General features: G+C 44.4%; 3 protein-coding genes across 7 annotated transcripts in view; all 3 read left to right on the plus strand.

Moving 5' to 3' along the window:
* Positions 1–12,830: 12,830 nt before the first annotated feature.
* Positions 12,831–82,996, plus strand: LOC140724261 (NACHT, LRR and PYD domains-containing protein 3-like). 5 transcript variants are annotated; one of them, XM_073038733.1, is made up of 14 exons: positions 12,831–13,000; positions 17,280–17,510; positions 24,178–24,270; positions 25,468–25,563; positions 44,835–45,001; positions 48,093–48,264; positions 48,369–48,434; positions 55,024–56,752; positions 65,899–66,006; positions 75,382–75,483; positions 81,390–81,560; positions 81,716–81,886; positions 82,043–82,210; positions 82,375–82,996. In XM_073038733.1, exons 2-14 carry the CDS (start codon positions 17,297–17,299, stop codon positions 82,466–82,468), a joined length of 3,351 nt encoding a protein of 1,116 aa, XP_072894834.1. In that variant the 5' UTR covers positions 12,831–13,000; positions 17,280–17,296; the 3' UTR covers positions 82,469–82,996. The 5 variants fall into 5 exon arrangements, with proteins under 5 accessions (XP_072894834.1, XP_072894835.1, XP_072894831.1 ...); XM_073038734.1 differs by having other exon boundaries at positions 25,471–25,563; XM_073038730.1 differs by lacking the exon at positions 81,390–81,560.
* Positions 82,997–92,613: 9,617 nt separating this feature from the next.
* LOC140724263 (uncharacterized) lies at positions 92,614–97,273 on the plus strand. The gene is given in 3 exon segments (XM_073038736.1): positions 92,614–92,663; positions 95,306–96,579; positions 96,581–97,273. Coding segments are annotated over 2 exon segments (1,329 nt in total). The 5' UTR covers positions 92,614–92,663; positions 95,306–95,695; the 3' UTR covers positions 97,026–97,273.
* Positions 97,274–128,050: 30,777 nt separating this feature from the next.
* The window catches only part of LOC140724258 (NACHT, LRR and PYD domains-containing protein 3-like), a 297,596-nt gene continuing 281,467 nt past the window's right edge, over positions 128,051–144,179 (plus strand). The window contains exons 1-6 of the mRNA XM_073038729.1: positions 128,051–128,151; positions 131,454–131,550; positions 134,247–134,534; positions 135,110–135,276; positions 142,408–142,579; positions 142,687–142,752. Of these exons, the coding sequence (XP_072894830.1) occupies positions 131,541–131,550; positions 134,247–134,534; positions 135,110–135,276; positions 142,408–142,579; positions 142,687–142,752 (703 nt within the window). The 5' untranslated portion in view covers positions 128,051–128,151; positions 131,454–131,540. The remainder of the gene's footprint in view (positions 128,152–131,453; positions 131,551–134,246; positions 134,535–135,109; positions 135,277–142,407; positions 142,580–142,686; positions 142,753–144,179) is intronic.

Here is a 144,179-nt window from a genome sequence, read left to right on the forward strand (position 1 = left end):
CAGACAATATCCTTGTAAATCTCCTCAATACCCTCTCTATAGCATCTATATAGTTTCCTGTAGTGAGATGACCAGAACTGAACACTGTATCCCAAGTGGAGTCTAATCAAGGTCTTGTATAGCTGTAACATTACCTCACGCTCTTGAACTCAATTCTATGGTTGATGAATGCCAACACACCATATGCTTTCTTAACAACGCTGTCAACGTGGGCAGCAGCTTTGAGTGTTCTATCGACACAGAACCCAAGATCTCACTGATCCTCCACATTGCCAAGAGTCTTCCCATTAATATTATACTGTCTTCAAATTTGACCTACTGAAATGAAACATTTCAGACTTATCAGTATTGAACTCCATCTGCCGCTTCTCTGCCCAGTTTTGCACCCTATCAATGTTACACTGTAACATCTGACAACCCTGCAGACAATCCACAACACTCCCAACTTTTGTGTCTTCAGCAATTTTACTAACCTTTCCTTCAACTTCCTCATCCGGGTCAGTTGTAAAAATCACAAAGAGAAGGAGTCCCAGAACAGATCCCAATGGGACACTATTAGTCACCATCATCCCTGCGGAATACGAACTATCTACAACCGCCTTTTGCCTTCTGTGGGCATACCAGTTCTGGATTCACAATGCAAGGTCTCCTTGGATCCCATCCCTCATTATTATCTGAATGAGCTTTCCATGGGGAACCTTTGCTAACCTCTTACTGAAATCCATATACAGTACTTCCACTGCTCTACCCTCATCAATGTGTTTTGTTACATCCTCAAAGAATTCAATCAGGTTCATAAGGCATGACCTGCCCTCGGCAAAGCCATGCTGACTACCCCTAATCAGACCATGTCTCTCCAAATGCTCATAAAACCTGCCTCTCAGGATCTTCTCCAAAACTTGCCCACAACTGAAGTAAGACTCACTGGTCTATAATTTCCTGGGTAATCTCCCTTTCTTGAACAAGGGAACAATGTTTGCAGCCTTCCAATCCTGTGGTACTTTTCCCGTCCCTATTGATGATGCAAAGATCATCGCCAGAGGCTCAGCAATCTCCACCCTCGCTTCCCACAGTAGCCTGGGGTTTATCTCATCCAGTCCCGGCGTCTTATCCAACAATGACTTTCAAAAGCTCCAGCACATCCTCTTTCTTAAAGTCTATGCACTCAAGTGTTTCAGTCCTCTGTAAGTCATCCCCACAATTTCCAAGGTCTATTTCACTTGTGAATACTGAAGCAAAGTATTCATTAGGTACATTGGAGTATTTGAAATGATCGGCTGATTGAGAAACATCTGAGAATGTAGCGGTGAATTCTAACCAAACCAAGTTGCCATTACTGGCGACCCCACAGATTTGTTATATTTGCATGGCGTCCCCTCAGCTCCCATGATGATTGTTACAAATGTCGGTGAAATGTATTCGATCCGTTATTAGCAATCAGCAAACGTACAAACTTGAAGCGATGAATCTGAAGTGTCGCCAAGTGTAAGTTCAGCGTATTTGAAAGGATAATAACAAAAGATATGACATCGGTCAGTCCTCAGCTGTGTAGCGCATGGAACAAAGCACAAATATGTAACTGATTCTCTTCACATTTACCACACCCCCAATGATGTGACTAGTTACCATAAAAAGCATCGTAAATACACAACGCAGAATACAATGCAGATAGAGAACAGATACATGGCTCCTACACACAGGCTCAGCTCTGATACAGGATCTTCCACCTGAAATATTCACATACTGTCTGTCTTGTTGAATAACTCCAGCATTTTATATTATTTATGTCAAAGATTCTATTTCCAGCTAGCTGTTGCAGATGTATGGAGGGTCTACATTCTGCTTAACAAGGAGCCATGTAACTATCTGATAACAGCCAGGTGATATGGTCAAAGGAATCTTGACCGAGTTTCGGTAGTAATAATGGTTTTAAAGTCCTGCCGGAGAAACTATAGTGATTCAGGTCAAGATGTCCTGATGCTGTGGTTAAGATTGCATTGTTTGGGATGTCAGAGTGTTTCTACATAGACTCAAACCATATATTGCCATTGGTGTCAATGCCAGGCAATGTTAAACTGAAAGGAGATGGTGAGAATCAGGTGTGACTGAGAAATTTATAGACTTCAGTGATGATAGGGATAGATGTCCGATTGATCAGCAGAAATGTTTCAACCCACACTGCTGTAACACTTTTCCATTACTCACCACAGCGCCACCAGTGGTAGGAGGACCAAAGCAGTGGGCGCTGTCTGCTCAATCTGCCTTGCCATTTCGTTGACACAGCACTCCCGATCCAAGACACAGCATTGGTTTCTAAAAGGGAATTGCCAGCAATAAGTGTCAGAAATCCTGTTTAGCATGCCATCCATACAGATCATCAGAACACAACAGAACATATAACCATATAACAATTACAGAACGGAAACAGGCCATCTCGGCCCTTCAAGTCCGTGCTGAACGCTTACTCTCACTTAGTCCCACTGACCCGCACTCAGCCCATAACCCTCCATACCATTGCTGTCCATGTACCAATCCAATTTTACTTTAAATGACAATACCAAACCTGCCTCTACCACTTCTACTGGAAACTTGTTCCACATAGCTACCACTCTCTGAGTAAAGAAGTTCCCCCTTGTGTTACCCCTAAACTTCTGCCGCTTAACACTCAACTTATGTCCTCTTGTTTGAATCTCCCCTACTCTCAATGGAACAAAAACCCATCCATGTCATATCTATCAAATACCTCTATCAAGTCCACCCTCAACCTTCTATGCTCAAAGAATAAAGACCTAACTTGTTCAACCTTTCTCTGTACCCTAGGTGCTGAAACACAGGTAACATTCTAGTAAATCTCCTCTGTACTCTCTCTAATTTGTTGACAACTTTCCTATAATTCAGTGACCAAAACTGTACACAATACTCCAAATTTGGCCTCACCAATGCCTAGAACAATCTTAACATTACATCCCAACTCCTATACTCAATGCTCTGATTTATAAAGGCCAGCATACCAAAAGCTTTCTTCACCACCCTATCCACATGAGATTCCACCTTCAGGGAACTATGCACAATTATTCCTCGATCACTCCGTTCTACTGCATTCCCCAATATATGTCCTATTTGGATTATTCCTACCAAAATGTAGCACCTCACACTTATCAGCATTAAACTCCATCTGCCATCGTTCAGCCCACTCTTCTAACTGGCCTAAATCTCTCTGCACTCTCAACAGATTTGCAAGAATGCAATCCCTGCATTCAATAGTCATCTCTTCAGTCCAGCACAGGCATCATATATTCCATACATAAATGCTTAAAGCATTCTTACATCTACACCAGATCATGAGGCCACTAAGGGGCAATGACCAGAGAGCGATAAAAATGTTGGAACTTGCAGCTCTGGTGGGCTGTTACCATGGTGATGGACAAAGTGGCTCAGCAGAACAAATTGAAAATAGGAAATAAGGAACTCAACCTCACATGCTCTGAGCTTCATTATGACAAGGATGAATATTTTGCAATGGGGAAGCTAATATTGCATTGCTTGTTTTAACACTATCTTGAGGTGCATTCAGTGAATCTGCTGGTAGTTTCATCTCTACAGAACTTTCAGCCATGCAGAAGCTGGTCAAAAATCAAAACACATTGTTGTATGTGGCCAGTCTACGCCAAGTTTCAACTCGGGGATATTTACAACTCGGGGACATTACACATACATTGTGCTGATAACTGTGAAGTTTCCTTATTTGTTCAATTAAATGGCTAATTAATTAAATTCCATCACATTTTTGTGACTGCAAATAGCGTATAACTATGGTCAACCCCAGTACTTCGGGACAGAATAATGGAAGGGAATGTCCTCAAATACAATTGACATCAGTTACTGGACTCCACTATTTTTGAAAACATTTTGTCACCATCCGTCAACGCTGTCCAGACCTCAGATTTCATTGAGGTTCCTGTCACCACCCCTCCACTAAGTTCAGGCCCAGAAACATCCAGTGGTCATCATACATAAAGATTTTCATTCCAGAATCACTCTTGCTAACTTTGTAAACAACAACTGTAATGAGCACTTTCCACGAATACGACAGTTTGGTGACAGGATAAATTATTGAGCATACTTGATTGTTCCTTGCTGCCAAAAAACATCTCCAGAAGAACAGCGTGCTCATCTAGGCAATAAACCAATAGGGACCAAGTAGATCTTCAGTTCTTTTTCTTTTCCTTTAATTAATTGGAAGACAGATACAGAGAGTATAGCAATCGGGAAATGTTAGTCTTGTTCTGGAATGTATTCGGATTACAGAACAGGTGCCCAATCTTGGACACAGAGCAGGGACTCAAACTGCAAACCACCAACAGTTCTCAGCTGGCCACAAAGTCGTCAGAATTCATACCTTACTCAGAGCAGGTGAGACCTCACCGGTGTCTTATAAAGCCTTAGCATCCCGTCCCAAATTGTTGGGACAGTTTACGAACAACTGGGCTCCAAGCACTGGTTCCAAAAAATATCTACTGGAATATCCTGCAGGCTCAATAATGGTTTGGTATTTCTTCTCTTTGAACACACAGACAACAGGAACAGGAGCAGGTAACTCAGCCTCTTCAGCACATCATCACCATGTCTCACACTGGGTTGTGTAGTCAGTCATTTCTCTACAACCAATATCCAGAACCCGGACCAGAGACTTCTGCTTCATTGCAGAAGGAGGAGCATGAAACCACATCTGTAGTATCACAAATGTGGCCAGTTTCATATTCCTGGAATCTCCATTTTAAGATTAAAGCCCAAGCATCTTCTTGTCAGTAATATGCTGCAGAGTCTCAGCTAATCACAGTTCTAAAACTAATTCTCCCCTCAATTCCACAATAGAACTTGAACATGATCATGCTTTGACTGCACGGGAAGTCAATGGGGTGGGTCACAAGCGGGTGGGGATACATTTGAACTTATCTCCAGAAGGTAAATTGAGCATATTGGTTCATTATCTTATTGCTGTGTGGGATTTGGAGCAACACAATTGGCCACGGCATTTCATGTGGTATAACAGGAACATAATGCTTTTAATATAAGATTTCAAATAAAGCACTGGAATCTCAGTACACAAAAATTCTAAACACTTTGATGCATAAATATTAACCCTTTGCAAAAGGATTGGGAGGTTCTGAACAGATTTGCATAAATGCAATCCCTGCATTCATTGGTCATCTCTTAATTCCAATACAGGCATCATATATTCCATGTATAAATACTCAAAGCATCCTCACAACTGCACCGGATCCTGAGGCTACTGTGTCTCCGCTAAGGGGCAATGACCAGAGAGCGATAAAAATGTTGCTGTTTGCAGCTCTGGTGGAATACTGATCTCTCAGACATTTTGTAATGGGGAAGCTAAAATTCCAGTGGCTGTTTTAACCTTATCTCGAGCTGCATTCAGTAAATTTGCTGGTAGTTTCATCCCTACAGAACTTTCAGCCTTGCAAAAGCTGGTCCAAAATCGAAACACATTGTTTTATGCAGTCGGTCTACTCCAAATTTCAACTCGAGGATTTTTACAACTCAGGGACATCACACAATACAATGTGGAGTTAACCATGAAGTTTCCTTCTTTGTTCAATTAACGGTCTAAAATTTCCATCATATTTTTGGGCCTGCAAATAGCGTATAACAACAATCAAACCCAGGCATTGATATAGATGAAATTCAGATCTTGCTACAGGATAGAATGATGGAAGGGATTTTCCCCAAATACAATTGAATGGATTGAGATTGTGACCTCAGTTACTGGACTCCACTACTATTGAAAACATCTTGTCACCATCCATCCACTCTGTCCAGACCTCAGGATTTCATTGAGGTTCCTGTCATCATTCGTCCACTGAGAACAGGCCCAGAAACTACCAATGGTCTTCATACATAAAGCTTTTCATTCTAAAACCAGTCTTCTGAACTTTGTAAACAACAACTATAATGAGCAAATTTCCACAAATACGAGACAAATTGGGAACAGAATAATTTATTGAGCAAACTTCCCTGACACTGGCAGAGACATATTAAGTGCCCATAGCTATGGGTGATGTGCCAGAGGATGAGAGGATGGATAGTTTTCCTTATCTGTGTTAGAAAGGCCCCAATAAGAAAGAATACTATCGGCACGTGATCCTGACATCAGCCTTGGGTATGTTCTTGGAAGACATTTCGGAATTGACAGGATTTCGAAAGACTGGGCTTGATAAGGGATAGTCACCCTGGCAGGTTATGTCTAATTGAATTACTGAGATTTTTGTGGAAGTTATCAACAAGCTTCTTAAAGTGAATGTGGGTATAATTGCCTACTTTGACGTTAAAAAGGTGTTTGATTAGGTTCTGTAAGGGAGGCAGGTCCAAAAAGGAAAGGCAGTTAGAATTCAGGATGAAGCAAGTGGAGAAGCCAGAGAGTGCTTGCAGATGGTTACCTCTTGTGAATGGTGGCATGGGACTGCAGTAAATTTGCAACTGTGAAACAAATACTGTAATGGCTGATTTACCTTGCTTAGTGTTTTACTCCACTGGTAGTTCTAGCTAACAACAATGGAGTCCTGTATGACTCATTGCGATAAAAGTTGTAAAACAATACTTCACAATGAAAGGAAATGTTACAAGAAACTTTAGTAATATTAATCATTTAGCTGGTGGTATATAGGATAGGCCGAGTTTGAACAAGATAGTTGATATATTATTATTAAGGCGGTGGGATACAGACTGAGGAAAGATTGTATAAGACGGTTGATATATATCATTGTGGTAATGGAATACAGGTTAGACAGGTTGACCATGTTTTATATATATATCATTGACATGACGGGATTCAATCTGGACAGATTTTGAACAAAATTCGGCAAAGATTAAGCTGATGGAACCAGGTGGGAGAAGGGATCAATGACAATCACAGCTGGTCCTACAGCACATGCAGATACTAAATTAATAATACCTATTATTATGTGAAAATGTTCTAAAATAACAGAGATAGACAAACAATAGGAACTTTGGCATGTGACCTTTGTCCCTCACCAAATTTCATCAACCTACTGTAGAGTGTATCCCAACAAGATACATTACTCGTTTGTACTGCTCCTACTTTACTCATGAGTGCAGGGAACTGCAGAGAGCTTTGGACAGCTGAGGGTATCACAGAAACCTATCTGTCCACCATGGACTGTGCCTGCACTCTCTTTGCATCAGTAAAGCAGGCGGCATAACCTCACAATCTCGGACATTCCCACTTTCCCCCGAAGATTACGAAAACAGGAAAACACAGACCAACAGACTCAAGGATGACTTCCATTCTACTGTGGAATGGTCCTCAATGTGATAAGATGGACTTTGACCTCATAATGTAACTTGCTACGACCTTGCACTATATGTCTACTTTCTCTTTAGTTCCTCCGTAAACATAATGCTTTGTTACACTCTGGTATTGTTTTATCTTTATATCGCCTCAAAGTTTTTGGCATAATAGTTTTTTTGCAACAATACCTAGAGGTACCAGCTAGAAAAGGGGCAGTGTTGGTTCACCTGTTAGGGAATGAGATAGGTCAGGTGATGGAGCTATGTGTTGGGGAGCACTTCGGGGCCAGTGATCACCATACCATTAGATTCAAAATAGTTATGGAGAAGGACAGGACTGGACCCAGGGCTGAGATTTTTGATTGGAGAAAGGATAACTTTGAGGAGATGCGAAATGATTTAGGAGTGGATTGGGGCAATTTGTTTTATGGGAAGAATGTAATAGAGAAATGGAGGTCATTTAAAGGTGAAATTTCGAGGGTACAGAATCTATGTTCCTGTTAGGTTGAAAGGAAAGGTTAAAAGTTTGAGAGAGCCATGGCTTTTAAGGGATATTGGAAACTTGGTTCAGAAAAAGAGAGAGATCTACCACAAATACAGGCAGCATGGAGTAAATGAGGTGCTTGAGGAATATAAAGAATGTAAGAAGAATCTTAAGAAAGAAATTAGAAAAGCTAAAAGAAGATACGTGGTTGCTTTGGTAAGTCAGGTGAAAATAAATCCAAAGAATTTCTACAGTTATACTTATAGAAAAAGGATAGTGAGAGATAAGATTGGTCCCATAGAGAATCAGAGTGGACAGCTATGTGTGGAGCCAAAAAGGATGGGGGAGATTTTGAACAATTTATTTTCTTCAATATTCACTAAGGAGAAGGATATTGAATTGTGTAAGGTATGGGAAACAAGTAGGGTAGTTATGGAAACTATGATGATTAAAGAAGAGGAAGTACTGGTGCTTTTATAGAATATAAAAGTGGATACATCTCCGGGTCCTGATGGGATATTCCCTAGGACCTTGAGGGAAGTTAGTGTAGAAATAGCAGGGGTTCTGCCAGAAATTTTTCAAATGTCAATAGACACGGGTGTGGTGCTGGAGGATCGGCGTATTGCTCATGTTGTTCCATTGTTTAAAAAGGGTTCTAAGAGTAAACCTAGCAATTATCGGCCTGTAAGTTTGACGCCAGTGGTGGGTAAGTTAATGGAAAATATTCTTAAAGATGGTATATATAATTATCTGGATAGATAGGGTCTGATTAGGAACAGTCAACATGGATTTGTACGTGGAACGTCATGTTTGACAAATCTTATTGAATTTTTTGTAGAGGTTACTAGGAAAGTTGATGAGTGTAAAGCAGTGGATGTTGTCTACATGGACTTCAGTAAGGCCTTTGACAAGGTTCCTCGCCGAAGGTTAGTTAGGAAGGTTCAATCGTTAGGTATTGATATTGAAGTAGTATAATGGATTCAACAGTAGCTGGATGGGAGATGCCAGAGAGTAGTGTAGATAACTGTTTGTCAGGTTGGAGGCCGGTGACAAGTGGTGTGCCTCAGGGATCTGTATTGGGTCCAATGTTGTTTGTCATATACATTAATGATATGGATGATGGGGTGGTAAATTGGATTAGGAAGTATGCAGATGATACTAAGATAGATGGCGTTCTGGATAATGAAGTAGGTTTTCAAACCTTGCAGAGAGATTTAGGCTAGTTAGAAAAGTGGGCTGAACGATGGCAGATGGAGTTTATTGCTGGTAAGTGTGAGGTGCTACATTTTGGTAGGACTAATCAAAATAGGACATATATGGTAAATGGTAGGGCATTGAAGAATGCAGTAGAATAGAGTGATCTAGGCATAATGGTGCATAGTTCCCTGAATATGGAATCTCATGTGGATAGGTTGGTGAAGAAAACTTTTGGTATCCTGGCATTTATAAATCAGAGCATTGAGTTTAGGACTTGGAATGTAAAGTTAAAATTGTACAAGGCATTGGTAAGGCCGAATTTGGAGTATTGTGTACAGTTCTGATCACTGAATTATAGGAAAGATGTCAACAAAATAGAGAGAGTACAGAGGAGATTTACTAGAATGTTAACTGGGTTTCAGCACCTAAGTGACAGGGAAAGGTTGAACAAGTGACGTCTTTATTCATTGGAGCGTAGAAGGTTGAGCGGGGACTTGATAGAGGTATTTAAAATTATGAGGGTGATAGATAGATTTGATGTGGATAGGCTAATTCCTTTGAGAGTAGGGGAGATTCAAGCAAGAGGACATGAGTTGAGAGTTAGGGGGCAAAAGTTTAAGGGTAACATGAGGGGGAATTTCTTTACTCAGTGAGTGGTAGCTGTGTGGAATGAGCTTCCAGTAGAAGTGGTAGAGGCAGGTTCGGTATTGTCATTTAAAGTAAAATTGGATAGGTATATGGACAGGAAAGGAATGGAGGGTTATGGGCTGAGTGCAGGTCGGTGGGATTAGGTAAGAGTAAGCATTCAGCATGGACTAGAAGGGCCGAGATGGCCTGTTTCTGTGCAGTAATTGTTATATGGTCAATGTCGCAATCATTTTGCAAAGAGTTAATATTTCTGCATCAAAATGTTTAGAATTTTTGTGTACTGAGATTCCAGTGCGTATTTGCAATGTCATATTAAAAGCATTCTGTTCCTGTTACACCACATGAAATGCCATGGCCAATTGCGTTGCTCCAGATCCCAATCAATAATAATATAGTTTAAGAAGTTTGTTCAATTTAACTTCTGGAGACATGTTAAAATATATCCCCACCGGCTGATGACCCATCGCACTGGCTTCCCCCAGTCAAAGCATTATCCTATTCCAGTTCTATTGTGGGATGAAGGGGAGTGTTAGTTTTAGAATTGGGATTAGGAGCGTATTACCGACAAGAAGGAGTCCTTGACGAACTGATGCTTGGTCTATAATCTTAGGATGGAGACTCCAGGAATATGGAACTGGCATTAATCGGACTTCAGCCCAGGTTTGTGATTCTGCAGATGGGTCTGGATGTTCCTCCTTCTGCAATGAAGCAGAAGTCTCTGGTCTGGTGGTTCGTTATTGCTTGCTGGGAAATGACTGTCTACACCAGCCAGTGTGAGATGTGCTGATAGGGACTAGTGTCCTGCTTCTGTTCCTGTTGTCTGTGTGTTTAAAGAGAATGAATATCCAGATCGTTCTTGGGCCTGAAGGATATCGCAGTGGATGTTTAAGGGAATGGTGCTTGGAGCCCAGTTGTTCCCAAACTGTTCCAACAATTAAAGATTCCAGGAGTGGAATGTTTATCATACGTGGAACTTTTGATGACCCTGAGTCTGTAATCGCTGGAGTTTAGAAGGATGATGGGGAATTTCATTGAAACCTTTCCAATGCTGAAAGGCTTAGACAGAGTAGATGTGGACTGCATCTTTTCCATGTTAGGGGAGTGTAGTATAAGAGAGGCAGAGCCTCAGAATAGAGGGTTGTTCATTTATAAAAGAGACCTTTGTTTAGTCAGAGGGTGGTGAATTTGTGGAACGTATTGCCACAGGCAGCTGCAGAGGTCAGGTCACCGTGTGTTTTAAGGCAGTGACTGTTAGTTTCATGATTGGACACAGGGAGAAGGTCAGTGAATGGGGCTGAGAAGGAGAAACAATAATCAGCTATGGTTAAATGCCAGAGCGGATTTGATGGGCCAAATGGCATAATTCTGCGCCTATGTCTTATGGTTTTACGGAATCTGTTCATTATTGTCAGGTCACTCGATTGAGTGCTACCGGTACCATATAACCCAGTACTACCTGTCGCCTGGTCGGATGGTCAGTGACTAAACCAGCTCCCTCACCTGGCCAGGCTGGTGGGGGTGGTGGCTAGACACCCTGCAGGACGAAAAACAAGACCTGTCAAAGGGCGGATGATCGTTCTCGTAGGGTCAATGGCCATCTAGCAAACACGTGCCGTGAAGCATGGAAAGGGCATCCCTTGCATCGAGCTTAGTCTGGCCATTCACTGCAACAGAACTTCCCCCAGCCGTCTTGGACCCAACCAGGCTGCTGGATCCGGGAGGGGTTGTCGAGAGGGTGGATCTGGACCTGCGCAACCCTTTACGCACCAAAAATCCATTGACCCACAAGTTTTTCCTTTTTGAGGTTTGGGGTTCTCCACTAACTTACTGAAAGGAACCATCATCATAATATGGGATGGATAGCCAGAGAGAGGGAGAGAGAGAGGGAGGGAGAGAGAAGAAACAGAGATTATTGTCATATACCAAAGTTTAGTGGAAATCTTACCTTACAGATCAATATTTTACAACTGTATATTAATGTGATATGAGGTAAAACCAATAATAGTGTAACAATCCTTTATGGTCACAGAGAACGAGCCGTATATGTAGGCAGATGGTGGAGGTCTGATCGAGTTACATTGTGAGGTCAGGAGTCCATCTTATCACACTGGGGAAACTATCGACTTGCCAATACCAGCAGAAAAGGAACCACCCTTGAGCCTGGTGCTTTCTGTGTGAAGGGTTTTGCACCTTCTCCCCAGCGAGGAATGTATGTGCAGTGAGAATGTCCCAGATTGTGGGGCTCTTTGTGTACACGGCCTGATTTACTGAGGCAGCGGGAAGTACAGACAGTCCATGGATGTGATGTTTGTTTCTATGATGTGTTCGGTTCTGTCCACAATTCTCTGCAGTTCCATGTAGTCGCGGGCAGAGCAGTAGCCATACAAAGGTGTGAAGTATCTGGATGAGATACTTCCATAGTGTGTTGATAAAATTTGGAGAGGGGCAATTGTGATATGCCAAATTTCCTGTTTGTTAAATCTTTGTCATTTTAGGATCTTCTATACTGTAGTATGTACTATTAATTCAGTATCAGTGTATTGCTGGAACCTGGGTATATGGAGTTCTCAGTATCTGGGATTTGGCCCAGATTGGTACAGATGGTCCTGTGCTCAATGGAGTCAGAGGGACGGTGGCGGGGGTATGTGTGGGGTGGGTGGGTGTGGTGTGGATGTATGGTTAAGTAAACCTATCGAATGCTGAAAAGCCTGGATATAGTGGACATGGAGGGAATGTTTCCATTTGACGGAGAGTCTGGTATCTGACAGCACAGTCTCAGAATAAAGACGCTTCCCATTCAAACTGTCATTTGTGCATTTTTTGCAGAAAATAATATATTCAAGATTGCTAAGTTGCTTCATGACACAGGAGGAAGGCAGAATATGGTTTGGAATGAAAATCAGCCATGGTTGAGTGGTGGTGCAGACTCAGTGGACCATATTTCATAGTTCTGTATCCATGTCTTATATCTTACTATGACTGAACGATGACTCCTTGATATCCCATATCAGGATTGGTGACATGTGAGGGATAATTATAGATTTGTTCACTAAGATCGTTATGTTTGTCTTCAAAACTTAAATTTCAGTGAGTTTTGTTTTCAGGAACATTGAACAGAAATGTTTTGTTCTCCTTTGTATTGTTAACCTGCTTCATTATCTCTCTGGTTAGAGTTATCCCTATGGTGAGAGATTTATTGGAAGAAAAACCCACAACTGAAAATAAACCACTACTAAAGACGAGGGCACAGCTACAAATGAACCAGACCAAGGATTGACAGCACCAACAATAGAGAACCCTTCTGAATCAGAGTTTCCATTAATTCAGTTAGGAGAAAGTTTGGTGAGTCTCATTTACTCAAATACTGGTCCTTTACACATTACATTTCTGCACAAATGAAGGTAGGAAATAGTTAGATTGAGACTAAATGTGCCCGGAAGTATCAATTATGCCTCTGTCAGATGCAGTTGTAATCACTCCCGGACTGATAATATGTTTTCAGCAGTCCAGCTCTCACATTCCCTCAGTGTTTGCTCATTTGAAGTTCTTGCATCTTCCATATTAGCTTTTGGGCATTTTTGATTACGGAGAGGGAAACAGAGGGGGAGTGTTTATTCTTCGATTCACACAAAACCGAGATCAGCTCATTTCTGATCGCTGCCCAAACAGAACCGCCAGCAACAGCTGGGGGTCAGCACTATTCTGCAATTTGCAGGAAGTCCCCGCGAAGGTACCTGTGGTCGGCGGTCAGAGGGATACCGTAGAGCATTTGACTCTCCAGTCCTTTCACTGTGATACCCTCAAACTCCACATCAACTTCACACACCAAATCTGGTCGACATTAACAACCAATAATTATAATTCCTCTCAACGATCAGCTCTCTGAGTGGTTCACTCACTTTTAGAGGAAAGGTTACCTATCCTGTCAGGTGTTGACCATAAGATATAGGAGCAGAATTAGGCCATTTGGCCCATCGCATCTGTTCTGCCATTTGATCATAACTATTCCATATTTTTCAGTCCCTATGTCCTTCCTTCTCCCCATAACCAATCAAGAATCTAGCAACTTTTGGTCTTAAATATCTGTAAATACCTCTCTTATACAGTTTCCTGTTGCAAAGAATTCCACAGATTCACCACTCTCTGGCTAACAATAATCACCATCACTTCCTTTCTAAGAGGATGCCCCTCTTTTCTGAGGCTGTGCCGCTCGTCCAAGGCTCTACCAATATAAGAAACATTCTCTGCTCCTCCATCGATCAACACCTATCACTATTCGATAGGTTTCAAAGAATTCACCTTTCATTCTGGTGAGTACAGGCCCAAAGCCATCAAGTGCTCTTCACGTGACAAGATATTCAGCTCTCTAATAATTTTTCATTTCCTTTGAGCTCCCTCCGATGTCAGCGCATCCTTTCTGAGATAAGGGGCCCACAACTGCTCGCAATAATCTGAGCCCAAGTGAAGCCTTACCAGTGCTTTAATAAGTCCCAAATAACATTATTGTTTTTATATTCTCGGCTTCTTGAACGGAATGTGAGAATCGCATTTGCCTTCCTCACCACTGACTCAACCCACAAGTTAACATTTAGAGAATTCTGCACAAGGATTTCTAAGTCACGACATGAAAAAAAAATCACTCCCACTAGAATCCAGTAGCCAGTCAGAATAAGCTGCCTATACTCCCACTCGCTTCCTCCTGCCAATCAGCCACTACCTTATCCATGTTAGACTTTTTCCTGTGATAGTATGGGCTCGGAGCTTGCTAAGCAGCCTCATGCATGGCACCTTGTCAAAGGCCTTCTGAAACTCCGGACCCAAACCTCACCTGGATCGATAATTATTTTACATAATTCCAGGACATGGGAAGCAGCCATTCAGCTTTTCTTGCAGACAGAGGGGATTTAATGGAGTCACCGCATCTTCGGGACGCTGCTCCCCGTGTATGAGCAGTTTGGACAAGGCAGGGAGATACAGATGGGACACAGTCTCTTGTTGTGGGTGGAAGCTCGCACTACCCTGATTTCTCTGCATATTAAATCTCCCCATGGCAATGAACATTGTGTATTGACATGTATTTTCAATCTTCCGTTAAACCTTGTTGACCACATCCTCATTCCTGTTTGGTGTCTGTATATAACTCATATCAGGGGGCTTTTACCTTTGCTGTTTCTTTGCTCTCTCCACAACCTTTCCACACATTCCAACCCTATGTCATGTCTTTTTATGATTCAGTTTCATTTTTTAACAACAGAACCATGCCATCCCCTCTGCCTTCCTGCTTATCTTTTCAATACAATGTGTATCCTTGGACATTGAGCTCCCAGTTATAATTTTCTTTTACCCATGATTCAGTGAAGCCTGCAAGATCATACCAGCCAGTCAGTCACTGTGCTACAAGTTCATCGACCTAATTTTGTACACTGCGCGTATGAAAGTAAAACACCTTTTGTTCTGCCTTCATCTTTTTTTCGATTTTGTCTGCCTTTTATGTTGCCGCTCATTGTTTTGACAGCAATTTTTCTCTTTCTTCAGGCTACCCTTGCTGGGAGTCTCACTACACAGTGCCCCTGTTTTTAAACCACCTAACTCATATTCTGCACTATCATTCTGGGACTCATCCCTCTACCAAATTAGGTTAAACTCACCGAACAACTATAACCGACATGTGTGCAAGGATATTGGGCCCCATGGAGTTCAGGTGAAACCCATTCCATTTGTACAGATCATACCTTCACCGTAATTCAGAACCACTGTCCCCTGCACCAGTTCCTTAATCATCCTTACCATCACTGGCATTGGCACAAGCACTGGTCCAGAGATTGCTACCCCGGAGACCCTGTTTCTCGGCGCTCTACATAGATCCCAGACATGTTTCTTCATGGCCTACTCACTTGTCTACCGAAGAATTGGTGACAATATGTACCAGGACTTCTGGCTCTTCACCCTCACCCTTGGGAATTTCATGGACACGATCCGAGTCATTGCTGTTCCTGGCAGCAGAGAGAGAACATGCCATCCAGGTTTCTCCATCGCACCCAAAGAATCTCGTCTCTGAAGAACGGCCACTCGAAGAACGGGCGTCAGACTTGCACCTGTGCTATTTTATTTGCCCTTTCTAATGAATCCTTTATGCAGAATCGTCACTCTTGAACTCAGCGAAACTGGCGACAAGTTCTTCCTTTAAAATCTTGATAACCGCCCTGATTGAAAGCTAATTTTTTGAAGTACTTCCTGACATCGATTGTCCAAATCCATGAAAGCAGCTGCGAGGCTCTGCTTATTTTGTCTTCAACGTGGGCCTGACTGAAAGGTAACTCCTCTGGTACTCTGGCTGTTGCTGATTAGTCGCTACTCAAATCAGGCAAACTGCCACGGAGTTTTGCCTGAAATCTTGATCGCTACCCTGATTAAAAAGTAGCTTTTTTTTTACACAGTCCCTGGTGTTGATTGTGTAACTTAGAGAAAAATGGCCCGAAGCTCCGCTTTTTAAAATCTTGAATGCGGATCTCACTGATAGATAGCTGTTTATATGCAAATATTAAGAGAAGTAAATATCTCCTATTTATTGTGTCTGGCAATGTCAGGAGTCATATACTTCCAATTAAATATTCAGCTCTTTTCTGATGAAAACATCCTTGTTCACTTAATCATTCATCCAACATTTGTGAATTGAACAAAATCAGATGGCTATGTCGCAGATCATTCTTGCCTTGTTCCTAAGAGTTTGTATGTTGAAATATTTAGAGATGCGCTCTTTAGATTTACACCACATGTACCAGAAACAAAATTTAAAACAAAAAAAACATGTGTCTTAGACGGTACTGTAAGGATTTTTAATGAAATTGTGTTTGGATGAGACTAAAACTGGTAGCATATTTCTAATACTGCGCATTAGCCAGGTAATACCATCCCTACTGCAAAGTATTGTGGAGGTTCCGTCATGTTATAGGGATGCTTTTCAGAGCAGGGGTCTGGAAATCTGTTCAGGATTGATGGAAAGATGAATGCTGCTAAATACAAAGAAATCCTGGCCAAAACCTTTTGGTCTTTGCCAGAAAGCTTAAACTGTGGAGGGAATTCGTCTTTCAGTTTTACAACAACCCACAGGATACCACCAGAACAACCATGCTTCAGATGGAGAGAAGTGATGTCTCTGAGTGACCCAGGCGGAATCCTGACCCAGTCCCCATCTGATGTAGCTGCCAAGACATCAGGACTGCTCTGCCGTTGGGGTAGGGGGCAATGAGAGCGTGTGATTAATTCCAAATGGATCAAAATCGCTGCCGGTCCCCATGAACAGCTGCGAGAGGTGTTTCAAATAATTACGGAACAAAGAGGGATGAATACTTCTAAACTGCTGACATTACAGCTTTTGTTTGTTTTTTGGTTTTTCACGTTTTGTCATTTCCCATTGTGTTCAACTCTTTAAACAAAAAAGGAACATGTGAATCTCAAATAATAATTCTCAAATAAAAACAGTCGATAAATTATTCGGCATTTCTGTCGTTTATTTGAGAACCTGTACTACTTAATTGGGACACAAGAGTGTTGCTGACATTTTCTAACTTCAGTCAGTCCCGTGCATCATTATTCTTTAACCTGGATTTGCTTTTTACAGGTATCAAAGCAACTGATATGGGTGGAATACGTTCATGCTGTAAACCTCAGCCGGGACACCTGATGGGCAGGGAAGCGGATCGTGCCACAAAATTGAGTGACAGTGAACAAAGGCATTTACTTGAAGGTGCTCCATGCCAAGAGGATCCAGTCACGGGAGTCAAATTTAATGAAGAGACTTCTTCTAACAGAGATGTTTTGGAACCGACTGAAACATTTGGGAATGGAGTAGGTTAGTAGATTACACGTGGTAGATGCTGTTCAATACTGGAATCATTTTCCTGAACTTCCTTTGAATACTTTGAATGAAGGCATAAAGTAAAAGATGACACATTACTTTAATATTTTAATCAAGAAATCTTTTCTAAATTCAATCTTTAAAATTTTCAAAATAACAAAAAAGGAAAAGAGCCCAAAGCAAAAGTTTGGGCACTCTGCATGGTCAGTACTTAGAAACACCCACTTCAGCAAGTATCACAGATTGTAAACGCTTTCCATACCCAGATAAGAGACTTTCAATTCTTGTTTGGGGGATTTTTGCCCATTCTTCCTTGTAAAAGGCTTCTAGTTCTATGAGATTCTTGGGTCATCTTGCATGCACTGCTCTGTTGAGGTCTATCCACAGATTTTCGATGATATTTAGGTTGCGGGAATGTGAGGGCCATGGCGAAACCTTCAGCTAACACCTCTTGAGGTAGTCCATTGTGGATTTTGAGGTGCGTTTAGGATCATTATCCTGTTGTAGAAGCCATCCTGTTTTCATCTTCAGTTTTTTTTTACAGACGGTGTGATGTTTCCTTCCAGAATTTGCTGGTATTTAATTGAATTCAATGTTCTCTTTACCAGTGAAATGTTCCCTGTGCCACTGATTGCAACACCAGCCCAAAGCATGATTGATCCACTCCAGTGCTCAACAGTTGGAGAGGTGTTCTTTTCATGGAATTCTGCACCCTTTTTTCTCCAAACGTACCTTCGCACTTTGCGGCCAAAAAGTTCTATTTTAACTACATCAGTCCACAGGACTTGTTTCCAAAATGCATCAGGCTTGTTTACATGTTCCTTTGCTGACACTGAATTTTGTGGTGAGGATGCAGGAGAGGTTTTCTTCTGATGACTCTTCCATGAAGGTCTTATTTGTGCAGGTGTCGCTGCACAGTAGAACAGTGCACCACCACTCCAGAGTTTGCTAGATCTTCCTGAATGTTTTTTTACAGTCAAATGGGGGTTTTGATTTGCCTTTCTAGCAATCCTACGAGTAGTTCTCTTGGAAAGTTTTCTTGGTCTTCTAGACTTCAACTTGGCCTCCACTGATCCTGTTAACTGCCATTTCTTAATTACATTACGAACTGAGGAAACGGCTACCTGCAAACGCTTTGCTATCTTCTTATAGCCTTCCCCTACTTTGTGGGCATCAATTATTTTAATTTTCAGAGTGCTAGGCAGCTGCTTAGAGGAGCCCATGGCTACTGATTGTTGGAACAAGTTATGAGGAGTCAGGGTATTTATAAACCTTTGAAATTTGCATACTTGGCGTTTCCTAACGATGACTGTGAACAAGCCATGGCCCTAACAAGCTAATTAAGGTCGAGACCTTGGTAAAATTGCATACAGTGACATGCAAAAATTTGGGCACCTTTCTGTTCCTGTGAATAGCTAAGTGAGTAAAACAATGACCTGATTTCCAAAAGGCATAAAGTTAAAGATGATACACTCTTTAATATTTTAAGCAAGATTACTCTTTTGTATCCATCATTTACAGTTTCAAAATAATAAAAAAGGAAAAGGGCCTGAAGTGAAAGTTTGGGCACCCTGCATGCTCAGTACTTAGTAGCAACCCATTTGGCAAGTATCACAACTTCTAAATGCTTTCTGTAGCCAGCTAAGAGTCTTTCAATTCTTGTTTGGGGATTTTTGCCCATTCTTCCTTGCAAAAGGTTTCTAGTTCTGTGAGATTCTTGGGCCGTCTTGCATGCACTGCTCTTTTGAGGTCTATCCACAGATTTTCAATGATGTTTAGGTCAGGGGGACTGTGAGGTCCATGGCAAAATGTTCAGCTTGCGCTTCCTGAGGTAGTCCATTGTGGATTTTGAAGTGCATTTAGGATCATTATCCTGTTGTAGAAGCCATCCTCTTTTAATTTTCAGCTTTTTTACAGACGATGTGATGTTTGCTTCCAGAATTTGCTAGTATTTAATTGAATTCATTCTTCCCTCTACCAGTGAAATGTTCCTTGTGCCAATTGGCTGCAACACAAGCCCAAAGCATGATCAATCCACTCCCATGCTAAACAGTTGGAAAGGTGTTCTTTTCATGAAATTCTGAACCTTTTTTCTCCAAACATACCTTTGCTCATTGCAGCCAAACAGTTCTTTTTTAACTTCATCAGTCCAGAGGACTTGTTTCCAAAATGCATAAGGCTTGTTTAGATGTTCCCTTGCAAATATCTGAAGCTGAATTTTGAGGCGAGGGCACAGGAAAGGTTTTCTTCTGATGTTTCTTCCATGAAAGTCATAGGTGTCCCTGCCGAGCACTCAAGCGTAGGTATCCCTGCGCAGTAGAGCAATGCACCACCACTTCAGAGTCGGCTAAATATTCCTGAAGGTCTTTTGCAGTCAAACGCGGCTTTTGGTTTCCCTTTCTGGTAATCCTACGAGCAGTTCTCTCGGAAGAATTTCTTGGTCTTCCAGACCTCAACTTGACCTCCACCATTCCTGTTAACTGCCATTTCTTAATTACATTACGAACTAAGGAAATGGCTACCTGAAAATGCTTTGCTGTCTTCTTATAGCCTTCTCCTGCTTCGTGGGCATCATGTATTTTACTTTTCAGAGTGCTAGGCAGGGGCTTAGAGGAGCCCATGGCTCTGATTGTTGGGACGAGGTTTGTGGAGTCAGGGTATTTATAGAGCTCTGAAATTTGCAACATCTCGTTTTTCCTAACGATGACTGTGAACAAGCCATGGCCCTAACAAGCTAATTAAGGTCGAGACCTTGGTAAAAGTTTCCTGGGAGCAAAACAACTCTTGTAGTGCCCAAACAATTGCATGGTGCTCCTTTCCTTTTTTCATTCTAAAATTGTACCAAAAATCACTAATCTTCCTTAAAATATTGAAAAGAATGTTTTATCTTTAACTTTGTGACGTTTGGAGATCAGTTCATCTTTTACTCACTTAACTATTCACAGCAACATAAATTTTTACCAAGGAACCCAAACTTTTGTATGCCACTGTATTTTTATTTTGATGAATATCAGCTGATTCTCATTCCCTTTACTCAGAGCCTGAAGGTTGAAGCAGAGGCTTCCAACCTGGGGCCATGGTTTTTGCTGGGTGTGCATGGCATAAGGAAAGTTGTGAACCCCTGGTTTGAAAAAATGGGGAAGATGTTTAGAGAGGACCAAAGGGAGAGATTTTCACAAGCTGGTTGTTTGAATCCGGAGCACTAAAGGGGTTGAAATGTATGGATAGTTACTTAAAATTTAAGAAGTAGCAATAAATTAAAATGTGTAATCGTTAAGAAAATGGGTTATTATGGATGATCAATGTGTACATAAGTCCAAAAGATATATGAACATAAGACCTTACACAAAGAATGCCACAGATTCACAACTCTCTGGCTAAAGAAATTCCTCATCATCTACGTTTTAAAAATCCTGTATTCCGTGGATGTATTCCCAGGTCCTAGACTTGCCCACCATAGGAAATAGTCTCTCCATATCCAATCTATGAAGGCCTTTCATGCTTTGACAGGTTTCAATGAGGACACCTCTCATTCTTCTGAATTCCAATGAATAAAGGCTCAGATCCATCAAATATTCTCCAGGTGGCAGGCAGTTTCAAATTAAACATTGAGCACCATGTCAAATATTACATAAGAACATCTGCTTAATTCTGAAATTGATGTGAAGATAGCATATGTCAGCAGATTTCTCAAACGGCAGACACGTTTGATTAGTGTGTTGGACATCTTGATAAATTGTAGCAGGTCAGGTAGATGAGCGGGAGTCAGTGGACATGACGTACAATGTATTCCTCACTCCTTCCCTCTGTTCATCCATGCCTTTATACAGCCAAGGAAGTCCACAATGCCAAAAATACGCGTATGCCAAATTAACCGACCAGCTCAAATGGCTTTGTAATGTGGCATGAATCCATGCCGTCATGGGAAGAAGTATAGATTCCTTAGGCAACAACACTTCCCAAAGAACAAGCTTGCAATGATGCATGGGCAAATCCTGCTCGATTGCACTGTGCAAACCTTATCCAAAAAGAGTGATGTCTGTAATAACTGTGCAAGGTGTTTCAGCTAAATACTGCAAAGGGGGATGCACACTTTTGAACTGCTGATATTTCATATTTCGATTTTTTACTTTTTCATGCTTTATCATATTTTCCTGCTTTTTGGCTCACTTGTGAAAAAGGAAACACGTGCTTCACAAATAAACATGATCAGTCAATTTAATCAAAATCTATGATTCTAGTGAACATTTTTGTGAACGAAGATTTGGGGTTGAATACGTTTTCATGGCTGCCGAAACCAGACTACTGATTAATAGGGAAACCATAGGATTAGGACATCTCCTTAAGAATAAAAACAACAAATGGAATAAGTATTGTAGCTTTCATTCATTGTTATACTTTCCTTCTGCACTATTTGAATCATATTGATATGTTTCCTGTATGTAGGAACCGAACTCATGCCACCAAACTAGGCCACACCAGCAGTTTTGTACAATGCACAAAGGTGCAACACCTAACACTTGTCTGCATTAAAAGCCATGTGCCTATTTACAGTCTATCGTTACTGTTAATTCCCTTCTCCACCTTGTCTGGATCAGTTGTATCCTCACCAGAGTGTGGCAAGTGGAATTATTAACACTCTTCCCACCGTGGTGTTAATAACATTATGCAATGTACTTGACCTGAGGCTGTCAGTCCAGGATGTGGCAGAAAACGACCTACGGAGGATGAGGTCCTGAGAGACTGGACGATTTGTGACAAAGGAAGTTGGGATGCAAGTGGATGAGCTGACATCCGACCTGTGTAGGATGCAGCCTTGGGGTATCAAAGTATCAATTTAGATTTGGAAAGTTAAATAAAAGGTGTGTGAAAGGCATTGTGTGTACATGAAAGTTGGGGCTGGCATCTTTCGGCTTGTCACACGGTGCAGATGCTGATACAGCAGGCTGTTTCTCAGCCAGGGCTCCAACTGAAATCTCCTGCAGTGGAGGCTGCAGTCAGGTGAATGGTCAATTTTGGAACAGTAATAGGATTAAAGAGAGAACATGAGTTTAGAGCAGGAGTTTTCAAGCTGGGGTACATTGCTAATAGTAGGGATCCATGGCAAACTGATGCATTGTAATGGGGCATATGTTTAGAGGGGAGCGGACAAAGAAACTTAGAGAGGTTTGTTGAAATCTGGATCACCAACAGGGGATGAATCGGCTGGATAGTTACTTAAATTTTAAGATGTAACTGGACATATAAAAAAGTTAACAATGGGCATTGCAGAAAAGTAAAATCGTTAAGAAGATGCGTTGTTATAACTGGTCACATTAGACCATAAGGTAAAGGACGTATATGAGCTTAGACAAAGAATGTCACAGATTCACCTCTCTGGCTAAACAAAGAACATACTCATATCCGTTAAATAAATAAATAAACAAACAAATGGACAAGCAAACAAACAAACAAATAAATAGATAGATAGATAAATAAAAGAAATGTATAAACACACCTATATTCCCAAAAATAGAGGGAAGAATCCAAAGCTGCAGAGAAAGAGGAAGATAACATCTCCACATTAACTATAGTCACTTGTTGAGAGATTTTAGGATATTTACTGGGTCTGTCATACGATAAAAGAGAGAAAGGAATAGAGATTGTAAACTGCGTTCAGGTAAGTTTCCTTAATCATTTGAAATGGGCTACCCAGCAGAACACCAATTTAATCATTGCGTAATCACGGGGTAATTTATAATGACTAAATAACTGGATGTTGGGGTGCCATGGGATGAGAAGACCTGTGTAGGATTGGGCCAATGGAGATCAAATTATCAATTTAGATTTGGGGTCTCGCGCAAGCTGGGTGAATGGTATAGAGTGCAAAGAAGAGTTGGAGCTGGCATCAGAGATATGCAGTGGGGTTCCCAATCTGGAGTCCATGGTTAATGGTAGGAATCCATGCAATAACAAATGTAGTGAATCCCTGGTTTGGAGTAACGGGGAAGATGTTTAGATGGAACTGGAAGAAGGAAGTTTCACAGAAGATCTGTTGGATCCGGGGATGAAATATCTGGATAGTTGCTTAACATTTAAGAAGTAACTAGGTATCTAAAAAATTACCCACGGCATTGCGGAAGTGTACAATCATTAAGAAATTGTGTTGTTGTGCTTGGTCATAGTATACATAAACCATAAGGTAAAGGACCATAAGACATTAGACAGAGAATACCACAGATTAACCACTCCGGCTTAAAAAAAATTCTTCCCCATATACGTAAAAATAAAACACCAGTCTGTTCTGCACTGTGTCCTCAGGTCTGATAGTCTTCCAGCATAAGAAACCACCTCATACATCCACTCAATCAAGGCCTTTCACGCTTTGATTGGTTTCAATGTTGTCACCACTGATTCTTCAGAGCTCCTCGGAATACAAGCCCAGCTCCATCGAAACTCTCCAGAAACCAAGCCATTCAATCTTGAAATCGTTTTCCAAACTGTTTTTTGAATCTGCTGTAATTTCAGCCCATCCCTTCTAAGATGGGATGAAGGGCTTGGATATTTGCTGTATGACTCTGCGTACCAGTCAAGGGGAAGTTTGCAGATAAGGATGAGATATTCACAAATCAAGTTCTTCTTTTTGATGATTAACAGCTGATTCCGATTCTCTTTACTGCAGAGAGCCAGGATGTTGAAAACCCCATCACCACCATGGCTGACAGTGCGAATGAGGATGGAGATCCAGAGAGCACTAAAGAGACGAAGGACACAGGTAAGATATCAAATTATTTTTATGAACAATTTTTCTTCAGATCAGTTGCACATTTAGTGCCCGGACCTGCAATTCCCAAAAATACAGGGAAGAATCCAGAGCTCAGATTTTCATGGGAAAATTTATACAGTAATGACTAAATAACCGGATGTTGGTGTACCACGGGATCAGATGACTTGTGCAAGATGGGGCCAATGGAGATCAGATTATCAATTTAGATTTGAGGTCAAACGCAAGCCGGGTGATTGGTATAGTCTGTACAGAAATGTTGGACATGGCATCTTTCTTCTTGGAGATGCTGATACAGCATTCTGTTCTTTACCCAGGCTACAACTGAAATTTCCCGCAGTGCAGGCTGCAGTCTGGGTGATCATCGCAGGATAGCTGCATATAACCAATTTGTGAACAGCAATATGAGCGAGAAGAGAACAGAGATTTTCAGCGGGGTTTCCTATCCGGGGTACATGGTTAATGGTGGGAGTCTGTGGAATAAGAAATGTAATGAATCCCTGGTTTGGAGTAACGGGGAAGATGTTTAGATGAGATCGGAAGAAGAAAGATTCACAGAGAGGTTTGTTGGAATCCGGAGCACCGTGGGGATGAAATGTCTGGATAGTTACTTAACATTTAAGAAGTAACTGGGTATCTAAAAAAAAAGTACCCACGGCACAGCAGAAGTGTACCATTGTTAAGAAAATTGGTTGTTAAGCTTGGTCATTAAGACAGTAAGATAAAGACCTTAGACAAGGAATGCCACAGATTAGACACTCCAGCTAAAAAGAAAATCCTCATGTACATAAAAAGTAAAACAGCCGTCTATTCTGTACTCTGTCCTCAAGTCTGATAGTCTTCCAGCATAAGAAACATCCTCATCACATCCACTCAATTAAGGCCTTTCACGGTTTGATTGGTTTCAATGTTGTCACTACTCATTCTTCAGAGTTCCTCTGAATACAAGCCCAGCTCTATCAAAACTCTCCAGAAAACAAGCCATTCACTCTTGGAATTGTTTTCCAAACCGTCCTTTGAACGTGCTCTAGTTTCAGCACATCCCTTCTAGGATGGGATGAAGAGCTTGAATATTTGCTGTATGACTCTACCTACCTGTCAGGGGATAGTTTGCAGATGAGGATAAGCTTGTCACAAATCAATTTCTTCTTTTTGATGATTATCAGCTGATTCTCATTTTCTTAACAGTAGAAAGCCCTGATGTTTTAAACCCCATCCCCACCGTGGACGACGGTGCGAATCAGAATGGAGATCAAGAGAGCTCTAAGGAGAGGAAGGACACAGGTAACTTACAACATTATTTTAAAGATAATTGCTGTCTTCACATCATTTGAATCTCTAGCGACCGGGCCCGCAGTTCCCAAAAATAGAGGGCAGAATCCAGAGCTGAGAAAGAAAGGGATAACATCTCCACATTAACTATAGTCACTATTTGAGAGATTTTAGGATATACATGGGGTCTCCCATACTGTAAAAGGGAGAGTGAAATAGAGATTGTAAACTGTATTCAGATATGATTCCTTTCTTTTTAAATCTTTTTATTAATTTTTAAACAAACATAAATGAAACATGAATACAAAGTGTTTGAGAGTACATAATTAATAGTTTAAGTAGACATTCAAATATATAATAATCAATATATATAGCGTCCCAAGCTCATAGTATTTATGAACAAAAGAAACAAAAAGAAAAAAAAACCCAAAGAAAGAGAAAAAAAAACACTAACCAACATGGGCCATTGCATAATGTTAAATATATACAGTAGTGCCAATAACTCCGAACCTCCATCCAAATAATTAAGGATAATCAAAGTGAGGTTTAGGAAAAGACAATTTAACTCATATGAAAATGTTGAATCAATGGTCTCCAAGTTTCTTCAAATTTAACTGAAGAATCAAAAACAACACTTCTAATTTTTTCTAAGCTCAAACAAGAAATAGTTTGAGAAAACCACTGAAATATAGTTGGAGGATTAATTTCTTTACAATTCAATAAAATAGATTTTCTTGCCATTAATGTAACAAATGCAATCATTCATCGAGATGAAGAGGATAAACGACTATTATCCACCATTGGTAAACCAAAAATTGCAGTAAAAGGATGCGGTTGGAAATTGATATTCATAACTCTTGAAATAATACTGAAAATATCTTTCCAGTAATTTTGTAAACAAGGACAAGACCAAAACATATGGGTCAATGAAGCAACATCAGAATGACATCTGTCACAGGTTGGATTAACATGAGAGTAAAATCGAGCAAGTTTATCCTTAGACATATGAGCTCTATGTACAACCTTAAATTGTATTAGGGCATGTTTAGCACAGATAGAGGACGAATTGACTAATAGTTTTTTTACCGTGCCCATGGTCTGCTCTTATCAAATTATGGTATTGCTTTGCACTGTTGTAACTGTATGTTATAATTATGTGGTTTTTTTGGTCAGTTAGTCTTGGTCTGTCTTGTGTTTATGTGATATCATACTGGAGGAACATTGAATTTCCCCTTGGGGATGAATAAAGTATCTATCTATCTATCTATCTATCTATCTATCTAAAATTTTCTCCCACTGCTCAGTGGATATAAGACAATGAAGTTCCTCTTCCCATTCCTTCTTAATTTTTTCTGATACTTCTGGCTGTATTTTCATGATCATATTACAAATAATAGCTACTAAACCCTTTTGACAAGGATTCAGAGCTAAAATTCTTTCCTTAATGTCCAATGGACATAGTTTTGGAAAAGACTGTAACTCATTATACAAAAAATTTCTAACTTGCAAATATCTAAAAAAATGGGTTTTAGGTAAATTATATTTATTAGATAGCTGTTCAAAGGACATAACGTTATCATCTAAAAACAAATCACGAAAACATGTTATACCTTTTGTTTTCCATAAAAGAAACGCTTGATCCATAAGAGAGGGCCGAAAAGAATAGTTAGATATTATAGGGCATGATAAAATAAACTTATTCAAACCAAAAAATTTATGAAATTGAAATCAAATTCGCAATGTATATTTGACTATAGGATTAGTTATTTGTTTATTCACCTTAGATAAAGAAAAAGCAAGCGAAGATCCTAAGATTGAAAACAATGAAAAGTCTTGTCCAGATTTACATTCCAAATTTACCCATTGTGGGCAAGCAGCTGTAGTCAATTCTTGTGTCCAAAATATTAAATATCATATATTAACTGCCCAATAGTAAAATCTTAAGTTTGGCAAAGCCAACCCACCCTCCTTTTTAGGCTTCTGTAAATATTTTTTGCCTAGTCTAGGATTTTTTTTCTGCCACAGATAAGATATTTTGGAGTCAATAATATCAAAAAAAGATTTAGGAATAAAAATTGGTAATGCTTGAAATAAATATAAGAATTTGGGTAATACCATCATCTTAATAGCATTAATTCTACCAACCAATGACAAGGATAGTGGAGACCACCTGATAGCAAGTTGCTTAATTTGGTCAATTAAGGGTAAAAAGTTAACTTTAAATAAATCTTTATGTTTTTTAGTAATTTTAATACCTAGATAAGTAAAATAATCTGTAACAACTTTAAATGGTAAATGTTTATAAATTGGAACTTGCATATTTAATGGATTTAATTCACTCTTATTAAAATTCAACTTATAACCAGAAAAGTTACTAAACTGAGCAAGCAAGGACAAAATAGCAGGAATAGATCTTTCAGGGTCGGATATGTATAGTAACAAATCATCAGCATATAATGATAACTTATACATCCCCTCCCCACGAGTAATACCCAAAATATTAGGTGATTCACGAATGGCTATAGCCAAAGGTTCCAAAGCGATGTCAAATAGTAAAGGACTTAAAGGACAACCTTGCCTTGTGCCACGGAATAACTGAAAAAAGGAGGTCTTTGATTATTGGTAAAAACCGAAGCCAAGGGTTTATAGTATATTAATTTAATCCATGATATAAATTTTGAACAAAAATTAAAATGCTGCATCATATTAAATAAATATGGCCATTCAACTATCAAATGCTTTTTCAGCATCTAAAGAAATGACACATTCTGGTGTTTTGGGTGAAGGAGTGTAAATAATATTAATTAATTTTCTAATGTTAAAAGATGAATAGCGATTTTTAATAGATCCAGTCTGATCTTCAGAAATGATTCGAGGTAATATATTCTCTAATCTAGTAGCCAAAATTTTACTACAAATCTTAAAATCCGTATTCAGCAAGGATATAGGCCGGTAGGATGCACATTCAATAGGGTCTTTATCTTTTTTAAGGATTAAAGAAATAGAAGCTTCATAAAAAGATTGTGGTAATTTGCCTATAATTAACGCATCTTTAAAAATCTTACAAAGTCAAGGAGAAAGTATAGAGGAAAAAGATTTTAAAAATTCTGCAGAATAACCATCTGGACCAGAAGCTTTACCGGAATTCATTGAAAAAATAACCTTTTTTATTTCAGTTTCCATGATAGGTGTATCTAAGAATACACTATTCTCTACTGTTAATTTTGCAATATTCAATTTCCTTAAAAATTCATCTATTATAGAAGAATCCTCAGCAAATTCTGATTGATATAAGGAATTATAAAAATCTTGAAAGGCTTTATTTATCTCTTTATGGTCAATCGTCAGAGTGCCATCTTGTTTATGAATCCTAGTAATCTGTCGTTTAACCAAAGCAGTTTTCAATTGATTAGCCAATAATTTACCAGACTTATCTCTATATACATAAAACTGGGTTCTAGATTTAATTAACTGATTTTCAATCGAAGAGGATAATAACAAACTATGCTCCATTTGAAGTTCCACTCTTTCTTTATAAAGTTCTTTGCTGGGAGTCACTGAATAAATCTTATCAATTGCTTTGATTTTATCAACCAATGTTAATATTTTAGAATTAGTTTGTTTCCTAACTCCAGCAGAGTATGAAATAATCTGTCCACAAATAAATGCTTTAAAAGTGTCCCATAAAATTCCACTAGAGATCTCTGCTGTAGAATTTGTTGAGAAAAACAAATCAATTTGTTGTTTAATAAAATTAACAAAGTCTAAGTCCTGCAATAAAATAGAGTTGAATCTCCAAGATTTAGCATTAATAGATGAATCCATTATCTTAATAGATAACTTCAAAGGTGCATGATCAGAAATGGTAATAGAGTCATATTTACAATCGATAACATCTGTAAGTAAACGGTGATCAATGAAAAAGTAATCAATTCTTGAATAATTATGATAAACATGAGAAAAGTATGAAAACTCTTTGTCATTGGGGTGTAAAAAATGCCAAATTTCGCAAATTGCTGAATCAGTCATAAAGGAGTTGATAAGAGAGGCCGATTTATTCGGAAGAACTTGCGTGGGCTTGGATCTATCTATCGAAGGGTTTAAACAACAGTTAAAATCCCCACCCATTATCAGTCTGTACTGATTCAAATTGGGAAAGGATGTAAATAGACACTTAAAAAATTCAGGACAATCAGTATTTGGAGCATAAACATTAACTAAAACTACTTTTTGATTAAAAAGTAGACCAGTAATAAGCAAAAATCTACCTTGTGGATCTGAAATTGTTTCATGATGTATAAAGGAGGTTGAAGAATCTATAAAAATGGAAACGCCTCTTACTTTGGCTTGAGAATTCGAGTGATATTGTTGGTCTTTCCAAAACCTAAAAAAGCATTGACTATCCACCTTCCTTACATGAGTCTCTTGTACAAAGATAACATTAGCATTCATTCTATGGAATACTTTTGAATATTTTTTTCCGTTTGATCGGATGATTTAAACCATTAGTATTCCAAGAAACAAAATTAATAACCCTATCCATATTTACATATTTATTACCATTAACACATAAGGTTAAAAAAAAGATGTACTCATGAATCCGGAAGAGGGAAGTAAGTTCAAGGAGGAACCGGAAGTCACAACACTGCAACCATTTTTGTAGTTTCATATGAGCCCTTGAAGTAAAACTAAGCATAAAGCAAGCAAAAAGAAAAGAAAAAAGAAAAATCCCCCTCCCTCCACCCTCAAAACCCCAGGAAAAAAGCCAAAAAGAGGCAAGCATGCAATCTAACACTAAAATTACCCCCATGTCTCAAGACGGCAACTCAAACAAAAAAAAATTTGAATAAAAGATACAAACCACCCATATTATAAGAAAGGGTTGGTATGATAAAAATTAAAATATAAAATTAGTATTATATATATAAAACAAAAGGATTTTTTTAAAAAAAATGATAAAACCCATAAATGAATAATACTGAATTATTGTTTTAAAAGAAAGTTTAAAACTTATTCAAACACATCAAAATGGATGTGACATTCCAAGCACTAAAGCCTTTCGGGAAGAAGAAATGACATTTTATTTTTTAAAAAATCTTAATACTTAAACATTAAAAATATAAAAAAGTGTGTACGAACTTAAAAGAAAACCCTAATAAATTACTTTCAAAACTAACAGATTAATAATATAAAAAAAACAAACTCAGAATAAACCAAAAACGAACTTTTACCATGTATAAAAAATACATGTAAGTCATACATTAAAAAAACCATCATTTTATAAAAGATGATTTTATATAATTATTACATTAGTCAACCCGATAAAATGTTATTCTTCCAGAAATCTTTGAGCATCCGCTGGAGATTTGAACAGCCGATAAGTTCCGTCTTCGAGAGTAACTCTCATATGTGCTGGAAATAACAGCGCTTGCTTGTAGCCTTTCTGATGAATTTCCGACATTACCAATTTAAAAGCCACTCTTGCCCTTAAAACTTCAGGACTGTAATCTTCCAGAATACGGAATTTAAAATCTTGGAAGCTGATCATACCCTTTTTCCATGCAGCCCGAATCAAACGCTCTTTGGTATGAGGGTAACGGATCCGGAGAATTACTTGTCGTGGTTTCAAACTTGAATCTGAATGAAAACGAGAAATGCGATGTGCACGGTCAATTATTAGAGGGGAATCCAGTACTTCTGAGCCAAAGACATCCATTAAAAATTTGGAGAAAAAAACAGTGAGATCGCCATTCTCAAATTTTTTCCGGAATCCCGATTAACCGAAGATTTTGTCTTCGAGAGCGGTTTTCAAGATCAGTAATTTTAAATTTATAACGATCCATCTGTTGAGAAGTCTTAGTTTGCTGTTGTTGCAAAGTTTCAATTATACGATCTCTCTGGCGAGCGGCTTCTTCAAGAACTAAAATACTTGCTTGTTGTTTTTGTGACTCCAGTGTAAGTGCTTGAAGTTTTGCGTCAAATGTCTATAAAATTTCATCGAACGTAGAAAGCTTTAGGGTTAATTTACTCTCCAGTTTTCCAAGTCTGTCATCCATAAGATTCGCAATTGCTTCGAAAGTTACCAGTTCTTTCGTCTGTTTCTATTCCTTTGCTTTAGACATTTCAGCAAGTTGAAAATGATTCAAACAGTTGAAAAAAATTTCATATGTTTAAACCCCCTTAGAATAGGTATAAAAAGATCAATTAGGGGGTGTTTGTAGGTTAAAAAAAAGTAAAAGGTTTGGAGCAAAGCCTAAAACCACTTCACTCCATAAGCGCCATCTTGAGACCTCCCAGATATGATTCCTTAATCATTTCTTCTGATCCACCCTGCAGAGCACAGATTTAATCATTACGTATTCTCGGGGCTATTTATAGCGACTAAATAACTGGATGTTTTGATGCCATAGGTGAGATGACCTGTGTAGGATGAGGCAAATTGAGGTCAGATTATCAATTTAGATTTGGAGTCTGGGGCCAATGGTCTGGTGAAAATGGGGATTGGAGTGATGTTTGGAGGTGGGGGTGGTGCAAATATATATATTGCCCGGGGTCATTGAAAGACAGGACGGGCTGGAATGGCTGAGTGATCGGCTCCTGTTCCTGTTGTCCGTGTGATTAAAGACAAGAAATAACCAGACCCTTCTTGGGGCTGCAGAATGTCACAATGGGAGCTTGGAGCCCAAGTGTTCCCAAACAACCTGTGTCAACAATTTGGCTGAGGGACAAAATTCAACATTTCCAAGTCTGCTGTTGACACAAAACGTATATGTATATATTGATAATGACACAAAATTGCATATTTATAAGCAACACACACAAAATCCTGGAGGAACTCAGCAGGCCAGGCACTTCCTACGAAATAAGTACAGTCAACCTTTCGTGACGAGCCTCTTCGGCAGGAGCTTGTCCCGTAACGTTGACTGTACTTTTTTGACAGATGCTGCACCTCATGTCACGTCACGTGTTCCCATTTACTGCAGAACTGCAGCTTCTGCGGGTTTGTTTCCAGGGCCCCACCCACTGTTGTGTCGTCTAGGCAACTGCACTGCGCATGATTGGGCCCGGGATGGGCGGTGTCTTTATATTCCTTTCTGTGTCGTAACGGTTGGGCGGTGGGAGCCAGCAGTCGGATTACTGCCTGCAGAGCAAATACATCATGTTCTCATCGGTGTGTATTGAGACCGATCCCGAGCAGGGAAATCTGATATTGGACCGTGAGTCCCATTCACTTTCCCGAACTGCGGCCTCACTCCGCTTCCTGGACAGAATCTGGACAGGGTCGGTCCGGGTTGTGGGACTGTCACACGGAACCGCCTGAGATGAGCCGCCGCTCAGCCCCTGATGCTAGCAGTGGGTAAGGTGATGATGCCGGGTCTAAACTCACTGAGCCCGAAAGTGGAACCAATCTTCACCTGATGGATAATTATTTTACATAATTCTAGGACATAGGAAGCTGCCATTCCACCTGTTGTGTTCGTGCAGACAGAGAAGATTTACTGGAGTAATCCCGCCTTCGGGATGCTGCTCCACATGTAAGAGCAGTTTAGACAAGTCAGGGAGATACAGATTGGACATGGCCTATCGTTATGGGTAGAATCTCGCACTAACGCAATTTTCTCAGTCTACCTGCATATTAAAACTCCCCACGGTAATTAACATTGTGCTTTGACATGCATTTTCTTTCTCTTGTTGAACGTTGTAGACCACATCCTCGTTTTTGTTTTGGGTCTGTATATAACTCACATCAGGGTGTTTTTACCCTTGCGGTTTCTTTGCTCTCCCCACAGTGTTTCAACACATCTACTTATAATTCAGTTTCATTTTTACCAGAAGAACCACGCCATCCCCTCTGCCTTCCTGCTTATCTATTTGGTACAGTATACATCCTTGGACATTAAGCTATCATTTTCTTTCACCCATGATTCAGTGAAGCCTGCAACATCTTACCTGCCAGTCCGTAACAGCGCTACAAGTTTATCGACCTAATTTTGCTATGCTGTGCGCATTAAAGTAAAATTCCTTTTGTTCTGCATTCATCGAATTCGATTTTGATGATAGATAGATAGATAGATAGATACTTTATTCATCCCCATGGGGAAATTCAACATTTTTTCCAATGTCCCATACACTTGTTGTAGCAAAAACTAATTACATACAATACTTAACTCAGTAATAATATGATATGCATCTAAATCACTATCTCAAAAAGCATTAATAATAGCTTTTAAAAAGTTCTTAAGTCCTGGCGGTTGAATTGTAAAGCCTAATGGCATTGACCACCTTTTATGTAGCCGCTCATCTATTATCTTTCTGTGAGTCTGACTCTACCTACCTGGAGCTCCTGTCCATCACCTCCTCGTTCTCCTGTATGTCGAAGGTCATCAAGCTGCAGCTCCGGTTCTTTAAAAAGTTCTCTCTGAAGCTGCAGTTTGGTGCACATGATGCATATGTGTTTATCTGGGAGACTGGAAGTCTTCCAGACCTCCCACATGCAGTGCATAACAATTCCTCCAGAGCCATTCTCACTACACAATGCACGGATAGGTGAGGAATGAACAAATAAGAAGAGAGTGTAATTTACAGTACAATTTACCTCACCGGAACCTGATCTCACCACAGCCACTCTGAAGACCGGCTGCTCGAAGAATGGATGTCACGTTTGTACCTGTGCTATTTTATTGCCCATTTCTAATTAATACTTTTTGCTGATTCGTCGCTCCTCAACTCGGTGAAACTGCTGATCAGTTCTTCCTTTAAAATCTCGATCACTGTCCTGATTGAGAGCTAAATCTTTTTAAGCACACTCGATGTCGATTGTCCAACTCAGAGAAAACTGCCGCGAAACATTGCTATTAAGTCTTCAACGCGGGCCTCACTGAAAGGAAGCTCTTATGATGCTCTGCCTGTTGCAGATTGGTCGCTCCCGGAATCAGATCAACTTCCGCAAAGTTATGCCTTAAATGTTGATCAGTATCTTGATTTTAAAAAGTAACTCTTTATGCATCCCCTGATGTTGATTTAGAGAAAAGTGGCTCAAGGCTCTGCTCTTTCAAATCTGGAAGGTGGATCAGGCTGAAAGGAAGTTGTTGTATACACAACAGCTAAGAGAAGTACACATCACCAGATGCAGTGCCATACACCTGGTCACAGTAGCTCCCTCTGGTAGGTTTTCTTCCTCAATAGTATCTAAAGCTTAATGATGATGATGATGATGATGATTATTATTATTATTGTGTTCTCTGCACTCACTGTGCATTCCACTCTGTCTCTCCTAACCATATCATAAATAACGTTATGTAAAGTGCTTGACCTGAGGAAGTCAGTCCATGATGGGGTAGAACAAGATCTGTGGAAGGTGAGGTCCTGAGGGATTGGACAGCAAGCGACAAGTTGTTTGGTGGGATCCCGAGGAATGTGACGAATTATGACGCCGAAAGTTGGAATGCCAGGGACGAGATGACATGTGACCTGTGTACGGCGAGGCAATGGGAGATCAGAGTATCAATTTAGATTTGGGAAGTCTAACGAAAGCTGGGTGAATGGAATAGTCTGTACAGGAGAGTACACGTGGGGGAGATGCTGATACAGTAGCCTGTTTCTCAACCAGGGCTACAACTGAAATCTCCTGTAGTGTAAGCTGCAGTCAGGTGATCATCGCAGGATGAGTGGACTTGGCCAATTTGGACACAGTGATAGAATCAAGCAACATAGATTTAGAGCAGAGGTTCCCAACCTACGGTCCATGGTTAATGGTAGGGGTGGATGTCATAAGAAATATTGTGAATCCCTGATAATGGGGAAGATGTTTAGAGGGGACCGGAGGGATGAAATTTTTTACAGAGTGGGTTATTGGAATCTGGAACACCAGAGGGGATGACATGTCTGGATAGTTAGATATCATTTAAAAAGTAGCTGGATATCTAATAAAGTAACCACGGTATTGCACGAAATGTATAAGCGTAAAGAAAATGGCTGTTACCGATTTTATGCCTGGACCCGCAAGCACAAAAATAGAGGGAGGAAACTGCAGCTGAGTAAGAGAGAGAAAAGAGTTTAAAAGGAGATGGTTATTTCTTCAGTGGTTTGATTGAGGCACAACTGCACAAGCACGTGGACATCAGTTTAAACGGAGACGTCTTTATAGAGCGGGCATCAGAGGAGTGGCAAATGAGTAGACAGAGACAGAGTAGGAGTGCTTTGGCTCAACAGGTCTCAGGCGATAGCGGGTGGAGGTGAGGTAGGTTGCCTGTGTGATTAGAGACAGGAAGTGTGTGTGTGAGGTCTGGTGTTCTGTACTGGGTGTCAGATGTGGGAAGTCCTGGAGACTCCCAGCCTCCCGGAAAGCCACAGCGATGCCAGGTGCGTTGGGTTGCAGCTCCTTAGGGACCGCGTTAGGGAACTGGATTTGCAGCTCAATGACATTCATCTGCTCAGGGAGAGTGAGGAGGTAATAGATAGGAGCTATAGGCAAGTAGTCACAACAGGGCCACAGGAGACAGATAAGTGGGTAACTATCCAGAGAGGGAAGAGCAAGAGTCAGATACAGAGAGTACCCCTTTAGCTGTTCCTCTTAACAATGAGTACAACTGTTTGAGTACTGTTGGGGAGGAAGGTCTACCTGGGGGAAGCAACAGTGGCTGCACCTCTAGCACAGAGTCTAACCCCGTGGTTCAGAAGAGCAAGGAAAGGAAGAGGATAGCAGCAGTGATAGGGGACTCTATAGCTAGGGGAGTCAGACAAGCGATTCTGTGGATGCAGGAAAGAAACACGGTTGGTAGTTTGCCCCTCGGGTGCCAGGGTCTGAGATGTTTCTGATCGCGTCCACGATAACCTGAAGTGGGAAGGAGAACAGCCAGAGGTTGTGGTACCAACGACATAGCTAGGAAAAGAGAGGAGGTCCTGAAAACAAACTACAGGAAGGAAGTTGAGAAGCAAGACCTCAAAGTTAGTAATCTCTGGATTACTGCCTGAGTTACGTGACAGGGAGTATAGGAATAGAATGAGGTGGAGGATAAATGCATGGCTGAGGGATTGGCGAAGGGGGCAGGAATTCAGATTTCTGGATCTTTGGGACCTCTTTTGGGCAGGTATGCCCTGTACAAAAAAAGGACGAGTCAAACTTGAATCCGAGGGGGACCAATATCTTGGCGTGGATGTTTGCGAAGGCAATTTTGGAGAACTTAAACTAGATTTCCTGGGGGTGGTAACCGAACTGAAGAGATGGAGGAAGAGGTGGTTGGCTCACAAATAGAGTAAACTTGTAGACAGTAAGAGAGAGAAGACAGGCAGGCGACAGCGAAGGAACGCACTCAGACCGATGGTTTGAGATGAGTCTATTGTAATGCATGGAGTATTATTAACAAAGTGGATGAGCTTAGAGCATTTATCACTACTTGGATCTATTATGTTGAGGCCATTCTGAAACATCTAATGCCTGGCATTCTAAGCATCCAAGTTTCTGTGGAGGACAGTGAGGGAGGGAGGGAAAAGAGGTGGGGACATGGCACTGTTGATCAGAGATAGTGTTACGGCTGCAGAAAAGGAGGATCTCATAGAAGAATTGTCTACGGAGCCTCTGTGGGTGGAGGTTAGGAACAGAAAAGGGTCAATAACTCTACTAGGTGTTTTTTTATAGACTGCCCAATAGTAACAGGGACATCGAGGATCCAAATAGGGATACAGATTCTGGATAGGTGTAATAACAAAAGGATTGTTGTGGTGGGAGATATTAATTCCCCTAATATTGATTGGCATCTCCCTGGAGCAAGGGGTTTAGATGGGGTGGAGTTTGTTAGGCATGTTCAGGAAGGTTTCCTGACACACTGTGTAGATATGCCTACAAAGTGAGAGGCTGTATTTGATCTGGTATTGGGAAATGAACCTGGTCAGATGTCAGGTCTCTCAGTGAGAGAGCAGTTTGGAGATAGTGATCATAATTCTATCTGCTTTGCCATATCATTGGAGTGGAGTAGGAACAAAGAATTTAGGAAAGCGTTGAATTGGATAAGGGAAAATATGAGAGTATCATGCAGGAACTTGTATGCACAAATTGTGAGGGATGGGTTAGTAAATTTGCTGGTGACACAAAGGTTGTTGGTGTTGTGGATAGTGTGCAGAGCTGTCAGAGGTTACAGCAGGACATTGATAGGATGCAAAACTGGGCTGAGAAGTGGCAGATGGAGTTCAACCCAGATAAGCGTGAAGTGGCTCACTTTGCAAGGTCAAATATGATGGCAGAATATATTATTCATGATAAGACTTTTGGCAGTGTGAAGGATCAGAGGGATCTTGATGTCCTAGTCTGTAGTACGTTCAAAGCTGCTGCGCAGGTTGACTCTGTGGTTCAAAAGACATACGGTGCATTGGCCTTCATCAACTGTGCGATTGAGTTTAAGAGCCAAGTGTAAAGTTACAGATGAGTAGGACCCTGGTCAGACCCCACTTGGAATACTGTGCTCGGTTCTGATCACCTCACTACTGGAAGGATGTGGAAACCATAGAAAAGGTACAGGGGAAATTTACAAGGATTGGGGATCATGTCTTATGAGAATAGTTTGAGTGAACTCAGCATTTTCTCTGTGGAGTGCTGGAGGATGAGAGGTGACCTGATAGAGTTGTACAAGATGACGAGAGGCAATGATCGTGTGGATAGTAGGAGGCTTTTTACCCCAGGGCTGAAATGACTAACACAAGAGGGCACAGATTTAAGGTGCTGGAAGTGGGGACAGAGAAGTTGTCAGGGTAAGGCTTTTTTTACACAGAGTTGAGAGCGCATGGAATGAGCTGGCAGCGACAGTGATGGAGGCGAATACGATAGGGTCTTTTAAGAAACTCATGGATAGGTACATGGAACTTATAAAAATAGAAGGTTATGTGTAATCTTTTGTAATTTCTAAGTAAGAACATGTTCGGCAAAGCATCATGAGCCGAAGTGTCTGTTTTGTGCTGTAGGTTTTCTATGTTTCAATGTTTCACTCAACTCCATAAGCTCACTTTGCAGTACCTTGTCACCCTTCTTACTTAAGTCATCAGTGCTGAAATAGACCTCACAATTAAGAATGTTACGGAATCGATCAAAGATATCCCTGACCTTGGCAGCTGTGAGGCAACCTGCCATTCGGGGATGCTGTTCTTGCCTACAGAATCTCCTGTCTTTTCTACTTCCGATGAATCCCCTGTCACTACTGCTTCCCTGCCCTCCCATCTTCTCTTCTGCAGATTACCTTTGCTAAATTACCCCCCCAACAGTATCCAAATTAGTATACATGCTATTGAGAGGAACGGGGACAGGGATACCCTGCACTGGCTGCCTGTCTGTTTACCCCCAACGGTGAAACAACTTTGTCCTGCACCTACCCCCTGTGTTTCCTGTCAATCAAATCCTCAGATTCACAGATATTCCAGAGTTCATCCAGCTCCTGCTCCAGTTTCTCAATGCTCTCTCTCGAAGAAGCTACAGCTGGATGAACTTCTTGCAGATGTAGTCAGCAAAAACACTGGAGATCTTGAATTCTCACATCCCGCAAGAAGTGTATTCCATTATGCTGCCATCCCCACTTTCTGAGTGGGCAAAAAAAAGGAAAGAAGCAAATTGACCCTTAAACCAGATGACAGTGTTTGCTCTTCCTCGCCGAGACAGCTTAAGCCAATCCTTTACAGAGACCTGTGATCAAATATCCAGAGGGCAGCACCTGAGTCTCCATTAGACAGAGCTGGTCGGTCTTCAGGTGGCTTTAAAGGGGCCGAAGAAATGGTGGTGATATATGCTTACTGAAAGGTAATGTTAAAACTATGCAAGTTTACCTTTGCTGTTTATAAAGTTCTACTTGTGTTGAGAAACATCAGGCGATTTTCATCAGAACCCTGACAAACATTTTGATAGAGAATACGTACACAATATATTTTGATAGAGAATACGCTGGAAGAACTCAGCGTCCGTGAGAAAAGAGTAGCCAATGTTTCGGGCCGAGACCCTTCATCAGGAATGGGGAGGAAGAGAGGGCCTTAGCCCAGTAATAGAGATAGGGGAGGGGGAAGGGCTAGAGGCGCCAGGTGGAGAACCAATCAGAGGAAAGATAAAGGGGGGAGGGGATAAGCAGGGAAGAACTGTAGAGATAAAGGAGCAGAAAGTTGAAAGGGGAGAGGGGCAGAGAGGGACCTGGGATAGGGGGAGGGGGAGGGAATTACCGGAAATTGGAGAATCCAGTGTTCATACCACCAGGCTGGAGGCTACCCAGACGGTAGATGAGGTGTTGCTCCTCCAACCTGAGTTTGGTCTCATCATGGCAGTAGAGGAGGCCATGTATGGACGTATCTAGATGGGAATGAGAGGCCAAGTTGAAGTGGGTGGCAACCGGGAGGTCCTGTCTATTGTGACGGACGGAGCAGAGGTGCTCGATGAAGCGGTCCCCCAATCTGTGTCGGGTCTCGCCAATGTAGAGGAGGCCGCACCAGGAGCACCGGATGCAATAGACAACTCCAGCAGACTCGCAGGTAAAGTGTTGCCTCACCTGGAAGGACTGCCTGGAGCCCCGGAATGGTGGTAAGGGGGGAGGTGTGGGGACAGGTGTAGCATTTGCGCTTACAGGGATAACTGCCGGGTGGGAATTCTGCGGGGAGGGACGTGTGGACCAGGTAATCACGGAGGGAACGATCCCTGCGAAAAGCTGAAAGGGGCAGGGAGGGAAAGATGTGCTGGGTGGTGGGGTCCTGTTGAAGGTGGCAGAAGTTGCGGAGGATAATGTGTTGGATCCGGAGGCAGGTGGGTGGTAGGTGAGGACAAGGGGGACCCTGTCCCTGTTGTGGTGACGGGAGGATGGGTTGAGGGCTGAAGTGCGGGAATTGGATATGCGGGTGAGGGCATCTTTGATGACGCCAGAAGGGAAACCACGATCCTGAAAGAAAGAGGACATTTGAGAAGTCCTGGAATGGAAAGCCTCATCCTGGGAGCAGATGCAGTGGAGACAGAGTAACTGGGAATAGGGAATGGCATTTTTGCTTTGGGCAGGGTAGGAAGAGGTATAGTCATGATAGTTATGGGAGTCAGTGGGTTTGTAGAAGATCTCAGTGGATAGTCTGTCTCCGGAGATGGAGACCGAGAGATCAGGAAAGGGGAGAGAAGTGTCCGAGATGGACCAAGTGAATTTGAGGGCTGGGTGAAAGTTAAGAGGCAAAGTTGATGAAATTGACGAGCTCAGCATGGGTGCAGGAAGCAGAGCCAATGTAGTCGTCGATGTAGCAGTGGAAAAGTTGGGGAGTGCTGACAGTATAGATTTGGAGCATAGACTGTTCCACATAACCCACAAAGAGGCAGGCATAGCTGGGGCCCATGCGAGTGCCCATGGCTACACCCTTGATCTGGAGGAAGTGGGAAGAACCAAAGGAAAAGTTATTTAGTGTTAGAACAAGCTCCGCCAACCGGAGAAGTGTGGTAGTGCTGGGGAACTGGTGGAGTCTGTTATCCAAAAAGTAGCGGAGGGCTTTGAAGCCCTCTTGATGTGGGATGGAAATGTATAAGGATTGAACATCCATGTTAAAAATGAAGCGGTCGGGGCCGGGGAATTGGAAGTTATTGAAGAGATGAAGGGCATGGGATGTATCCTGAATGTAGATGGGGAGAGTCTGAACAGTGAGACCCTCGCTCACTGCCCACCCTCCGTTATCTCCGCCTCTCTCCGCCTTTTCGACCACATCCTGACCCAGACATGGTACCATAGCCATGTCTCGTTTTTGGGAACGTGTCTCCGCCAGCATCTCATACCGAAGGGATTCCAGCTTCGGTTCCAGGCTTCCCAGTTCGGTCCCAGCGAGGATCCCAGGTACCGCCATTTTGTTAACCGATGCTCCCTCCGCTTCACCCGTCGGATTCTCCGAGCCACGCTTACCGCGGAGATACCTGCGGTTCCTATCTCTGTCTCTGCCACCACTCCGAGCCATGCTTTCATCTCTAACTGTCGCCGAGTCATCAACTGTCTCAACTTCACCACCCCTCTCTCCTATTCTAACCTCACTCCCTCTGAACGCACTGCCCTCCACTCTCTCCCCATTAACCCCGACCTCACCATCAAACCTGCAGACAAAGGTGTTGCCGTAGTAGTCTGGCGGACGGACCTCTACCTCACTGAGGCCACACGGCAGCTCACCGACACCTCCTCGTACTTACCCCTGCCACAGGACCCCACCAAAAAACTCTCCCGCACCATCTCCACCCTCATCAACTCCGGACACCTTCCTCCCTCAGCCAAAAAACTCATAATTCCCACACCCCGCACAGCTCGGTTTTACCTCCTCACCAAGATCCACAAGCCTGACTGTCCCGGCAGACCCATAGTTTCAGCCTGCTCCTGCCCCACCGAACTTGTGTCTGCCTACTTCATGTTATCCCCCATAGTTCAGACTCTCCCCACCTACATCCAGGATACATCCCATGCCCTTCACCTCTTCAATAACTTCCAATTCCCCACCCTGACCGCTTCATTTTTAACATGGATGTTCAATCCTTATACACCTCCATCCCACATCAAGAGGGCTTCAAAGCCCTCCGCTACTTTTTGGTAACAGACCCCACCAGTTCCCCAGCACCACCACACTTCTCCAGTTGGCAGAGCTTGTTCTAACTCTCAATAACTTCTCCTTTGGTTCTTCCCACTTTCTCCAGATCCAGGGTGTACCATGGGCTCTTGCATGGGCCCCAGCTATGCCTGCCTCTTTGTGGGTTATGTGGAACAGTCTATGCTCCAAATCTATACTGGTACTGCTCCCCAACTTTTCCTCCGCTACATCGACGACTGCTTCCTGCACCCATGCTGAGCTCGTCAATTTCATCAACTTTGCTTCTAACTTTCACCCAGCCCTCAAATTCACTTGGTCCATCTCGGACACTTCTCTCCCCTTTCCTGATCTCTCGATCTCCATCTCCGGAGACAGACTATCCACTGAGATCTTCTACAAACCCACTGACTCCCATAACTATCATGACTATACCTCTTCCTACCCTGCCCAAAGCAAAAATGCCATTCCCTATTCCCAGTTACTCTGTCTCCACTGCATCTGCTCCCAGGATGAGGCTTTCCATTCCAGGACTTCTCAAATGTCCTCTTTCTTTCAGGATCGTGGTTTCCCTTCTGGCGTCATCAAAGATGCCCTCACCCGCATATCCAATTCCCGCACTTCAGCCCTCAACCCATCCTCCCGTCACCACAACAGGGACAGGGTCCCCCTTGTCCTCACCTACCACCCACCTGCCTCCGGATCCAACACATTATCCTCCGCGACTTCTGCCACCTTCAACAGGACCCCACCACCCAGCACATCTTTCCCTCCCTGCCCCTTTCAGCTTTTCGCAGGGATCGTTCCCTCCGTGATTACCTGGTCCACACGTCCCTCCCCGCAGAATTCCCACCCAGCACTTATCCCTGTAAACGCAAATGCTACACCTGTCCCCACACCTCCCTCCTTACCACCATTCCGGGCCCCGGACAGTCCTTCCAGGTGAGGCAACACTTCACCTGTGAGTCTGCTGGAGTTGTCTATTGCATCCGGTGCTCCCGGTGTGGCCTCCTCTACATTGGCGAGACCCGACGCAGATTGGGGGACCGCTTCATCGAGCACCTCCGCTCCGTCCGTCACAACAGACAGGACCTCCCGGTTGCCACCCACTTCAACTTGGCCTCTCATTCCCATCTAGATACGTCCATACATGGCCTCCTCTACTGCCATGATGAGACCAAACTCAGGTTGGAGGAGCAACACCTCATCTACCGTCTGGGTAGCCTCCAGCCTGGTGGTATGAACACTGGATTCTCCAATTTCCGGTAATTCCCTCCCCCTCCCCCTATCCCAAGTCCCTTTCTGCCCCTCTCCCCTTTCAACTTTCTGCTCCTTTATCTCTACAGTTCTTCCCTGCTTATCCCCCCCCCCCTTTATCTTTCCTCTGATTGGTTCTCCACCTGGCGCCTCTAGCCCTTCCCCCTTCCCTATCTCTATTACTGGGCTTCGGCCCTCTCTTCCCCCCGATTCCTGATGAAGGGTCTCGGCCCGAAACGTTCGCTACTCTTTTCTCACGGATGCTGCCTGACCTGCTGAGTTCTTCCAGCGTTGTGTACGTATTCTTTGATCCATAGCATCTGCAGTTGTATTTTTGTGTTTTGAACCATTTTGATATCTGGGCTCATTAGGACCAGGGAGAAATATACATCAAGGAAGTAAACTGACATTTAAAATAGGAGAGAAGTGTGCGGAGATTTAAATAGTGGATGTGGTGGCATTGCTTGGCCATGCCATCCCATCAACATTCAGCAAGGTACGGGTCCAAATCTCACGAGAGAGTCTGGAACAGTGCTGTGAAATAAATCTGTGGAGAAGGGCCAGCGTCTTTAATCTTCAGAAACAATTGTGTTCATATAACCCACTCAATGATCGCAACTTGGTCATTCTACTCCATGTCCAAGCATGACCCCTGACCTAATGCAGGTGATTGCTACATGTTCTCTGAAAGGATCAGATTCCCTCTTTCCAGAATGTGATGTAAAGCAGCTGCTAGACTTGTAAATGGTGTTTGAATTCCAGGAACGAACAGATTAACGAGGACTGATGAAATGCTATATTCATATATGACCCAAGAGCACATACTCCACAGGAAAGATGGCAATATTGGAAATTCTGCTGGAATTTACTGACACTGAGCATTGCTACATATGGGGTGGGGGGACAGTGTTAGGTCGAATGTTTTACACCCAATACCTCATAAACGTGTGTTAGTTAGTAAAACGAACGAACATGTATCATTGAACCAGTGATGGCAAGGGCAGTGTGTGGAGCAGAGAGCAAGGCTGAAGTGCCAAAGACGTTTGCAGAATACTGTAGCACTTTTATGTAATATACTGCACTGAAAATCCCAAACCAAATATCAAAATCCGTAGCATGCTTGTGTGATCATATACTTTATTCTGATATACATCTCTATTGTAGACTGAAAGCGGAAAGGGGGCAGCAAGAGGTGCATCATGGTTGGGATAAAAGGAAGAGAGAGAGCACCAGAGAGACATTCAGTAATGATCAATAAGCTAGTTGTTTGGAATAAAATAACCTTGTCTGATGTCTCAAGGGTGTGTGTGTATCTAAACCCTCGCAACCCTCCGCCCCTTCCACTCCTTCTCTGCCGCGTGTGCTCAACCTATACCGCGGCGCTCCACACTCAATATTCCCTACATAGAAGATTCACCATGTCGCTCTCCACTCCACTCTGCACAATTCGGTATTTTCCAAATTTCTGTCCCCAGATCCCCAGCCTATGATCTCAGATCTCATGTCACAGTGCGAGGATTATCACCTGTTCCGTCTGACGATTTTCTACCGGGAGAGACTGAAACCGATGATGGAAGAATGGGTAGAAGGACTCAGCTCGTTGATGAGACAGGAGGGACACTTCACTGAACGGGAGCATGAGGTGAGTGGGAGGAACAGGTTGTGTTCAGTAGTGACAGAGGGATAAAGGACAAAGGTTAGTCTGGCTTATCCTCCAGGGTTCTGTTCACTGCAGTGGTGATATTGATCACTGAACAATTTGTACAAAACCCTCCGGTACCAGGACTAAAACCATTGAGTCGGGGACCAGGAACTGCAGATTCAAACTCAATTCTTGAAATATCAATCAAGGTCATTGGTCACATTCGGATTGATTCAGTTTGCCCACAAGGCGATGCAGATGTCCGGTTCCATGCTGCCATGTGTGGAAAGACACCTACCCAGCACATCGATGTGGTCACATCACTTCCGTACACAACAAGATGTCTGAAAGTTCGTGGCCGTAGGATTAGAATCACACAATTGGAAAAGTGGGCCATATCGCCCTAAATCTTTCCTGTCACGTGCTTCTCCAATTATCATCAACATTTCATAGTTTCAAACAACGTTTATTACCAAAGTATGTCTACAATATACAATCTTTAGATTCACTTTCTTGTGGGCATCAAACAAATAAAATAGAAAATATTAATAAAAACTTACACAACAAAGACCAACGAACACCCAGTTTGTGAAAACAGAGCAGATCGTCCAAACACTAAAAGTAAACAATTAACACTCTGAATATGAACCACAGAGACCTTCACAGTGGGTAGTGACTCCAGGACTACGGAGCCAGATTCACTGGTGCAGCCGGTCCTTGAGCCCAGTCCACAGCCGCAGAGGCAAATAAATCTCGCGAAGCAAAGAACCAAACATCGACCCGCCTCACGGTCCCGGCCGCAACATCTGAACCTTCTTCAGTTTGTCCTGGCACTTAAGTTGGTTTATTCCTCGCTCTTGTGTCTGTGTCCTGCCACTTCGATTGGCTGCAAGTCCGCTCCAGCGGTAGCCGAACATCGGTTCAGTTTCATCTTTCGAGCAGGAGGCCCAACACCTCAAACCCACCACGTGTCCACTTCTCTAGTGCCTTTAACACCATCCAGCCCAAGATCTTAAGGCACAAACTATCGGAGATGGGAGTAGACTCTCACATTGTGGATTGGATAGTGGACTACTTGACAGATAGACCTCAGTATGTGCGGTTGGGAGACTGTAGGTCTGACACGGTGGTCAGCAGCACAGGAGCGCCGCAGGGAACCGTACTCTCTCCGGTCCTGTTCACCCTGTACACATCAGACTTCCAATATAACTCGGAGTCCTGCCATGTGCAGAAGTTCGCTGATGACACGGCCATAGTGGGGTGTGTCAGGAATGGACAGGAGGAGGAGTATAGGAAACTGATACAGGACTTTGTGATATGGTGCAACTCAAACTACCTGCGTCTCAATATCACCAAGACCAAGGAGATGGTGGTGGACTTTAGGAGATCTAGGCCTCATATGGAGCCAGTGATCATTAATGGAGAATGTGTGGAGCAGGTTAAGACCTACAAGTATCTGGGAGTACAGTTAGATGAGAAGCTAGACTGGACTGCCAACACAGGTGCCTTGTGCAGGAAGGCACAGAGTCGACTGTACTTCCTTAGAAGGTTGGCGTCATTCAATGTCTGCAGTGAGGTGCTGAGGATGTTCTATAGGTCAGTTGTGGAGAGCGCCCTCTTCTTTGTGGTGGCGTGTTGGGGAGGAAGCATTAAGAAGAGGGACGCCTCACGTCTTAATAAGCTGGTAAGGAAGGCGGGCTCTGTCGTGGGCAAAGTACTGGAGAGTTTAACATCGGTAGCTGAGCGAAGGGCGCTGAGTAGGCTATGGTCAATTATGGAAAACTCTGAACATCCTCTACATAGCACCATCCAGAGACAGAGAAGCAGTTTCAGCGACAGGTTACTATCGATGCAATGCTCCTCAGACAGGATGAAGAGGTCAATACTCCCCAATGCCATTAGGCTTTACAATTCTACCGCCAGGACTTAAGAACTTTTTAAAAGCTATTATTAATGCTTTTTGAGATAGTGATTTAGATGCATATCATATTTTTTACTGAGTTAAGTATTGTATGTAATTAGTTTTGCTACAACAAGTGTATGGGACATTGGAAAAAAGTTGAATAAAGTATCTATCTATCTATCAGCAATGGCCGTAGCGGACGTGTACACCCGAGACTCCAGCTTGCCGAATCCTCCACAGCACCACATATATCCCAGGTCGTACAGTTAGTACAAAAATAACGCAAATGAAAATTAGATGCTGCTCACTGAAGTACTTGTAGTTCAGAAAACATTTAATTGATAGAGTAGTTAGAGTTTTGTTTGCTCCTAGTAAAGTGTCGCAGTGTCTCACATGCTCCATCTTTCTGGAACAGTACGAATGATATAGAATCTGGCAACTACCTCAAGGGATTCATGTAAGATCTGGGCACATCGGCCTGGGTTACCCGGAGGATCATCTGGACCAGTAAATATCATGGACAGCATTTTTCCGTGTTTTCCAAGTGACTAGTCAAGACATGATCCAGAACCTCCTCAGCTTTCCAACTGTGATATCACCCAAGTAGTTCTGTTTCGAAATGTTCACAAAGAGCACTCCCACGTCACTTCCATCATACTGAAAGAGACAAACCTACACCGGAGAGCAGCCCGATACATTGTGCAGCAGCAGGGGGTCATTTAGAACAGTATATGCCCTGAACAGCAATTTGCAAATTGTACCAGAAACTGGTCAAGGCTCAGTCCGATTGAATTGAACTGAATCAACTTTCCAACAGTCAAAAGATGTTGTCACTCCAAGTACTTGTGAGTACGAAATTTTCACACTGAGCACACCCATTACCATCACATTGCCATCACCAACACAACCATGTAACAAGGCAAGTGGGGTTTTGAACGAATTTGGCAGAGGATCTTGCCTCACTCTACGACATTAATACCCAGCGATAACAATACCGACGTAATTGTATTCAGTTGGCATTTTGGTTCCAGTGTCTAAACCCTTAGATGGAAAAGGATCAGGAGACAGGCCGGTGGTTGCCCCTGTGTTCGTAGGCGATGAGACTAGTTGAATGTCCCATCAATGAGCAGAGATTTTCCTCCTTGTTCTCTTGTCTGTCCGTCCGCTCTTCACTGTTGTTCTTCACAGGAAGTCACGAAGCTCGCAGAGAGGGGAAACAGGACAGAGAGTTCCAAACTCTTCCTCAGTCTGGTCATGGAGAAGGGCACCCAGGCCCGAAGGGTGATGTGGGAATCCTTTGTCGAAATGAGGAAGGAGTTACCAAAGTTGAACAAGATACTGAAGGAAATCGAGAAACTCGGTACAGTGAAATACACACTCTGCCCAAAATCAGATTGAAATTTTTCCAGATTTAAAAATGCATACCGGACCTGGTTTCATGAAATCTTTTTGATTCCCTGATAGGTCCTGATCCATATGAACACACAAATAACACCCGAGGCTTTTGTGATTTATCCTCGCAACTGAAGGGTAAGTGATGAAATAATGATTAAAACTGATTACCTGACAGAAATTATGTCGAACAGCAATTGTTCACAGATTGCTGAAACTGGGAGTTCAGATATCAGTGTTTGTGGAAAGGAATGGTCCTGACTGGAAATCACTATCAGTCAATGGGTATTCGGAGTTTTAATTACATTTTAGACTATTTCTGACATTTTGTGTGAATAACTCAGTTCAGTATTTCGACTATCCAGTCATGTCACTCGGGCATCCACACCCCGCAAGTCCTGCTGCCCAAGAGAACCGCAGATGTTGCTGTCAGTGTACTGATGTGTGATGAATCCCAACAATGCTGGCTGTTGACAAAGCCGATAACCCCGGATTGTCTGACAGTGGAAGAATCATGAAGTTCTTCCATGCCATGGATGGCAGGACAGAGTAGTGGTTAGCGTACAGTAGTAGTTTCTGCATCAGTGATCTCTGTTCAATTCCCGCTGCAGTTTGTAAGGAGCTTCTACCGGCTCTCCGTGATCGCGAGGGTTTCTTTTGGATGCTCTGGTTTCCCATATTCTGAAGATTTTCTCTGCACTCTTTCAACCGTATTTCTATCTTTCCAGTAGAAACTGCATGCAACACTCCAAATTAGGGTCACCAAAGTCTTAACCAATTTAAATATAACATCCCAACTCCTCTGTTCAATACTTTGAATTATGAGGGCCAATATTCTGAAAGCTTTCTTTATGACCCTGTCTAGTCTCAATAAATTATGGACCTGTATTCCCAAACCCTTTTGTTCTATCACTCTCTACAATACCCTACATCTGCTGTGTATGACCTGAGTTGGTCCTAATCGTTACGCACAAGCAGCAATAGACCACAACTGGAGTCAAGTTTTAATGTTAAACAATTATCTTTATTAGTATCTACTCAAAATATAGAGAATTAAACAAACTACTCTCCTAAAAAGAAATTAGCAGGGTTATGCATTTGTGTCTCCCAAACTATCAAAGCTTTAACAACTTTAACAGTTCTTAAAGTCTTAAGATGGCAAGCTGAAATTTCCAGTAATCCATAGAATAGGTGCGAGGAGAAACTTGTAAACTTGTAAAATGTAATGAGGAGGCGATCACAAGGAACTCCACAGGTTCCACAGTGGGGAAACGAAGTAAAATCACAGAGGATCTCTGCCGTTGAGTTGTCATCCAAAATCCATGTAGAGATTATCACAAGGTGACAGTCATGGAATGCCTTACTAAAGTCCATGCCGACGACATCCACGGCCTGGCCTTCATCAATATTCCTGATAACTTTCTCAAATAAGTCTATAAGAACTCATAATATCAAAGTGGATAGTAAAAGTTTCTTTCCAAGCATGTTGAAAGTAACAGAGAAATGAGAGTGGATATAGGACTGCTAGAAAATGAGGTAGAGAAATAAGAACGGGGTAGAAGGAGATGGCTGACAAACTAAATGAGTATTGTGCATCAGACTTCACTTTGGAAGAAATTAGCAGTATGCCTGATGTTGTAGTGTGTGAAGGAAGAGAAGTGGATGCATTTGCTATTACATGAGAGAAAGTGCTGAAAAAGCTGAAAGATCCAAAAGTACGTAAGTCACCCGGACCCGATGAATTGCGCCCTAGTGTTGGGAAGGAGGTAGTGTTAGAGATTGTGGTCCCATTAAAAATGATCTTTCAAAAACCATTGGGCTCTGGCATGGTGCCAGGGGACTAAAAAATTGCAAATGTTACTCCACTCTTTAAGAAGCGAGGACAGCAGAAGAAAGGAAATTATAGACCAGTTAGCCTGACCTTAGTGGTTGGGAAGGAGTTTGAGTCAATTGTTACGGATTTGATGATGGAATACGTGGTGACACAGGATAATATAGTACAAAGTCTGCATGGTTTCTTTCAGGGAAAATCCTGCCTGGTGGGCCTGTTGTTTAAGGAGATTAAAATGGGATAAATATAGGGGATGCAGTGGATGTTGTATATTTGGACTTTCAGGAGGCCATTGACAAGCTGCCACACAGGAGGCTGCTTACCAAGTTAAGAGCGCAAGGGATTATAGGAAAGTTACTAACATAATTAGTGCATTAGCTGATTGGTAGCGAGTAGAAATAAATACATCCTTTGCTGGTTGGCTGCCAGTGACTAGTGGTATACAACAGAGGTCGGTGTTTGGAACAGTTCTTTTTATTCTGTATATAAATGACTTGGATGATGGAACAGATGATTTTGTTGCCAGGTTTGTAGATGAAACGAAGATTGATGGAGGGACAGGTACTGTTGAGAAACAGATAGGATGCAGAACGACAGGTTAGGAGAATGGGCAAGAAGGTGGCAAATGACATACAATGCTGGAAAATGCATGGTCATGCACTTTGGTAGTAGAAATAAATGTTCAGACTTGGAGTCCTTGTACAGAACACCCTGAAGGTTAACTTGCAGGTTGAGTTGATGGTTAGAAAGGCAAATACTATGTTAACATTCATTTCAAGAGGTCTAGAATACAAGAGCAAGGATGTGATCCTGAGGCTCTATAAGGCACTGGTGAGGCCTCATTTTGAGTATTCTGAACAGTCTTGGGCACCTCATCTTAAAAAAGATGAGCCGGTATTTAAGAGTGTCCAGAGGAGGTTCACAAGGATTCTTCCAAGAATGAAAGGGTTATCATACAGGGTGCATTTGATGGCTCTGGGTCTGTACTCACTGGAGTTCAGAAGTATGAGGGGATATTTCATTCAAGCCTTTTGAATGTTGAAACCCTAGATGGAATAGGTGTGGAAAGGATGTTTCCTATGGTGAGAGAGTCTAGGACAAGTGGGCATTACCTCAGGATAGAAGTTGCCACATGCCACATGCAGCTGTGGAGGCCAGGTTATTTGATGTATTTAAGGCAGAGATGAATAGGATTTTGTTTGGACATGGCGTCAAATGGCGTCGAGGAGGAGATAGAAAAAAGGATCAGCCATGATTGAATGGTGGAACAGTCTCAAAGGGCCAGATGGCCTAATTCTGCTCCTATATCTTATGGTCTTGTGATTGGTTAGATATGTCCTATCACACAAGCCCTGAAGACTATTCAATGTCCATGCCCAAATATACAAGTCAGTAGGTTAATTGGTCACTTCCGTGGACTGTACCTACCTCTGGTAGTGTCCTGATGCACTGTAAAACAGCCGACAGTTCTGGCTGTACCTTAACACACTATGAAGCACCATGCATTTCCCAGTGTGTCCTAATACATAGTCGACCCCATGCATACATCCCTGGATGTTTCGTCATACACTGAAGTCCCATATACTTTGAGCAGTGTCCTTATACAACTGAACCTCTCCTGCCTTTAGTATATTCACAGTGTTTTTGTATTTTCCTTATACATCATCATGATAGGAATGTTTTCATAATTCATTTCAAGTAGTCCTCTGCTCTTTGCAGAATAATTTTCTTTGCTCTTTGTTCTCTCTAGATTAGAATACCTCTTTATAGGAGTAGAAATTTTGATATACCTTGAAATTCAATTTTTTTCACACCAGTGGGTCCATATTGCTCCCAAACTCCCACCATTCACTTCTGAATTTCTCTGGCTTGCTTGGTGAACAATTACATTCAATCACCTGCTCTCAGTGCTGTTGTATAGAATCAGCATCATCCCTCCCCTACTTCATCTATATCTGATCCATCCTGTCTGCTTTTCATAACTGCTATGTTCAGCCACCATAATTCACTATCACCATATTTAGCATGCTTTGGCAACACGCCCTACTACGTTTATGAAAAGAACAAGAGCAGATATGTCCTTACCTTGTATGATCATCCACGGACCTTTTTCAAAGTATAGCATCTCCTCTTTGCACTTTAAAACTTGCACCCTGTCCAAGCCGATAAAATTCAGGTTCAATGTGGGGAAATAAAAATCCTCTACAACGCTCTTATCAGATCTGTGTGGTATATATACTCCAGTATCCCCTGCTGACTGTTCAGGGTCTGTAATATAACTGAATGGAAGTGGTCACTCCCTTTCTGCAGGGAAAGGCGTGAGTTCATTTGTAAGTTGAATTCCACTTCACGGTTAAGTGGAATGACATTCTCTTCAAAAGGTGGATGCTTTGATTGTGATGTCATCTCAGATTTGTTACTTGCACTGATATTAATTGTTAATTACGTTAATGAACAAGAGTTGGGAATCTAGCATATCATTGGTGAATATATTAAAACTAATATTATAGATCCAGGTGCAGTTTTGGACACAGAAATTAGAAGGGGGATAAGAAAGTTGATCATTTCCTGATCAGTCAGGGCGTCAAAGGATATGGGTAGAAGGCAAGTGTATGGTATTGAGTGGGATCCAGGATCAGCCATGATGAAATGGCCTAATTCTGCTCCTATGTCTTATGGTCTTATAAAGAGCCATGGTCCAAGGAAATCAGCGCCCAAGTTAAGAAATACAATTCAGTGTTTGCCATGCTCAGACTCCCTGTGTCCATGAAAATGCATTCACTCTGACCGATTCCATTTTTATATCCCTTTATTAACTGTATCATGATTGACCACAATTCTGTTAACCTGATTGGCAGGAGGAAATAGACACTTATTATCTCCTCTTGCTTCATAGTTTCAACTGTCTCCAAATTATTTTGCAAACTGTAAGACAGCTTCTTTCCCTGCTTATCAGATTGTACTTTCAACATGCAATGCACACAAATAGATGACCAGCTTATAGGCCAAAGACAAGTTGAATGCATCCCACAGCCGAAATTTGACATAATTTACAAACCCTTTTGGTTCTCTCTACATTTGCTGTGCAACAGGAACCTTTGCCAGTGAATTACTGACCTGGCATACAACTATATAAATTTTCTTAAGAAATTTATCTCAGATTTCTTTTCACATTCTGTCCCAATTCATGCGTGCGACATCCCAAATAAAATATACAGCAATAAAGGAAATTCTGAGAAGAGACGGAGGAGTTTTAGGGAATGGATATTATAGTTCAGATCCAGGGCTGTCAGTGGAAATCTGGAAAATGTGGAGAGGCAGAATGGCAGAACTGAAGGAGCAAAGGGACCATGTGGTATGTTGCGTTGGAACAGGTTATATAGACCGGGACGAGCAGAAATAATCTCGAAACAGGAATTAATGTTATTGACGTTACTGTGCAATTGCAGTGCAGAAGGTTTGGCGTTGGGTGAAAGGGGCTTGCTGAGAGTTGAAGGTGTTACGAATTCAGGCAACAATGAACAGATGAGTTAGGCAAGGGTTTTATAACAAGTAACACGTTTATTAAACATTGAAAACAAACCCCCCAAAAGTAAACAAAACTCTAACGTAACAGGAAATCAGCTGCTGTACGGCAGCTTAAACAGTTCCTAAAGCGATGAAGCTTAAACAGTTCTTACAGCGATGTTGCAAGAACAGTTCTTAAAGTAGTATTGCCAAAAGTTCAAAATGCTCACAGTCCATTTAAGGGAGAGACTTTTTATGACGACTTAAATATTCTCTTACGTCGTTTTTCTTCAGTCCCCGATGTCGAACATTTCCCACGAAGAATTTCATGAAACGGAACAGCTTAAAGGCACTGACGTTTCCTTCCACACTGTCCTCAATCTTTTCTGCTACCCCGCAGAGATTAACATGAGAACAGTCAATGAATTCCTTCCGAATAATGATCAAACAAAGGACGAACCCGTTTCACCGTAGAAATCGATTCTCCTCGATCTTTAACTCCTCAACTCCGATCTTCACTCTCCACTGATTCTCAACTAGCGGTATTGTAAAGAAACTGCTTGCAATGACCTTTCAAATTTTAGGCATTAGATAAAACTTCATCTTTCAACTAAACTGCGTCATTACATTAAATCACGCAGTGGCATGAAGTCAACATGGCAAATCCAGCCACGAACTGCCCCTCCTCACAGGGAGGGGTCCTCCTTTTATACCCTGTAAAAAAAAACTGTGACATGACCTCTACTGGCAGGAAAATGACGTCACTCCACCATCACAAGACCATTACCTCAAGTCCAGTATAGCTTCAACCCCAGTCACGTGACAAGGGTACCACCATCACGTGTCACGAGTACGTAACAAAGGACCGTTGTACGATTTTTCAGACAAGTTCACGATGATGAAATATGGCGGATCTGACTACTAGATTACCATAGTGGCCCATCAGGAAGGGATTGTTCCCATCACTGACAATGTCCCTCATTTCACTGTCCATCCTCACTCTCTGTGTTTCTACACTGATCAGGAAGGGGGTGTCATGAATCAGATTGTAGAGTCATTAGTGATGATACTTAAAGAATCACAGGGAGGCTGAAAGAGAATCTGGAAAATCTTATGTGCTGTTACATGGGCAGGTAGGACATAATAAAATATCAGAGGGAGCTATCACCTTTACTGCTCTCTGAATATAATATTGTACAAGTATGATATGTTTTTGGTCATTAGATACCGCTGTGCCCGTTGTCCATGAACCAGGTTTTATTGACAATACTGTCATCCACAGAAACCATAAATTCTTGCAATATTAGTACTGAGATCCCGTTGCAGTTTTCAACTTGTGTTTTTGACAAGTGTAATGTGCTGATCATTTTATCTCTGTGCCCATGGAAGATGTTCAACAGAAACACAAGGAAACTCTGCAGACACAAACTGAAAAACTGAGAGTGAACACGATCCTGATGAGGGAGAAGCCGAAGGATGTCCAGCTGGATGATCGATACACTGAGCTCACGGTCATTAGCACTTTTCGAGATCAGAGACTGGTAGAACATGAGCTGCTGGCAAGAGGCAGAGACCATGAGAAGTGGAGACAGAAACATCTCCGCAAAGAGCTGGAAAAAATCCGGGCCGATCAATTGTTCCAAAGTAGCTTCTCCCGGAAATCTGGGAATTCGGCAGCAATGGCCGGAGTTCCGGGGATCGGGAAAACAACAATGGTTCAAAAGATTGTTTATGACTGGGCCACGGGGAGAATATACCAACAATTTCAGTTTGTCTTCAGTTTCAGATTCCGTGATTTAAACTCAATTAACAGTAGAATAAACCTGAGGGAACTGATTTTGCATCAATATCCTTACTTTGGGAATATCCTGAGAGAAGTCTGGAAGAACCCAGAGGGATTGCTGTTCATACTCGATGGTTTGGATGAATTCAAGCACCAAATCGATTTTGCTGACAGTCGGAGAGACACAGAACCCAAGCACCAGTGCCCAGATCCCGAGTGGTGGTGTGAAGTGTCTGACATTGTGTACAGTTTAATCCAGGGCAAGCTGCTCCCAGGGTGTTCAGTGCTGGTGACCACCCGCCCCACTGTGTTACATTTATTGGGAAAGGCAAAGATCAGTGTCTGGGCTGAAATCCTGGGATTTGTTGGTGAAGAACGGAAGAAATATTTCGTCAAGTATTTTGAAGATCAGATGGTGGCAGCAGCTCTTTTAAAACACGTGCAGGAGAATGAGATCCTGTACACCATGACCTACAACCCCTCTTACTGCTGGATCCTCGCTCTGACACTGGGCCCCTTCTTTAAACAAATAATCAGGGGCCCGCAGCGAGTTCCGAAGACCATCACCCAACTGTACTCCTACTATATTTACAACATCCTGAAAAACCACGGCCGTGAGATTGAGAACCCCCGTGATGTGTTACTCAGGGTTGGTCAGATGGCCTACAGAGGAGTATCTGATAAGAAGATTGTATTTACAATTGGAGATTTCATCAACTACAATCTCCAGCCTTCCCAGTTCCTGTCAGGGTTCCTGATGGAGCTTTTGGAGAGAGATGAGTCTCCCTGGAACATGGTGTACACATTCCCACACCTCACCATCCAAGAGTTTGCAGCTGCCCTCGCACAATTCCTGAATCCACATCCCGGGGATATCCTGAAATTCCTCACTGAAGCCCACAACACGTCAGATGGGCGATTTGAGGTATTTCTCCGTTTTGTTGCTGGTCTCTCCAACTCGATGACAGCTCAGGGCCTGGAGGAGTTTCTGGGTCAATTTCCTTGTGAAACAACCTGCCGGGTGATTGACTGGGTGAAGGAGGAGGTTGAACACCAGAATGGAAACACATGGAGTGAAGCTGGTAAAAGGAGCCTCCTGAACACATTGCACTACCTGTTTGAGTCTCAGAATCGTGGACTGGCTCAGGGCACACTAGGATCTGTGAAAACACTTTCATTCAGTAGAATTACACTGACCCCGATTGACTGCACGGTCCTGTCTCATGCCATCGGACTCTGTGATACAATAAAATGCCTCCACCTAGAGAATTGCATGATTCAGTATGAAGGAATTGAGCAGCTAGGACGCACACTGCACAAGTGCCAGGAGTTGAGGTAACGATAAAATTGTCTCCAGTCTCTGTTGTAAAATGTAATATTTTGTTTTTGTTCTGTGAATCTGCCCCCATCCCCCCCCACCCCCCACACCCCAGCCACCGACTCCCTGCTGCTCTACTCTGCAACAGAACTGACATTTCGGCTCCGGGCTTGGGTGGGGGTAGTTGGGTGGAGGGCCCAGACACCTTTGTTGACCCCTTGTTCTATCCACCTATTTTTCTTAATCTACACTCACTGCACATTGGGCCTGTGTACTATACCCATTCTCCAGCCCCGACTGGGAGTGATGGCGCTCATTACTGAACTCCCTTGGACAATCCAAAGCGAACAGATGGGGTGGAGGGTAACTGTGTGGTAATTGTTTGAAACCGCAAAGTGTTTCTTGTGACCGCCACCTTAAACACTTATCCTGCTTTTAGCTTGGTAGGTAATAAACTGGGGGATTCAGGAGGGGAACCCGGAGTGTAAAATACAGAAACTGTGGTAAGTACCAGACTGTGGGAGATAGTGTTTACAGTCACTGGGTGTCTGACACTGAACATTAATGTGATCAGTAATTGTGTTACTGATAAACACTAGGGATTTGTACCGTTTCCTGTCTCTGTGTCCTTCACGCTCACTCTCTCTCATCTCTGGCTGGAGAGTCAGTCTTACTGTTTCTGCTATCGAGCATCTTGTCTCAGTTTTGTCAGATGGATCTGAGAAAATAAAGTGGGAGATTCAGCAATTTGAAGGGTCGGGAGAGCTGCCAGATGTCTTCGTACATAAAGGTACCAATGACAGGAAGGAAAAGCAAAAAGTTTCTTAGAAATGAAGCTGAGAAGTAGGACCTCCAGGGTAATCCTCTCTGGGTTGCTGCCTGCATCATGTGCCACTGAAAGAAGAAACGGCATGATTTGGCAGGTTAATGTATGGCTGAGTGGCTGGTGCAGGTGATGGTTCTTCAGGATTTTGGGTCATTGCAATCACTTCTGGGGGAAGTTTGACCTGTTTTCAGGTGACGGGATGCACCTGAACCTGGGGCAGGGGAATGGATGTTCTTGCTCCTAGGTTGGTTAGAGCTGGTTGGGAGGGTTTAAACTAATTTTACAGTGGGGTACAAACTGATGTGAAGGGACTCGGGATAAGATGGATTGTAAAATAAGCTAAGACTTTCAAGAAGGGCTGGGAGACGATGTGTTAGTATCAGTGCGTTAGGGAAACAGAATCAAAAGTGGTTGTAAATACAGAACTCAAGGTGCAATATCTCAACGCGTAGCTTATAAGAAATAAGGTGGATGGTCGTGTTACACTATTACAGATTGTCAAGTATGATGTTGTGGCCATCACTGAATCATGGCTAAAGTTTGGTTGTAGTTGGGAGATAAATGTACAAGGTTATACATTGTACCGGAAGGTTAGGAAGGTGTGCAGACTGCGGGCATGGTTCTGTTGGTGAATCATTACAGCATCAAATCATTAGAAAGATGTGACATTGGATCGGAGGATGTAGAATGTTTCTGGGTTGAGTTAAGAAACTGCAAGGGTAAAGGACGCTGGATGGCTGTTATATTTAGTCATCCCAAAATTAGCTGGGGTGTGAGCACAATGTACAAGGGGAAATTTTTAAAAATCCTGTCAGAAGGGCGATGTTATGATGGTCATGGGGGATTTTAACATGCCAGTTAGACTTTATCCCGTTCGCCTATCAGCCCTGACTAGGAGTTGAGGATGCCATCGTCTACCTGCTGAACCATGTCTACGCCCACCTGGACAAGCTGGCAAGCACTTTGAGGGTTATGTTTTTTGACGTCTCCAGAGTGTTCAACACCATTCGCCCTGCTCTGCTGGGTGAGAAGCTGACAGTGATGCAGGTGGATGTTTCCCTGGTGTTATGGATTATTGATTACCTGACTGGCAGACCATAGTACGTGCACTTGCAACAGTGTATATCAGACAGAGTGGTCAGCAGCACCGGGGCTCCACAGGGGACTGTCTTGTCTCCCTTTCCCTTCACCATCTACACCTCAGACTTCAACTACAACACAGAGTCTTGCCATCTTCAGAAGTTTTCTGATGACTCTGCCATCGTTGGATGCATCAGCAAGGGAAATGAGGCTGAGTACAGGGCTACGGTGGGAAACTTTGTCACATGGTGTGAGCAGAATCATCTGCAGCTTAATGTGAAAAAGACTAAGGAGCTGGTGGTGGACCAGAGGAGAGCTAAGGTACCGGTGACCCCTGTTTCCATCCAAGGGGTCAGTGTGGACATAGTGGAGGATTACAAATACCTGGGGATACGAATGGACAATAAACTGGACTGGTCAAAGAACACTGAGGCTGTCTACAAGAAGGGTCAGAGCCGTCTCTATTTCCAAAGGAGACTGAGGTCCTTTAACATCTGTCGGACGATGCTGAGGATGTTCTACGAGTCTGTGGTGGCCAGTGCTATCATGTTTGCTGTTGTGTGCTGGGGCAGCAGGCTGAGGGTAGCAGACACCAACAGAATCAACAAACTCATTCATAAGGCCAGCGATGTTGTGGGGGTGGAACTGGATTCTCTGACGGTGGTGTCTGAAAAGAGGATGCTGTCCAAGTTGCATGCCATCTTGGACAATGACTCCCATCCACTCCATAAAGTACTGGTTAGGCACAGGAGTACATTCAGCCAGAGACTCATTCCACCGAGATGTAACACTGAGCATCATAGGAAGTCATTCCTACCTGTGGCCATCAAACTTTACAACTCCTCCCTCGGAGTGTCAGACACCCTGAGCCAATAGGCTGGTCCTGGACTTATTTCTACTTGGCATGATTAACTTATTATTATTTAATTATCTATGGCTTTATATTGCTATATTTCTTCACTATTCTTGGTTGGTGCGGCTGTAACGAAACCCAATTTCCCTCGGGATCAATAAAGTATGTCTGTCTGTCCATTGCGAAAATTAGCTTGGTAATGAAACTCGCGAGTAAGGTTTGTTGAATGTCCATGAGAAGTCTTTTTAGAGCAGTTTGTCTTGAGCTCACTTGGGGTTCAGCGATACTGGATTAGGTGTAATGTAATGAACCAGAGGCAATTGCGTAAAATAGCTCTTGGGAAGAAGTGGTCATAATATGATTCAGTTCAACTTGGGAGCTGATGGAGGAAAATAAATTCTGACTATGAGTAAAGGGAATTGCAGTGGTGTGAGAGAGGAGCAGGCTAAAGTAAATTGGATGGAGATGCTGGATTGGATGTCAGCAGAGCAGCAATGCTGTGGGTTTCTGGGAAAAAATGAGGAGGTTGCAGGATAGATATCTTCCCAATGCAAAGAAATACTCAACTAGTAAAATAGTACAATCGTGGTTGACAGGGGAAATCAAAGATAACAAAAACAAAAGAGAGCGCATACAACAAATTAGCAGGAGGACAGAGGGTTGGGAAGCTTTTAAAAACTTACAGACAGCAGCTAAGCGATTCATTATGAGAGAGATGAAACATGAAAGCGAGCTCACAGTGAACATTACAGTGAAGTTTGTAAATATATAAATATAAAGTATATAAAAATGAGAGTAGATACGGGATGGCTGAAAATGAGGCCACAGAAATAATAACGGGAGAGAGGAAAATTGAAAACTAACCAAATAATTACTTTGCATCAGTGGAAACTGTGGAAATTATTTGCAGTATGCCCGATACTTAAAGGTGTGAGGGAGGACAAGTGAGTACAGTTACTATTACAAGGAAGAAGGTGTTCAATAAGATGAGAGACCGAAGGGTACATAAGTCACGCGGACCGGATGAATTGCACCCTAGGGTTTTAACAGGGGTAAAAGTAGAGATTGAGGATCCATTACAAATGATATATCAAAGGACTAGAAATTTGCAAATGTTATGCCATCCTTTAAGAAAGGAGGAAGGCATCAGAAAGAAAATTATAGACCAGTTAGCCTGACCTCAGTTGTTGGGAAGATGTTGGAGTCAATTGTTAAGGATGAAGTTATGGAGTACTTAGTGACAGGAGATAACTGATCAGAGTACCAGGGAAGAGGTCACCCTGAAGTTAAAAGAGGTGACTGTCAGGAGGAATGGAAATGTAAATAGGCAGTTAAAACAGAGCACAGCTGTGGCCTCGGAATTAAGTATACAGCTTTGGATCATTTTAGGGGGATGACCTCCCGGGGGAATGCCAAGGCGACTGGGCTACCGGCACTGAGCATGGGTCCATGGTGCAGAAAGGCAAGAGAGAGAAGAATAGAGTGGTAGTGATAGGGTACTCAATAGTGAGGGGAACAAACAGGAGATTCTGTGGACATGATTGGAACACATGGATGGTTTGTTGCCTTCCAGGTGCCACAGTCAGGGATATCTCAGATTACGTCCACAAATTTTGGAAAGGGAGGGAGCGTTCAAAAGTGACTTGTTGCACCAGAACGTGAGGGGGACCAATATTCTCGCCGACCAGTTTGCTCTACTGGTAAAGAAACTCATTGAATCAGTAGAAATATGTGCCATAGGATCAGAATATGTCAAAATCTTGTGGGTTGAGTTAAGAAACTGCGAGTGGAACAGGTCCCTGATTGCAGTTGCATACAGGCCTCCCAACAGTGGCTGAGAGGTGAACTACACATTACAACAGGAAATAGAAAAGTCGTCCCAGTCATGGGAGTTTTCAACATGCAGGTCGTTTGGGAAAATCAGGTTAGTGATGGATCTGAAGAGAGTGAGTTTGTTGAATGTCCAAGAGATAGCCTTTTCGAGCAGTTTGTCGTTGAGCCTACAATGAGGTCAGCTATACCGGATTGTTACATAATGAATCGGCGGTGATTCAGGAGCTTACGTTAGAAGAACATTTATGAACTGGTGATCTCAATATGATTGAGTTCAACTTGAAATTTGATAGGAGGAAAGTAAAGTCTAAAATCGCACAATTTCAAAGGAGTAAGGGAAGGTACAGTGGTATGAGAGAGGAGCTGGCTAAAGTAAATTGGAAGAAGCTGCTGGCAGCAATGTCAGCAGAGCAGCTATTGCCTGCATTTCTGGGAGGAAAAATAAGGAAGGTGCAGGACATGTGTATTCAAAAAATGAAGAAATACTCAAATAGCGGAATGGTACAACTGTGGTTGACAAAAGAAGCCAAAGCTAAAGTTAAAGCAAAAAAGGGAGCATAATACAAAGCAAAAAACCTTGCAAAGTTAGAGGATTGGGATGTTTTTAAAAGACTACTGAGAGCAACTAAAATAATCATTGGCAGAGGAAAGATAAAATAGCAAGCTAGCAAATAATATCAAGGCTTTTTCAAGCATGCAAAAAAAAGTGTTTGAGAGACCATATTGGACCACTAGAAAATGATGCAGGAGAAATAATAATGGGGAACAAGGAGATGGCTGATTTTGCATCCATCTTCACTGTGGAAGATAGTACTGGTGTTCCAGATGTTGTAGTGTGTGAAGGAAGAGAAGTGGGTGCAGTCACTATCACAGCGTGTTCAGAGAGCTGAAAGACCTAGAAGTACATAAGTCACCCAGACCAGATGAACCACACCCTTGTGTTTTGCAAGATGCAGCGTTAGAGATTCTGGCGACATTAGAAATTATCTTTGAATAATCACTGGACTCTGGCATCGTGCCAGAGGGCTGGAAAATTGCAAATGTCACTCTATTCTTTTAGAAAGGTGGAAGGCAGCAAAGCCTCAATTCAATGGTTGGGGAGACGTTAGAGTCCTTTGTTAAGGATGAGGTAATGTAGGACATGGTGACATAGGGCAAGATAGTACAAAGTCAGCATGGTTTCTTAGAGGGAATATCCTGCCTGACAGACCTTTTGGAATTCTTTGATGAGACTAAAAGTAGGGTTGATAAAGGGGATGCAGTGGTTGTTGTACATTTGGAAGTGAAAATGGTACCTGAATCGTAAAATGCGGAAAATGAAGTAGGTAACAGATTTAAGGAGATTGTGTTTACAGAAATGAAACTGTAGTGAGGTAGTGTTCATGGGTCCAATGTCATTTAGGAATCATGTGGTAGAGGGAAGAAGCTCTTACTGAATCATTATGGGTGCCTTCCTACCTGATGGCACCAAAGAGAAGAGGGCATGCCGTGGGCGGCTGGAGTCCTTCATGAGGGATGCTGCGTTTTTCGGCATTGGTCCTTGAAGATATCCTGCATACCGTGGAAATGATTGCCCATGACGGAGCTGACTAATTTACAAAGATCTGCAGCTTATTTTCATCGTGTGCAATGGCCACAAAACCGCACCCCCCCCACTCCAGACAACATCATGATGCAGACAGTTAAAAGCCACGGTGATCACCCAATTTCCCTCGGGATCATTAAAGTATGTCTGTCTGATTTATAGGAATTTGTGAGTGTCTCTTGTGAAGCTCAAATCTCCTCAAAATCTTCATGAAATAGACACAATGTCTTGCGTTCTTTGTAACTGCATTAATATATTGCGAACAGATTAGGTCCTCAGCGATGCTGACACCCAGGAATTTGAAACTCTCTGCACCTTCAGTCCTTCTGAGAACTGAAGTGTGCTCAGTTGTCTTACCCTACCTAAAGTCACAATCAGCTCTTTGGTCTTACTAATGTTGAATGCAATGGTACTGTGGCGATACCATTCAACTATTTGGTATAGATTCTTCCTGTGCATCTTCTCGAGACCAGCTGAGATTCACTCAGCTACGGTTCTATCATCAGCAAATTTATGCATAATAATTGAGCTATGCCTGGACACAGAGTCATGGGTGTAGAGAGGGGAGAACAGTGGGCTAAGTGCACATCGCCAAGGTGCACCTGTTTTTATTGTCAGAGAGCTGGAAATGTTATTTCCAATGTGTGCAGATCTTCTGGTTATCAAGTCGAGGATCCAGTTACAGGGGAGGTACAGGAGCCTTGGTTAAGTGGCTTTTCTATCAGGACTGTAGGAATGATGGTGATAACAGTTAGACAGACTGTCATACTTTATTGATCCCGAAGAAATTGAATTTCATTACAGCCGCCCAAGAATAGTGAAGAAATATAGCAATACAAAACCATAAATAATTAAATAATAATAAGTTAATCATGCCAAGTGGAATTAAGTCCAGAACCAGCCTATTGGCTCAGGGTGTCTGACACTAAGAGGGAGGAGTTTTAAAGTTTGATGGCCACAGGTAGGAATGACTTCCTATGATGCTCAGTGTTACATCTTGGTGGAATGAGTCTCTGGCTGAATGTACTCCTGTGCATAACCAGTACTTTATGCAGTGGATGGGAGTCATTGTCCAAGATGGCTTGCAACTTGGACAGCAGCCTCTTTCCAGACACCACCGTCAGAGAGTCCAGTTCAACTCCCACAACATCACTGGCCTTACGAATGAGTTTGCTGATTCTGTTGGTGTCTGCTACCCTCAGCCTGCTGCCCCAGCACACAACAGCAAACATGATAGCACTGGCCACCACAGACTCGTAGAACATCCTCAGCATCGTCCGGCAGATGTTAAAGGATCTCAGTCTCCTCAGGAAATAGAGACGGCTCTGACCCTTCTTGTAGACAGCCTCAGTGTTCTTTGACCAGTCCAGTTTATTGTCCATTCGTATCCCCAGGTATTTGTAATCCTCCACCATGTCCACACTGACCCCTTGGATGGAAACAGGGGTCACCGATGCCTTAGCCCTCCTCAGGTCCACCACCAGCTCCTTAGTCTTTTTCACATTAAGCTGCAGATGATTCTGCTCGCACCATGTGACAAAGTTTCCCACCGTAGCCCTGTACTCAGCCTCATCTCCCTTGCTGATGCATCCAACTATGGCAGAGTCATCAGAAAACTTCTGAAGATGGCAAGACTCTGTGAAGTAGTTGAAGTCTGAGGTGTAGATGGTGAAGAGAAAGGGAGACAGGACAGTCCCCTGTGGAGCCCCAGTGCTGCTGACCACTCTGTCTGACACAGTGTTGCAAGCACACGTATTGTGGTCTGCCAGTCAGGTAATCAATAATCCATGACACGAGGGAAGCATCCACCTGCATCACTGTCAACTTCTCACCCAGTAGAGCAGGGCGGATGGTGTTGAATGCACTGGAGAAGTCAAAAAACATGACCCTCACAGTGCTGGCCAGCTTGTCCAGGTGGTCATAGACACGATTCAGCAGGTAGACGATGGCATCCTCAACTCCTGGTCGGAGCTGATAGGCGAACTGGAGGGGGTCTAAGTGTGGACTGACCATAGGCCGGAGCTTCTCTAAAACAAGTCTCTCCAGACACTGAGATGTAGTCAAATAACAGCATCCTGACCCGTGTTCATGTAGCCCAGGTGATCCACGGATGCGTGGAGAGCCAATGAGATCACATCCATCTAGACTTATTTTGTCGGTAGGCAATTTGCAGTGGGTCCAGGTCCTTGCTGAAGCAGGAGTTGATTCTGGCCATGACCAACATCTCAAAGCACTTCTTCACCATCGATGTGAGTGCTACTGGACAGTATTCATTAAGGCAGCTCACTCTATTCTTCTTAGGCAGTGACAGTGGTATAGTGTTGCCCTTTTGATGCAGATGGGAACTTCCTACTGCAGTAATGAGAGATTGAAAATGTGTTTGAACTCCCCTCCCCCCTCCAGCCATTGGTTAGGCACGTGTTTTCGGAGCCTCACCAGGTACTCCATAGGTCTCACTCTTTTGAAAGACAGCCTGATGTCAGCAACCGATTCAGAGATCTCCGAGACACGGAGAAACACTGGGATCATCATAGGTAATTGTATTCTCCCTTTCTCAGCAAGTATAAAAGGAATTGAGCTGGGGGTGATCCATCACTGTCTCTGACGATGATAGGATTCGCTTTGTGTGAGGTAATGGCCCGAGAACCCTGCCAGAGTTGATGTCACCTTGAACCTCAGTTGGAATAGCCCTCGGCAAGTCACACCTGCTGTACTTATTTATCCCTGGGTTGCCAGACCTAAATACGACAGACCTAGCCCTCAGCAGACATCGAAACTATTGGTTCATCAATGGCTTTTGATTACAGTAGGCTCACATTCATCCACATAGCTTCTAATGAAATCAGTGACATCGTAGATAACGTGCTCAAAGATGAATCCCTGAATATAATCTAGTCCACTAGTAGAAAATGGGAGAAAAAGCATTGCGACATGTGCCGTCTCCTGTCTCTGTGTTCTTCACACTCACTCTCTCTCTCATCTCCAGGCTGAGGGGTGTCGATTTCACAGATTCTCCTAATGAACTGAGAGATTCAGGAGGGAAACAGGTGTCTGTGGCTCTGAGGAACCCGGTGCGTAAAGCACGGACACTGCAGTAAGTATCAGACTGTGGGAGATTGTGTTTCCAGTCACTGGGTGTCTGACACTGAACATTAATGTGATCAGAAATTGTGTTACTGATAAACACCGGGGCTTTGTACTGTCCCCTGACTCTCTGCACCCTTCACCACCAAAATCTATCATCCCAGGCAGGATGGTCGGTGTTACTATTTCTGGTGTCGAAAATCTTGTCTCAGTTCCCCGTACATTTAAATCCCTGATGATGCTGGATCTGACTAAAAACAAACTGGGAGATTCAGCAATTTGGAGGGGCGACAGAGCTACCAGATGTCTTCCTACATAAGGGTACCAATGACAGGAACAGGAACAGAAAATCAAAAAGTTCCTTAAAAAATAATTTAGAGAACTGGGTAGGAAATTGAGAAGTAGAACTTCCAGGGAATAATCTCTGGACTGCTGGCTGGGCCAGTGAAGGTAGAGACAGCATGATTTGGCAGGTTAATGCATGGCTGAGAAGCTCGTGCATTGTGATGATGCTTCAGGTTCCTGGATCATTGGGATCTTTACTGGGGAAGGTTTGTCCTGTTCAGAAGGGACGGATTGCAACTGAACCCGATGGAGGGGGCAGTGCTGGTGGTGGATATTCTTGCTACTAGGTTTGCTAGAGCTGTTTGGAAGGGTTTAAACTAAATTGGCAAGGGGTTGTTAACTGGAGTGAAGGGACAATATCTCGGATCTAGTTCTCGGTATTCTCAGGAGAGAGGTTGAAGAGCCAGATTTTGCGGTCCACATGGGGACCAATGACATAGATAGGAGTTGGGATATGTCCTGAAGAAAGAATATAGGGAAATAGGAAAAAAAGTTTCAAAGCAGGACCTCAAGGGTGATAATCTCAGGATTGCTGCCTGTGCCACGAGACAGAGAGGGTAGGAACAGGAAGTCATGGCAGATGAATGCGTGGTTCAAGAGTTGGTGCAGGGGGCAGGAGCTCAGATTTATCGATCATTGGGATCTCTTCTGGGAAGGTCTGACCTGTACAAAAAGGATGGACTGTACCTGAACTGGAAAGGGACCAATATCCTGGTGGGCAGGTTTGCTAGAGCTGTTGAGGAGGGTTTAAACTAGTTTGGCAGTGGGGTGTGAATCAGAGTGTGAATGCAGAGATTAGGTGGAAGGACGAGGGCATAATGCTATCCATTCTGAGTTGGTGAGGAAGGACAGGCAGGGGACAAAACTTAAATGCAGTCAGTTAGAGGGGTTGAAATGTGTCTATTTCAATGCTAGGAGTATTAGGAATAAAGGGGATGATCTTAGAGCATGGATCAAAACGTGGAATTACGATGTTGTGGCCATTACTGAAACTTGGCTGGAGGAAGGGCAGGTAGTGGGGTTTATGTGTTTTAAAAGGAATAAGACGGGAGGTAGACAAGGGGGGAGGAGTAGCATTACTGGTCAGGGATAGCATCACGGCTATAGAAAGGTAAGACGTTGCAGAGGGAGTGTCTACTGATTCGGTGTGGGTGGAAGTCTGAAATAGGAAAGGATCAATCACTGTGCTGGGAGTAGTCTATAGGTCCCAAAATAGCCCTCGGGCCACCGAGGAGCAGATAAGCAGGCAGAATTTAGAATGGTGCAGGAAATACAGGGCTGTAGTTATGGATGATTTCAACTTCCCTCATTGATTGGCAGCTCCTCACTGCAAGAGGGATAGATGGGGTTGAATTTGTAAGGTGTGTTCAAGAAGTATTCCTGACACAGTATGTTGACCGGCAGACGAGAGGAGAGGCCATACTGGATCTAGTTCTAGGTAATGATCCTGGTCAGGTGGCAAACCACTTGGTGGGGGAGCATTTTGGTGAGAGTAACCATAACTCCCTTAGCTGTTGCACAGCTATGGAAAAGGGTAAAAACAGACAAAATGGGGAAGTGCTTAACCGGGGAAGGGATACCTATGAAGGGATGAGGCAGGAACTAGCGAGAGTAAATTGGAAACAGATGTTTAAGGGTGAAAGCAAACAAGTAATGTTGAGGAAGTTTAGGGATAATTTTTGCTGGGTTCAGGTTCGGTTTGTCCCACTGAGACAAGGACAAAATGGTAGGAAAAGGGAACCATGGCTGACGAAACACATGAGGTAACTCGTCAAGAGGGAGAAGGAAGCATTTGTTAGATATAAGAAGCAGGAAGCAGGAGGGCTGATGAGGAATATGGGGTACCCAGGAAAGAGCTTAAGAAAGGGCTCAGGAGAGCTCGAAGCGGGCATGAGAAGGCCTTGGCATGTAGGATTAAGGAGAACCCCAGGGCGTTCTATGTGTATGTGAAGAACAGAAGGATGACAAGAATGAAGGAGGATCATCTAAAAGATAAAGAAGGCGACATGTGCCTGGAGGCGGAGGAGGTTGGGGAGGCCCTAAATGAATACTTTGCTTCAGTGTTCACAAGTGAAAAGGATCTTGATTAGGGTGAGGTCAAAACAGGCCTGTGTGCTGAAAAATATGAAGATTAGGGAAGAAAAAGTGGTGGATCTTCTTAAAAACATCAAGATTGATAAGTCCCCAGGGCCGGACGTGATATACCCCTGGTTGCAGTGGGAAGTGAGAGAAGAGATCACTGGAGCAGTCGCTATGATCTTTAAATCCTCTTTGGCTGCAGGAGAGGCGCTGGAGGATTGGAGAATGGCAAATGTAGCTCCCTTGATTTAAAAAAAGGTAATATAGAGAATCCTGGAAACTATAGACTGGTGAGTCTCACGTCGGTGTCTGCAAACTATTGGAAAGGATTCTTAAGTATAGGATCTAGGGGCATTTGGAGAAGTATGGTCTACTCAAAGATAGTCAGCATGGCTTTGTAATGGGAAGATCGTGCCTCACAAGCCTAATTGAGTTTTTTGAAGAGATAACAAAAGAAATTGATGAGGGTAGGCAGTGGATGTGGTCTGCATGGATTTTAGCAAGGCAATTGACAAGGTCCCCCACGAAAGACTCATTCAGAAAGTGATGAGGCATCAGTGGAACCTTGGCTGTTTGGATGAAAAATTGGCTCACAGGAAGAAAGCAGATGGTAGTAGTGGAAGGAAAGTACTCTGCCTGGAGGTCGGTGACTAGTGGAGTACAGCAAGGATCTGTCCTGGGACCCCTGCTCTTTGTGATTTTTATAAGAGGCAGAAGGATGGGTGTGTAGGTTTGTGGATGACACAATGGAGCTGTAGGTTATCGAAGGTTACAAGATGATATAGACAGGATGCAGAGTTGGGCAGAAAAGTGGCAGATGGAGTTCAATCCTAATAAGTGTGAGGTGATGCATTTTAGAAGGACAAACCAGAAGGCTGAGTGCAGGGTTAATGGTCGGTTACTTAAGAGTGTAGATGAACAGAGGGTCCTTGGGGTTCAAATCCACACATGCCTCAAGGTCACTGCACAGGTTGGTAGGGTAGTTAAGAAGGCCTATGGGATGCCAGGCTTCATTAATAGGGAGATTGAATTCAGGGATAGAGAGGTCATGATGCAACTCTACAAATCTCTGGTGAGACCACAGTTAGAGTATTGTGTTGAGTTCTGGTCATCTCAATATAGGAAGGATGTGGAAGCTATGGAGAGGGTTCAGAGGAGATTTGCCAGGCTGTTGCCTAGATTGGAAAACAAGTCTGATGAGGCAAGATTAGCAGCGCGGGACATTTCCCTTTGGAGCATAGAAGGATGAGAGGGGACTTGATCGAAGTCTACAAGGTTATGAAAGGCATAGGTAGGGTGGATAGCCAGTACCTATTTCCCAAGGCATGAATAGCAAACACCAGAGGGCATATATACAAAATTAAGGGAGGGGAGTTTAGGGAAGACATCAGAGGTAAATTTTTTACACAGAGATTTGTGGGTGTCTGAAATGACTTGCCAGGGATGGTAGGGATAGATCTCTTAAAGATAGCGGAGTCAAAGGATATGGGGAGAAGGCAGGAATGGGGTACTGATTGTGGATGATCAGCCATGATCACATTGAATGGCGGTGCTGGCTCGAAGGGCCGAAAGGCCTACTGAATCTATTGTCTATTGTAGTGGAGGCTAAAACATTAGGTGCATTTTAAGAGCTTCTTGGATAGGCACATGGATGAAAGAGAAATAGAGGGCTGCAGGGTAGTGTGGGTTTAGTACTTTTTTTAGGGATGTATGAGTCAGCACAACATCGAGGGCCGAAGGGTCTGTACTGTGCTGTAGTATTCTATGTTCTATGACTGGGGATAAGACGGATGGTAAAAAAACAAACAAACAAACAAAGATAGCGTGCAGTCAGGCTGTCAGGAAGGGCAGGCAGATGACACATCAAAATTGCAGCAAGCAAGGTGAATAGGGAAACAGAATGGTAAAGGGAAGCAAATACAGCACCCACAGTGTTGTATTTCAAGGTGGATAATCATGTTGCTCTATTACAGATTGTCAGGTATGATGTTGTGGCCATCACTGAGTCATGGATAAAGGCGGGTTGCAGTTGGGAGATGAATGTCCGAGTTCACACATTGTACTGGAGGGATAGGAAGGTGGGCAGAGTGCGGGCATGTTTCTGCTGTCAAGAAACAGAATCAAATCATTAGAAAGATGTGACATAAGATTGGAAAATGTAGAATGCTTCTGAGTTGAGTTATGAAACTGCAAGGGTAAAAGGACCCTGGATGTCAGTTATATATAGTCCTTCCAATACTTGCTGGGGTGTGCAAGACAAATTACAATGGGAAATAGAAAAGTCATGTCAGTAGGCAATGTTATCATGGTCATGGGGGATTTTTACATGCAAGTCCATTGGAAAAATTAGGTTGGTAATGGAACTCTAAAGAGTTAAGTTTGTTGAATGCCCATGAGATTGTCTTTTAGAACATTTTGTCTTGAGCTCGCTTGGGAATCAGCTGTACTGAATTTGGTGTTATGTAATGAACCCGAGGGAATTAGGAAGCTTACGATAAAATAACCCTTGGGAAGCAGAGATCAAAATATGATCCAGTTCAACCTGAAAACTGATGGGGCAAAATCTGGCTAGCAATTACAGTGGTGTGAGAGAGGAATTGGCCATAGTAACTTGGAACAAGATGCTGTTAGCGATCTTAGCAGACCAGCAACCGCGTGGGTTTCTGGGGAAAAAATGAGGAAGTTGAAGAATAGTTGTCTTCCCAATGCAAACAAATACTCAATTAGTAAGATACTACTACCGTAGTTGACAAGGGAAGTCAAAGCTAAATTAAAAGCAAAAGAGGGCGCATACAACAAATTGGCAGGAGGTGTGAGGGTTGAGAAGCTTTTACAGACCTACAGAGAGCAACTAAAAGAATCATTATGAGAGAGAAGATGAAATATGAAAGCAAGCTAGCAAACAACATCACAATGAAGTATGTAAATATATACATATTCAAGTATGTAAAAAAAAATGAAAGGAGATATAGGATAACTAAAAAATTATGCCACAGAAATAATAACTTAGGACAAGAAAATGGCAAATGAACTAAATGACTTCTTTGCATCAGTCGACACTGTGGAAGAAATTAGCAGTGTGCCAGATGCTGCAGGGTGTGTGGGAGGACAAGTGAGTACAGTTACTATTACAAGGAAGAAGGTGCTCAATAAGATGAGAGACCGAAGGGTACATAAGTCACGCGGACCGGATGAATTGCACCCTAGGGTTTTAACAGGGGTAAAAGTAGAGATTGAGGATCCATTACCAATGATATATCAAAGGACTAGAAATTTGCAAATGTTACGCCACTCTTCAGGAAAGGAGGAAGGCATCAGAAAGAAAATTGCAGACCAGTTAGCCTGACCTCAGTAGTTGGGAAGATGTTGGATTCAATTGTTAAGGATGTTGTTATGGAGTGCTTAGTAACAGGAGATCACCGATCAGAGTTACAGGGAAAAGGTTACCCCGAAGTTACAGGAAGTGAGTTGCTGTGTGACTGTCAGGAGGAATGGAAATGTAAACAGGCAATTAGAATAGAGGACACCTGTGGCTAATCCTCTCAAAATAAGTATACAGCTTTGGATACTTTTATGGGGGATGACTTTCCACGGGAATGCCACGGTGACTGGGCTACCAGCACTGAGCATGGGTCCATGGTGCAGAAAGGAAAGAGAGAGAAGAAGGGAGTGGTAGTGATAGGGTACTCAATAGTGAGGGGAACAAACAGGAGATTCTGTGGACATGAATGGGACACATGGATGGTTTGTTGCCACCCAGGTGCTAGGGCAGCGGTGGGCAAACTTTTTGACTTTTGGGCCACAAAGGGTTCTAAAATTTGACAGGGGGGCCGGGCCAGGAGCAGATGGACGGAGTGTTTTGGTAATACACCTCATAAGAGAAAGTAAAATATCATGGGATATGTAGAAAACATGTGCTTTAATTTCAATTGAAAATGAACAAATGCATTACAACAAAATATCTGTCTTTGAAGTCCCATGGTATTTAGCTATTTATTGAAATGACTTTTAAAACACTGAAAATTAAATGAATAAAATACAGCTTTTTTAATAGTAACAGTTATTATTTTAAAGCACTGAAAATTCTGTTGTCCTTCAAGTTATTATCATCATCACTCTCCTCCTGACTGTCTTTATTTCAAAAACGGTAAGAGATGCAGGTCTACTTGTCCTGCTCCTTCTTATTCAATTGTCCCCTGTGCCAAAACTCAACAACGACCAGCACAAGGACAGAACACTGACAGCGCACCAGTATGCGGAGCGCGTTATTTGATCTGGAGCGCATTTTTTTATTTTCAGAACGTACGTGCACCTGCGCACTACTCATGTCCATCACTTAACAGAAATGACATGTAACATGTAAGGCTTATTGAAAAAAATATTTTCAAATGCATTTTTTACATAACACAACGAAGAAACTTATTTTTAATTTCAGTGTTAACAGTGTTGTTGGTCTCCCTTTTTATCCAGCGCATCAAAGTCTGGATTTAGTTTTGTTGTGGTGAAAACGCCAGAATTGCGGGGAAAAAACCATTAACAAGGTTTATTAATATAATTTCATCAAGTTCTGCGGGCCGGATTAAAAAGCTTAACGGGCCGCATATGGCCCCCGGGCCATAGTTTGCCCATGCCTGTGCTAGGGTCAGGGATGTCTCAGATCACGTCCACAACATTTTGGAGGGCGGGGGGGGGGGGGAGAGTTATGACCTGTTCAGAAGTGACGTGTTGCACCAGAATGCGAGGTGGACCAATATTCTCACAGGGATGTTTGTTACAGCTGTTGGGGAGGTTTTAAACTAATTTGGCAGGGGAGTGGGAACAAGACTAATAGGACTCACGACTGGATGGATGGTAAAAAGTAAAGACAGCGTGCCGTCAGACTGTCAGGAATGGCAGGCAAGTGAAGAAACATAGTCACAGCCAACAGGGAGCATATCAGTACGTTAGGGATGTAAAATGACAAAGAGTAGCAAATACGGTCCTTAAGGTGTTGTATCTCAGTGCGGGGAGTATAAGAAATAGGTAGATGATCTTGTTGCACTATTACAGATAGCCAGGTATGATAGTGTGGCCATCACTGAATCTTAGCTGAAGGATAGTTGCAGTTGGGAGCTGTATGTGCAAGGTTACACATTGTATCGGAGGGATAGGAAGGCAGGCAGAGTGGAGGGGGACATGGCTCTGCTGGCATTAAATAATCAGAATGATGTGACAAAGGATGGAAAGATTTTGAAACCATGTGGGTAGAATTAAGCAACTGCAAGGGTAACAGGTCCCTGATAGCAATTATATACAGGCCTCCCAACAGTGGCTGGGAGGTAGACTACAGATTACAACAGGAAATAGAAAAAGTCGTGCCAAAGGCAATGATATGATAGTCATGGGAGATTTTAACATACAACTAGTCTGGGAAAATCAGGTTGGTTATGGTTAGAGTAAGTTTGTTGAATGAAGAGATGGCTTTTTTGAGCAGTTAGTCGTTGAGCCTACAATGGGATCAGCTATATTGGATTGTTACGTAATGTACTGGATGTGAATCGGGAGATAATGCTAAAGGAACATTTGGGAACCAGTGATCATAATATGACAGAGTTCTACTCGAAATTTGATAGAGGGAAATTAAAGTCTGAAGTCAAACTATTTCAATGGAGCAAGGGAAGTTGTGGTATGAAAGAGGAGATGGCCAAAGCAAACTGGAAGGAGCTACTGTCAGGGATGACACCAGGGCAGCAATTGCCAGCATTTCTGGAAAAAAAGTGAGGAAGGTGCTGGACATGTGTATTCCAAAAATGAGGAAATACCCAAGTAGCAATATGGCATAGCTGTGGTTGACAAGGGAAGTTAAAGCTAAAGTAAAAACGATAAAGAGGGCATACAACAAAGCAAAGATTATTGTGAAGATAGAGGATTGGAGGATTGGGAAGTTTTTAAAAGCTTACAGAGAGTAACCACAATAATACTTGGAAGGGAAAAGATAAAATATGAAAGTAAGATAGCAAATAATATCAAAGCGGATAGTAAAGTATTTTTCAAGCATACAAAAATAAAATAGAGTTGAGAGAGGGTATAGGACCGCTAGAAACTGATGCAGGAGAAATAACAATGAGATGGTTGATGAATTAAATGAGTATTTTGCATCCATCTTCTTTGTGGAAGATACTACCAGTGTGCCAGATGTTGTAGTGTGTGAAGGAAGAGAAGTGGGTGCAGTCACTATCACAGCGTGTTCAAAGAGCTGAAAGACCTAGAAGTACATAAGCCACCCAGACCAGATGAACCACACCCTTGTGTTTTGCAAGAGGCAGCGTTAGAGATTCTGGTGACATTAGCAATGATCTATCAAAAATCTCTGGACTCTAGCATGGTGCCAGAGGAATGGAAAATTACAAATGTCACTCCATTCTTTAGGAAAGCTGGAAGACAGGAGAAACAAAATTATAGAAATGGTTGGGGAGATGTTAGAGTCAATTTTAAAGGATGAGGTGATGTAGTACATGGTGACACAGGACAAGATAGTACAAAGTCAGCATGGTTTCCTTCAGGGAAAATCCTTCCTGACAAACCTTTTGGAGTTCCTTGAGAAGATTAAAAGTCGGATTGATAAAGGGGATTCAGCGGATGTTGTATATATGGTAGTGAAACTGATGTGTGGGGCTCCAAGTTAACTGAATTTAAAATGCTGAAAATGAAGTAACAGATTTTGGGAGATAATATGTACAGAAATAAAAATGTAGTCTGGTAGTGGGTCCAATGTACATTAGGTTCTCGTAGGTTCACATTCATCCACATAGTGAATGAATCCACATAATGAAGTTGGTGACAGCTGGGACGTAGATAACACCCTCAAAGACGAATCCCTGAATCTAGTCCAGTCCACTAGTAGAAAATGGGAGAAAAAGCATTGCAACATGTGCCGTCTCCTGTCTCTGTGCCCTTGACACTTACTGTCTCCCATCCCCAGGCTGTGTCGTGTAACAGATTATGGTAAAGAACTGGGAGATTCAGGAGGGAAACTGGTGTCTGTGGCTCTGAGGAACCCGGAGTGTAAAATACACAAACTGGAGTAAGTACCAGACTGTGGGAGATTGTGTTTACTGTCACTAGGGGGTTTCACACTGAACGTTAATGTAATCAGTGATTCTGTTACTAATAAATCAGGATTATAATCTACATTAGGTTTAATATCACCAGCATATGTTGGGAATATTGCTTTTAAATTTATGGCAGCAGTGCAATAGAATACATGATAGTATAGAGGGAAAAACTGAATTACAGTAAGTGTGTATATACATGTGTGTGTATATATAGATGTGTGTGTGTGTATATACATATATGTATCTGTACACACACAGTTACTGTAATTCAGTTTATTCTTTCTTTAACAATATTTTTATTAGTTATATTAAGCGTACACACATATATATATATATATCAACATATATATATATGTCAAAGAGAATTATCAGAAATATCTATATCAATAACAGTTTGAATAAAAGGAAATATAAACATTATCAAGATCAAAGTATTAATCTAACAGTACATAATAAAGAGAAAGGTAATTGATTCTCCTCTTATCCATAAAAAGAAAGAAAAAAGATAACAAAACTTTTATAATTGACATATCCAGAGAAAAAAACAGAGACAAAAAAAAGAACAAAAAAAGAACTGGGCATCTCAAACTGACAGTGAAAGACAAAAAAAAAACACAAGGAAAAACTTTCTGATCAAATCCAAAACTGCTAAAAAGATAACTGGAAGGGCCATAAGTCAGAGCATATGAAAATATCGAATAAAAGGTCGCCAGGTTTCCTCAAATTTGGAGGATGCACCAGATGTCCAACTTCTTATTTTCTCTAAATTATCTCCAAGTTCTCTAAATTATTTTCTCTATATTATCATGTATTGCTTTGCAGTATATATAAGTAGTGAAATGGTGTCCATGGCTCAAATATCCATTTAGGAATTGCATGACAAAGAAGAAGAAGCTCTTCCTGAGTTACTGAGTGTATTCCATCAGGCTTTGTGCCTTCTTCCCTGATAGTCACAATGAGAAAAGGGCATGTCCAGCGTGGTGGGTGTCCTTAATTATCGACACCGCCTTTTTGAAGAATCGCGACTTGAATTTGTCTTGGATACCATGGAGATTATTGCCTATGGTAAAGCTAATTTTTTGCCAATAGCTGCAACTTATTTTGATCTTGTGCAGTAGCCAGCACTAACCCCTTCATCCACCCCGCCACACCCTCACTCCATAAGCCATGTACCAGATGGTGATATTGCTAGTTCGAATGATATCCATGGTGCATTCAATAGGAATTTGCAAGTGTTTTTGGTGTCATACCAAATTTCCTCAATACCCTACTGAAATATAGCTGCAGTATTGCTTTCTTTATAACATAGATACACAGAAACATAGAAAGGCTACAGCACAATGCAGGCTCTTCAGCCCACAAAGCTGTACTGATCATTCCTGACTTTATAAATTACCAAGGGTTACTGATAATCCTTTATTTTTCGAAGCTTCATGTAGCAATCTAGGAGTCGATTGTATCTGCCGCTACCGACAGTGCATTCCACGCACTCACCACTCTTTGTGAAAAAAAAACTTGCCTCTGACATCTCCTCTGCACCTATTTCCAAGCACATTAAAACTGTATCCTCTTCTGTTAACCATTTCAGACCCGGGAAAAAACCTCTGATTAGCCACATGATCAATGCCAGTCGACATCTTATACATATCTGTCAGTTTACCGCTCATCCTACATCGCTCCAAGGAGAAAAAGCCGAGTTCACTCAACCTATTCTCATAAGGCATGCTCCTCAATCTGGGCAACATCCTTGTAAATCTCCTCTGCACCATTTCTATGGTTTCCATATCCTTCCTGTAGTGAGGTGATGAGAATTGAGCACAGTACTCCAAGTGACAACTGACCAGGGTCCTATATAGCTGCAACATTACCTGCCGGCTCTGAAACTCAATCCCACAACTGATTAAGGCCAATGCACCATGTGTTTTGTTAGCCACAGAGTCAACCTGCGAAGCACCTTTGAGTGTCCTATGGACTCGGACCCCATGATCCCTTTGATCCTCCACACTGCAAACAGTATTGCCATTAATACTATATTCTACCAGCATATTTGACCTACCAAAATAAACCACTTCACACTTATCTGGGTTGAACTCCATCTGTCACTTCTCAGCCCAGTTTTGCATCCTATCAATGTCCCGCTGTAAACTCTGACAGCCCTCCACAATATCCACAACACCCCCAACAGCAAATTTACTAACCCATCCCTACATTCCACATCCGGGTCATTTATAAAAATCACAAAGAGTCGGTGTCCCAGAACAAATCCCTGAGTTACACCACTGGTCACCGAACTCCATGCAGAATATGACCGATCTACAACAACACTTTGCCTTCTGTGTTCATGCCAATTCTGGAGCCACAATGAAATGTCCCCTTGGATCCCATGCCTCCTTACATTCTCAATAAGGCTTGCATGTGGTACTTTATTAAATGCCTTGTTGAAATCCATAAATACTATATCTACAGCTTTACCTTCATCAACGTGTTTAGTCGCATCCTCAAAAAAAATCAATCAGGCTCGTAAAGCAGGACCCGCCTTTGACAAAGCCATGCTGACTATTCCTAATCATAGCATGCCACTCCAAATGATCATAAATCCTGCCTCTCAGGATTTTTCTCATCAACACTCACTGATCCATAATTTCCTGGGCTCTCTCTATTCCCTTTCCTAAATAAGGGAACAACATCTGCAACCCTCCAATCACGCGGAACTTCACCCCTTTCCCATTGATGATGCAAAGATCATCGCCCGAGACTCAGCAATCTCCTTCCTCGCCTCCCACAGTAGCCTGGGATACATCCCGTCCAGTTCCGGTGACTTATCCGTCTTGATGCTTTCCAAAAGCTCCAGCACATCCTCTTACTTAATATCTACATTCTCAAGCTTTTCAGTCTTGCTGCAAGTCATCAGTACGATCGCCAAGATCCTTTTCCATAGTGAATACTGAAGCAAAATATTCATTAATTACCTTTGATTTTGCCTCCAGTTCCATACACACCATTCCACTGTCACACTTGGTTGGTCCCATTCTCTCACATCTTATCCTCTTGATTGCCACATACTTGTAGAATCCCTAGGGATATTCCTTTACCCTGCCCATCAATGTCCCCTCTGGCTCTCCTAATTTCATTTTAAAGCACCTTCCTGTTAGCCTTATAATCTTTTAGTTCTTATCATTCTCTATTTTTTGAACTTTTCTTAAGCTTTTATTTTCTTCTTGACCAGATTTCCAGCAGCCTTTTATATAACATGGTTCCTGTACCGTACCATCATTTCCCTGAATCATTGTAACGTACTTATACAGAGCATCATGCAAATATTCCCTGAAAATTGCCATATTTTTGCCGTACATTTCCCTGAGTACATCTGTTCCCAATTTATGCTTCCCAGTTCCTACCTGATAGCCTTATAGTTCCTCTGTCTCCAATCTTTTCCAATGCTATCTTTCTCCAATGCTATTGTAAAGGAGATAGAGTAGTGATCAGTATCACCAAAATGCTCTCCCATTGAGAGATCTGACACCTGACCAGGTTCATTTTGCAATACCAGATCAAGTACAGGTTCTCCTCTTGTAGGCTTATCTACGTATTGTGTCAAAAAACCTTCTTGAACACACCTAACAAACTCCACCCCATCTAAACCCCTTGCTCTAGGGAGATGCCAATCTATATTTGGGAACTCAGAATCTCCCATCACGACAACTCTGTTCTTATTACACCTTTCCAGGTTCGGTCTCGCTATCTGCTCCTTGATATTCCTGTTACTACTGAGTGGTGTATAATAACATCCAGTAGAAATATTGACCCGATCCTTTTCCTAACTTCCACCCACAGAGACTCCATAGACAATCCCTCCATGACTTCCTCATTTTTTTGTAGCCGCGACCCTATGACACAAACTCATTGACCTCCCTCCCTGTCCTTTCTGAAACATCTGAAGCCTGGCACTGTAAGTAACCGTTCCTGCCCCCTGAGCCATCCAACTCTATGTTATAGCCACAACATCATATCTCCAAGTACTGATCTGCGCTCCAACCTCATCTGCTTTGTTCAGAAGTTGCAGAAGTTCGCTGATGACACGGCCATAGAGGGGTGTGTCAGGAATGGACAGGAGGAGGAGTATAGGAAACTGATACAGGACTTTGTGATATGGTGCAACTCAAACTACCTGCGTCTCAATATCACCAAGACCAAGGAGATGGTGGTGGACTTTAGGAGATCTAGGCCTCATATGGAGCCAGTGATCATTAATGGAGAATGTGTGGAGCAGGTTAAGACCTACAAGTATCTGGGAGTACAGTTAGACAAGAAGCTAGACTGGACTGCCAAAACAGATGCCTTGGGCAGGAAGGCACAGAGTCGAATGTACTTCCTAAGAAGGTTGGCGTCATTCAATGTCTGTAGTGAGATGCTGAAGATGTTCTATAGGTCAGTTGTGGAGAGCGCCCTCTTCTTTGTGGTGGCGTGTTGGGGAGGAAGCATTAAGAAGAGGGACGCCTCACGTCTTAATAAGCTGGTAAGGGAGGCGGGCTCTGTCGTGGGCAAAGTACTGGAGAGTTTAACATCGGTAGCTGAGCGAAGGGCGCTGAGTAGGCTACGGTCAATTATGGATAACTCTGACCATCCTCTACATAGCACCATCCAGAGACAGAGAAGCAGTTTCAGCGACAGGTTACTATCGATGCAATGCTCCTCAGACAGGATGAAGAGGTCAATACTCCCCAATGCCATTAGGCTTTACAATTCTACCGCCAGGACTTAAGAACTTTTTAAAGCTATTATTAATGCTTTTTGAGATGGTGATTTAGATGCATATCATATTTTTTTACTGAGTTAAGTATTGTATGTAATTAGTTTTGCTACAACAAGTGTAGGGACATTGGAAAAAAAGTTGAATTTCCCCATGGGGATGAATAAAGTATCTATCTATCTATCTATCTATCTATCTATCTATCTATCATAATACTCATTGCATTAAAATAGACACAGCTCAAACCATCAGTCTGAGCGCGTCCCTTCTCTATCACCTGCCTAATCTCCCTATCGAGCTGTCTGCAAGCTCTCTGTATTTGTGAGCCAACCATCTCTTCCTCTGTCTCTTCAGTTTGTTTCCTACCCCACAGACCCCGCCCATCTAGATTGAATTCTGCCCAATAGCTTTAGCAAACCCGTCCTTTTTGTACAGCTCACACCTGCCCCAAAATAGGTGCCAATGATTCAGAAATCTGCATCACTCACTCTGCTCTAATCCCTCAGCCACCCAAGCAGGTAGGTGTACTTATTGTTAAGGAGGACAGCCACAGGAGTACTCTCTAATATCTGATTCTTGCCCTTCCCTTCTGATTGTCACCCATTTATCCATCTCCTGAGGACCCGATGTGACTGCTTGCCTCCAGTTCCTATCTACCACCTCCTCACTCTCCCTGACCAGACAAAGGTCATCGAGCTGCATCTCCAGTTCCCTAATGCGGTTCCTAAGGAGGTGCAGCTCGACACACCGGGTGTAGACGTGGCCGTGCGGGAGCCTGGGAGGCTCCAGGACATCCCACATCTGACACCCAGTACAGGCCTCACACACGTACGTCCTGTCTCTATTCTACACAGGCAACTGACTTCGCCTCCACCCACTAACACCTGAGCCAAAGCCCTGCTACTCTGTCTCCCTCTTCTCTGATGCCAGCTCTGTAAAGCCGTCTCCTTTCAAACGCCTCTCGCTGTTCCAACTGGCTAACGTCCGCGCTTGCACAGTTGTGCCTCGATCTGCAGCAATATGTTTTCAAGAGTTTAGCAACACAGGAACTTGAATTTGCTCACTCTCTCCACTTCTCTGTCTTCTCTCTCCTTGTCCTTCACCCTCACTTTCTCTCATCTCCAGCCTGAGGCTTGTTGGTCTGACAGATTCAGTTGCCAAGGATATCGCCTCCGCTCTCAGTACAAACCTGTCACTGACAGAGCTATTTCTGGGTCATAATGACCTGGGAGATTCAGCGGTGAAAAAGGTGTGCGAAGCTCTGAAGAACCGGAAGAGTAAACTAACGGTACTCAAGTAAGTACTAGACTATGAGAGATTGTGTTTACAGTCATTGGGAGTCTGACACTGAACATTAATGTGATCATTAATTGTGTTGCTAATAAACACGGGGGATTTTTACTGTCTCCTGTCTCTCTGTGTCCTTCACCCTCACTCTCTCTCATCTCCAGTCTGAATGATGCCGGTCTCACTGATTCTGTCGCCGAAGATATTGTCTCCGTTGTCAATACAAACCCATCACTGTGGGAGCTGGACCTGTGTGATAATGAACTTGGAGATGCAGGGGCAAAGCTGGTGTCAGCGGCTCTGAGGAACCCAGAGTGTAAAATACAGGTATTTCGGTAAGTACCAGACTGGGAGATTGTGTTTACAGTCACTGGGTGTCTGACACTGAACATTAGTGTGATCAGTAATTAATTGTGTTACTGATAAACACTGGGGGATTTGTACCGTCTCCTGTCTCTCTGTGTCCTTCACCCTCACTCTCTCATCTCCAGGCTGAGGGATGTCTGTCTCACAGATTCTTCTGTCGAGGATCTCGTCTCCGCTCTCAGTACAAACCCATCACTGACAGTGCTGAGCCTGAATCACAACTCGCTGACAGACCGATCTGTCCCCGCTCTCCGCCGCCTCATACTGTCCCTCCCGAGTCTGGAGCGGATCGAGTGAGTGTTTGTGTTAATGTTCAATGTGATAAAATATCAGCGGATCCGCGGGTTTTCTGGTGATATTTGTCTGTGAGTGTTGTTGAAACATTAACCCCGGTCCCCTGTTACTGACACTGTTGTGTAATCTGTTTATTTCATCTTTATTCTCCCATCTGTTTCAGGCTGGGGGGGAATCGGTTCAGTCGGACCCGGGAGAAGGAACTGAGATCTCTGCGGGGAGTCAGACCCGGACTGACAGTGGATCTGAACATCTGAATGTGTGAACATCCCCGCCCGCGGGGTGGGGACATTTGGCCGATACTCCGCCCTCCCCTTTAACTCCCGCCCTTACCTTTAACGGCCGCGAGCCGGGGGTGATTCCCAACGGTTTTAACGGAACCGCCTCCAGACTCGCTGTGCGTCGCTCGGAGCGGTCCCGTAGTGACGTGTTTCCGCCTGTTGTCCGGATGTGCATGATCGAGACTGCTCACGTGACACCCCGGAGAATGACCCGTCTGCACCGTTCCATCACTCGATTAATTCCACCCTGCAAAATCTCACTTCAGGGAAGCAGGCACCACCGGAACTCCCGGGAGAGGTGGGATGTCTGCAATAGAGTTACTCCTTAGCAGCCAGCCAGCTAGTTTAAATAGCGTTAGCTATGCTAATAAACGAATGACACCCGTTAAACTCACCTCAACAGTGATTTAACCCACCATGAGCAATAGAAAACTCAATGTTGCAGCGAGCAGCACTATCATTATTCCTGACCCCTATTAGGCAGGGGAACACTTTAGTGTAGTCTGGGGTGAAGTACGTTTTGAATTTTTTTTTGAATGCTCTGCCATGGTGCTCTCTCTCTCTCTCTCTCTCTCTCTCTCAAAAATCGATTTCCGGGATATTGTGGCGGTGTGCTTCATGCGGCGCTAAAATAACGTTCTGAGTCTGTAAACTGCAGTCAAAGACTAAGTTTATTTCAACTTCACAGTCTTGCTTTAAAGCCTGTCTCCCCCACCAGATACCTCGAGAGGCTGGTACTGAAACCCCCTCAGGCTTTCTTCCTTTGTGCCTGCACTCTGGCTAATTGTCAGCCGGTTCGAGTGTGCTAGTAATTGGGTCGCCACATAACCCCCCCCCCCCAGAACCGGCCATACACCCCCCAATGTCCACAGTCTGGGCCGGACCCTGTTTGGGAGGTCGGCCTCTGCGCCGCGGTGCCGGAAACTCGACCGGCTGCGCCACGTCCACATGGGCCGGTTTGAGTCGGTCCACCGTGAAAACCTCCTCTCTCCCCCCAACGTCCAGCACGAACGTGGACCCGTCGTTTCTGATCACCGTAAACAGCCCCTCGTAGGGCCGTTGCAGCGGTGGCCGATGCCCGCCCCGTCGTACAAACACAAACTCACAGTTCTGCAGGTCTTTGGGTACGCAGGTCGGGTGCTGCCCATGCTGCGGTGGGTATGGGGGCCAGGGCACCGAGCCTCTCGCGTAGTCTGCCCAGGACTGCTGCGGGTTCTTCCTCTCGCCCCCTTGGGGCTGGTATGAACTCCCCGGGAACGACCAGGGGTGCGCCGTTCACCAACTCGGCCGACGAAGCCTGCAGATCGTCTTTGGGCGCCGTGCGGACGCCGAGTAGGACCCAGAGAAGCTCGTCCGCCCAGTTAGCTCCTCGCAGGCGGGCCATGAGAGCCGACTTCAGGTGGCGGTGGAAACGCTCCACCAGTCCGTTCGACTGTGGGTGGTAGGCAGTGGTGTGGTGCAGCTGAGTCCCCAAAAGGCTGGCCATAGCTGACCACAGGCTGAAGGTGAACTGGGCGCCTCTGTCGGAGGTAATGTGGGCCGGTACACCAAAGCGGGACACCCAGGTGGCGATCAGTGCCCGGGCGCAAGATTCAGAGGTGGTGTCGGTGAGTGGGACCGCCTCTGGCCATCTTGTGAACCGGTCCACGATAGTCAGGAGGTGCCACACCCTGCGCGACACTGGCAGGCGGCCCACGATATCCACATGAATGTGGTCGAAACGCCGGTGGGTGGGGTGGAACTGCTGCGGCAAGGCCTTGGTGTGTCGCTGCACCTTGGCCGTCTGGCAGTGCAGGCACGTTCTGGCCCTTTCACGGACCTGCTTGCGGAGTCCGTGCCAAACGAACCTGCTGGAGACCATCCGGACGGTAGTGCGGATGGAGGGGTGCGCCAAGTTATGAATGGAGTCGAAAACGCGTCGTCGCCAAGGTGCCGGGACGAAGGGACGGGGCTGGCCGGTGGCGACGTCACAGAGTAGGGTCCTCTCACCTGGGCCTACGGGGAGGTCCTGGAGCTACAAACCGGAGACTGCGGTTCTGTAACTCGGGATCTGCTCGTCTGCCTGCTGTGCCTCTGCCAGCGCCTCAAAGTCTACCCCTTGGGAAAGGGCATGAATGTTAGGGCGAGAGAGCGCATCCGCCACGACATTGTCCTTACCCGAGACGTGCCGGACATCCGCCGTGTATTCGGAGATGTAGGACAGATGGCGCTGCTGGCGGGACGACCAGGGATCGGACACCTTTGTGAATGTAAAGGTAAGCGGTTTGTGGTCCGTGAACGTGGTGAAGGGCCTACCTTCTAAGAAGTACCTGAAATGCCGGATTGCCAGGTATAGCGCCAACAGCTCCCGGTCGAAAGCACTGTATTTGAGCTCGGGTGGCCGCAGGTGTTTGCTGAAAAACGCCAGGGGTTGCCAGCGGCCCGCGATGAGCTGCTCCAGTACCCCACCGACTGCCGTGTTAGAGGCGTCCACCGTGAGGGCGGTAGGGACGTCCATTCTGGGGTGCACTAGCATCGCGGCGTTCGCCAAGGCATCCTTCGTTTGAATGAAAGCGGCGACGGATACCTCGTCCCAGGTAATGTCCTTGCCCGGACCGGACAGCAAGGCGAACAGCTTTGATCCGGGCAGCTGAAGGGAGGAAGCGGTGGTAGAAATTGACCATACCTACGAACTCCTGAAGGCCTTTGACCGTGGTGGGTCGGGGGAAATGGCGGACCGCATCTACCTTAGCGGGCAGAGGGGTTGCCCCGTCTGTGGTAATCCTATGGCCCAGGAAGTCAATGGTGTCGAGCCCGAACCGGCATTTGGCCGGGTTGATCGTTAGACCGTAGTCACTCAGCCGGGCATAGAGTTGTCGGAGGTGGGACAGATGCCCCTGACGAATGCTGCTGGCTTTGAGGATGTCGTCCAAATAGATGAATGCGAAGTCCAGGTCGCGTCCCACCGCGTCCATCAACCGCTGGAACGTCTGTGCGGCATTCTACAGGCCGAACGGCATGCGGAGGAACTCGAAAAGGCCGAACGGGGTGATGAGTGCCGTTTTGGGGACGTCGTCCGGATGCATCGGGATTTGATGGTATCCTCGGATGAGGTCTACCTTGGAGAAGATCCGTGCGCCGTGCAGGTTTGCTGCAAAGTCCTGAATGTGCGGCACAGGGTAGCGGTCCGGTGTTGTAGCCTCGTTCAGCCTGCGGTAGTCGCCGCATGGTCTCCAGCCCCCTGTCGCTTTGGGCACCATGTGTAGGGGGGAGGCCCATGGGCTGTCGGGCCGCCGTATGATCCCCAATTCCTCCATCCTCTTGAACTCCTCTTTCGCCAGTCGGAGCTTGTCCGGGGGAAGCCGCCGAACGCGGGCATGGAGGGGTGGTCCCTGGGTCAGGATGTGGTGCTGTACGCCGTATCGGGGCATGGTTGCCGCGAACTGCGGTGCCAGAACCGATGGGAAATCCGCCAGGACCCTGGTGAAGTCGTTGTCGGACAGCGTGATGGAGCCGAGGTGAGGGGCTGGCAACTGGGCTGCACCCAGGGAGAACGTCTGAAAGGTCTCGGCGTGAACCAGTCTCTTCCTGGGCAGGTCGACCCGCAATAAATCCGCACCCAGAAGCGGTTGGGCTACGGCGGCCAGTGTGAAGTCCCACGTAAACTGGCTGGAGTCGAACCGTAGCTGCACCGGACGGGTGCCATAAGTCCTTACTGTGCTGCCATTCGCGGCCCGCAGTGGGGGGGGGGGGGGACCCGGCGCCCTATTGTGGGTGTCGTAAGTCGTCGGAGGTAAGACGCTGATCTCGGCACCGGTGTCGACCAAAAACCGGCGTCCAGACCTGCTGTCCCACACATACAGGAGGCTATCCCGCTGGCCAGCCGTCGTAGCCATCAGCGACGGCTGGCCCTGGCGTTTCCCGGGAACTGGCGGGGCGGGCGACAACGGCGGGCTTCTGCGCCCCACCGCTGGTGGTAGGAACACCATTGCTCGTTGGGCTCCACACCCTGGCCTCTGGGTTTAGCGGGCTCTGCGGCCGGGCCTGGACTGGTTTGCTGCTGGGAGCGTGGCCGGGTGATCAGTGAGACGGACGCCCCACTCACCTTCTTGGCGTTCCACAGCAAGTCCGCCCGGGCTGCCACCTTCCGGGGGTTGCTGAAATCCGCGTCGGACAGCAGCAGGCGTATGTCCTCGGGCAGCTGCTCCAGGAATGCCTGCTCAAACATGAGGCAGGGTATGTGTCCGCCTGCCAGAGACAACATCTCATTCATTAAAGCTGATGGAGGCCTGTCTCCCAAACCATCCAGGTGCAGTAAACTGGCAGCTCGCTCGCGGCGGAAGAGCCCGAAAGTCCCTATGAGCAGGGCTTTGAATGCCGTGTACTTGCTGTCCGCCGGGGGAGACTGTACGAACTCCGCGACCTGGGCCGCTGTGTCCTGGTCGAGGGAGCTGACCACGTAGTAGTAACGGGTGTCCTCTGAGGTTATTTGCCGAACATGGAATTGGGCTTCTGCTTGCTGAAACCATAGGTGAGGTTTTAGCGTCCAGAAGCTTGGCAGCTTCAAGGAAACCGCGTTAACAAACGCAGCGTCTGCAATCTCCGGTCCAAAAAAAACGTTTGGACCGTCGGGGTCACCAATTGTAGCGGGGTACTACGCGCAGCGCTGAAATTACGACACGGAGTCGATAAACTGCAACCACAGAATCAGTTTATTTCAAAAACACAGTCTTGCTTTAAAGCCTGTCTCCCCCACTCGATACTTCGAGAGGCATGCAACTGAAATCCTTTGAGGCTATCTCCCTTTGTCCCTGGCTCTGGCGAATTGTCAGCCGGTTCGAGTGAGCTAGTAATTGGGTCGCCACACCATAATGATTTTTGGTTCTTATCAAGCCAATATAAACAAAAATATAATTGTCTAATATTCACAGCCCAATAATACAGTCTTAAATTAGGAAGTGCAACTCCACCATCTTTTTTTAGAATTTTGTTAATGATACTTATTAATTCTTGGTCTCTTATTGGTCCAAATAAAGGAAGAAATAAGAGAGTCAATTTGATCGAAATTTGTTTTAGTTAAAAAGATAGGTATATTTTGGAAAATACATAAAAATCTAGGTAAAATCATTTTCACAGCATGAGTACGACCTATTAAAGAAAAAGTAAGTAGATTCCATCTAGAAAATTGTTGTTTCATGGAGTCCATTAAAGGAACTATATTCGCTTTATAAAGATCTTTATATTTTTTAGTAATAATAATACCTAAATATCTAAATATATTAACTATTCTAAAAGGAATATCATTATATATACTAACAGGGACATTTAATGGAAACAATTCACTGTTATTCAAGTTAAGTTTATATCCTGAAAATTTACCAAAATCTTTAAGTGTTTCCAAAAGATTAGGAATTGATTCCTCAAGATTTGAAATAAAAAGCAAAAGATCATCTGCTTAAAGAGAAATCTTATGTATGGTTCCATTCATAGAGATGCCATGAATATTTTTAGCTTCACTTAGTGTTATAGCAAAAGTCTCCAATACAAGATTAAACAATAAAGGGCTTAATGGACATCCCTGTCTAGTTCCACGAGAAATTGAGAGAAAGAAAAGAAGACCTGCAGTTATTAGTAATAACAAGCTCAAGGGCGGCTTCCTGTCTGTGGTTAGAAGCCAAATTAATGATAAAATGGACTCGGCCTCACAATGTAACTCGACGTGAACCTGCACCATATGTCTATCTGCACTGCACTTTCACTGCAGCCATAATGCTTTGTTACAGTGATTGTTCTGTCGTATATCAGCTCAATGTACTGTTGAAATGTATCGATCTGTGTGGATGGTACGTCAGGCAAGATTTTCATTGGAAGTTCAGTACGTGATGATAGTAAACAAATTCCCCATTTTAATTGTGCGGAAATATTAGACAGGCTGAGCTTCTGCTCTGGAGCCACAGAAGGAAACTGAACTGTTGTCATTTCTGAAATGAACTGGAATGTTGTCCAGCCTCTCGTTATAGCTCGTGCTCTCTAATCCAGGCAGTATCCTGGGAAACCTCTTCTGCGCCCTGTCCAAAGCCCCGGCATCCTTCCGAGAATGGGGGCGACCAGAACTGTATGAAACACTTCAGATGTGGTCTAACTAGTTTTATAAAACTGTGTTACGAACTGAAGCGTTTTAGAAACGAACCAGCAGCAATAGAGTCCACACTGGACTCTGGTTTTGATGGTAAAAACACTCTGTTTATTAGTATCTACTTATAATATAGTAACGTTACGAAATAAAGTTAACAGTATTAAGTGTATATATGTGTAAATGTAACTCCCAGACTATCGAGCCTGAGGGAACAAAGTTTCGAGTCTTGAGATGATAAAGTAGGAAAGTTCAGTAATCCACGGAATAAATGACGGGAGAGAGATATTTGTAATCCAGGGTGAAACGTAGAGAAAAGGCCGTTATTTCAAAATAACCGTCGACGAAGTTCTTATCCGTCGAATCCGTCCACAGACGAGTTCTCAGCGAAAGTGACCTGTCACAGGAATACCGTCTTCCAGGGGTTACCGCACAATATACCCAGGCAAGGGTTAATACAAGATATTCCAAATTCCACTCCTATGGATTATACCAAATGACAGCCACACACGTTCGTTGTGGTTCTGTGTACCGATGATCAACCCACCCTCCAAGCCTCAGCTGCGACTAACTGAAGCTATCAGCTTTTCCAGTCTCTCTCTCGCTCTCTTTAGACTGGCCGACTGCCTGTCTGCAGATCGCTCTCTCTCTCTCTCTCATGGTTCAGTCCACAGTCAGCGCTGTCAGCCTGTGACTGACGTCATAGTCCCACCTCCTCACGCCGGCGCTCTTAAAGAAACAGTCACAGTACGACCGCAGGCTCGGAACAGCTGCAACACAACTTCCCGACTTTTGAACTCAGTGCTTCAACTAATAAAGACAACCATGCCATTTGCCTTCTTAACCACCCGATCAATCTGTGCAGTCTCTTTCAGGGAGCGATGAACTTGGAGTCTAAGATCCCTCTGATCATCAACACTGTTCAGGGTTTTGCATTTAACAGTGTACTGTCTCATGCATTCGACCTACCGAGCTGCCAAGATGATCATCACTAATCAAATCTCACTGAGATTTCTCAGGTCCTGTTGAATTTATTGCCAAGTGCACAAGTACGGCAAGGTACAGGGACAGAGAAACACTGACTTGTGGCAGCATCACAGGCAAGTACAGTCAGATAACACACAGAACAGAAATTGTACGATTCTCTGTCAGTAACAATCTATAAATATGTTTTATGTCATTAACAGTATATAAAATACATTGTGTCATGATCAATATTGTGTCATGATGCTTCGTTATTATTTGGGATCCGGCGGATCAATGTAATGCCGTCAGCAAATGTAATTAGCAGATTGGAACCCGCCACTGCAGCCCCACAGTGCACTATGTACTGATTGCAAAGCTACGAAATTGCATGTGAATATCCTCCCCTCCCCCAACTCCACTCTTTCTGCCTCACCAGCAGACTGGGGCATCTCACATCTCGCTGCCTCCGCCAGGACGTTAAACTGTGAACAACTGTGGTCAGGGACTGATCTCTGGGGTACTCCAAATGGTACCTCCTTCCAGTCTGAAAACGACCCACTCATCCAGACACACACTACCGGCAGTTTATCGATCTCCAACGAAAAAGCCTAATCACCTACTCCTGAGGGTCAATACCATTGCTGACTCTGAGTTTACCACCGTCAAATGCCTGGAGGGACATAATAATCAGAAAGTCTCTAGTCACAGCCGTGTAAATAAAATGTGATCTCAGTAGGTGTGTGGCGCTTGCTCAGAATGCGAAAGAGACAGACAAACTGAGCCAAGTCACAGACTAATGAAAGGGAGGGATGATCCATTTTGATACAGAGAGGGAAGCAGAGAGTTTGATATTGTGCCTGATGCAGGAACTGTGGCCAGTTAGAAGATGAAGTCTTGTCCCCCCAAATTATTTTGAGTTGTGACAGTGTTTTTCTCAGAAAGCACCATAGAAACTAAAATTATCTGAACTGAAATGTTGTCCTTCACCCACTGACGTGGTTTGTAAACTTTTACCAGCTTAGAAAAGTCAAAGGATTTAAGTATGGGAATCACAAACACGTTAGTTGCTTTGTGATTGCTCGTTAGTTCCGCTGTATCTGTCAGTTCACCAGCGCTTGAATGCCGCCAATCCTTGAATGTGGAGGCGGAGATGGCGGAGAAGACAGCGCCCCACTCGCTGCAAGGAGAGCCCGAACACGTGTCCATGTCCGTGATCTGATTGGATACATCGCCATGACGTTATAGCAGTGAGATGTCATTCACTGGCTCTCATTTTGGTAGGATTCAGTCGGCCATCGCAGATGCACCAACAGCTTCGCACTGGGATGCGGCCGTTCACCTGCTCCGTGTGTGCGAAGAGACTCATTCAGTTAACCCACCTTGTGATGCTCCGGTGAGTTCACAATAAATAGAGGCCACATTTCTGTCCGGAGTGAGCAAAGAGTTTTACTCAATCATCCCAGCTGCTACAACACCAGCAACTTCACATCAGGGAGGAAGTTCAAATCAGCTCCGTGTTAAATGTTTAACCATCACGGTGACTGAAGGCAGCTGCAGGTTCATGAGGGACTGTTACTGTCAGATTCTGCAGTTCTTGCGGCTGCTCATCGCACCCAGGACTGAACCCTGGTCACTGAGCATTGGAGGAGTCTGTTCTGCTGATGTTTGCCTTAAACGAGACTGGTGTTTAATATTGTGGATCTGTGACAGATAAATCACTTCTGTATCAAATCCCGTGTGTCAGGTACTTACTGTCTCTACCACACTCACTGTGTACACTAGAGAGGCCACTCGGCCCATCTGTTCCTGTCCATGTTTCTGTTCCATATCAGAATATCAAAATCTATCCCTGCCATTCCCCTATCACTCTCCCTGTGATGATAGGTTGCAACTAGTCACCACTCCGTGGGATAGGAGATTTCCCTTGAATTTCATAGAATCATAGAAATCTACAACATATTACAGACCCTTTGGCCCACAATGTTGTGCCGACCATGTAACCTACTCTAGAAACTGTCTAGAATTACCCTACCGCATAGCCACCTATTTTCCTAAGCTCCATGTACCTATCTGAGAGTCTCTTAAAAGACTCTATTGTATCCGCCTCTACCACAGTCGCTGGCAGTGCGTTCCACACACACACCACTCTTTGATTAAAAACCTTAACTCGGACGCCTCCCCTGTACCTACTCTCAAGCAGCTTAAACCTATTCCCCCTCGTGTTAGCCGTTTCTGCCCTGGGAAAAAGCCTCTGGCTATCCACACGACCAATGCCTCTCATCATTTTATACACCTACATGAATTCCCTGCATGATTTTCTCCGGGCTGAATAAGACGATGAGCTCACTGTGGTTGTGACGTTCTTCAGGGCTCCGGACGAAGATGGTTAAACTCCTTCTTCCCCGCTCTTTTCAATGTTTTAGGTCATTTTCACCAATTTTAAAGGACTGTGCCTCAGACAGCTGGGTTGTTGGAATTGTTACGGACCAGCAGCAATAGATCACTAATGGAGTCTGGTTTTGATGTTAAAACCACTATCTTTATCTGTATCTACTCCAAATATAAAAGATTAAACGAAATAAACTGAAGTTAACAGTGTTGTGCGTATATATAGCTCCCAAACTATCAAGCTTGAAAAACAATGCTTAAAGTCGTAAGATGGTAAAGTGGAAAAGTTCAGTAATCCACGGAATAAGTGAGTGAGAGGAGAGGTTTGTAAATCCACTCGAAAATGTAGCATTTTGAGTGTGTGCGTCTCTGTATTCCCAGCAACTACAAAATCTCCTGTGTTTTATATCTGCATTTTACTTTGGCATTGGATACACGTTGATATTGAGTATATTGTTTATGGGCGCTTTCTGCGTTAAAACAGTTGCAGATTTTCCTATACACACACGAAAAAAATGAGGTATAAATATTGAACCAGAGCCTGCAGAAATATTTAATGGCACCGTGATTACCCATAAGGCGGTGCGTTTGAAATTTCGCTGGCGCTGAAGCACCGAACAGATGCGCCGGCGTCAGGGCCGATGACGTCACGAAGTATCACGCATGCGCACGGTACACAGAAGGCCTTGGAAATACCGTCTGCGGGTAAGATCGATTCTCTGTGTTTTTATCTTAAACACCGACTAAGGGACGATTCCTATGAAATCCGGACACCGTGACCCGCAATCCCGGGACACTCCTGCTCTCTCCCCTCTCTCTCAGCCCCACGATCCGTACATGGGTCCCGGGGAGCTTCCGGCCGATGAGGGAATGGGAACCGATAGATCTCTCAGACAGAGCTGAGCTCCAGCTATCTAAATGCAAGTATTAGGAGAAAGGGAACAAAATCTTTTATATCACCAGTTGAGAAAATCACCTTTGTTCTATCTCCAATCACAAACAAGAGAACATCTGCAGATGCTGGAAATCCAAGCAACACAAATTGCTGGATGAACTCAGCTTTTGTACACGTTTCCATAGATCCTGCCTGGTCTGCTGAGTTCCTCCAGAATTTTGTGTGTGTTCTTGCTCTGGACTTTCCTACCGGTGAGGACATGTTTTGTCCCATTCTCTCTGGGTACATAATGATATCAAACACCTTTGTCCTGGGCAACAAGTAGCTTCCAGTTCACAAATGTGCCAGACTCCAATGAGACAAACTACTGCCCTTCCCTTCATATTCATTGGCATTGCCATCACTGAGTTCACCACCGTCAGTCATTGGGGGAGACTTCAGGGGAAATATTTATGTACAATACAGAAACTGGTGTTACCTGTGTGCATTCTGGTGATGCGAAAGTTGCTGGAGAATTTGCAAGTGGGAAGAAATGGAGTGCTATTTGGAAATCTGACTTTTTAAAGCATAATTTAGCAAGCAAATCACATATGGACAATGTGCAAAAGCTTTGGTGAGAAAATCCTTCATTACCCGTTCCAGGCCTGCTACATAGTTTGTGTGAGAGTGCAGATGAACTGGATCAAACCCAGAGGAGATCAAAGTTCCTATTGACAGTGATTTGCTAGCTGTGAAAATGAATACCTCTCTATATAAAATTCACTGTGCACATCTTGTCACTGGGTAAAAAAAATGCACAGTACAAGATTTATCTGCACATCAGTTATTACAAATTAGAGGGGATATTGGAGGGAAGGAGGGGAGACCTCCAGTGACCCTGATGCCCTCACCTACAAGATGTACATCCAGCTGCAGCTTGTAATCCTGCACTTTAAGGAGTTGGATCTTGATATGGTGAATTGCAGATCATCCAGCAGTTGGAGGGGGTGATAGATTTGACATGAAGAGAGGTGAGTTACACCCAAGGTGCAGGACACAGGAAACTGTGTGAGAGTCAGGCAGGTGAATGAGGTTAAATAGCCATCGCAGAGTACTTTGTTGCTATCCCGCACAACAGCAGGTGGACCACTTTAGACACTGTTGGGGGTAATTGCCTGACAGACGAAAGTCAAAGGGGTGATAGGAGATTTGTTAGTTAGGGGAACAGACCAAGAGGCAACTAATATCCTAGTGATAAGGCTTGCTAGAGGTAGTGTGGGGGGGGGGGTTGATGTGGTTTAAATAAGTTGTAGGGGGAATGAGAGCTAGATTGACAGAACAGATAGTGGAGATGGTGAATTGAATTGAATTGACTTTATTACAAATATCCTTCATATGGATGAGGAGTAGAAATATTTACGTTACTGTCTAAATGTGCAATGTGTAATTTAAATTAACTTATGATATTTAGTTTGTATATAGGACAGTCAAGAAAACAGAAATCAATTAATCAGTCTGATGGCCTGGTAGAAGATGATGTTCCGGAGCCTGTTGGTGCTTTTGCTGTGGTACCGTTTCCTGGATGGTAGCAGCAGGAACAGTTTGTGGTTGTGGTGAATTTGGTCCCCGATATCCTTTGGGCCATTTTTACACAAATCCATACCCCTACCATCCAGGCTCCCATCCAAACTGCTTTTAAACGGTGAGACCGAGCTCATATTCACCACTTGTGCTGGTATCTCATTCCAAACTCTCACAACCATTTCAGTAAAGAGCTTTTCCAAATATTCCCATTAAATTTTCACCTTCCCCACCTACTCTGATTGTCATCCCACCCAACCTCAGTGGAAAACGCTGCTTGCATTTATTTACCAATCTTCTCCCTCATCATTTTGTATACGTCCAACAAATCCTCAAAGCAATGTATAACTTCCGTGTTTATGTTTAGAACTTTTTTAGGTGTATAAGATGATGAGGGGCATTGATCGTGTGCACAGCCAGAGGTTTGTTTTCCCAGGGCTGAAATGTCTAACACGAGGGAGCAGAGTTTTAAGGTGCTTGGAAATAGATACCGAGGGGATGTCAGGGGTAAGTTTTTTACACAGAGAGTGGTGGGTGTGTGGAATGCACTGCTGGCTTTTTCGGTGAGAGTGCTTCAGTTACTGTGGGGCCAGGAACCCATGCAGCTCAGTGGGAACAGGGATAATACCAATGGAGAGAGTCAAACTGAGCCAGGTCACAGATCGGAGATGGCAGAAATGCTCCATTCTTATAGAGACAGGAAGAGCATCAGAGAGTTTGATGGTCATTCCAGATACCAGCACTGTGCCCAGTTAGATGATGATTTCTCTCTCCAACTTGTGTTGAACCTCACTGTAACTGTGTGATGTCAGATCACATCTTGACAACTCAAATGATATCATCTGAAATTTTGTCCTACACCCACTGATGGATTTTGTTAATCTTTTTACAGGTTACAAATCATAAGGAGTTTCTCTCCGGAAATCTAAAACACAACACACCAGTTTTGCTGTCTCTGTCCAGATATTTAAGAAGTGGAGCAAGCGATTCACTCAATCATCATTCCTGCTCAGACTGTGGAGAGGGATTCAATCAATCATCTGATCGACTGGCACACCTGTCATTTTAAATGGGTAGGACAGTGGGAATGGATTCAGATGGACATTTCAACTGAAGGGACATCAATAAGTTCACACTGGGACAAGGCCATCCACCTGTTCTGTGTGTGAGAAGGGATTCAGTTGGTCTTCCCACCTGTGGACACACCAGTTAGTTCACACTGGGGCAGAGGCTGGTCATTTGCTGAATTTGTGTGGAAGGTTTCACTCGGTCATCTGACCAAATGGTTCACCAGCAAGTCCACACTGAGGAGTGGCTGTTCACTTGTTTGGACTGTGGGAAGGGATTCACTAAGTCATCTAAACTGAAGCTACATCAGAGAGTTCACACTGGGGAGAGACCGTTTACCTGCTCATACTGTGGAAAAGGATTCACTTGCTCACACCAACTGAAAGTACATCAAAGAATTCACACTGGAGAGAGGCCGTTCACTTGCTCAGACTGTGGGAAGGGATTCACTCGTTCATCTGAACTGAAGGTACATCAGCGAGTTCACACTGGGGAGAGGCCGTTCACCTGCTCAGACTGTGGGAAGGGATTCACTTGCTCATCTAAACTGAAGGTACATCAGCGAGTTCACACTGGAGAGAGGCTGTTCACCTGCTCAGATTGTGGGAAGGGATTCACTCAGTCAGCCCACCTACAAGCACACAGGTCAGTTCACACTGGGGAGAGGCCGTTTACCTGCTCATACTGTGGGGAGGGATTCACTTTGTCATCACAGCTACTGAGACATCAGTCAGTTCACACTGGGGAGTGGCCATTCACCTGCTCAGTGTGTGGGAAGGGATTCACTCAGTCATCCACCCTAATGGCTCACCAGCGAGTTCACACTGGGGAGCGGCCGTTCACCTGCTCGGACTGTGGGAAGGGATTCACTCTGTCATCTAAACTGAAGGTACATCAGAGAGTACACACTGGAGAGAGGCCGTTCATCTGCTCTGTCTGTGGGAAGGGATTCACTTGTTCACCTGACCTGAAGGTACATCACAGAGTTCACACTGGGGAACGGCCGTTCAGATGTACAGACTGTGGGAAGGGATTCACTCGGTCATCTCACCTAATGGCTCATCAGCGAGCTCACACAGGGGAGCGGCCATTCACATGTTCAGTGTGGGAAGGGATTCACTCAGTCATCCCACCTATTGGCACACCAGCGAGTTCACACAGGGGAGCGGCCATTCACCTGTTCAGACTGTGATAAGGGATTCACTCGGTCATCTCAACTGAAGGTACATCAGCGAATTCACACTGGAGAGAGGCCATTCAGTTGTTCAGACTGTGGGAAAAGATTTACTCAGTCATCTCAAGTGAAGGTACATCAGAGAGTTCACACTGGGGAACGACCGTTCACCTGCTTAGATTGTGGGAAGGGATTCACTTTGTCATCTAAACTGAAGGTACATCAGCGAGTTCACACTGGGGAGAGGCCATTCACCTGCTCAGACTGTGGGAAGGGATTCACTCAGTCATACCACCTGCAAGCACACTGGTCAGTTCACACTGGGGAGAGGCCGTTCACAGACTCAAGCCTGAATTATCCCTCTGTGTAGACGCTACAGTGTAGCATACACAGTAGGCCACGCAAGTGGCCTATGCCGTTGTGAGCATTTTTACTTGTGAGTTCGTGTGTCTGCGTTGCTCTGGCAAAACGCTAGTTGGTGTTGGGGTTCTATGGCACTGTGTTGAATTGACTCATGTGGAGTTGGGAACGATGGTGACTGCTGAGTACATCTTGTTGGAGTTGGAGCTATTAGATGTTGAACAAGAGTTACTTTTATTGAAATTACTGCAGCGCAGAAAAGAGAGAGGTTTTTCCATTTCTATGTGCAGTCCGTGACATCCAAATCGATGTTTGTGGAAATTTATTTGCACGAATTTCATGCCATTTGCAAGTCTTTATAGTATACCAACGAAGAGTCGTACAAATGTAAATATTTTCTGACTTCCTCACTTAACCTCTCCTTGATTTGGCTCATTTTCCAACTTCGAAGCAACAGGAAATCCCTAGGAGGAAATGCGCTGCTACCAAGCAGACCGATCACAGTTCTCGCGGTCTGTGATGCACAGTTACATTTCCGTAAGGTGCGCATTAGACTACGGCGTACGGTATGGCCTAGGGTGCCGCGTCAGATACGCAGCTATGCGGACCGTACAGTGAAGCATAATTCAGGCTTCAGTGTGTGGGAAGGGATTCACTTGGACATCTCAACTGCAGAGACACCAGCGACTTCACACTGGGGAGAGGCCGATCTCATGCTCAGACTTTGGGAAGAGATTCTCTCAGCGAAATCAACCTAATGTGCATGACTCAGTTCACATTGGGGAGAGACCGTTCACCTGCTGTGTATTTCAGAAGCGATTCAGTCAGTAATCTAACCCTATGCAACTCTTGCTTCGGCTAGCAGCTTAATATAAGGGGTGATAACACACCCCCCCCCCCAGCCCGGGCAAACTTAAGAAATCTTGTTTGGGTGGATGTTGTGTGATGTGTCCCCTGTTACAAATCAGTACCCTGAAATAACAAACAGTACACAATATGTGATTAAATGACTGAGATGTATAATTCTTACTTTGACTATATGGTTAGTGAAGTAATCAAAAAGAAAGAAAAAGGGCCCACTCTCTTCTTCTCATCTCTCCCCAGCAAAAGGCCATGAAAATCTCTCTTCCAGACTCACAAGGAAGAACATTTCTGTCATTGGATAGTCCCACACTCCAAAACCCTGTTATCTCTAGTCTTACCCTAAACATTGCTGCTGCAGAGAAGCCATTACCTCAGCAGTGAAACATTGCAGAGAGTCCACTGCATCAGCAGTGAAACCTTACAGTGCGTTACACTTGTGACACACTACCGGGTTTAAACTGGGGAGAAAGTTTCAATAAGCTGCTTGCTAGATATTTGTCCATCACCGTTGCTGAATGTAATTTTGAGAGTGACTGTCGGTGCTGAACTTTGCAATTATTGCTGCTGCTCACCACACCCAGTTCTGCACCCTGGTCACTGGGCACGGGAGGAGTTTCCTCTGCTGCATATTCTCCTTTAATGGGACTAGATCTGTGACAAATAAATCAGTCCTATTTTAAACACTGTCTCTGGTACTTAGTGAATTTATAACACACCTAGTGTACAGTAGAGAGTAAACTCAGGCCGGCTGGACCTGATTCTGTTCCACAACAGATCTTTCAAACCCTCCCCTGTTGTTCACCTCTCACTCTCCCTGTGGGGATGGGATCCAAATTGTTATCACTCTGGAAGAAGAGTTTTCCCTTGAATTTCCTGCAGACTGAAGAAGTCGAGCTGACCGCAGTTCAGTCTGAGATGTTCTTCGCCCCTCAAATCTCTGGCTGAGGAAGAATGACATTGGGAGTGAACCTCCTTATTCAGGGCTCATTTGTCACCATCTCGTCTGCTCAGATCGTTGGGATGTCTCCCATGGAGGGTCATAGTCATTCCACTGGTTCATGTTTTCTTCCAGAGTGATGATTCATTTTTCTGAGTTGGCCTCTCATGTATGTGTTCTGGTCTGTATTTCTCATCACGATTGCATATACACACATGGAGTGCTGAATCCTCTTCATTTTTGATGAAAATATATACGAGTGGCGATTGGTATATTCGTGGCCTCAGGTGGAAGGAGTCAATTTTGGAAAACCTAGCACATTTATTTTTCAACCTGGTCCCGTCCTACATTTACACACTTAGTCCAGCAGTGGCTTGCAAAGGTTTGGGCACCCCTGGTCAAAATTTCTGTTCCTGTGAATAGCTCAGCAAGTAAAAGATGACCTGATTTCCAAAAGGCATAAAGTCAAAGATGACACATTTCTTTAATATTTTAAGCAAGATTACATTTTAATTTCCATCTTTTACAGTTTCAAAATAACAAAAAAGGAAAAGGGCCCGAAGCAAAAGTTTGAGCGCCCTGCATGGTCGGTATTTAGTAACAACCCATTTGGCAAGAAACACAGCTTGTAAATGCTTTCTGTAGCCAGCCAAGAGTCTTACAATTCTTGTTTGGGTAAATGTCTGGGTTCAGTCATAAACAGCAAAGTACTGATGTGGAAATTACAAATTAGAATATTATTAGAGTCAAAGAGATCAGCAGCAATGTAACAGGCCCTTCGGCCCTTCCAGTCAATGCCGACCTGTTTTTATTGTTACGTCCTAGTTCCAGCTACCTGCACCAGAGCCTCCACACACCTCCCATCCATGTCCTCACCCAAATTCCTCTTTAGTGTCTAAATCAAACCCACATCCCCCACTTCCACTGGCAGCTCATTCCACACTCATTCTGGCAGCTCATTCTTCACACAGTGAAGACTCCCCCTTCAGATTCCCCTAAAATAATTCACTTTCACCCTGAATGTATGCCCAATGTCAGGGTGAGAGGGAGGACAGTAAAGGGAGGGGGTGGTCGAGTGCGCAGAGGGAAACAGAACGGAGAGTTTATACTTAATATCTTTTAAAAAAACTAATTGTTTGAACTTGCTGCAAACCTACTCTCCATATCCTGTACATTCTTAACCAAATTATTGATCTAGATGACAAGTAGCAATGGTTGATGTTCAAAGAATTCAACAAACAGTGCAAATGCAAATATATTTAAATATCAATGAATATTGAGAGCAATGGGGTGTAACCCTGGGGAACCTCACTAGGCCGGGGCCTCGAATCCAATAAACAGCCTCCCACCATCACTCTCTGCTTCCTACCATCAAGACAACTGTGCATCCAGTGAGCCAGCTCTCCCTGGATCCCGTGTGATCTGACTTTCCACAGCAACTTACCATGCTGAACCTTATCAAAGGCCCCAATGATGCCCATATTGCCCCGGATCCTGGGACAGAGGTGTCACCAATCAGAGGGCATAGATTTAAGCAGAGGATGAAGAGGTTTAGAGGGATCTGAGGAAGAGATTTCTCACTCAGAGGGTAGCTGAAATCTGGAACACACTGCCCGAGGTGGTGGTGGAGGCAGGTCCCTTCACAACATTTCCGATGTGGATGAGCATTGAAACTGCCGAGATACAGTCAGCTATGAACCAAGTGCTGATAATTGGGACCAGTGTAGACAGTGAGTGGATGGTCAGAACAGATATGGCTGGCTAAAAGACTGTTTCCGTGCTGTGTGATCCACCACTCCGGACATGATAAATTAACGATGGTGGCACCGCAAGGAATTGATTTCAAAACTCCACACCCCTCTCCAACCTGAAGTAAACCAGACTGAACCCCTTTGTCACCACTGTGAGTATCTGTTTCTGTCAAGGTAACATACAAATTGATCACTTTTGCTAAACAACTGGCAATTGATGAAGTTTCTGTGTCTTCTTCCATTAATGATGCTGCCTTACAGCAAAACTAACCCTCTCACTGTATCAGAATCAGTGATTAAATCAGACCCTGAACACCGTGCTTTCATCCCTGCACGTTATAACTGGAACCATCTCACTGAGGGTCTGATAGAGACATGGGATCACATCTCCCCTGCTTCTGACATTTCAAATACCCTCAGAATGGTTTTCTCATTCAGTCTGAAGGTTATGGTACTTTCAGCTCGTCGTCAGACCTGACAAACCATGTCCTCCCACAGCTAGTTCCACCTGTTGGTGTGTCCTCTTTCCTCCACCTCCAGGGAAGCTGCATCTCCACACAAACTCCTCACTTGGGACGACTGTCTGTACCCGTGACACAGGAAATCACATCACTGTCACTCTCCTGATCCCGTGTCTGACCTGCTCACCTCCGGGTATCCTCCCTCAACAAGCCTCTTCCTCAGTCACCATCTGTGAGATTATATAAAAACACAATTACTATAAAACGATCTATCAGACAGCTCCTGTACTCCTCCATCCCGGACGATGGTTTGCTGATTAAAACTCTCTCTCCTCAGCCCCTTCCCTATTCCCTTTCCCTTTGCAAACTCCAGCTATGCCAGCTGATCCGAATCCACTGTGAGGACATTTATATCTCACAGGAGGATGTAGAAACCCATGTTGTTCTCTGATACAGAGGTCACTGACACCCCACCGCCATCCCAATCTGCATCAACAGCCCATGACGGTGACAGCTCTTCCAGACACTGGGGCTTTGAAACAAACACAATGTTAACAGCAAGATTAGACAGTAATTCATTTGAAGAGAGAATTGCTGCTTCCTGAAAGGACACTGGAGCGTCCGATACAACGGAGCAGATCCTGCTCTGTTTACAATTGTATTCGACCCGGGTCACGGAACGTCCGATCATCCCACTTTCTCACAACAGCAACTCCTCCCCCCCCCCCCCGAATACGTTTCCCCAAAACGTCACTCCTCTCACCCGACACCCACAGTCCACCCATAACCTCTACCCACACACACACAAACAGATCCACTTCACCCTTATGATTACATTATTAATGCTTTTTGAGATAGTGATTTAGATGCATATCATATTTCTTACTGAGTTAAGTATTGTATGTAATTAGTTTTGCTACAACGAGTGTATGGGACATTGGAAAAAAGTTGAATTTCCCCATGGGGATGAATAAAGTATCTATCTATCTATCTATCTATCTAAACCCCTCCCAGCCTGGGAACCACAACTAACTGATCCCACAGCCCGGGCTCGGGCGCAAAGCTAAAACCGGGGCTGCGGGACCGGAGAGCCCGGAGCCTCCAGCCGTCCGGCAGAGCTCGTTCCCGGCACTTTTCATAGAAACATAGAAACCCTACAGCACGATACAGGCCCTTCGGCCCACAAAGTTGTGCTTCCACGGCAGCCGGCCCCTGATTTCCACAAACCCGAGATCAGACCCTTCTTCACGGACGCCTGAATAGAAGAACCGCCGGAGACAGCTCCAGTCGGCACTGCGCCTGCGTTTAGCAGGAAGTTCTGGGCTGCACCAGCCGTGGCCGGAGGTCCCTACAGAGGCACACTGGCCGGAGGCGGGAGGGACAACGGAGAGGTAAATAACAAACACGACACAGTCTGCAGATGCTGGAAATTCAGAGCAACACAAACAAAATGCTGGTGGGACTCAGCAGGCCGGGCAGCATCTATCAGAGAGAAAAATCAAACTCCTACCCCCGCATAAAAAAGAACGTCATCCCAATCATCAACCCCCAAACCCACCCCTCCCGCAGAAAAGGGAATAATATCATCGATTCCCCCCCCCCCCCCAAAAAAAAAAACCCTACCCCGCATAACTGCGGAGGAGTCGGTGTCACCAGTGTAGAGGCGGCCGCATCGGGAGCAGCGGACACAACGGGCGACCCCGGAAGATTCACAGGTGAAGTGTCGCCTCACCTGGAAGGATATTTGGACAACGAAGAGAGTTCGACCGTCCGGCCCTTTCACTGTGACACCCCGAACTCCACATCAAATCCGTCCAAACGAATCTGGGCGAACTTTAATGACCAATAAATATAATTCCTCTCAGCGATCAGCTGTCTGAGTGATTCCCTGACTCTGAGAGGAAGGGGTGTCTATGGTCCACACTGTCAGGGTGTTGAGTTTACCAGGAGACAAAGACTGCAGGGACGAGAGGTTTTCTGTTGACTAATACACTGTGTGTGGACCCCGCTGGCAATTCTGGTGTTGTGACCCGACTCGAGACAAACACCACGCTGCCCACTTCACCAACAACACGGCACAGCCGGACACGTAACAGGAGACTTTACATCCCACAACACTGGATTCAGTGATGAAACCCGTGATTAATGAACACGCTCAAGACAAAGGAGATGATAGTGGATTTCAGGAGACATCCCCCCGCTATGTCTCCCCTCACAGTCCTCAGCAGCCCTGTGTCCACCGTGCAGAACTTCAGGTTCCTGGGAACCACCATCTCTCAGGATCTGAAGTGGGAGCAGTACATCAGCTCCATCCTGAAGAAGGCCCAGCAGCGGATGTATTTCCTGCGGCTCTTGAGGAAATACGGTCTGCCTCAGGAATTGCTGCTGCAATTCTACACTGCAGTCATTGAGTCTGTCCTGTGCACCTCCATCATTGTGTGGTTTGGAGCCGCCACCAAGCAGGATAGAACCAGACTACAGCGCACAGTGAGGACTGCCGAGCGCATCATTGGAGCCTCCCAGCCCTCTATTGTGGATCTGTACTCTTCCAGGTTGAAGAAGAGGGCGGGGAACATCATAAAGGACTCCTCCCATCCTGCGCACGGACTGTTTGATCTGCTTCCGTCTGGTAGGCGTTTCAGATCCCTCCAGACTAAGACTAATAGGCACTGGAGAAGTTTTTTCCCTACTGCGGTCACTTTGCTGAACAGTTAACTGCCGGTTAACAGTCAGCTAACTATTACTTGGATTGCACTAACTGTATGTATAATTTATATTTTCATTTATATTTATCATTATTATTGTTATGAGCAGAGAGACAACATCTGCCGGAAGTAAATTCCTTGTATGTGCATAGGTACTTGGCGATTAAAGTCTGATTCTGATTGTGATTCTGATGTTGTTGTCCCACTGCAAAGTCCATTAAGGTGCTTTTAAATGCCAGCGCTCTCCCACAGGTGACGTCACACAGCTCCTCCCTCCCACGATCCTAACATCACACATGGGCTCCCGACACCGGGATCTGCCCTCACGTGCGCGGTGTCTTACGTCACCCACGCGCTGCTGTGCTCGAGCTTTATCGGTTGAACGGCTGGGCTGATAATCACATTCGGGAGCTGCGCTATTCCCATTGGTGCGAAGCGATGTCAATCACTGTTTACAACCAGTCGCGGAGGCGGACAAACCGAGTGGGCGTTACCCCGCTGAGTCCGTCTCCCGCTCGAGCGCCGACCGCCTCCTCAGGGCGGAGAAAACCTCAAAGTAAATGTCCGCTTTCTGATTTATTTCCATTTCCCTCCGAGGGAAGTTGGGGCGTTTGTGAAGCGTCTCCCGCGGCCGGAGTCTGATGTATCGCTGAGAGGTAGGAGGAGACCGCTCGGCCCGTCGGTTTGACGCCGGTTCCCCGGGGAGGGAGGGAGAGGGGGATTTTATTGAAAGGATGAAGATGGTGAGAGAGGGGGCGGACAGGATGTTTGTCCCGGTGGGACAGGAGGGGCTCATCTGTGGAAATGTCTGAGCCCACGGTGGTGTAGAGCAGAGAGATTCACCACATTGGGGGCAAATACCGGCAGACTGTTGCCCTGCAACCGGGGCCAATGGTCCGGGCAAAGTGACAATTATTTGTGCTTTGTTGAGATTGTACCTGGAATATGGTGTAAAATCCCGATCCCCACACTAACACGGGTTATACAGACCAAAGGACAAACTGCCGGAGGAACTCAGTGGGTCGGGCAGCATCTGTGGCGGGAAATGGACCGTCAACATTTCGGGCCGAGACCCTCCCTCTGGACTGAGAGTGGACGGGAAATAGTCAGAGAAAAGAGGTGAGGGGTGAGGATGGGGCAAGAGCTGGGGAGAGAGAGGTGGATCCAGGTGAGGGGGGAGGTGGGAAGGTGGAAATAGTGACAGGGGTGGGAGGTGAGTGGTTGGGGCAACACGGGGCTGCAGAAGATGGAAATTAATTCCACAGAGGATTAACAAAGAGGTTAGAGAGTATTTGTTATAGACAGTGCAATGAAGATTCACCAGACCGATCCCTGGGGTGGTGGGGTCATCATATGAAGAAAGATGAAATGCGATGACCCTTTCATTTAGAGAATCGAGGACTGAGAGGTGAACACATTGAAATGCACAACATCATTACCGGTTGAACCAGGGATCCCAGTCTCTGAAACAGGGGTGGACTGTCCGGGACTGAGATGAGGGGAAATGTCTCCTCTCCGAGGGTGGTGAATGTCTGTAAATCCCCACCATAGAGGGCAGTGAAGACTCAGTGATCATCTTCACATAAAACAGAGGCTGGCAGATGTGTGGACACCGAAGGGATCAAGGAAATGAGGATCGTACAGAAACATATGGCTGAGATGGGAGAGCAGCCGCCATCTTGTTGATAGTTAGAGGGGCCGAATGGTCACCTCCTGCAGTTTCTCACTTGATGTTTCAGTGTTGCTGTCCAGTGAGGCTGGAGGAATGTGAATAGAAATTGGTGTTTATAAACATAGACTGATTTACATCAAACCTGCACAATTCTGGTTTGGATCTAAAATGTCAGTCGGATCGGAATGGGATTCGAACCCATAACCCCAACCCAGGGAGGTGGAGGGATGGGACGGGAATATACGGAGGGAAAATGTTAAACATGTACACGGTCTAAATATGGAGTAATATGGGAAATGCTGTGGGGAGGTCGGGCAGATTGTGAGGGGCGAGGAGCGGAGTCACCGGGTCACGTGAAAGACCCTCCACCCGTCACGTGATCCCGTTTTACCGCGGATCCGCAGCATCTGCAGATAACACACACAAAATGCTGGTGGAACACAGCAGGCCAGGCAGCATCTATAGAGAGAAGCACTGTCGACGTTTCGGGCCGAGACCCTTCGTCAGGACTAACTGAAAGGAAAGATAGTAAGAGATTTGAAAGTACGAGGGGAGGGTGAAATGCGAAATGATAGGAGAAGACCGGAGGGGGTGGGGAGAAGCCAAGAGCTGGAAAGGTGATTGGGAAAAGAGATACAGAACTGGAGAAGGGAAAGGATCATGGGACGGAAGGCCTCAGGAGTAAGAAAGGGGGAGGGGAGCACCAGAGGGAGATGGACAACAGGCAGAGTGACGGGCAGAAAGAGAGAAAACAAGGAGGGTGGAAAAAAAACTAAATATATCTGGGATGGGGTAAGAAGGGGAGGAGGGGCATTAACGGAAGTTAGAGAAGTCAATGTTCATGCCATCAGGTTGGAGGCTACCCAGCCAGTATATGTTATTGTTCCTCCAACCTGAGTTTGGATTCATCTTGACAGTAGAGGAGGCCATGGATATACATATCAGAACAGGAATGGGACGAGGAATTAATATGTGTGGCCACTGGGAGATCCTGCTTTTTCTGGCGGACCGAGCGTAGCAGTCCAGCGAAACAGTCTCCCAGTCTGCGTCGGGTCTCACCAATATATAAAAGGCCACACTGGGAGCACCAGACGCAGTATACCAGACCAGCCGACTCACAAGTGAAGTGTCGCCTCAACTGGAATGACTGTCTGGGGCCCTGAATGGTGGTGAGGAAGGAAGTGTAAGGGCAGGTGTAGCACTTGTTCTGCTTACAAGGATGTGCCAGGAGGGAGATCGATGGGAAGGGATGGGGGGGGGGGGGTGTGGACAAGTGAGTCACGTAGGGAGCGATCTCAGCGGAAAGCAGAAAGGGAAGGTGGAGGGAAAGATGTGCTTGGTAGTGAGATCCCGTTGGAGGTGGCGGAAGCTACGGAGAATTATACGTTGGCGGAGGCTGGTGGGGTGGTAGGTGAGGACAAGGGGAACCCTATCCCGAGTGGGTTGGTGGGCAGATGGGGTGAGGGCAGATGTGTGGGAAATGGGAGAGATGCGTTTCAGAGCAGAGGTGATGACAGACAGACATACTTTATTGATGCCGAGGGAAATTGGGTTTTGTTACAGCCACACCAAGAATGGTGAAAAAATATAGCAATATAAAACCACAAATAATTAAATAATAATAAGTTAATCATGCCGAGTGGAACTAAGTCAAGGGCCCGCCTATTGGCTCAGGGTGTCTGACACTCCGAGGGAGGAGTTGTAAAGTTTGATGGCCACAGGCAGGAATGACTTCCTATGACCCTCAGTGTTACATCTCGGTGGAGTCTCTGGCTGAATGTACTCCTGTGCCTAACCAGTACATTATGGAGTGGATGGGAGTCATTGTCAAAGATGGCATGCAACTTGGACAGCATCCTCTTTTCAGACACCACCGTCAAAGCCCCTTTGTTTAAAAAAGGAAGACATCTCCTTCGTCCTGGAATGAAAAGCCTCATCCTGAGAGCAGATGCGGCGGAGATGGAGGAATTTCGAGAAGGGGATAGCATTTTTGCAAGAGACAGGGTGGGAAGAGGAATAGTCCAGGTAGCTGTGAGAGTCTGTAGGCTTATAGTAGATATCAGTAGATAGGCCGTCTCCAGAGATGGAGACAGAAACATCAAGAAAGGGGAGGGAGGTGTCGGAAATGGACCAGGTAAATTTGAGTACAGGGTGAAAGTTGGAGGCAAAGTTAATGAAGTCAACGAGCTCAGAATGCGTGCAGGAGGCAGCGCCAATGCAGTCGTCGATGTAGCGAAGGAAAAGAAGGGGACGGATACCCGTATAGACTTGGAACATGGACTGTTCCACAAAGCCAACAAAAAGGCAGGCATAACTGGGACCCATACGGGTGCCCATGGCTACACCCTTGGTTTGGAGGAAGTGGGAGGAGCCAAAGGAGAAATTATTGAGAGTAAGAACTAATTCCACTGGACGGAGGAGAGTGGTGGTAGAGGGGAATTGGTTAGGTCTGGAATCCAAAAGGAAGCGGAGAGCTTTGAGACCGTCCAGGTGGGGGATGGAGGTATAGAGGGACTGGACGTCCATGGAGAAAATAAGGCGGTGGGGGCGAGGGAACTTAAAATCATTGAAAAAGTTCAAAGCGTGAGAAGTGTCACGAACATAGGTGGGAAGGGATTGAACAAGGGGGGATAAAACAGTATCAAGGTATGCAGAAATGAGTTCGGTGGGGCAGGAGCAATCTGAGACAATGGGTCTACCTGGACAGGCAGGTTTGTGGATCTGCAGCTGCGTTTCCGAGGCCCCGCCCACTTATCTGTTGACGCGCTGACGACATCGCGCATGCTCAGTACGGGAAGGGCGGTGTTGTTTTTCGTTCTTTGTTGAAGCGGGTCGGCCGTGGGATCGGGAGGGGGTCCTCACCCTCGCCCCCTGGGGCGGGGAGCCAGGGACGGATTATTCTCTGCGGGGCGACGACAACAGTTTCCTTTCGGTGAGTATTGAAGCAGGTCCGGAGCGGGGAGGTCCCGAATTCAAACAAGAGAACTGCAGAATAAAAGGTGGGGGTGGGGAGGGAGAGAGAAACACAATGTGATCGGTGAATCCTGAAGGGGGAGGGGATGAACTTTCCCGAACTGGCGGCCTCGCCTCGCTTCCTTCACAGAATCTGCCGGGGTCGGTCCGGGTTGTGAGACCTTCACACCGAACCGGCTGAGATGAGCCGCCGCTCAGCCCCTGTTGTTCTGGTCCTATTAGCAGGATGAAGTAAAACATATTTCTATCTTGTTACTGACAGAGAATCGTATAATTTGTGTTCCGTGTGTTATCTGAATGTACTTGCCTGTGATGCTGTCACAAGTCAGTGTTTCTCTGTACCTGTACCTTCCCGTACTTGTGCACTTGGCAATAAATTCAACAGGACCTGAGAAATCTCACTGAGATTTGATTAGTGATGATCATCTTGGCAGCTCGGTAGGCCGAATGTATGAGACAGTACACTGTTAAATGCAAAACCCTGAACAGTGTTGATGATCAGAGGGATCTTAGACTCCCAAGTTCATCGCTCCCTGAAAGAGACTGCACAGATTGATCGGGTGGTTAAGAAGGCAAATGGCATGGTTGTCTTTATTAGTCGAGACATTGAGTTCAAAAGTCGGTAAGTTGTGCTGCAGTTTTGTAAAACTAGTTAGACCACATCTGGAGTGTTTCATACAGTTCTGGTCGCCCCCGTTCTCGGAAGGATGTCGGGGCTTTGGAGAAGGCGCAGAAGTGGTTTACCAGGACACTGCCTGGATTAGAGGGCATGAGCTATAACGAGAGGCTGGGCAAACTTGTGTTGTTTTCTCCAGAGCGGCGCAGGCTGGGGTGAGACTGGATGTACGAGAGGGATAGAGTGGATAGACGATATATTTTTCCCAGGGTTGAAATTTCTAAGATAAGAGGCCATTCATTTGAGGTGAGAGGTGGTAGGTTAATGGAGATATGAGGGGCGTGTATGTTGTTCCTCACCGAGTCTGCTGGGTCGGTCACTGGAATTTGCTCCCTGGGGTGACCCTCCGCTCTGACGCAGTAATCGCATTGCTCGTGTTCACAGTCCGCGGAATGCAGTGATTTGTGGCCGGCGGAGTCCAGTCACCGTTTTGTGCTGACGTGGATTTGCAGCACCAGCATGTTTTCTCTTGTTCGGTAGATCTGATATTGGCCGGTGAGTCCCGTTGACTCCCCGAACTGTCGACTTCGCCTCGCTTCCTGGAACGTCTCAAAAACTTTTTTCACTTCAGATAAGCCGCTTTTAAGCCTGGTGATATGTATCTTCTCTCTAATTGTAGAAAGGAGAATGTCCCAGGTTCTGGGGATCTTTGATTTTACCGAGGGAGCGGGAAGTCAGGAGGAGTTCACGTAGGGGAGACTGGTTTCTGTGATGAGCTGATTTGTGTCCGTAACTCTGCAGTTCCTTGCAGCCATGGGCAAAGCAGTCGCCATACCAATGTGTGGGGTATCCGGATGGGAAACTTTTTATGATGCATTGATAAAATTTGGTGATGGGCAAAGCGTATATTCCAAAGTTCTTATGGTTTGTTCTAGCTTTGTTATTTTCAGATCTTTTATACAGTAGTATTGTGGTGAGCATTTGGTCCATAATGACAGATGAGGCAGCTCATTAAACTCAATAACAGTTTTATCGTGATAAACACAAAATAGACCGGCCAGCACGACCCCGAGAGTGAACCCAACCAGTCTCATACAGACGGGAGGCGACCATCACACACCCTGGTTACAGTTAGTGTGACCCAGAAATACACAAGCAAGTAACTATAATCCAAGCTAAAAGGTAACAATAAATGAACTGGAACATCCCATCATAATCCCACAAAAGCATTTTAACACAAGAACAGTAAACAGTGCTGCTCATTAGAAATGTAGGGGCGGGCTGTTGACAAACCCCTTCTCCTGAGGACCATCAGTGATCATCCTTGATCCCTTCTCCCAGCTGATCCCATCTGCTCATTCCCCGCCCATCTTGTTCAACCTCTGTCCAGCCTGTATCCCACCACCTCAATGATATATATATACATCTTCTTCAACCTCTGTCCAGCCTGTATCCCACCACCTCAATGATATATATCAACCATCTTGTTCAACCTCTGTCCAGTCTGTATCCCACCACCTCAATGATATATATCAACATCTTTTTCAAACTCTGTCCAGCCTGTATCCCACCACCTCAATGATATATATCAACCAACTTGTTCAACCTCTGTCCAGTCTGTATCCCACCACCTCAATGATATATATCAACCATCTTGTTCAACCTCTGTCCAGTCTGTATCCCACCACTTCAATGATATATATCAACCATCTTGTTCAACCTCTGTCCAGTCTGTATCCCACAACCTCAATGATATATATCAACCATCTTGTTCAACCGCTGTCCAGTCTGTATCCCATCATCTCAATGATGTATATCAACAATCTTCTTCAACCTCCATCCAGTCTGTGCTGCCTGGGGTGATGGTAGTGGCAGATACATTGGGACTTTTAAGAGATATTTAGATCAGCACATGAATGTGAGGAAAATGGAAGGATATGGACATTGCTCTGGCAGATGGGATTAGTTTAGTTGGCCATTTCATTAATTGAATAGACTGAGCACTGTGCTGTACTGTTCTGTGTCTTTTGTTGAGAAGTTTTGGGGTAATGGAGGCAAAAGGAGTGAGTGGGAACAACAGGTCACTGGAGCCCAGTGTGGGAAATGGGAGATCACCCACTTCTGTAGGAGAAACTGAAATCCTGAGTGTGTTAAAATGGAGAGTTTAAGTGCAGTGGGTAGAGAGGGAGGTGAAATGTACATTGTAGTCATTGGGTGTAAGAGTGAAATGACATTAACAATTACTTGTGCTTTGTTGAGATTGTACCTGGAATATGGTGTAAAATCCCGCTCCCCATACTGACATGGGTTATATAGACCTGCTGTTGAAGAAAGGCTTAAAAAAATAAACCAGCAAACTATAGACCAGTGCTTCTGACATCACTATTAGAAGCACTGCATATGTAAGTATTTGAAAAGACAAGACTGACTTGGAACAGTCAGCATGACTTTGTTTACTCCTGGCAACACACACAATTTTTTTTTGATGAGGTTATGGGGAATGTTACCGGTAAAGTAGATAAAGACAATGAAGCGAATATTGTTTACATGGTCTTTTGTAAGCATTTAACAATCCTGCGTGGGAGGTTGGTCAAGAAAATTCATTTGCATCACGTTCAACGTAAGGAAGTAAATTGGAGTAGACAATAGCATTTTGGGAGAAGGTGGACTGTGATGGTAGATGATTGTCTCCATTAGAAGGTGGACTGTGATGGTAGATGATTATCTCCATTAATCTTTGGGTCCGTTGCTGTTTGTCATCTATATCAATGATTGGGATGGTAATGTTTTTAACTTGATAAGCACATTTACATGTGACACCAGAATTAGGGGTGTAGTTGACAGAGAGGCAAATTATCTATCATAGGTTACAGGGATCTGGAACAGCTGGAAATACTGTGCTGAAAATGGCAGATGGAATTTAATGCAGGCAAGTGTGAAGTGTTGTGCTATGGTAGGTCTTACAGAGTAAACAGTAGAGCACTAACGTTGCGGTGGAACAAAAGGATCTGGGAATAGAGGTCCATAATTCATTGAAAGCAGCACCACAGGTAGATAGGGTGGTTAATAAATGCTTTTGGCATAGTGACCTTCATCAGTTAAATTATTGACTACAGGAGATGGGATGTTATTTTGAAGTTGTATATGACATCGGTGACTCCGAATTTAGAGTATTGTGTGTAGTTTTGGTCACCTACCCACAGGAAAGGTGTAAGTTTGAAAGTGTACTGGGAAAAACTTCAAGGAGGTTTCTGGAGGCCCTGAATGATAAGGAAAGGTTGAATAGTTTTGGACTTTAATCCTTGAAATGCTAAAAATTGAGAGGAGAGAAGATGGGTATAGATAGCTGAGTGCAAGCAGGTCTTTTCCACTGAAGTCGGGTGGAACGACAACCAGAGATCATGCATTGTGGGTGAAAGATGAAAAGTTTTAGTGGGACATGAGTAGATAAGTCTTCAATCAGAGGGTTGAGAGAATGTGGAACGAGCTGCCAACAGGAGTGGTACATGCGAGCACGATTTCACATTTGAAAATATGGATGGGGGAATATGGCTACTGTGCAGGTGGGTGGGAACAGGTGGTTTAAATGGCTCAGACAATGCATCTGTGTTATTGTTTATGTGGTTCAGTCCAGTTTTTGTACTGTGTCATGTAACACCATGGTCCTGAAAAAAAAACACGTTGTCTCATTTTTACTGTGTACTGTACCAGCAGTTATGGTCGAAATGAGAATAAAAGTGACTTGAATCGGCAGCATCTGCGGGTTTGTCTCCGAGGCCCCGCCCACACTCTGATGACGCAATAAGCACACTGCGCATGCTCACATTCCCGGGCTGGTCAGTGATTTTTTTCTTTGTGTTGAAGTGGGTCCGGAGCGGCGGATTGTCTACGAGATCCAGATCGGGAGAGGGTCCTCGCCCCCTCGGGCGGGGAGCAAGGGGTTGGGGGGGGTCGGATCATTCTCTGCGGAACGGGACTGAGAAGATCCATGCGGTGAGTACTGAGTCTGGTCCCGGCCGATGCTGGGCAGTGAGTCCCGTTAACTTCCCCGACTCCCGGTCTCACCCCGCTTCCTGGACAAAATCTGCCGGGGTCTGTCCGGGTTGTGAGACCTTCACTCCGAACCTGGGGATACCCACCGTGTGTTGATAATAGTTGGTTCGGGAAGAAGGGTAAATGCCAAAGTTCCTGTTGCTCTATCTTTGTCATTTCAGTACATAGCAGTATGTACTGTTAATTCTGTATCTGTGTATTGCTGGAGGGACATCAGAGGTCGTCCTTGATCCCTTCTCCCACCCGTTCCATCTGTTTAATCCCTGCCCATCTTGTTCAACATCTGTCCAGCCTGCATCCCACCACCTCGATGATAAATATCGACAATCTCTCTTCTACCGTTGCCTTCATTGTGAAGTCTTTCGCCTCACGGAGTTATTTCTGAAATCAGAGTTTGTTACCTGGAACTACCAGAGGATTTATTTAATGCAGAATGTGGAAAGATAAAGATAGTCACCACAGTTTTAGTTTCAAAGTTACCAAATGGCCGCTGTGTTAATCTTTGTCAGATGGTGACTCTCAGTGTTTACAGGAGGTTTTCTGAAGAGTGGATTTATTGGTAGCATTAGGATATGAAAATGCAAATGACCTTGAATGTAAAATCACACAAAAGGTTAGGAGATACGGCTAATTCCCTCAGGGTAATGCTGTTCAAACCGTTGAGCACATCTACACGGAGCGCTGTCACAGGTGTTAGGAGAGACGCAGGGTTGTACCGTGAGTGTTGAAGCCACACACACACACACACATATAAATAACATTGTTAACTTTTGCTTATCTTGTTTAAGTTGCTATTTTATAAGTAGATACTAACTAAGATAATGGTTTTAACATTAAAACCCGACAGTGTATAATCTCTTGCTGCTGGTACGTTACGAAATCGTAACAAAATTGGGGGCTGGTCCGCGACGTGAACAAATTTGGATCTTATTGATTTGTTGATTGGCTACTTCCCTTTGGATCAACTTGTGTGGGGAAACCAGCAGCAATGAATATTGGGGAATTTCGTTGTGTCCTTGAGGTAGATAGTCAGATTTACTTATTTCACAATCTGAACTGCACTTGCCCTATAAATACAACACAACATTGTTTTATTTTTTCCTGATGCAGCACCTTGATATACCTATGTATTGAAATGTCTGAACTGAATGGCACGCAAGAAAAGCATTTCACTGTGTCTAGATTGACGTCGCAGTAGCAGGTTATCAGTTCTGGGATGAAACTGATCAATTTGTCAAATGGATGTTGAAGGGCAGACAGGGATCAATATTAAGGTACGGGCTGATTACCATGTATGGGTGAGTAGGGCTGAGATATTCGCAATGAGTGCCGGGGTTCTCGAGAGAGTTGATGTAGAGAAAAACAAGGTGATGGAAGTTCAAACATCAGTGAAGGTATACAAGCAGATTGGTAACGTGGTGTTCAATACGTTCCGAATACATCCCTTCACTGATGAGAAAGGTCATGATGCAATTGTATATAGCATTGGCCTGATTAGAGTATCATGCTGTTCCTGCTCCCCGTAAGAAATGTATGTAATTTCAGAGGAGCCTATGCCCAGGGGGTTCACCAGTCAGTTACCGAACGTGGGGCATTTCAGATTATCAGCGGATAATCTGCCATAGCCTCCTTCAAGCGGAGGAGTGGGAGTTATTTCATTCAAACGTTATTAGAGACATACATGTTTTCGGTAGTGGGAACCTATTCTCCATATCAGATGCATCTATAGCGAAGTGCAAATGCAAAGATTGAGTGGAAGTTCAGTTTTAGTGTAAGGTGTTGACTTTCCTCATTTCAGTTTGATGTAACGGATCCCTGCTTCTCTGTCAAACTGTACAGCTGCGGCCGTGCCTGATATTGCGAAATCGTATGAACGGATGTCACAAGATTGACAATAAGAAACTGTTTTGGATGTGAAAATGCCTCTTTTCTCAGTTTCACTGAAGAGTGGGAAGGGGGGGTCGAACATCAGAGGAAGACGATGGGAAGGTGAGAGAAGGAAATGGGAGTCGGGATGGTAAAGGAAAATGGTGGAGGGGTATAATTATCGGAAGTTCGAGAAGGCGCTCTCTCACTATATCTCCAAACCTGCACCTCACTCTGGTGACTCTTCTCCTTCCCTTTCTTCCAAGGCCTTCTGTCAGAATCCTATCAGATTCTCCCTTCTCCAGTCCTTTAACAAACCGACCTCCAGCTCTTTGCTTCACCACTCCCCCCCTCCTGATTTCACCTGATTGATTCCATTTACCTCTTCCTCTCCTCCACCATTTCTAACGCTGACTTTTAATGTCTTACTTCCAGTCCAGAAGACGGGTCTCGGCCCGAAACGTCGCCTATACTCAGGCAGTAGTGATAGGAGACTCTATAGTAGGGGTCAGACAGGTGATTCGGTGGATGCAGGAAGGAAACTCGGATGGTAGTTTGCCTCCCAGGTGCCAGGGTCCGGGATGTTTCAGATCGCGTCCAAGATATCCTGCAGTGGGAGGGAGAACAGCCAGAGGTCGTGGTACATATTGGTACCAATGACATAGGTAGGAAAAGGGAAGATGTCCTGAAAAAAGACTATAGGGCGTTTGGAAGCAAATTGAGAAGAAGGACCCCAAAGGTATAATCTCGGGAATACTGCCTGTGCCATGCGACATTGAGAGTAGGAATAGAAAGAGGTGAAGGATAAATGTGTGGCTGAGGCATTGAAGCAGGGGGCAGGGATTCAGATTTCTGGATCATTCGGACCTCTTTTGGGGCAGCTGTGACCTATACAAAAAGGATGGGTTGCACTTGAATCCCATTCAATATCCTGGTGGGGAGGTTTGCAAAGGCTACTGGGGAGAGTGTAATCTAGAATTGCTGGGGGTGGGAACGGAACTGAAGAGACTGGGGAAGAGAAGGTTGACTCACATAGAGAAAGCTTGTAGATAATGCGAGAGGGAGAATAGGCAGCTGATAGAGAATGGACGCGCTCAGACCGACGCTTTGTGATGTGTCTATTTTAATGTAAGGAGTGTTGTGAACAAAACGGATGAGTTTAGAGCGTGGATCAGTACTTGGCGATATGATGTGGTGGCCATTACAGAGACTTGGATGGCTCAGGCACAGGAACGGTTACTTCAAGTGCCAGGCTTTAGATGTTTCAGAAAGGACAGGGAGGGAGGCAAAAGAGGTGGGGGCGTGGCACTGTTGATCAGAGATAGTGTCACGGCTACAGAAAAAGTGGACGCCATGGAGGGGTTGTCTGCGGAGTCTCTGTGGGTGGAGGTTAGGAACAGAAAAGGGTCAATAACTTTACTGGGTGTTTTTATAGGCCGCCCAATAGTAACAGGTATATGGAGGAGCAGATAGGGAAACAGATCCTGGAAAGGTGTAATGATAACAGAAACACGAGGAAATCGGCAGACGCTGGAAATTTAAGCAGGAGAAGGGGGTCATCGTTGGGGGTGGGAGCAGCCTCCTACTGTGACTCCACACATGCTTCGATTGTGACTCCCGTCTCCCTTTCCACCACCAGCTCTACAATCCCCTCTCCCTCAGATCCCACCATTAACCGCTGGAACCTCAGAGGCTCCATCTTCCTCTCACCCTAACCCTTCCCTCTCCATTTACTCAACTAGCCTCACTCCCCCCCACCCTTTGATCCCAGCTCTCATCCGTGCCGGGTCTGTACTTCCTTAGAAGGTTGGCGTCATTCAATGTCTGCAGTGAGATGCTGAAGATGTTCTATAGGTCAGTTGTTGAGAGCGCCCTCTTCTTTGTGGTGGCGTGTTGGGGAGGAAGCATTAAGAAGAAGGACGCCTCACGTCTTAATAAGCTGGTAAGGAAGGCGGGCTCTGTCGTGGGCAAAGTGCTGGAGAGTTTAACATCGGTAGCTGAGCGAAGGGCGCTGAGTAGGCTACGGTCAATTATGGAAAACCCTGAACATCCTCTACATAGCACCATCCAGAGACAGAGAAGCAGTTTCAGCGACAGGTTACTATCGATGCAATGCTCCTCAGACAGGATGAAGAGGTCAATACTCCCCAATGCCATTAGGCTTTACAATTCAACTGACAGGACTTAAGAACTTTTTTTTAAAGCTATTATTAATGCTTTTTGAGTTAGTAATTTAGATGCATATCATATTATTACTGAGTTAAGTATTGTATGTAATTAGTTTTTGCTACAACAAGTGTATGGGACATTGGAAAAAATGTTGAATTTCCCCATGGGGATGAATAAAGTATCTATCTATCTATCTTTGCCATCCCCTCCGACTTTCCATTCTCTGAGGCAGAGCGCTCTGTCCTCAGTAAGGGCCTCACCGTTATCCCCCTTCACCCACACCTAAGCAAGTTCCGCGTACACCATGACGCTGAACTCTTCTTCCGCCAGCTCTGTCTCCAAGCTCACATTTTGGCAAGGACTCTTCCACCCCCACCGATGACCCTTTCTCCCGTCTTCAACCCCCTTCCTCTTCATAGACACCCCACTCTGGTCTTCTGCCTGCTCTGGAACTCTTTATTGCTAACTGCCGATGGAAAATCAACCATCTCGACTTCACCACTTCACTACAACTTGTTCCAATTTCAACCTCACTCATTCCGAATACTCTGCTCTCCACTCCCTCCGCACCAATCCTAACCTCACTCTAAAACCCGCTGTTGTAGTCTGGTGTACTGACCTCTACCTGGCCGAGGCACTGCGGCAACTCGCTGATACCTCCTCTTATTTACCCCTCGGTCATGACCCCACTAAGGAGCACCAGGCCACAGTCTTCCACACCATTACCAACCTTATCAGCTCTGGGGATATCCCATCTACTGCCACCAACCTTATATGCCCCGCACTTGCCCTTTCTACCTCCTACCCAAGATCTACAAACCTGCCTGTCCAGGTAGACCTATTGTCTCAGCTTGCTCCTGCCCCACGGAACTAATTTCTGCATACCTTGACACTGTCTTATCCCCCCTTGTTCAATCTCTTCCCACCTATGTTCGTGACACTTCTCATGCTTTGAATTTTTTCAATGATTTTAAGTTCCCTGGCACCCATCACCTTATTTTCACCATCGACGTCCAGTCCCTATATAGCTCCATCCCTCACCCGGACGGTCTCGAAGCTCTTCGCTTCTTTTTGGATTCCAGACCTAACCAATTCCCCTCTACCTCCACTCTCCTCTGTCTAGCAGAACTAGGTCTTACTCTAAATAATTTCTCATTTGGCTCCTCCCACTTCCTCCAAACCAAAGGTGTAGCCATGGGCACCCACATGGGTCCCAGTTATGCCTGCCTTTTTGTTGGCTTTGTGGAACTGTCCATTTTCCAAGTCTATACGGGTATTCGTCCCCTCTTTTCCTTTGCTACATCTACGACTGCATTGGCTCTGCCTCCTGCACGCATGCTGAGCTCGTTGACTTCATTAACTTTGCCTCCAACTTTCACCCTGTACTCAAATTTACCTGGTCCATTTCCCACTCCTCGCTCCCCTTTTCTTGACCTCTCTGTCTCCATCTCTGGAGACAGATTGTGAATCTACTATTATAAACCTCCTGATTCTCATGATAATCTCGACCATACCTCTTCCCAACCTATCATCTTTAAGATACTCTTCACTCTTCTCAGTTTTCTTGCATCCGCTGAACTTGATCCCACTATGGATGCTGTCCTTACCTGCATCACCTCCATTTCTAGTACGTCCGTGCTCACCCCTTCCCACCGCCCTCCTAGTGATGGAGTTCCTCTTGTCCTTGTCTACCACGCCTTCAGCCCCTGCAACTTCCATCATCTCCAAAGAGATCTTACAACTAAACACCACCCCACTCTGTTCTTTCAACAGGGATCACTCCCTCCACAATGGCCTTGTTCATTCATCCCTCCTCACTAATCTCCCTCCAGCCACTTAGCCCCGCAAGCGGACTAAGCGCTACACCTACCCGTACACCCCTCCCTCCCCTCCATTCAGACACAAAACAGTCCTTCCAGGTGAGGCAGCACTTCACCTGCGTACCTGCTGGGGTCGTCTATTGTCTCCGGTGCTCCCAATGCGGCCTCCTTTACATTGGTGAGACCCGCCATAAATTGGGAGAGGGTTTTGTCGAGCATCTCTGTATCATCTGCCACAAGGGGGACTCCGCAGTTGTCAGACATTTTAATTCTGTTTCCCATTCAGAGGTCTCGACCGATGGCCTTCTCTTGTGCCAAGAGGAGACCACCCAGAGGGTGGAGGAGCAGGATATATTCCATCTGGGTACCCTCCAACCTGATTGTATGAATATTGAATTCTCCTTCCAGTAAACAAATTCCGTCCCCCACCCACTTCTCTATTCCCCACTCTGAACTTCCATTTCTGCTCACCAGCTCTTTACTTCCCCCTGGGTCCCCTCTTTCCCTTTCTCCTATTGACAATGCTCCAATTCTTTATTCTCCAGCCCTTGACCCGCCCAACACTTGAGTTCACCAATCACCACCCAGCTCGCCTCTGTCTCTTCCCCGATCTTTTCATTCAGATCACTTCCCCTCCTCCTCGGGAATGAAAAAAGGCTGGTGGTCCAAAATGTCGACTGTTTACTCTTGTCCAAAGATACTGCCTGTTGTGCTGAATTCCCCTGGCATTTTGTGTCTGTTGCTTTGGATTTCCAGCATCTGCAGGCTTTCTCGTGTTTGAAGTAATTATTTGGGCTTTGTTGAGATTGTACCTGGAATATGGTGTAAAATCCCGCTCCCCATACTAACACGGGTTAGACAGACCAAAGAACAAACTGCCGGAGAAACTCAGAAACGCAGCATCTGTAGAGGGAAATGGACCGTCAGCATTTCGGGCTGAGACCCTCCCTCTGGACTGAGAGTGGATGAGAAATAGTCAGAGGAAAGAGGTGAAGGGTGGGAATGGGCAAGAGCTGGGGAGTGAGAGGTGGATCCAGGTGAGGGAGAGGTGGGACGATGGAAATAGTGACGGGGTGGGAGATGAGTGGTTGGGGTAACACGGGCTGCAGAAGATAATTAATTCCATGGAGGATTATCGAAGAGGTTAGAGAGTATTTGTTATAGAGATTGACCAGACTGATTCCTGGAGGACGATGAAGTCTCAGGGATGGTCTTCACATAAATCAGAGGCCGGCGATGTGTGGAGACCGAAGGGATCGAGGAAATGAGGATCGTGGAGAAACATGTGGCTGAGATGGGAGAGCAGCCGCCATCTTGCTGATGGTTAGAGGGGCTGAATGGCCTCCTGCTGTTTCTCACTTGATGTTTCAGTGTTCCCGTCCAGTGAGGCCAGAGGAATGTGAATAGAAATTAGTGTTTATAAACACAGAAGTCGTTTCAATGAATCCTGCACATTTCCTCTTCGGGTGGGAATTGTGGATCGGACCGGGATGGGAATCGAACCCGTAACTCTGAGAACCAGGAGGTGGAGAGATGGGGACGGGGAAGATACAGAGAGAAAAATTAACAATATAGCTGGTGTAAATATGAAATAATGTGTAAAATGCGGCAGGTAGGTCGGGCAGTGTGAGATGGGCGAGGAGCGGAGTCAGCGGTTCGGACGGGAGACCCTCCACCCATCGCCTGATCCACTTCTCATTCCCATTTCAAACGCAGATCAGCAGCATCTGAGGTTTTAGCTTCCGAGGCCCCGCCCCCGCTCTCACATACTCTGGATGGGCGGGGTTTTCGTTCCGTTCTCTGTTGAAGCGGATCGTCGGCGGGGAGCCGGTGGACCAATCGCTGTCCGCGGGACAAATTGATCAAGTTCCCATCGGTGAGTATTGAGGTCGGTCACTCGGGGTGAACGCGACCGACAATTTCCCATCGGTGAGTACTGAAGCCGATCCCGGGGGAGGGGAACCTGATGTTGGGCAGAGAGTCCCGTCAACTTCCTCGAACTGGCGGCCTCGTCCCGCTTCCTGGACACAACCTGTCGTGGTCGGTCCGGGTTATGGGACCTTCACACGGAACCGCCTGAGATGTGCCGCCGGTCAGCCCCTGGTGTTCTGGTCCCAGGAGCGGGATGAGGTGGTGATGCCGAGACTGAACCCATCCATTAAGATGTACCTGGTGAACTTTACCGTCATCACCCGGCCCGGTATCGGATCCAAACTTCACCTGGATCGACGCCTGGGTTCGATAATTGTTTTACATATTTCCAGCACACTGGAAGCGGCTGTTCGGCCCGTTGTGTTCTTGCAGACTCGAGCGTTAAACAGAGTAATCGCACCCCCGGGACACTGCTCCACGTGTATGAGTAGTTTCATCTTTCCCCGTTCAGACAGGACAGAAAGATCCAGATCTCTCATGTCCTCTTGGGGGACTGGGAAGTTTATTTCCATCTTCTTTCCATTGCTACGACTCGTCGAAATGCTGACAGTGTTTCCCGATATCTGGCCCTATTCATACGAGAGTTAAGTCTTGTTCATTTATTTGGGTTTGTCAGAAATGTGTATACTCGCTCCAGAATTTCCAAAGGAGCAACCCAAGCTGTCTAATATTTCCAAGCGATTGGAACAGGGAATCTTTATTTTGTTTTCCATGTACAGAGGTTGAGTGAAGATCGTGTCTCCGGTATTCTCCACACAAATCAATACATTGCAGCAGTACATTGAGGTAAAACAAATCATTCTGGTTACAGAGAAAGTGCAGTGCAGGTAGATATGTGGTGCAAGGTCACATCGATTTAGACTGTGAGGTCAGGAGTCCACTCATCACACTGTTCGCTTCTAACAGCAGAATGGACACCGTCCTCGAGCCCGGTGGTATGTTTCTGTTTTATTTTATCTTCGGACCGATGGAGCATTAGAAGTGAGAATGTTCAGGGTTGTGGGGATCTTTCATTATGTTGGCTGTTTTACTGAGGCAGTGGGAAGTGTAGACAGAGTCCATGGAGGGGTGGTTGGTTTCTATGATGTACTCAGCTGTGACCACAGTTCTCCGCTATTTTATTCAATTAAAGGAAGAGCAGTAGCCGGATGAAGATGTGAAGTATCGGGATGGGATACTTCCTACTTTCTGTGGAGCATTTATAAAGCTTGTAGAGTGGAAAAGGTCATATACCAATGTTCTTATTGTTTGTTCTGGTTTTGTTATATTGGAATCTGTTATCTACTCGTGCGTACTATTATTTCAGGGTCGATGTATTGCGGGAGGAACATCAGAGATTGCTCTTCATCCCATTCTCCCATCTGGCTCCATCTGCTCACTCCCTGCCGATCTGGTTCAACCTCTGTCCAGTCTGTATCCCACCACCTCAATGATATATATCAACCATCTTGTTCAACCTCTGTCCAGTCTGTATCCCACCACCTCAATGATATATATCAACCATCTTGTTCAACCTCTGTCCAGCCTGTATCCCATCACCTCAATGATATATATCAACCATCTTGTTCAACCTCTGTCCAGTCTGTATCCCACCACCTCAGTGATATATATCAACCATCTTGTTCAACCTCTGTCCAGTCTGTATCCCACCACCTCAATGATATATATCAACCATCTTGTTCAACCTCTGCCCAGAGTGTTCCCATTGCTGCAATTATATATTTCAGCAATCTCTCTTTCAAACTTTGTCTTCATTCTGAAGTTTTGCTTTGCATCTTTTCCAGAATTGTTTTTTGACAGTTAGGACTACCAGAGGTTTAATTGAACACAGCATTTGGCAGAGTAAAAGCAGCCATTTCCATTTTAGATTCACCGTTACAAAATGGCTACAGTGTTAACCTTTGCCATAATGGAACCCATAGCATCTGAAGTTGAGTTTGTTGTTTCATTTTTTGTTTATTTTCGGTGAGCCACTTCCTCTGTTTCCAGGGTAACGGCCCGTCAGAGCTGCAGCAAGTGTTGCAGTTTTTATCGCTCTGTGGTCACCGCCTCTCAGCGTAGAGACAGTGGCCTCGGGAGCAAATGTAACAGAGTGATAGTGGGAGGAAAGGATGCTGTGAGTATTGACTGTGTGGGATGTGTTACACCAGGGTCAGAATGAACCCAGAACTAACAAATTGGTTGGGGTGGGTGTGGCATTTACAGTTTAGGGTTGCAATCATTTACTATCTGTGTGTTAAAATGAAGAGGGAGAAAATACAGTTGCAGGAAATTTAAAGTAAGGAAGGGAAAATACTGGAGACGCTCAGCAGATCGGCAGCATCTTGGACAGTCTCAGTTCTGGAACTGGGTCTTCCACCATTTCTCCTTTCAGAGACGTAGTCTGATGTACTGAGCTCCCAGCATTTTCTACTTTATAATTTTACATTTTGTTCCTGCTGCACTGCAGGAAACATGGCAGCCAGCTCTGCTGGCAAGATCCCACACAGCAGGAAGATTGTGATCAAATGTACTCGGTTTAGCTGCTGGGGTCAGGCTGAAGTGTATCCGCATCCTCTATACAGATCGGGGAACCAGCCTGAGCACCGGCCCCGGCAGAGGGTCATTAGGATCCAATTCCGCCTTAGTTTGTGAATCGGAAATTGCAGGAACACCACGGCAAATTGCCGGCACCAAAGCGTCTTTAAATGGGTGATAATATTGGGCTGGTGATTCTGAGGATATGGAACTGGCAGTATACGGGCTTCAGTCCAGGTTGGTAATTCGACAGCTGGGATCGGAATTTTCTCAGTCTGCAGTGAAGCTGAAATCCCGGGATGTTGGGCATTGGTTGTGGGGAAATCACCGTCAACACTGTCCAATAGGACATCATTTCTGTCAAGTATTTTGGAGATTATTTAAGAGTTAACTAGGGAGTTAGTTGAATTTGGGCAGAGATGTTGTTCATTTGAACTTTGGTAAAGTCTGTAACAAGATCCCGCATGTCAGTTGATCGGGAAGGTTCGGTCACGTGGGATTCACAGGGAGCTGGCGAAGTGGATTCACACCGGGCTCGAGAACAAGAGGCAGAGGGAGATGATTGAAGATGTTTTTTTTTCTCTTTTTTTTTGCGAATGGAGGCCTGTGACGTGTGTCAATATCGAGACCTCTGCAGTTCATTGGTCATGCCATTGATTTGAATGGGGATACACAAGGCGCGATTAGCAAGTTTGAATTGAATTGAATTAAATTGAATTGATTTCTTACATCCTTTACAATATGAGGTCTAACAATCTTTACGTTACGTGAAATAAATCTCCAAGGTATAAATGTCCAAAGTGCAATCAAAGTAATTTGTAATAATCTCTAATAAATTGAACAGTCCATAGAATATAGAGTGCACTTAAATCAACGTGGGTTATTTCATCTGATGGCCTTGTGGAAGAAGCTGTCTCGGAGCCTGTTGGTCCTGGCTTTTATGCTACGGAACCGTTTCTCGGATGGTAGCAGCTGGAGTAGATTGTGGTTGAGGTGACTCTGGTCCCCAATGATCCTCCAGGCCATTTTTACATGTCTGTCCTTGTAAATGTCCTGAATCATGGGAAGTTCACAACTACATATGCGCTGGGATGTCTGCACCACTCTCTGAAGAATCCTGCCAATGAGGGAGAAAATGTTCCCATACCAGGAGGGGAACCTGGTATGTTTGACTCAACTGTGTCCACAGTTGTCTGCTGTTTCATGTAGTCATGGGCAGAGCAGTAGCCGTACGAAGGCGGGAAGTATCCCGATCGGATACATTCCATGACGCATTGATCAGGTTTGGTAACGGGCAAAGGCCATGTGCCAAATTTCTTATTGTTTGTGATAGCTTTTTCGTTTTAGGATACCTCAATGATAAATATTAGCAATCTTTCTTCTGACCTATCTCTGTATTCTAATGTGTTCTAGTTCACCGTTTACTTCATTGAACTTTTCTATGCCATTCACCCCTACAATTGAAGAAAGGGTCCATCGACCCCAGGTTCGGAACCCCCGCTAGAGATATAGAAATCTATAATGGTATAAATAGGGTGGATGTAGGTGGGCATTTTCCCTTGTTGGGTAAGATCATGGATTTAGGGCAAAAACTGACATATTTAAGGGCAATCTGAGGGGAACTACTTCAGTCAGAGGGTGGTATGAATGCGGAACCAACTCCCAGCAGAAGTGAGTGTTGAAGTTTCGATAGTAGTATTTGAGAGATCTTTGGGTAGGAACATGGATGAGGGGGTATAGAGGGCTATGTTCTGAGTGCAGGGGGATGGAATCACACCGAACATGGCACGGACTGGATGGGCTAACAGTCCTGTGTCTGTGCTCTAACGGCTCTGTGAATCTCTATTGAAACTTCTACAAATGATCGACATTTGTTGCAGACAGGTTGTATCCGACAATGTGTTTTTATGTTGGACCAGCGTTTACATTGCTGAGAGTTCTGTAGAGCTGGAACTCATGAGATTTACTGAATGCACCTCGACAGGGTAAATACAGCCACTGGAATTTTAGTATCACCATTACAAAATGGTGTGGAGAGAGAGTGGCCTCAGATACGAGGATGCCTTGAGCATTTACTGTACGGGATGGATTATAGGGATTGTATTTGTGCAATTCTGTTCTAAGTGTCAAACATCTTGTAGTTAGTCAATCGCTTCTTCATCAAGAGAACAAAATGAAATCTCCTGTAGTGAGTTTCCATTGCTATATTTTCAATTTTATATTTAAAATATTTAGTTCCTGTTACACAACAGGGAAAGTGGCGGCTAACAGACCCGGGCTACACCGCACTTAACAATAAAATAATGAACAACTGTGCTCAATGTAACTGTGGAGACAAGTTGAAATATATCAGCACCCACTTTGCGACCCAATGCCCATGTTTCCCGGCTGATCCCCATCCAGACAAAGGATCATCAGGCTCCAATTCTTTCATGGGTTGGTGTGGGAGTGTAAATTTTTGAACTGGGATTAGCTGAGACACTGCCGCATATTACCGGCAGTAAAGAGCCCTGGGAGAGTTTGTGCTTGCGATACAATCTTGGGATGGGGTCTCCAGGAATATGGGACTGTTTGGGTTTTGGTCTACGTTGGTGCCTTTACATATGCGTCTGGATGTTCCGCAATGAAGCAGACGTCTCCGGGGGCTGGATATTGGTAGTGTGAATCTCTCAGTGTGAGATGCGGGAACACCCATTGTGAGATGTGGAAAAGATGTGCGAGGCTCTCGGTGTGGACTGTGACCCTCTCAGGTTGCATCCTGGGTTACCACACATGTCTTGACCCAGATTAAATGAGTCCGGGGATCAAGTTGTCCGGGTTTATGAGATGTTGAGCGAATATTTCTGTTCTGTGCTCAGGTGTTTGTTTCTGAAGTTCCTTTGGAAGCAAAGCAGAGAATGATTTCCCATTCCATCCCTCACAGGGAGAGGCTGTGATTAAATACCCTGTTTTGTGTTTGCACCAGTAGAAATAGACCGGGGTTTCAGAATTCAATTCACATTTGGAAATTCCCCCTCACTGTCACCTGTCTATCTGCCAGTGGGAGTCAAATAGAAACTCTAGATGCTGAAAATAGAACAGAACATGGAACAGTACATCACAGGAACAGGCCCTTCGGCCACAATGGTGTGCCAAACCAGCTGAAAAGTAAATCAACCCCCCCCCAAACTAATGACTCCTACCTACACAATGTCCATATCCGCTCAATCTTCCTCACACCCATGTGCCAATCTAAATGTCTCTTAAACGCCTCCGATGTATTTTCTTCCACCACCATAACAGACAGCAGATTCCGGGCATCCACAATTCTCTGAGTAAAAGAACTTATCCTCACATTTCCATTGCATCTACTCCCTCACACCTTCATTTCATGTCCTCTGGTATTAGACATTTCAAAACAGGGAAACGATACTCCCTGTCTACTCTACCTATGTCTTTCATAATCTTAAACACATCTGTCAGATCGTCCCTCAGTCCCTACCTCTCCATGGAGAACAACCCGAGATTTTCCACTAAAACCTGGATGAATCCATTCTGACGAACGATTAGGAAACCGAATTGTTAACTTTTTTCCTCTCCCCACAGCTGTTCCTTACCTGCTGAGCGTTTCTAGTGATTCCCGTTTCTCTTTATTACATTCACCCTGGAACATTTTAAATCTCCTGCGAATGGATCAACGCACCAGCGCTTGTTTTGTGTCAGTTGATAGAAGAGCGAAAAAACCACACAGCTTTTCCCAGTACATTATCCTGGTACTAATTGTCCTGCATTTTTACCCCGGAATTGCATTCAGTACAGTTGTTGATAACAAGGTTCAAAGAATAATCCGAGGAATGATAAGCATTATGCATGTGGAGCATTTGATGGCCCTGGGCCTGTGTTCAGTGGAGTTCAAATGGTTGGCGGGTTAGGACAGGGGTGATTATTTACACCGACTGAATGACAAGAGGTTTGGTTGCAGTGGGAATGGAGAGGGTGTCTTGATTAGATGGAGAGTCTGGGATCTGAGAGTGCTGCCTCAGAATAAAGAAGCTTCACTTTAAAACTGAGATGAGAGCAATTACTTTAGCCAAATGTTGGTTGATCTGTGGAATTTGATGCCACAGAGGGTGGTGGAGGCTGTCGTTGGGTATATTCATGTTCTGGATTACTAAATAGTTTGCGTGCTATAGCAGGGAAACAAGAATACGGTGTTGGGAAAAAAAATCCTCCATGATTGATTTTGGAGTAGACTAGAATGACCGAATCACCTAATTCTACTCCTATGCATTATGATTTGTATCTTATACCATGACTGAGTAATGAGTTCTTTGTGTCCCATCACAAACAAGAGAAAATCTTCAGATGCTACCAAGCAACACACACAAAATGCTGGAGGAAATCAGCAGGCCAGGCAGCATCTATGGAAGAGAGTAGAGTCGACATACAGATGCTGCCTGGTCTGATGAGTTCCTGCAGCAATTTTGTGTGTGTTTCTTTGTATCCCATGTCAGGCTTTGGAAAGTGTGAGGGGCAGTTACAGATTTCTTCACTCGCATCATTATATATGAGTTCAAGATTTAAGTTCCAATAAGTTTAATTCTTTGTTCTACTTTGTATGAGTAACATGCTTCATTATCACTCTGGTTAAAGGTAGACCTGACCTGCGAGATTTATTGGATGAAAAGCCCACGACAGGAAGAAAATCACAACTGAAGACGAGGGAACAGCAACAATGAACCAGCCCGAAGACGGAGAGCCCCAAATGGAGAGGACCCATCTGACTTGGCATCTCCATTGATTCAGTCAGGAGAAAGTTTGGTGAGTCTTATTTACCCAAACATTGGTCCTTTTGGTATTACATTTCTGTACCAAGGAAGGTAGGAAATAGCTGGAGTGGGACTGAATCAGCCTCGGAATACCAGTATGCGTCTGTCAGACCCAGTTGCACTCACTGCAGATTTGCTAATTACTATGTGAAGCCACGCACATTCCCTCATATTGTTTGCTCATTTCAAACTCTTATCAGTTCTGCTGTTTCCTTGCTTGGCTGTGTTACGTCACAATAATCTCAAAATGCGTTGAGAATTTCCTCCCTTTATAAGAGGCCGCAGTTTTTTCCTGCTGTAGTGATTACAGAAATGTGGAATTACCGTGAACTACAGCAACATGTCATTGACTCCTCTGTCTATTGCAATCTGCAACGATATACTTGCCCTCGAGTATGTTGTCGCACAAGCCTCCGCAAACCCTCTTGAAGCCAAATGACCCAGCACCACATTTCAGTCTTAACTAACAAATGCCTACCAATAATTTACACTTGTATACCCTGTCGCCATCAAGTGCTTTTCTACTAATAAATTGTCAGAACCTACGAACCTGTGATTAAGCATATTTAGGTTTTATAATGAAGTCATGTTCCCATTTGGCCCTGTACCAAAGGCATGGGTTATATCTGTACTTGAGATGAATAAACGTCCCTGCAGCCAGGACTGCTGGAGCTGCCGGGGTTAGTTTAAACTCAGTCGTTGCGGGATGGGAACCAGAGTGTTTGGTCAGATAATAGAAGAGTTGATATAAAGGTAGATGCGAAGTTCACAGAGACTGTGGGAGGATCGGTTGTGGACAGGGCATCATGTAGTCAGTTGGAAATGTCTTTAATTCAATAGGATATGTATTAAGAATACGAGTAACTTAGAACATGGATGGTACATGTTATCACCATTACACAGACCGGACTGTTACAAGGGCAGGATTGGTGTTTGATGCTCCAGGTTTTAGTTGTTTCATAATACATATGGAGGGGGTGGGGGTGAAAGGCGGAGAATTGTCTTTACTAATTAGGAATCATATGATAGTTACATAAACAGAGGACATCAATGTGGGTGGAAATCAGAAAAGGGAAGGGGGCTATCATTCTGGAAGTATACTATAGGCCTCCCCCAAAGCCACTAGGATAATGATAGCAGATAACTTGGCAGTTTTGGGAAAGGTGAAAAAACGACAAGGTTATTATTATTATTGATCTCAACTTTCATTTGTTGATCCCACCTCCTTGTTCCAAAATGTGTCAATGGAGCAGAATGCATTGTGTTCCAGGAAGGATTCTGACATAGTATGTGGATGGGCTAACTGGAGGAGTTACCATACTGTATCTAGTTTGAGGCAATGATGCTGGTCAGGTGACAGATGTCACGATGGGTGATCTTTTTGAGATAGAGACCACAACACCCCAACTTTTATCATGGTCATGGACAAGGATAGTAGCAGACGATATGAGGCAGTATTTAATCAGTGGATGGATAGTTACAATGATATTCAAAGCATCTTCGGGGTGTAAATTGGGAAAACATTCTCAAAGGGAAATGCCAGATGGAACTGTGAAGTTTGTTTCAGGAACACTTGAATGCAGTTCGGGGTAGATTTGTTCCACACACAGTGAAAGAATGTTTATATAAACGAACCGTGGTTCACAAGGGATGAGAACATTTAAGCAAGAGGGAAAAGGAAGCATTATTTAGGTACAGTAAGCAACACTCAAGCGAGGCTCTACAGACTTATATGGTATCCTGGAAGGAACTTAAGAAGCGACATAGAAGTCAAAGGGAACTTGAGAAGTTCTTGGGAAGTAGGATAAAGGAAAGCCCAAGGCGTTCTACATGTGGGTGAAGAAGTGGAGGAGGAATAGCTTGAGGGTAGGATATTCAGGAGCAAAGATGGAAACATGCCTGGACGATGCAGTGATAGGTGAGGTGCTTAATGAATGCTTTGATTCAGAGTTACCAATGAGATGGACAGTGATTGTGATGATAGCATAATATTGCCATTCTGCTAAGAAAGTGATGTTGGTCAATCTACCAATAAACACCATGTTACTACAGAAAGTGAGGGGTGATTACGGGGCATTGACAATGAACATTGCATCCTCTCTGGCCACAGGGGTAGTAACACATGATTGGAGGCTGTCAAATGTTGTTATGTAATTCAATAAACCCAATGGGTTTAAATCCTGGGGATGATAGACCAGTGAGTGTTACATCGGGGGTGGGCAAACCCTTGGAGCTGATACTTAGGGATAGGAAACTTGAGTAACTGGAGAAGCATAATCTTACTACGAGTTGCCATTTTGGCTTTTTGATGGTGAGTGGAGAAATGGAAGGGTAGGTGCGGGAGATAATTTTCCACAGTATGGACCAGTCACACACAGAATATCTACTAACATTTGTATCGACAGAGACTGATCAGGAATCACCATGGCATGGTGCATGGAAAGTTGTGTTCAACAATACTTTTTAAGGTTTTTCAAGATGATTATCAATGAGGGTGGGGGAGTGGATGTTGTACATTGAACTCCAGTAAAGCCTTTGGCAAGGTGCCTCATGACTGCTTGGTCTGGAAGATAAGGTCTCATGCGGTACAGAGAGAGAAAGTTAGATGGATTCAAAAATTTCCTTAAAGGTAGCAAGCAAAGAGTGATGGTTGAAGGTTTCTCCTCAGAATGGAGGCGCGTAAGTAGTGCTGTATCGCAAAGCTACAAGTAACATTTGATATTTGTTAGTTGATAGCAATGAAGTGAATGCAGGTGCACAAGGCTTGACTGGTCAGTTCGTGGTTGACGCAAAATTAGTAGATGGTACTCACGGTGAAGATTATCGTAGCTTATAGGGGATCTAAATGGGCAGAGGAGTGGTATATAGATTGCAAAACCAACACGAGCAGCAACGGTTTCATGCAGAGTTTATGATGATGTGGAGGGAGCAGCCAGAGGAAGTGGGTGAGGCAGGCACGATTGTATAATTCCAGAAGCAGTTGGGATGTGAATATGGAATGAAGAGGCCAGGAGGGAAATGGGTCCAACACAGGAAATTAGCACCATCTAAGTGTACACTGTGGTCAGCATTGTCTCGATGGTCTGAAGGGTCTGTATCTATGCTCTGTTGCTCTGTGACTCAATCAGTAGGATGCGCCAGGTATCACCGGACCGACATACAGACATGGTGTGGGAGTTGATGTTTGTTCCCTAAGCACTCTGCTGCTCTGATACAGAGGATGACAGTACTGTCACATTTGCAAAGTAATCCTATTCTCTCTGACTCACTGTCTGCTTGTTGTGTGTAATTCAGAGCATCACCAGCAGGTGGGGCTGTCCTGCATCGCGACCAAAGTGTAAACAAGACGCTGACAATCAACAATCGTCAGTCGGAATCAGAATGGCTACAGGTATGATCACTGGAAACTTTATAATTAAACTTCTGCCCTGTTGATTAAGAAACTTACACAGGCACTAACAGGGCAGAGAAAAGTTTCATCTAGCAGTGTCATTGATGCCACTGGTAAAGCGGCTTTGTGTAATCGATCAATCCAACAGTTCCAGCGCAGGGACCTGACACCGGTAATGGTCGAATGACTCCACTCACCAGGCAAAGCTTCACCTGAGTGAAAGGAGCCGGAGATCCTGAACCAGCAGGTTGAGAGTGAAACATTAACAGGAATGAGACAGCGGTGTTGTTTGTTATGTAAAAGTCCAGGTTCAGGGTTTGTTACACATCAGGGCCTGTTTAGAGGTGAAAGACATCTCCAACTTTCATTTATAAAATTCAGAGGCAGGAGATAAGAGCATTTCTGGGATTTCAGAGATTGTGTGATAATACAACATTTCAGGTTTTGGCAGGGCAGCTATCAACTCCCCCCTCAATGCGCAAAGTAGATGTGGGGAATTTTCTTTCTGTAGCCGAGCGGATAACATTGCCAGCCTTGGAAATGGCTGAGGATCAGGAGACACTTCATTTTAGATTATCTTGTGGTCTGCTTCGGTGCATCACTGTCTGGTGTGGAGGGGCTACTGCACAGGACTGAGAGAAGCTGCAGAAGGTAGTAAATCTAGTCAGCTCCATGTTGGGCACTAGCCGACAAAATACCCAAGACATCTTCAGGGAGCGGTGTCTCAGAAAGATAGCGTCCATTATTAAGGACCTCCAGCTCCCAGGGCATGCCTTTTTCTCACTGTTAGCATCAGAAAGCAGGTACAGAAGCCTGAAGGTACACACTCAGCGATTCAGGAACAGATTCGTCTGTCATCTGATCCCTAAATGGACATCCAATCTTTGGACACTACCTCACATTTTTAATATACAGTCTTTCTGTTTTTGCACGGTTTTAAAAATCTATTCAATATACGTAATTAGTTTACTTGTTTGTTTTCTATTATTATTATTATTATTATTATTATTATTATTATTTATTTTTCTCTGCAAGATTATGTGTTGCATTGAACTGCTGCTAAGTTAACAAATTTCACATCACATGCCGGTGATAATAAACCTGTTTCTGTTTTTCATCCCCCAATCCATGTCCGGTCTGTGGCCAAAAGGTGAATGTGATTTCTCACTATTTCCCTCTTGAGATGATCTGCTACCTGAATTTAAATGCCCAGTATCTCTGATGGGAGACCTGGTATAACCAGTGACCAACTGTCTCTGTCTCCTGTAGGCACTGTGATTGTGCTCAACTCTGTGATTCCAGGTGGAATGAAAGAGAGATTACAGCCTGGAAACGGGTCCTTCGGCCCAACTAATTCAGGCTGTTCTAATTGTCTCTGAGCTTGCCCGATTTCCCAGCAGCTTTTCCCAAATTTCCCTTGCAGACTTCTTCTATTCTTTTTCCTGCCACATCTTCTCAACTTTGTAATTTTATTTGTGTTACAGCCTCCTCTGGTTGCACGTAATTTATACTCATCACCCGCTCCGTGGGGAAAAAAAAATGCTTCTTCAGTCCCTTTTGTACGAATGAACGCATGAAAGAATGAATGAAATTGTATTTCGGTCAGTAACAACATAACAGAAAACATCATTTTCAACGATGATTTGATAAGACAAAATTAAATAATAATAAAAAAACAAGAACATGTAGATATTCTTTAAAACTGACCAAAAGGGCATCAGCTGAAGCTACAGCTTATTATGCCTACCCCTCTTACTTATACAGAAAACATATTTGGTGTCAATCATCACATCAAAAATGTCATAATCTTTTAACAAAAATTCAGTTCCGAGTATCATTTATTTACATCACTGCCATTCATTTTAAATCATGCATTTTTTATATTTGTTCATTAAATGTGCAAGGTTACCATTCAAGCTCCCATGATCCAGGGCAAACTGTCCCAGCCAAACCATTTAACACAAAAACCAAACAGCCCCATCCAGTAACGTACTTGTCAATCTCCCCGACACTTTTTCCGTCTGAAGCACATCCATCCTATAGATTAGCGACTGCAAAAGTGAGACTTTAAATTTAGCTGCTAGAAATGCACGCAGGACTCTCCCTTTGCCAATGACTTGTACAGTTATTACCTGACAATCATCATCCAAGAGATGGGATGGGACCCTGGGACCAGGCATCATGGGCTTCAAGGTTATGGTCAGTCTGTAACCCAGGGGACTGGACATTGTTCGTCTCAAGGCAGTGGTCAGTCTGTGACCCAGGGGACAAGACAGTTTGTGACAAAGCAAACAGAGAACGTGTGATCTAGAGGATCGGACCATGAGTAACCCAGTGGCTTGTCTGTGAGTGACACAGGTGACTGCACAGTTTGTGATCCAGGGAGATTTATGTCTGTGGGAGGTAACCCCATTGATAATTCCCGCTTTCACCTGATGCCGTTCCATTAATGACCGCTGGTTATCAGTGTTTTCAACTAATGCGTAGTCGTTTATCACTATTACTGTGTCTATCCAGTTCTTTTCTGAGAGTGGCTTATCGGGATGGTCACCTGGCAGGAAGTGTGGCTCACATTCACCAGCACAGTCCCACTCCAAATCTGGTCAGCTGGCATCTCAGCTCCATTGCAGACACCCATTGTGAATCTTTGTTCGAGTATAAATCACTCTAAACCTGCTATTCATCATTTACTTCAGGTGGGAAATTAAATCGGGCACGGAAAGTACTCAAGCAGTTTTTACCAGGCAAATCACTAAGGGAAGATGATCGGGACACGGGGAGCAAGGTGCCAAAGCAGGGTCAGATTGAGAGCAATGTCCCAATGGAATGTGGTTCGGCCGCAGCGGAAGTGAAGCAAAGTCAGTCCAGAGACAGTGACGTCAGAGACACCGATCAGGACCCTGGAACCAGCACAAGTGAGGTGACTGCCTGTCAGCTCGGAAGCTCATTGAACATGGAATTGTCAAGTCTCCAACAAGGAGCGGGTGAGTGAAATGTGAGGGTGATGTGTTCACAGAATGAGGTAGGAAGGCGGGTAAATGTGTTTCTTTCTTGGAGGGTTGGTCAGAGAGGGGAAATGTGTGGGTGTGGTGCATGTGCTGTAGTGGGCACCCATTACCCCACTACAGGAAATGTTTTCCCTGCTCTGATGATTTCCAGGATGTGTATCGGAGGAAATGCAGCTATCCGGATAAGAGAGTATTTCCAGGACATGAGTTATGGGAGATGTATTCGCCAGGATGGAGAGAGTATCTCTGGGAAGTGACTATCATTGACAGTCCCAACATTTATTGCTCATCTTAAACTGAAATTGGTGAGTGGGTGGGACAGTGGGAGAGACAGGTTTCTAGTGAATGTGGTCCTCCTGTTAACGACTGGCCCAGCACATTGATGGGTCTGTTTTAAGGGCAATGTTGGAGATTAGGGCAAAATCCGTGTTTCCAGCTGAAAGCAGGTGAACACTAAGATTCAAGACATGACTGGTTTGTTGAGTTGGGTGAGAGCAGTGGAGACAAGCGATATTTGAGTCTGTGACGACATTCTCTTTTTATATTCGCAGAGCCAGAGTTTACAATCTCTGACCTCCTGGCAGAGGGGGGCGAGTATCGACTGTACCAACTGACAAAGTTCTACAGGGACAGACTCAAACAAGCGATTGAAGAAAAGGTTGAAAGACTCGGTTGGATGTTGACAAAGGAGGGTCATTTCAGTAGAGAAGAAAATGAGGTGAGTGTCATAAGGGGGAGCGTTGAGATGGGACCCAAATATTGACACTGAAGTACTAGGAACAGGGTGGAACAAAGCTAAGGGACGGGACAGGCCGCAGTTCGTGGCTTTCGTGGAGATCTTGGAGGCTTGGGGTTCTTGGAGGCTCGGGTAGAATGAGGCTACAGTCCTGGGTGCTTGGGAATCTTGGAGACTTGTGTTCCTGATGTCCATGGAGACTTGGAGACCTTGGGTACTTGGGTTCCTGGAGTTCATGGAGACAGACAGACAGACATACTTTATTGATCCCGATGGAAATTGGGTTCCTGGTGGACTTGGAGTGCTTGGAGGCTTGGGTAGCTCCAGGCTAGAGCCTTGGGTTCTCTGGAGACTTGGAGTGCTTGGAGGCTTGGGTAGCTCGAGTCTGGATTCTTGGGTTGCTCAAGGCCAGAGTCTTGGGTTCTTGGAGATAGCCTCCTGGGCGGGCCACGGGACTCCTGAGCAGGACGCGGGACACAACCCGACAGAGACAAGGAACAGGAAGGTACAGAACGGGCCAGAGTCTTGGCTTCTTGGAGCTAGCCTCCTGGGCGGGCCGCGGGACTCCTGAGCAGGATGCGGGACACAACCCGACGGAGACAAGGAACAGGAAGGCACAGAACCAACCGCCGGGCAACGGCAAACAGCCTGACTTACCCGACGGATGCAAGGGAAAGGAAGGAAGCTTGGTCTGAGGTGGCTTCAAGACTTGAGGTGGCCGGTAAACTCAGCGGGCTACAGAACAGTCAAATCCATAACTCAGTGAAAGAACTTGCCTTCCACCAGTGGGGTACACCAAGCAGAGACTGACAGGATAACCCCCCAACTACTCTCAATCCCAGAGCCACTTTTATTCCCAGCCAACAAGATGAGCATCGGGTGCAAATGCTTGAGTCCAATCGGAAATGAGGGACAGTCGGTGGACCCGGAGTCCGGAGTCCGTGGACCGGACCGTGAACCGGAATGTGGATTTAGGGCCGGACCCTCACAGTGCGTGTATCTAGTGTATCGTCACTGAGCTTCTGGTATCAGAGGGAATAGTGATCGATATTAATCTCCTGCACGTTCTAGGAGTTCGACATGGGAATGGAGACTTTGATCTCTGACTTGTCTCCAGCAGATCTGGTTTCAGCTGTTAAGGTGGGGAGCAGTGGGAACTGCAGGTTCAGCTTCACCTTTTCCTCTCACACCTGCTGTATTTATCAATGCGATATAAGAGCAGTGACTGCATATCTGGACTGTTGAACAGGCATCCAGTCCAAAACTAATTTTTTCATCTTATCAGAGCCGTCGGTCAATTCCTCTCAAGTCGTTAATTCAGCATGAATATGAAACTGTGATATTGTAAATTGGGCCAACTGGGTTCACTGCCGGACTTGAGGGAGGGAAACCTGCTAACCACAGCTGGTCTGATCTCCACCTGAGCTCCCAAACAATAAGTGGCTGACTTGTCATAGTCATAGCAAAGTACAGCACAGAAACAGGCCCTTTGGTCCATCTATTCCATGCTGGGCTACTGAAACTGCCTATTCCCATTGACCTGCACCAGGCCATGGCGCTCTATACCCTTATCATTCATGTACCTATCCAGACTTCTCTTAACCGCTTGTACCACTTGCGCTGCTAGCTCGTTCTACACTCTCAACACCCGCAGAGTGAAGGTGTGTCGTTACGGAACGAAATAGGTCAAGTGACGGAGGTATGTGTTGGGGAACACTTCGAGCCCAGTGATCAAAATGCCATTAGCTTCAATATAATTTGGAGAAGGATAGGACTGGACCCAGGGTAGAGATTTTAGTTTGGAGAAAGGCTAATTTGAGGAGATGCAAAAGGATTTAGAAGGATTGGATTTGGGACAATTTGTTTCATGGGAAGGATATCATACAGAAATGGAAGTCATTTAAAGGTAAAATTCTGAGGGTACAGAATCTTTATGTTCCTGTTAGGTTGAAAGGAAAGGTTAAAACTTTGAGATAGCCATGGTTTTTAAGGGATATTGGAAACTTGGTTAGAAAAAAGAGAGATATCTACAATAAATAAAGGGAGCATGGAGTAAATGAGGTGCTCGAGGAATATAAAGAATGTAAGAAGAATCTTAAGAAAGAAATTAGATAAGCTAAAAGAAGATACAAGGTTGCCTTGGCAAGTAAGGTGAACATAAATCTGAAGGGTTTCTACAGTTATATTAATAGCAAAAGGATAGTGAGGGATAAAATTGGTCCCTTAGAGAATCAGAGTGGACAGCTATTTGTGAAGCCGAAAGAGTTGTGGGAGGTTTTGAACAACTTCTTTTCTTCGGTATTCACTAAGGAGAAGGATATTGAATTGTGGAAGTAAGGGAATCAAGCAGGGAAGTTATGGAAACTATGACGATTAAAAGGGAGGAAGTACTGGATCTTTTAAAGAATATAAAAGTGGATAAATCTCCTTGTCCAGACAGGATATTCCCTAGGACCTTGAGGGAAGTTAGTGTAGAAATAGCAGGGGCTCTGACAGAAATATTTCAAATGACATTGGAAACGGGGATGGTGCTGGAGGATTGGCATATTGCTCATGTGGTTCCATTATTTATAAATGGTGTTAAGAATAAACCTAGCAATTATTGGCCTGTCAATGTGACCTCAATGGTGGGTAAATTAATGGAAAGTATTCTTAGAGATGGTATATATAATTACCTGGATAGACAGGGTCTGATTAGGAACAGTCAGCATGGATTTGTGCGGGGAAAATCATGTTTGACAAATCTTATTGCATTTCTTGAACAGGTTATAAGTAAAGTTGACAAGGGTAAAGCAGTGGATGATGTCTATATGGACTTCAGTAAGGCCTTTGACAAGGTTCCGCATGGAAGGTTAGTTAGGAAGGTTCAATCGTTAGGTATTAATATTGAAGTAGTAAAATGGATTCAGCAGTGGCTGGATGGGAGATGCCAGAGAGTAGTGGTGGGTAACTAAACACAGTATGCTGCAGATGCTGTGATCAAATCAACACATATCAACAGTTTCGGTCCGGAACGTTGACTGTTCATTGCAACAGATGCTGCCCGACTTGCTGAGTTCATCCAGCTTGTTTGTATGTGGTGGATAACTGTTTGTCAGGTTGGAGGCCGGTGACTAGTGGTGTGCCTCAGGGATCTGTACTGGGTTCAGTGTTGTTTGTCATATACATTAATGATCTGGATGATGGGTTGGGAAGTTGGATTAATAGGTATGCAAATGATACTAAGGTAGGTGGTGTTGTGGATAGTGAAGTAGGTTTTCAAAGCTTGCAGAGAGATTTAGGCCAGTTAGAACAATGGGCTGAACGATGGCAGATGGAGTTTAATGCTGATAAGTGTGAGATGCTACATTTTGGTAGGAATAATCCAAATAGGACATACATGGTAAATGGTAGGGTGTTGAAGAATGCAGTATAAGAGAGTGATCGAGGAATAGTGGTGCATAGTTCTCTGAAGGTGGAATCTCATGTGGATAGGGCAGTAAAGAAAGCTTTTGGTATGCTGGCCTTTATATATCAGAGCATTGAGTATAGGTGTTGGGATGTAATGTTAAAATTATACAAGGCATTGGTAAGGACGAATTTGGAGTATTGTGTACAGTTCTGGTCACCAAATTATAGGAAAGATGTCAACAAAATAGAGAGAGTACAGAGAAGATTTACTAGAATGTTACCTAGGTTTCAGCACCTAAGTTACAGGGAAAGGTTGAACAAGTCATTATTCTTTGGAGCGTAGAAGTTTGAGGGGGGACTTGATAGAGGTATTTAAAATTATGAGGGGGATAGATAGAGTTGACGTGGATAGGCTTTTTCCATTGAGTGCAGGGGAGATTCAAACAAGAGGACATGAGTTGAGAGTTAGGGAGCAACAGTTTAAGGGTAACACGAGGGGGAATTTCTTTAGTCAGAGAGTGGTAGGTGTGTGGAATGAGCTTCCAGCAGAAGTGGTAGAGTCAGGTTCGGTATTGTCATTTGAAGTAAAATTGGATCAGTATATGGACAGGAAAGGAATAGAGGGTTATGGGCTGAGTGCAGGTCAGTGGGACTAGGTGAGACTAAGCATTCGGCACGGACTAGAACGGCCGAAATGGCCTGTTTCCGTGCTGTAATTGTTATAATGTTATATGGTTATATGGACATATCAGAATGGGAATGGGACGTGGAATTGAAATGTGTGGCCACTGACAGGGTGTAGGTTTTTGCAAGGGGGGGCTGGAAAGTAACTTCCGCACCTCCAACGGGTCCAACATATAATTCTCCGTAATCTCCGCCACCTCCAATGGGATCCCACTACCAAGCACATCCTTCCCTCCCACCCCCTTCTGCTTTTCGCAGAGATCGCTCCCTACGCGACTCCCTTGTCTACTCGTCACCCCCCGCCATCCTTTCCCACCAATCTCCCTCCTGGCACTTATCCTTGTAAACGGAACAAGTGCTACACCTGCCGTTACACTTCCTCCCTCACCACCATTCAGGGCCCCAGACAGTCCTTCCAGGTGAGGTGACACTTCACCTGTCAGTCAGCTGGTGTGGTAAACTGCGTCCGGTGCTCCCAGTGTGGCCTTTTATATATTGGTGAGACCCGACGCAGACTGGGAGACCATTTCGCTGAACACCTATGCTCCGTCCGCCCGAGAAAGCAGGATCTCCCAGTGGCCACACATTTCAATTCCACGTCCCATTCCCATTCTGATATGTCTATCCATGTCCTCTTTTACTGTCAAGATGAAGCCACATTCATGTTGGAGGAACAACGCCTTATGTATCGGCTGTGGAGCCTCCAAACTGATGACGTGAACATTGACTTCTCTAACTTCCATTAATGCCCCTCCTCCCCTTCTTACCCCATCTCTGAGATATTTAGTTTTCTCCCCCTTCTTTTTTTTATCTCATTCTGGCCATCACTCTGCCTGTTCTCCATCTTGATCTGTGCTCCCCTCCCCTTTCTTTCTCCCTGGGCCTCCCATCCCATGATCCTTTCCCTTCTCCAGCTCTGTATTCCTTTTGCCTATCACCTTTCTGGCTCTCAGCTTCACCACACCCCCTCCGGTCTTCTCCTATCATTTCGCATTTTCACTCCCCCTCCTACTTTCAAATCACTTACTATCTTTCCTTTCAGTTAGTCCTAACGAAGGGTCTCGGCCCAAAACGTCGACAGCGCTTCTCCCTATAGATGTTGCCTGGCCTGATGCGTTCCACCAGCATTTTGTGTGTGTATCTACCTTTGCTGCCACTTTTAATGAATTATGGACCTGTATTCCAAGTTCACTTTGTTCTACCACAATCCTCACTGTCTAAGATTGACCCTGCTTAGTCCTTCCAAAGTGCAACACGTCGCACTTGTCTGCATTAAATTGCATCGGTCATTTTTCAGCCCATTTCTCAGCTGGTTTAGACACCACTGCAAGATTTGGTAGCCTTCCTCACTCTCCACTACACGTCTCCACTCTTGTCGTCATCTGCAAATTTGCTGATCCAATTGACCACATTTTCATCCAGGTCGTTGATATAGATGACCAACAACAACGGACCCAGCACCAATCCCTGTGGCACAGCACGAATTAAAAACTCCCAGTCAGAGATTCAACAGTCTATAACCTTTCTGTCTTCTTCCAAAAATCCAAAGTCAAATCCAATTTACCACTTTAATTTGCATGCTGAGCAACTGAACTTTCTTGCCCACCCTCCTGTGCTGTACCTTGTCAAGTGCCGTGCATTCCTTCGACAACACCCAATTCCTTCGATTCATCAACTTTCCCGTAACTCCCTGGAAAAACTTTAAAATTGGTTCGACATGAACTACCACTGATGTCTTATGACCCCAAAAATCAATGGGTTGTCCGAAAAGAGCATAAATATCAGACAAACCTTTTGGTGAGCTATTTTACATTAGCAGCTAACCTACTTCATATTTCATATTTTCTCTACTTACGGCTTTTTAGTTGCTTTCGGCTGTTTAGTAAAAGCTTTCCTCTATATCTTTTTCTATATTCTGTGTCCTCTCATTTGCCTTTGTGCTGCGTTGACTCCCTCGTCAACCACGGTTGGTCATCCTCCCTCTGGTATAATTTTTCATCTTTGCAATTATCCACCTCTACCTGCGCCTTCCGAATCACTCCCAGAATCCTCATCTATCCCTGCTTTGCTGTTGCCTCTGCTAGTGTCCTCTTCCAATTTATTTTGCCCAGCTCCTTTCTCATTCCTCTGTAATTCCTTTATTCCACTGTAATACGGATACATCTAACTTAAACCTTCTCCCTCTCAAACTGCAGTGTGGGTTCTGCTATTTTATGATCATTGCCTCTTAAGGGTTTATTTAGCTGAAGCTCCCCAATCAAATCTGGTGCAATACACAACATCGAATCCAGATCCGCCTTTCCTAGAGTGGGCTCAACCATAGGCTTCTCTCAAAAGCCATCTCATAAGCATTCTGTAAATTCCCTCACTTGGGATTCAGCACTGAACTGATTTTCCAAAGCTACCTGCGTATTGAAATTCCCCATTGACTATTTTAACACTGAGCTCTTTACATGCCTCTTCTCTCTCCCACTGGAATTTGTAGCCCACATCCTGGTTACTGTTCCATCAGGGTCATTTTTCCTATGCAGTTTCTTAACATCTACATCGTCCATTCCGCTACCACCTCTTTATAAGGACATTTATTTTTCTATGAGATCAGAATCAACCCAACCCTTTCACTTACCCGCCTGTCCTTTTGATTAACTATTTATCCTTGGGTATAAGCACTCAAATATGATCTTCTTTCAACGATGATTCAGTGATCCCTGCCACCCATTTTTGCTCTCTCGCTCTCCCCTCTCTTCCGTTCTTGTTGTCACATCTTTTTGATGTAATGTTGCACATTGATGGACAAATAAGTTAATTACGTTGAATATACTCTAGGGTATTTGGAAATCCTTATTCTTTCACAATATTGATTTAGAATTTCCTTCAGTTACTGTTTCTCTGTTGATGACTGAACCCAGGGCGGATGAGGCAGCAGCCCAGTGACTGCAACTGTTCTGAAGCTACTGGGGCCATGAACAGATATTTTCCTGCACATTCTCCACGTCTGTCTGTCTGCTCCACAATAACTTCATTGTTTCCTTTTTATAGAAAGTCACTGAACTGACAGAGAAGGGAAACCGGGCAGAGAGTTCCAGACTCTTCCTCAGTTTGGTGATGGGCAAAGGCTCCCGGGCCCGGAGGGCGATGTGGGAATCCTTTGTGACATGGAGGACTGAGTTACCGAAGCTGGACAGAATACTGAGGGAAATACAGGAACTTGGTATGTTAAAACCACGCACTGAACACAAAGACACATTGAAATAAACATTTCAGTTATTTTAATTATTTTAGCTCTGTTTCCATGGATTTTGTTTTATATTTAAACAGGTCCTGATCCACAGGAATACATGAACATCGGCCAAGGGTTATCTGAGTTACCCACTCAACTGATAGGTGAGTGATGAAATGTGCAGTTCAAACCACATTTCAAATGTTAGTCTGTGACTTGGCAAAACCTCAGAATCAAAATTCACCATTAATCATTCGCCGATCTCTGGATTCAGGTTACAATTCAGAGAATCTCTCTTTGCAGCCTGAATATTCTACATTGTATTTTTGTCTTAATCCAGCTGTTGGTACTGCTGAAGTCTTCACTCCAGGTCCTCATGCTCTGGGAATTCCCACACACCCCAGACAGGCTCCTGATACACTGTATGACCCAGTCCAGGTGACTTTTCTATCTTCAGACCTTTCATATTCCAAGCTCCTTTTCCTTTGAAATAGCACTACACACACTTCTGTTTGCTGATATTCTTTACCTTTTGTAATTCCACTAGTGAATTCCACAGAGTTTGTCTGGCATTTCCTTTTCACCCGTTACTGCAACTACAACATCATTTTCCAGCAGTCATCTGGGAAAGAAAAAAAATACTTTGGATACTTTGGAATCCTTTCTTATATTATTGACCATATCCTTGCACTTCCTGCACATTCATGTATATCTTGCAGCATCTATAACATATTTGCCACCGACATGACCCAGACAGTAACTTCCATGCACCCACAACTCTGTGAAAAAACTTACCACAATTGCTGTAAATTTATGCCATCTCACCTTGACCAAATGCCCTCTGGTATTAGACATCAGCCTTATGTAAAAAAAATAACAATAGACAATAGGTGCAGAAGTAGACTATTCGGCCCTTCAAGCCTGCACCGCCATTCTGAGATCATGGCTGATCATCTATTATCAATACCCGGTACCTGCCTTGTCCCCATATCCCTTGATTCCCCTATCCATGATACCTATCTAGCTCCTTCTTGAGAGCATCCAGAGAATTGGCCTCCACTGCCTTCCGAGGCAGTGCATTCCTTAACTCTGTCTTAAATGACCTACCCCTTATTCTCAAACCATGCCCTCTGGTACTGGACTCTCCCAGCATCTGGAACATATTTCCTGCCTCTATCTTGTCCAATCCCTTAATAATCTTATATGTTGCAATCAGATTCCCTCTCAATCTCCTGAATTCCAGCGTGTACAAGCCCAGTCTCTCTAACCTCTCTGCGTAAGACAGTCCGGACATCCCAGGGATTAACCTCGTGAATCTATGCTGCACTTCCTCTACAGCCAGGATGTCCTTCCTTAACCCTGGAGACCAAAACTGTACACAATACTGCAGGTGTCGTCTCACCAGGGCCCTGTACAAATGCAAAAGGATTTCCTTGCTCTTGTACTCAATTCGCTTTGTAATAAAGGCCAACATTCCATTAGTCTTCTTCACTGCCTGCTGCACTTGCTCATTCACCTTCAGTGACTGATGAACAAGTACTCCTAGATCTCTTTGTCTTTCTCCCTTGCCTAACTCTACACCGTTCAGATT

This window comes from Hemitrygon akajei, unplaced genomic scaffold (assembly GCF_048418815.1).
Source record: "Hemitrygon akajei unplaced genomic scaffold, sHemAka1.3 Scf000180, whole genome shotgun sequence".
NCBI classification, from domain to species: Eukaryota; Metazoa; Chordata; class Chondrichthyes; order Myliobatiformes; family Dasyatidae; genus Hemitrygon; species Hemitrygon akajei.

Bases quoted from the DNA above. Each gene is read 5' to 3' on its own strand.
- LOC140724261 (XM_073038733.1), top strand. From the start codon at position 17,297: ATGGGTGGAATACGTTCATGCTGTAAACCTCAGCCGGGACACCTGATG. The intron at 17,511-24,177 runs GTTAGTAGATTA...TCTTTACTGCAG, and splicing joins AACATTTGGGAATGGAGTAG to AGAGCCAGGATGTTGAAAAC. The intron at 24,271-25,467 runs GTAAGATATCAA...TTTTCTTAACAG, and splicing joins TAAAGAGACGAAGGACACAG to TAGAAAGCCCTGATGTTTTA.